The 135,453-nt window shown below is 33.9% G+C and overlaps 16 protein-coding genes and 1 pseudogene across 20 annotated transcripts; 8 read left to right on the top strand and 9 right to left on the bottom strand.

Annotated features, from left to right (window-relative positions):
- Positions 1-4,905: 4,905 nt before the first annotated feature.
- Positions 4,906-10,562, bottom strand: LOC104888432 (jasmonate-induced protein homolog). Of its 2 annotated transcripts, none has more exons than XM_010673402.3 (3): positions 10,402-10,562; positions 6,193-6,634; positions 4,906-5,279 (listed from the first exon to the last, which is right to left on the bottom strand). In XM_010673402.3, exons 2-3 carry the CDS (start codon positions 6,577-6,579, stop codon positions 5,094-5,096), a joined length of 573 nt encoding a protein of 190 aa, XP_010671704.1. In that variant the 5' UTR covers positions 6,580-6,634; positions 10,402-10,562; the 3' UTR covers positions 4,906-5,093. The 2 variants fall into 2 exon arrangements, with proteins under 2 accessions (XP_010671704.1, XP_048496904.1); XM_048640947.2 differs by having other exon boundaries at positions 6,193-6,590; positions 10,402-10,553.
- A 3,451-nt stretch (positions 10,563-14,013) lies between these two features.
- Positions 14,014-46,287, top strand: LOC130590684 ((S)-8-oxocitronellyl enol synthase-like; annotated as a pseudogene).
- On the bottom strand, positions 28,192-29,176 carry LOC104888430 (jasmonate-induced protein homolog). Its single transcript, XM_010673401.4, has 2 exons — positions 29,083-29,176; positions 28,192-28,980 (listed from the first exon to the last, which is right to left on the bottom strand). The coding sequence occupies exons 1-2, from the start codon at positions 29,159-29,161 to the stop codon at positions 28,370-28,372; spliced, it is 690 nt and encodes a 229-aa protein (XP_010671703.3). The 5' UTR covers positions 29,162-29,176; the 3' UTR covers positions 28,192-28,369.
- LOC104888429 (jasmonate-induced protein homolog) lies at positions 32,316-33,364 on the bottom strand. Its single transcript, XM_019248544.3, has 2 exons — positions 33,208-33,364; positions 32,316-33,105 (listed from the first exon to the last, which is right to left on the bottom strand). The coding sequence occupies exon 2, from the start codon at positions 33,079-33,081 to the stop codon at positions 32,494-32,496; it is 588 nt and encodes a 195-aa protein (XP_019104089.1). The 5' UTR covers positions 33,082-33,105; positions 33,208-33,364; the 3' UTR covers positions 32,316-32,493.
- Positions 36,438-37,487, bottom strand: LOC125495446 (jasmonate-induced protein homolog). The gene is made up of 2 exons (XM_048640113.2): positions 37,331-37,487; positions 36,438-37,228 (listed from the first exon to the last, which is right to left on the bottom strand). Exon 2 carries the CDS (start codon positions 37,202-37,204, stop codon positions 36,677-36,679), a length of 528 nt encoding a protein of 175 aa, XP_048496070.2. The 5' UTR covers positions 37,205-37,228; positions 37,331-37,487; the 3' UTR covers positions 36,438-36,676.
- On the bottom strand, positions 40,553-41,600 carry LOC125495961 (jasmonate-induced protein homolog). The gene is made up of 2 exons (XM_048640946.2): positions 41,444-41,600; positions 40,553-41,342 (listed from the first exon to the last, which is right to left on the bottom strand). The coding sequence occupies exon 2, from the start codon at positions 41,316-41,318 to the stop codon at positions 40,731-40,733; it is 588 nt and encodes a 195-aa protein (XP_048496903.2). The 5' UTR covers positions 41,319-41,342; positions 41,444-41,600; the 3' UTR covers positions 40,553-40,730.
- LOC130590882 (jasmonate-induced protein homolog) lies at positions 44,684-54,820 on the bottom strand. Of its 2 annotated transcripts, none has more exons than XM_057393540.1 (2): positions 54,704-54,820; positions 44,684-45,472 (listed from the first exon to the last, which is right to left on the bottom strand). In XM_057393540.1, exon 2 carries the CDS (start codon positions 45,381-45,383, stop codon positions 44,862-44,864), a length of 522 nt encoding a protein of 173 aa, XP_057249523.1. In that variant the 5' UTR covers positions 45,384-45,472; positions 54,704-54,820; the 3' UTR covers positions 44,684-44,861. The 2 variants fall into 2 exon arrangements, with proteins under 2 accessions (XP_057249523.1, XP_057249524.1); XM_057393541.1 differs by lacking the exon at positions 54,704-54,820 and adding an exon at positions 45,575-45,698.
- A 4,168-nt stretch (positions 54,821-58,988) lies between these two features.
- Positions 58,989-60,034, bottom strand: LOC104888428 (jasmonate-induced protein homolog). Its single transcript, XM_010673399.4, has 2 exons — positions 59,884-60,034; positions 58,989-59,781 (listed from the first exon to the last, which is right to left on the bottom strand). The coding sequence occupies exon 2, from the start codon at positions 59,755-59,757 to the stop codon at positions 59,170-59,172; it is 588 nt and encodes a 195-aa protein (XP_010671701.1). The 5' UTR covers positions 59,758-59,781; positions 59,884-60,034; the 3' UTR covers positions 58,989-59,169.
- Positions 60,035-61,394: 1,360 nt separating this feature from the next.
- LOC104888427 (hypothetical protein) lies at positions 61,395-66,347 on the top strand. Of its 3 annotated transcripts, none has more exons than XM_010673397.3 (7): positions 61,395-61,677; positions 62,720-63,266; positions 63,693-64,191; positions 64,933-65,027; positions 65,124-65,207; positions 65,305-65,432; positions 65,787-66,347. In XM_010673397.3, the coding sequence occupies exons 2-7, from the start codon at positions 62,826-62,828 to the stop codon at positions 65,944-65,946; spliced, it is 1,407 nt and encodes a 468-aa protein (XP_010671699.1). In that variant the 5' UTR covers positions 61,395-61,677; positions 62,720-62,825; the 3' UTR covers positions 65,947-66,347. The 3 variants fall into 3 exon arrangements, with proteins under 3 accessions (XP_010671699.1, XP_048496902.1, XP_010671700.1); XM_048640945.1 differs by having other exon boundaries at positions 65,769-66,347; XM_010673398.3 differs by having other exon boundaries at positions 61,396-61,677; positions 65,802-66,347.
- A 6,746-nt stretch (positions 66,348-73,093) lies between these two features.
- On the top strand, positions 73,094-75,062 carry LOC104888426 (jasmonate-induced protein homolog). Its single transcript, XM_010673396.4, has 2 exons — positions 73,094-73,227; positions 74,245-75,062. Exon 2 carries the CDS (start codon positions 74,262-74,264, stop codon positions 74,832-74,834), a length of 573 nt encoding a protein of 190 aa, XP_010671698.1. The 5' UTR covers positions 73,094-73,227; positions 74,245-74,261; the 3' UTR covers positions 74,835-75,062.
- Positions 75,063-78,316: 3,254 nt separating this feature from the next.
- LOC104888425 (pentatricopeptide repeat-containing protein At4g39530) lies at positions 78,317-82,182 on the top strand. The gene is made up of 2 exons (XM_010673395.4): positions 78,317-80,984; positions 81,205-82,182. The coding sequence occupies exon 1, from the start codon at positions 78,389-78,391 to the stop codon at positions 80,927-80,929; it is 2,541 nt and encodes an 846-aa protein (XP_010671697.1). The 5' UTR covers positions 78,317-78,388; the 3' UTR covers positions 80,930-80,984; positions 81,205-82,182.
- Positions 82,183-83,514: 1,332 nt separating this feature from the next.
- On the bottom strand, positions 83,515-86,517 carry LOC104888424 (ubiquitin-conjugating enzyme E2 32). Its single transcript, XM_010673393.4, has 5 exons — positions 86,289-86,517; positions 85,093-85,224; positions 84,920-85,004; positions 84,232-84,395; positions 83,515-84,153 (listed from the first exon to the last, which is right to left on the bottom strand). Exons 1-5 carry the CDS (start codon positions 86,400-86,402, stop codon positions 83,740-83,742), a joined length of 909 nt encoding a protein of 302 aa, XP_010671695.1. The 5' UTR covers positions 86,403-86,517; the 3' UTR covers positions 83,515-83,739.
- Positions 86,518-90,480: 3,963 nt separating this feature from the next.
- Positions 90,481-95,681, top strand: LOC130589346 (jasmonate-induced protein homolog). Its single transcript, XM_010673390.3, has 3 exons — positions 90,481-90,585; positions 91,936-92,318; positions 95,140-95,681. Exons 2-3 carry the CDS (start codon positions 91,956-91,958, stop codon positions 95,332-95,334), a joined length of 558 nt encoding a protein of 185 aa, XP_010671692.2. The 5' UTR covers positions 90,481-90,585; positions 91,936-91,955; the 3' UTR covers positions 95,335-95,681.
- A 2,149-nt stretch (positions 95,682-97,830) lies between these two features.
- LOC104888609 (uncharacterized) lies at positions 97,831-100,436 on the top strand. The gene is made up of 2 exons (XM_010673633.4): positions 97,831-98,305; positions 99,018-100,436. The coding sequence occupies exon 2, from the start codon at positions 99,024-99,026 to the stop codon at positions 99,879-99,881; it is 858 nt and encodes a 285-aa protein (XP_010671935.3). The 5' UTR covers positions 97,831-98,305; positions 99,018-99,023; the 3' UTR covers positions 99,882-100,436.
- An 8,000-nt stretch (positions 100,437-108,436) lies between these two features.
- On the top strand, positions 108,437-112,123 carry LOC104888421 (jasmonate-induced protein homolog). Its single transcript, XM_010673392.3, has 3 exons — positions 108,437-108,557; positions 109,575-109,981; positions 111,682-112,123. The coding sequence occupies exons 2-3, from the start codon at positions 109,616-109,618 to the stop codon at positions 111,874-111,876; spliced, it is 561 nt and encodes a 186-aa protein (XP_010671694.2). The 5' UTR covers positions 108,437-108,557; positions 109,575-109,615; the 3' UTR covers positions 111,877-112,123.
- Positions 112,124-121,405: 9,282 nt separating this feature from the next.
- Positions 121,406-123,958, top strand: LOC104888419 (bifunctional TENA-E protein). Its single transcript, XM_010673387.3, has 3 exons — positions 121,406-121,680; positions 123,098-123,315; positions 123,521-123,958. The coding sequence occupies exons 1-3, from the start codon at positions 121,537-121,539 to the stop codon at positions 123,837-123,839; spliced, it is 681 nt and encodes a 226-aa protein (XP_010671689.2). The 5' UTR covers positions 121,406-121,536; the 3' UTR covers positions 123,840-123,958.
- A 445-nt stretch (positions 123,959-124,403) lies between these two features.
- LOC104888418 (probable ubiquitin-like-specific protease 2A) lies at positions 124,404-127,736 on the bottom strand. Its single transcript, XM_010673386.3, has 7 exons — positions 127,581-127,736; positions 125,965-126,211; positions 125,710-125,877; positions 125,492-125,623; positions 125,148-125,229; positions 124,880-124,993; positions 124,404-124,791 (listed from the first exon to the last, which is right to left on the bottom strand). Exons 1-7 carry the CDS (start codon positions 127,636-127,638, stop codon positions 124,636-124,638), a joined length of 957 nt encoding a protein of 318 aa, XP_010671688.2. The 5' UTR covers positions 127,639-127,736; the 3' UTR covers positions 124,404-124,635.
- Between the last annotated feature and the right edge of the window lie 7,717 nt (positions 127,737-135,453).

Below are 135,453 nucleotides of genomic sequence, written 5' to 3'. Positions count from 1 at the left end.
CGAATGCCGTCGTCGCAATCCCGCGCTGCCGCCTGCACTACTTTATTGTGAAAAATCACTTCAAAAATACATACCATTAACTTCTTCATCCACTTTCTCTCTCTGTTCTCGTTTCTTTTCTTGTTTCTTTTTCTTTTTGTTTTCATTTTCTTTAATTTTATTTTTCGAAGGGGGTGGGGGTGGTGGGGCTCGCGGGTCGGGGTGGGGGAGGGGTACTGGCCTGCTGGGGGCTGCAGGGGAGGGGAAGGGGTGGGGTGGTTTTCAGGGTTTATAAGTGGTTGTGCAAGCGGTGGGGAAGGGGAGGGAGTCGTGGGAGGTTGGGCGGGGGTGGCTGGACAAAGAGGAGGGTGGGTCGTCCGCAAGTGAGATGGTTGGGGATTTAACTAATTAGGTTTAATTAGAGATAATTAGAATTTAATTAGAGATAATTAGGAGGGAGGAAAAAGACAACATTATGGCAAGTGTGTAAATGAGCACTAACGGCAGTCTAACGTCGTTCATCATTAATGGCATTTGATGCAATTCCGTCAAACCTCAGAGGCATTTGGTGCATTTCCCAAACAATGAGGGTACCTGATGTATTTCGTGAAACCTCAAAGGTATCTGGTGAAAAAAATTGTATAATCAAAAGAAATGTAGTGCATTGTTTCACTTTCCCCAAGGGAATATCAATCATAGAATATGATAGTCAATTACTTTGAAGAAAAAACTATAGAATATTTAGAAGCGGCATAAGTACAAAATAAAAGAACAATAGTTTATCCCCTTAAAAAAAAAAAAAAGAACAATAGATTGGAGGAATTTTCTGGTCATTGGCGGCTTACGCCTTACAGTAATGGAGAACTTATTCTGGATAAAAGATGTTTCAAGGCGCATAAGTAAAAGTTGGTGAATGTATTCTGTTTTCTACTTATTCGAGAAAATGTTGGATCGGGTGATGCTATGTGTGAAACTTGCTCAAAGTTATCTTAATTACTTGGAATTATTGCAATGATTTGTAAAACAACTACCCCTATTAGGAAATAACTAGTATTTTACCTCGTATGATCTCTCGGGTCGGTTACAATTATCAAATATATTATTCATAAATTTTACAATTGATTCTATCATCTTTTCGTAATATTCAGTCTAGTACGAAATTGGAAAAATGTATGTTATGGCATAATAAGTTGTTGAAAAAAATTTTCTAAGGAACTAGGGACAAAAATAATAATTTCAATGTAATTTGGCTAAGCAAATGTTATTACTTACGTTGTTTTCACCAAGTACCCCTGTGGTATTTCAAAATTCATGGAGTACCTATCTTGTTTCAAAGATGAATCAACTAACCTTATTACTTCAATAAAATGCATGAAATGCCCTTAATGACTAACGATGTCAACTTTCGTTAGTCATTAACCCTAATTAAGTCCTTTATAAATCCTAATTAATCCCTCTATCCTAATCCCAACCCCTGACCCCCTAACACCTAACCACCATCCTACACCCTAACCCTAACTACCCAACCACCATAGCTCACCTCATGCCCTCCCCTACGAGCATCCCCACTCCCGCAGTCCACCCCCTCCCCCACCCCCGTAACCTCTCTCTAGCACCCCGGGAAAATGTTTGTGAATGTATTCTATTTTCTACTTATTGGAGAAAATGTTGGATAAGGTGATGCTATATGTGAAACTTACGCAAAAATATCTTAATTACCTGGAATTATTGCAATGGTTTGTAAAACAACTACCCTTGTTAAGAAATAATTACTTCCACCGTTTCTTTTTAAATACAACAAATGAATATCTTATATTTCAGAAAAAAGTACCCTTTGTTGAATTTAAAACTAAACGGAGGAAGTTGTATTTTATCCCGCGCGATGTCCCGAGTCAGCTACAAATATCAAATATATTATTCATAAATTTCATAACTGATTCTATCAGCTTTTCGTAATCTGTCTAATAAGAAATTGGAAAATTGACGTTATGGCATGATATGTTGTTCAAAAAAATCTTCTAAGAAAGTGGGGATAAAAATAACAATTTCACTGGAATTTGGGTAAGCAAATGTTATTACTTACGGTTTTTTCACTAGCTACCCCTGTGCTATTTCAAAATTCATGTGTTACCATTATTGTTTCAAAAATGCACCAGTTAATCTTATTATTTCAATAAAATGCATGAATTGCTCTTAATAACTAACGGTGTCAACTTCCATTAGTCATTAACCCTAAGTAACCCCTCCTACCCTTATTAGTCCTCTAATCCTAATGCCAAAACCCTAACCAATTAACCCCTGACCCACTAACACCTAAACCCCAACCTAAACCCTAACCCTACCCACCCAACCACCAGTACCCTCCCCCACGAGCACCCCCACCCCCGCAGTCCACCCCCTCCCCCACCCCTGCAGTCCCCTTTTCCCTCCCTTGCAGCCTCCCTCTCATTCCCTCTGGAGGGCCCCTTTGCCCTCTAACCGCATCACCCCCTCTGCGCTCCCTCAGCACCCCCCTGCACTCCCGTTCTTTTAATCTGTTGAAGTCCGATCCCTCTCTCGCAACACTTCGATATCATCGGTATCCAAACGATCTAGGACTGCAATTTCTTGTGTTGATTTGAGGATGAAAGAAAATGAATTGAAATCTGAGAGAGAAAGGAAGGTGAATTTTGTTCAAAACCTATTTAATAATAGGGTTTGCTGTTAGAGGGCAAAAGGGGTGTTGCGGGGGATTGCAAGGGAGTGCAGGGGGCTGTGGGCGTGAGGGAGGGGGTTGCGGGTGGTTAGGGTTAGGATTTAGGGTAGGGGTAAGGTGTAAGGGGTTTAGGGGTTAGTGTTATTAGAGGGATAATTAGTGAAAAAACTGTATTACTTAATAAAAGGGTTAAAGATCAAAAAACTTGTTTACATGTTTTTATAATTACATATAATTATGAGAATTTATTATGTTTTACTTTAAAACATTAAGCATTGAAATTATATTGGATTAGTGGTTAAACTCTCATGTATTCAAATCCTAGTAACTACACATTGTTAATATTTTTGATTGAGATTATAAACATGTGTATCATTAGGAGCTTGAGAAGGGTCACGTGCCACTGTTCTTGAACGCCTCTTAATATATTTGTATAGATTTACTGTAGATATAGAACTTTCAAATGAATTTGTCAAGTATTAACATTGATTGCTATTAGTATATAGTTGATACTCCCTCATTCCATAATATAATGTTTGTATTTCTTTTTTGGTGTCCAAAATATTGTTCTTTTTTTATTCTGATGCACATATTTGCCTAAAGAAACTGTATCACCATTATTTATTTGGTACTTGAAATTAGTTTTTTCTCTGTTTATTTAACTCAATGATAAATTATTCATACATTTAAAGTTGTTTCACCCATTAATATTCTCCAATCACTCTTTTAGAATCAGTTTGTCCCCAAAACATCAGTTGTTTATCATTTCACGTTTCACCTACCTTAATTCCCGTGAAAAATGAGAAACAAGCACGATATTGAGGGACCAAAGGAGTATTTATAATTAGTTAAAAAAGAACTAATATCTATAATGGTAAAATTGCTTTAATAAAGAGACTAACGAAGTTATGATAAGCTTTCCCTAAATTATTGTGCACTTTCGATCTCTTAATCTTTCACTTTCAGAAATATTATCATGTGACCGGTTAACTGGTTGTTCACAGAAAACCTTTTATGACAGCTGACTTGCTTCTCGCCTCAAAAGTCAAAACTAGCTCTATCGGCTCATGATAATTAAGGAGTTCCTTAATTAATTGTGCGTCGTCGACATGGCAGGAGGCTTAGAGGGTAAGAACGCAAAGTAACAATGAACGGAGAAGATGGTGAAGAAACTCTTACGCATTGGAAGTCACCTCTGTTAACTCCGACACCTTCATTTACCTCAAAGATCGGGTGTTTTGTCGTGTCGTGTCCGACACGACATTTTAAAAACTCGACTTTTTTAGCCGAGTCGGACACTTGGACACCTATATCCGAGTAGACAATCAATCCGTGTCTGAGCAACATAGGAAGTCATCACCGTTTTAAAACAGGAAATTTTATATTCCCAAAGTGGAACGTCTAACATGTACAGTTTCCATCATGTATCAATAGTTCTTTATTTGCAAGACGCAAAGATCAACTCCACCAATAAGCGCCTAAGGGAAGTTCCCTATGTGATTTCCATATTATCCTCTGCATATAGAACTTTGAGATTAGTTAGGTAAAAGATGGTTTGTAACTTCGTCATGTCGGTTTTACTTTCAATGGGTTGTAAGGAAAAAAAAACTAATATGAACCCGGTGCACACTAATTAGTGTACACTCGATCCATATCACGTGAGTTTAGGATAGTGTATATTGATATGATATAATGTATGTTAAAATGATATAGTCTATGTTAAAATGATATAGTATAGGTTAAAATGATATAATATATGTTAAAATGATATAGCGTATAGTAAAATGATATAGTGTACCTATGTATAATATAATATATCTATTTTTGATATAGTGTATCTATTTTTTATATGCAAATATTTTCCTATAGGATATAGTGTACCTAGTTATGATATAGTGTTTCTATAGGATATAGTGTACCTAGTTATGATATAGTGTACGTAGTTATGATATAGTGTACCTATGTATCATATAGTGTATCTATTTTTGATATAGTGTATCTATTTTTGATATAATATATCTATTTTTGATATAGTGTATAAGTGAGTACTTCTTAACCGGTTACGTGCCTGGGCCTGGTCCACACTATTTTTAGTGTGAACCGGGTCCATGGAAGACGGATTCTGTAAGAACTAGCCAAGCTCATATTAGTGTTCGTTTAATTTCCATTTATAGTTTGATTTTTTCTTCAATAGTTTGTTATTCTGTTTTCTATAAATGCAAATTTCCACGAAGTCAAAAAAAAACATTATATAAGAAGTACTATGTTTGATACTAGGATCATTTTATCTTGTATCAGAAATAAATTGTACATAAGAATATATAGTTGCTGCTTTATTACCATATCAGGTAGTCATAGTTCCACTTCTAGATATGCTCTAATTATTGGCAACAACGTAGTTGTTACTTGTTAATGACCACTATATGTTGAAATGTGCAGCAATTAATGCAGTGTTATTACTGCCTGTGAAAATGTCAGCAGAAGCAACGCACCCAGTCTCTGTGTCCTGTGAGCTACTATAGTTGGTAGAGTTACTCAGCTTCGCTTCAATCGCTGCCCAATCTATGTTCTCGTAGTTCTCTTGTTTGCCAACTTCAACATATACCTGAAAAACAAAGTTTGCCTTAATATGTTTCTGTCTAATCAACTAAATACAAGGGTGTGATATTCTCCCGAATGCGTTATTATCTCCGAAGCTTTTAGTCAGACAGACGTACAGCTATATATATTCACCGCAAAAGTTTAAGTTAGTTTATTAGTTCTCTTAAATTTATATTAAGCAACTTTTGAACTGAAATTTAAGTTGTATTCGTGTATATCCCCTAAAATAAAGCTGTATTGGTACAGATATTGTATTGAAATAATAATTTGAAAAATATTGGGACGTGAGTGCAAAATCCCCGACAATATTTTTTTTTTATATATATAATTTGGGGATTTCTTTCATTAGGATAAGACTCAAGAGTAAGAGAACCTCAACCCAAAATCAGGTATTCCTTCTTAAGAAGGAAACTTTTATAGTGATAAACACACCTAGGGTTGAGGAGGTCATCGAACTCCATCCAATTACAACCATCCTGGCAATAATTGTTGAAAAAATATAGTTAAATAATTTATTTAATTTCATTTTAACCTCAATAAATGGAAAATTTAATGGTGTTATAACTTTCGTCCATATGAGCTTCTTAGCCGTAACATTAAAAGATGTGTTCCTTTTCCCTTAAACTTTGTGAAAGTTTAGGTGTTTAAAGTATCGTTAGGCATTAGCTTCCCCTTAAGGTAAAAAGTTATATATATACAGTTAACTTTTTGGTCTAAATGGATCTCTTCAATATATGGAAAAGTAACCCACTAAATTAAAAGAAATTTACAAATGATCCTTTTTGACTTAGAAATGGTCCATTTTAACTTGAAGTAAATTAAAGTGATCTAACGATAAATTTATTATACACGTGATACACACAATACCAATTATACGTCATCTTAATTCTTGTGTATTGTACTCTTAAATTAGTTACCTGATAGTTTGGAGGGTCTAGTTCCGTACCAATGGGTGCGCACCAAGCCAAAAGCCATGCACAATCAGTAGTTTCATTGATCTTGCCAGTGTACACCACCGCGGCCTTAGAACCATTTGTAGGATCCACCGTATTCACAAACTGCGCGGAATTTCCCGGGCTTATACCAGAAGGATAAAAATTCAACACACTTCCATACCATTCATGACTTTGGTCATAAAGAATTGCAATATTTTTGGTATCGTTATTCATCCCTACTGTTGCACTGGTCGGAATTTTCTCCCCTGTACTGTTTCTTAACTGTTTGCGGACGCTTTTCGCGTCCGCCTTTGCCATCCCATCGGCCTGCTTGTCTGCAACCCTCTGCACCTGTATCGATGTATCCATGTCTCGCTCCACTAAAGTTTTAGTCACTTAACCGGACGAAAATAATCACAACAAGCTAAGAAGAGTAACAACAATATTAATTATCATATATACTGTTATGATTTAAGAGCAAAATGTAAGGCAAACGTGCGAATAACGAAGCAGGGTAAATAGATATTGGGATATTTAATCATAGCCCTTAACAGAGTTAAAACTATGATAAGACATAAAGTACCTGATTGAGAATATAGAAAATGTTGTTATCAGGCTCTAATAGCTCTATAGATTGCCACATACTTACTCCGTTTCTCAATAGAGCATGTTCTCCCCAGCTTATTTTCAGTTCAGTTCAGCTCCAAGCAGTTCAGTTCAGTTCAGCTCCATTCTTTTATAACCATTTTGTTAAATATTATTACTATGTTGGTATAATTTATTTTACTAATTACTATTATTATTATTATTATTATTATTATTATCATTATCATTATTATTATTTAAATATATATCATTAATATTAAGTATTATTATTATTTTGTTTATTATAACTTTACTCATTATTATTACTATTATTATTAGGAGGAACATGGTTTAGGTCAAAGCACAAATAAACCCACATTTTTTTAGCCCATAAACCAATCAAATCGCGTCAAGACGGTTTATGATGTAATTTTTGCGGTCCAACCCAATCATTATTTTTATACTAAATATTTTTATATTATTAAATCTAATTATTAGAATAGTAATATTAATGTACTTCTTAGATATTATTGTTATTATATATCATCATCAAGTATTAATCTATTAATACAAATAATATAAAATAATTATTATTAATTATCATTATTATCATTAATTATTATTACTAATATTATATATAACTATCATTTAAAAATATCCAAAATACTATTATTATTATTCATTATTATTACTTATCATTATAATTATTATTTAATATTCATATTATTATTGTTTAAAATATTATTTATATATTTAATACATTCAATTTAATTTAATTCAATTCAATCCAGTTCAGTTCAGTTCAGCTCCAATAAGTTCAGTTCAGTTCAGCTGTTTTTTGCCGAAGAGAACAGACCCTAAGTGAAACATAAAGAAAGTGGGGAGTTACCAAGAAGTGTATGTAGAGAGAGAAAGTTGAGACCTTAATAAAGTAGAGAAATTCTAATTATGAAATAAAAAAATTGTGATCCCCTCTTGCTTCTTGGTAGCATGTTTGTAATAAGAGTGAAATTTTGTATCATTTAAAGCTTGCTCGCACTTATTGTGACTATTATTTCAAATAAGAGAATTGTTTTATGTATTAAGACATGGAGGTAATAAACCAAGGATGTCTTGATCTAGTAGTTAAAATTGAGGTAGAGTGAATGATAGGTCACATGTTCAAATCTCCCTTCCCTTCTTTGTATTTTGTACTGCTTTCGTGACTCGAATAGATAAAAAAGAAAAAGAAATGGAGATAATATATAAAATATTTTGCGCCCTAAAACACTCTAAAACATAACCTGAACTTAGGCTCTCTTTACGCAGCCCCCACTCATGCCGTCATTTTCAGGTCTTTGGTTGTCTATGTTTCTCAAGTTTATTTGCAACAGCTTCAATCCTCCTGACAAACTTGTTCCTCGACTCACCCTGGCTAGCCCCTAATCATCGTGATACAACTTGTCTAGGTTTGAAAATTGTTGAGCCATTATGGGTTTTGATGATGACAAACTATAAGTACGTAATAACTAATAAGGTTTATAAGTTTTATGTGTACAAGGTTCATTGATTAATAATGGTGCTTTATAAAGATAATAAGTGAAGTTCCTGAGATGGAACTCCAAGAGAAGAACGAAGTTCCTAAGCGATGATTCATGATTACAGTTCTTGTTCAACAGTTCCTCAAGGAATTGTCGATTGTTCCGGAGCTGGACGCATTCTTGTTCAACAGTTCCTCAAGGAACTGTCTGTTGTTCCTGAGTTGTTGGACATATTCTTGCTCAACAGTTCCTCAAGAAATTGTCTGTTGTTCCTAGCTAGATGCACTCGTGTTCAACAGTTCCTCAAGGAACTGTCTGTTGTTCCTAGCTAGATGCATTCGTGTTCAACAGTTCCTCAAGGAACTGTCTGTTGTTCCTGAGATGGGACGTATGGATCTTCAGAGTTGATGAAGATTTAAAGAGAAGACATAAAGACTAAGCTCAAGAGTTTGTTCTTAGGAATTATGTAAGTAATTTATGTTGCTTAGTACTAGGGAACTACATGGAATTTATTTAATGCAACAAGTGGTTTTAAAAAGTATTTAACTGAGAGTTTTTACGAAATATCGTTAATAAATAAAATAGTTTTTATTTTAAATAAAAATCCCTTTCTTTGTTACTGAACAAATAAAAATGAATTTCCTAAATAAATTCCTTATTTCTCTCAACTGTTTAAACCACATACTATTAGTAGATTGTCCATAACTTTGCTTGTTCCTCAAGAAGTGTGAACGTGGGAAAATAATTCTACGTGGGTTACCGCTTCACACTTAGTGGAGGAATAAGTGGAACTGACATGAGAAGACTTCACTATACAAAGAGAAGTATTCCTCATTGCAATCCACCAATTGAAAACGTAATTCTAGTGCTAAATCTTAAGTGTTTTCTAAAAAGGTTTGTTGCATTATCAAGTGAGTTCCTAAGTTCCTTAATATCTAAATTCAATATATATGCTAGTGTGTGTCTCAAATTGAGTTGTAATTTGGGGTTCAAGGGTTGAGTGACTTTTGTAAGACTTAGAGTTAAGTCAGTGTATAGGCTTCAGAGTAGAAGCAAGAGAGAGAAGAGTTCCAGTAATTAAAGGGGATTTAGAGAGAGTAGAGTTACAGTAGTCAAAGGGGACTGTTGTGAGGAACTTGAGTGATTGTAATAGAGTTATTGCAATAATATACCTTTTGAGGTTTTTCCTTCTTTGATAAGGTTTAAGAAGTTTCCTCAATTTTACATTTTTGTCTCTCTAATTACTGTTCCTTTTTATTATTTTAAAATTCTGCAAGAAACTTTGCTAAAAGTTCCAAGTACAATTCACCCCTCTCTTGTACGTGTTCCATTGAAATATCAAAAACGAAGAAGATTACTTTTTTCGCCTTATCAATTTGATGGGTCCACTTTATAAAAGACTTGGTCCAATTTACTTTCTAGACTACAATTTTTTCATTTTGGGTGACACAATGGGAATTCCCTCCTTATTCATCATCTTATATCTTAGGAGTTTTATATGCGCCCGACATCATACGAACATATATAACTACAAAGCAAAATTATATTATTTTTACATCTAATGACTTCAAATAATAGGTAGACAAAGTTGTTAAGAAACTTCTTGTAAAGAAAAAATTCAACATTATATCTATATAGCAAAACATTAAATAATCACATGCATATGTAGCAAAATTCATCGATTAAATAATATTTGCATTATTTTGTATAATAAATTACTTCATCTATTATTATGTTTTTTAAAAGATAAGGAGAAAAATCATACTAAAAATTAGGAATAAGTTTCATCTTGCAAAAAAAAATTAAGTTTGTAGTTTTTTTTTTTTTGCAAAGAATATTTAAAAAAGAAAATTTCGCAAAATTAAAATTTTATAAGTTTTTTTTTTGACAAATTTTCCTTATATGAATAGCATGAAGTTCGTGTTTAGTTTATTTAAGTTAGAAACATGGAGTACAGGGATATTGATTTTTGCAATGGAAATCAATTGTTGCCAATGTCAAACTAATTAAGAATATGTTTTGATACAAAATAAGGAAATCAACAAGAACATAAAGAAACTAATTAAAATATAGGACAGATATAAACCTTGATGAGATGAAGTGGTGCTGTGTAACACGGTCTCCACTGAAAAGTGAAAAGCTCTGGAGTTGCAATGCAGGAAAATCTTCGTAGCTATATGAACTATTACCCTATGTTTCAATATTTCTTTATTTTTATTTTTATTTTCGAGGGTAAAACGAATGCCCTATGTTATAGTTTAAATATAGTAGGAGAAGCTGCCAAAAGTGATTTTTGGACGGAAGAAAACAAAAAGGAATAAATTCGATGTAAAACAAAAATATTAAACTACCCTTCTAAAAAAGGATTACTTTTTTGTTTGGTTTTAAATACAACAAAAAAAATATTTTATATTTCACAAAAAATACCCCTTTGTTGCATTTTAAAACGAAACAGAGAAAGTATTAATTAAACTAACAAAAGTCTCAAATGCGCAAATAGCTTTTGGTATTTTTTGGCAAAAGAAGAGTAACATCTTACATAAATTTTCTTAACTTTTATCGTTGTTCTGTAACGAAAGTTTGGTCTCACCAAGTGCTTGTAGTCAAATTGTGTTCAGAAACAAAATGTATCGGCCATGTGTCAATCGTAATTAGGGATGGCAATTAGGGGCCGGGTGAATGATGTTCTTTCCACACCTGCACACGCATAAAATTTCCGTATTCATCCCCGCTCCGCCACCTATTGCGAGGAAAAAGTCTATCCATATCCTCGCCCCAGTAGGTATGTATTTAAACTCATCTTTGCACTACCACCCGTATGGGCACCCGATCCGACTTTGTACCTGTGTCATACCCGCAACTATCCTCTCAATTGTCAAACAATCTGCCCGTAGCCCTGTACTCACAACATAATATATTTACATTTTGCAAAATAAGATTATAAATAATATAAGTATATAACATAAGTATATATATATATATATATATATATATATATATATTATATATATATATATATATATATATATATATAGATATATATATATATATATAGATATATATATATATGCTTTTAAGTTTTAATAGATAAAATGGTACGAGATAGAGGTGGGCGGGGATGGGCTGAGGGATGGGGATGGAGATGAGGCGGGAATAACATAAAAGCCACTCCCACTTCACCATTCATTGCTGGTATGATTTTCATACCCATACTCGTTGATCATAGACCCATCTTTGGACCAGTTAGGCGGGGATGGGGAAGGTGTGCTAGCTACTTAACTTGTCCCACTAATATTCCTAATTATAATTATGAAAGTTTGAAAATATGTAACTATTAGTCGTTTCAAATGTATTATAGGCAAAAGAAACATTTAAAATAATCTGCTACAGGCAAGAACTTTGGGCCTCCACATATCACTCCTATTCTAGAGAGTTAATTTGATTAACTATGTCCTTATTGAAATTCATTCATATTGGTCCAACATATATAGAGAAATTCTCATTAGAAACTTAGAAATTTTATTAGTTTTTAAACTTTTACCTTTATTACTTCCTTCGTTTCAAAATACAGTCAATGCTTTATATTAAATTTTTTTAATTCATATATTAAGGAGTGTTTCATAATAGATGAAACACTACGAAATTATTTAAATATCCTTACTTTATAAAATTAGTTTTGATAAAACAATTAAACTAATTTCAGCCTTTACCCATCTAACTTCCAGCCACCACCCTTTTCTTCTCTTCTTCCACAACCGCAACCCAAAACCCACAACCCAACTTCCACACCAAACAACCACGACCACCAGCCACCACACCTTCCTTCCTCTTACCCTCGCCAACCAACAACAATTTCTCTCTCCTCTTTCTCTTTGTTTGTCAATCTCTCTTTATTCAAATTCTAGGGCTCCGGCGACGGCGAAAAATTTCGATGAATCGATTAAGATAGCAATTGCCATGGCTCTTCTTCGATTGAAACTCTTCTCTCAACCTTCTTCCTCTCTTTCCTCTTCCGCTTCCCGCGTCTTTCATTGGAAACAAAAGGTCTCTCTCATCGTTTGAATCTGAATTTCACATTGATGACATTATTTGCTGCAATTTCAAGCGAAAAGTCGCTCTTCGATTTTAAGTGGGACATTTTTGCGATTTTTTTTTTTGATAAGCTTAGGCCATTTTATTAAATATGGGAAGAGTTTTACAGATTACAAACCAAAACCATTGAGTCCATATTAAGAAAAGTAATCTGCCCTAGAGAGACAATAGAAGAATTAAAGCCAAGCTACAAACTCATCCCATCTTGAGAGCGGCCTTGCTTTGCTAGGAGATCCGCCACCACATTTGATTCTCGACTCTTGTAGGAAATTTCTAGCCCGGATTCGCATCTCATAGCGTTTCGAATGAATTATTGATGACAAAATTTAAATTCCAAGGCCCATCACTTCTTCCATTGCACCAATGAACTGCATTAAGGGAATCCGATTCAATCACCATTTTTTGCCCGCGAGAGAGAACCAATGGACGAAGATAGCTTGATAGCTCTTTGAATTGCAAATACTTCTGCATGATTTATTTCCATAAATGGAATAGGGCTAGAGAAGAGGCAAAGGAACCTGCCATGATAATCTCTTAGAACACCTCCGATGGCCGATTTTGAGCTACTGATCTTTGGAGATGCGTCCACATTCCATATGAAGCAAGAGACCTTCGGGGGAGACCATGAGACAGGAGCCTTCAGGATGCGGGCTGAAGATACAGGAGCCAGCCCAGAATTCCAGTCAAGACACTAAGGGTAGCGGAGAATTTCACTCGGCCCATAAGGGAATGGGTCACCCCATCCTTTGATCCACCAACTTAGACGGAGAATGACCAGGTCTTGCAGTTGGGCCATCGAACTAACCACATTCTCAAAGCATCGGCCATTCCTTTCCCTCCATATCGTCCACAAAATAATGAAAAAAGTTGCGACCCATATTTTTTTGAAGAACCTGCCACTTTTTGGCGGCATCAATTCGCACTTGTATACTTTATTATTTTATTTCATTTTACTTTTAAATGGGAATAAATACCTGTCTTTTATATATCTTTTGCTACTATTGGATAATGCATCAAACCTAATTTATTTTCTTATCTACTACTTTTATTATTCTTTCTTTAGAGAATCAATTTTCTATGTGTTGTCTTACCGTTTTCCACTAAAATACAAGAGTATAACATTGTCTCTTATTTTCTTATACTATTTATGGGAATTTGTATGTCCTTATTAGCCAGTTAGCCTTGCCTTTTTTTTGAACATATTTCCTCAATTTCTTGTGTATAGTATATGACCCTTTTCGTTCTTTTCCTTTTTTTTGGAATAAGAATTTCTTGCATTTTCATCAAACTTACCTTTTTTTCTTTTTCCTTCTAATCGTTACATTTTATGAGGACCTTTTTTCTACCATTGCCAAAATTTAATGTGAATATAGTATTTGAGATAAGTTCGTGATCATATAAATATGCTTCATAATGCAAATTATATGGAATGTTGACAAGTACTATGAGGATAAACTATAATTTTAAATCAATCATTGATACACGTCATAGATTTCCTTAGACATATTCTTTTTAGTGCGCCTTGCATATAACATATTACACTGTAACTCATTAGTGTGCTTCATGTCATTCTTAAATTTGTTTCATGTCATTCTGAAACTTTTTCATGTCATTATTGATATGTTTCACCTTACAAACGTGCACTTCACAATACATTGACTTAGTTTACTTTATGGGCTTTGTAGATTCGGCCCCACATAAACCTCTGTTTCATGAAGATATGGGTCGGTTACCATATCCACACCTTTACCACGTGCTTGCGGACATGGTGAAATCGTACGGTTCCGATTTAACGTACTCAATTCATCGACTGTCGATTGTTATAGGTGCATCAACTAGAAGTGCTTACAACTTCTTAGTAACATTAGCTGTTTATGCGGAAATATGTAAGTATCAAAACGTACCGTTTAAATATCCTGGAAATAAGTACACGTGGAAACAGTCCTGTGACATGACTGACGCACGTGTACTAGGAGAGCAGCACGTGTGTGGTGCTACTAATGAGAAGGCAATGAATCAAGTGTTTAATTATACAAACAGTGACGTTTTCAGTTGGAGGAAGATGTGGGGGTTTTGTGTGAGGAATTTGGGGTTGAATTTGTGCCTTTGGATGCAGGAGGAGGGTTGTTTGATCTTGTGGAGACCATGAAAGATAAAGGGAAAGAGTGGAAGAGAAAGGTTTGGTTAAGACGAAAATGGAGGAAATTACTTGCTTTGTTGCATTTTAGTATGTGACTAGGTTTAATTTTCAGATGGTTAGCAATATGAACAAGAGTAAGGAGTTTGGGTTTTTTGGATACACTGATAGTTTTAAAAATGTGAGGTTTTGGATCGGGAAACTTAGGAATATGAAGATAATACCATGATTGAGATTTGGAATAAAACTTGTTGCGGTGTCGTTTGAGTGAGTGATATGACCCAACACGATATGTTTATTGACAATTTTGGTTAGAAATTAATTTTCATACACAAACACGACACGAAAACATGTTTTGTTGTTAGACTTTTTTTTTTTTTTTTTTTTTTTGCTAATTAAGAGAGAGATATATTTCACACAAACACCATTACAACCTACACACTAGATTTTGAGAGGACAAACCAACTAGGTTGGACTCTCCTCAACAAAGCTAGGAACTACATACAACTTGTTGTGTAATTGTCCTCAACCATTCTCTTTCTCTCCTATTAATGTTCTTTGGAAGAATACTATAAACTCTTTCTACAACTGATTTTTCTATCCTATTGACTATTATATTCACAGACACGACTTTTTGTTCCCAGTACACATCATTCCTTACTAACCATATATGATAAACCACAGCAGCCACTGTTGCAATGTACACATTCTTCTTAAATTTACTTAGTCTGCATCTTTGAATCCAGCGAGCCAAGTCTCCAATTGTGTTGTGCTTAATTCCTATCTGCAGCCAATTCAAAATCTGCCTCCAAATATCATTGCTATACTTGCATTGTAGTTGTTGGAATAAACGATTCGCAAAGGCAGAAATAGAGCTTTCAGAACTGTGCCGTGGTAGGAGACCACTGACTTGAAAGCAATTACGGCCCGACACTGGTGGTTATCGAACGTGGCCGGAATGCTCCCCAAAGTTAACACAGTAGCTAAGAATGCCACCACTAGCAAACTGAGCTTTGGAGATAAGCACGAAAACCCAGGAAGAGAGAAGAGAAGAGAAGGAAGAAGAGAGAGATTGTATTTGTGTGTGTTTGACTGAACAGAATGACACTGATTTTATAGGGAAAAATCAAGCCAAAAACGGACAACAATCAAGACAGAAATCAATGGGCGGATAATTAGGGATTGCCATGAATACTGTAACGGTAAAACGTTACAGAATTCCAACAGCCACACACGCGTAGCTCCCGGGTCCAAAACTTTAGTTAAGTTAATTCCCCAAAGCCCAAGGCCCTGGCCCGAGCGGGCGGTGCGCGCGCGCGTGTGATAGCAAGCCCAAACCAAACATATCATCCAACCACAAAAGCATCTCTAGAACCAACTCAATAGATGGAAGGAGGGAGGAAATATATAAACATGAAGAAATTCCCTCCCACAAGCAATGTGGGACAAACAACAAAATGAGCCAAGGCTTTTCCAAGCCTTAACTCCAACAGTAGTAGCAAATGGTCTTGACATTCTTCATTACCATCACATATGAGACAGTTAGGCACCACACTGATGCCATATTTAAACAATTTAGCTGTTGTCTGTAGCCTATCCTGCATGACAAGCCAAAGAAAGAATCTATGTTTTGGTGTTGTTCGCCTGTTCCAGACCATCTTATCCCACTGCGCCCTCACATGGTCACCCCTCAGTAGCAAATAAACATTGCTAACTGAGTAGCTGTTCATCTGAGCCATTGTTATCTCAATAATCTTCTCTTTAAGGGTAGACTATTTTTATATAATGGGGGCCTGTGATTTTTTAAGAAAATAAATTAAGTGGTTTGAACTGTTGTATTTATGGATTTAACTTCGTACAACAAAATCGTGTTTGTAAAATAAATTAAAATGAGTTGAACGATCTTTTTAATATATGGGTCGGTTTAAGTTGTGGATTGCTTATGGTTTAAGTTGATTGCTCATGAGTCATGATCTTTTTAATAATTAGGCCGAGTTAAGATCATAAGCTTAACATGGAGCTGCCATAACTTGAATAATATTCCAACTTGCTTCAGGCAAATATCACGTGTTGTCATTAGTTATAGATAAATTTTGACTAAAGGTTACAATAAATAACAAGAGACAGAGCCTCGTGGTCCACATATTGAGTTCAAATTTGATAAATTGGTCAGCTAACGCAGGATTGCCTTCTTTAATTTAAACACAAATTGGAGGAGGGTGCTACATCGAGCTTAGCTTTGATCTTAGACCAATATAACTCCCTAGATATCTTTTTTCAGGTTTTTTAAGAGAAAGATAAGTTTCATTCATTGAAAGTCTTATGGCATCTACGATCTATATATACCAAAGAAATTAACATGAAACACAACTTAATATAATGAAATAAATGTTGCGTGCTCGGCGATATAATTATGATAATAATGAGCCAAATCTGATAATATAGTATACCCTCCTTTTTTCGCTGAGTCATGCAACATTATATGAGCGTGAATTTCAATTAGATGATGAAGATCATATATAGATATGCTAGATTTTTGCATTGTTTTGTTTATTTCAACGTCAAATAATTATTCTATATTCTTCATATAGTGGTTTTCTTTGTTGTTTGTGGGAAATTTTTGTGGCCCAATAAGTGTTTAGTTTGTGATGGATGCCACTATAAATTCGATTTGTGAGCGAGTAATGGGATCATGTTCTTCTTTTTAAAGAACATATTTTTATTATATTGTGGAGAATTAATCAAGGAAATACTTTACATAAAGCACCTTTGTGAAAAACTACTTTAAATAGATCACCTCTTGGGATACTACCTTCAAAAAGGCATGGCACTAAATTTGACTTATTCTGTAGTATTATTTTTTCTTTTGCGACGGCTACTCTTTCTGTTACATATATTGATCGCAACATACATTCTTATGTATAGAGTTTTGGGAAATAGATAGAGACATGAGTTTTTTTTTTTTTATTATTCACTACAAAAATTAGAGCATTATAGAAACATATTTTGGCAACAAATGTATGTATTTTATAAAAATAGTAACATAATGTTACGATCTTAGGAGTTTTGATGATGACAAACATAAACAATATTGCATCATGCCTTGTTGTATATTTATCTATGATACGGTGTTTGCTTTTGAAAAGTCGGATGCTCAAGTTTGAAGAATGAAAATTGAAGAGTAGCTAAATTTTTCTATATAGCAAAATATGCAACAATGATTAACTTGGTCAAATATTAGTGTGTACTCTATGAGTAAAATATTATTAAGAATGTGATTATTAGAATTATTTATGACTACTAGATTTAGTAGTATTATTAATTAGAATAAACATGTTTGATAATAATAAATCTTACGTTAAAGAAAAAGACGTCGAAAAATGTTTTTGAAAAAAGTTTTAAATAAAAATACTAAAAAAATTTGGTTCATAAAATCTCATTTTTGGTTGGAAAAGGATAAGGTTGAATCTTTGTCTTTAAAAGATCAAAAACCAGTTTCATTGAAAAAAAATATAATTTTTGATTTTTGAAAACAAAAGAATCTCTTCCTTTAATATTAGGAACAAAAATTCTTCAACAAGGTTATCATATCTTTTAGAGTGATCTTTGTTTAAAATATATTCTATATAAGGGCCGGATAATAATCAGTTGGAAAATATATGGTTTTCATAATTTTAGATCGGAGCTTTACAAGAGAAAAACTGAAAATCTGTGGCACAGAGCATAGCACAGTGTTACAGACGGCATTGCAAAGTGAATTACTTAGAAAAAATTGTATCCTCTACCTGCTTAATTAAGAACCGTTTTTTTTAGTAGAATATTTCTGTAATTTTAATAGTTATAGAGCGTAGAGCTGTCAATTCAGTTACTCGAATCGGGTTCAGGTCGGGTCATCTCAGGTTTCAGGTCATGTTCAGTCAGGTCGTGTCAGGTCACTAAATTAAACAGGTCGGGTACAGGTCGGGAACGATCATAATTCGGTCAGGTCTGTCTCAGTTCATTTCTTCTTTCGGGTTCGATCGGATTCGGCGCGGTCAATTTCGGGACAGGTCATCTTTCGTGATTATGTGGTGTCGGGTCGGGTTTATAGCAGGTTTGTAGCAGGTGCTTTCAGGTTCAGGTCATGCATGGGTCGGATACTTATCAGGTGAGGACAATAATGGTTTCGTCAGGTTCGAGTCGGGTTCAGGTTGGTAGTTATCGGGTTATACCATACTTGGTTTCAGGTCACTTTCGGGTCGCTTCGAGTACGGACCAGTTCATGAATTTTGTGTGGCGTTGCTTCAAATTTGTATCATTATTTAAGATTTCATTGAAAATCAATGCTTAAATAGTTCATCTAGTTATATGCCTTTTTATAGTAGTGTTAGTTTATTTATGTTACTATGTCGTAAATCAATGACAAGTCGAGTTATCAACAATCAACAAGTCGGGTAAAATCGGGTAACATGTAGAACCAAGTCAAGTAAAATAATGTATCAGGTCACAACAGGTCTAGTAAAATCAGGTAACTGGTCGCAACAGGTCGAGTTAATGACAAGTTACGTCGAGTTATAATCAGTTTCGGGTCGTAATCGGGGTCATGTGTCGAATCGGGTTCATATCGTTGTCAGATCGGGTCATTTCAGTTAATCGGTCTTTTTTGGGCGGGTATCAGTTCAAGTTCAGGTCATAGAGTATCGGGTCAAGAGCAGGTATCAGTTATTATCAGGTTGGGTACAGGTCAGGTTTGAGGTGACCTGTTTTGCCAAAATTTCAGGTGCAAGTCAATTACAGGTCATTACAGGTTCAGGTCGGGTTATCGGATCAGGTCATTTTTTGACAGCTCTGAGCGTGTTGGGTTGTGTACATGAGTTTGTATTTGATTCAACTTAGCAATACATATATTTAAGTATTGTGGAGCACGACTAGAGTTAGTAGTGGGGACTTGTACCTTGAGTGAGGTATTAGGGAATTCGCTATTAGCGGATTTGGTAAAAGTAGATGTCAGAGTAGAGAATTAGTGTCCCATTGCTATTTATTATCCGCTTATACAGTGTGTTTCAACTCAATCTCGATATTCAATTTGAATTGAAAAAAGGTACACGTTATAGTGCCATAATATAACTTTAAAAATTCTATATTTTCCACGATTAATTTTAATCAAATTGATCCCACACATTTGTAATTAATATCTTGCGAAGTAAAACATATATTATTTTTTCATTGTCTATTATATAGTGAAGTTTTTTTTCGAACAGAAAACACTATATTTTTTATTTGTTACTATTGGAAACTAGTTGTTTTACTATTTGTTGCTCGGACATTGTTGCCATTTAACAACAAACTAAAATGACCAATATTTGATTTTTTTTCCATTAGAAACAATTGCTTTTACTTGTTCTAGATGACATCATATTTTCAATTTGTTGTCATATAGCAACAAATTATGACGGTCAATATTTCATTTGTTGACATTAGTAACAATCAATTTTTCTAATGGTTTAAAGATTACATAATATTTTAAAATTATTTCTATTTAAAACAAATGATGGAAACAAAATTTTTAGTTATGACCATTAATTTCTTCCATGGTTCTATAGGAAAACTAATTCTCTGATGTGCTACTTACGAGTTACGGGGTATATCTCTATTATATAAGGGAAGGGGGGAGCAATGGTGTCCTCTTTTGAAATGCCTATTTTGCCCACCTTCTCTTTCTAAATTACAAAAGGATTGTCAAAATTAAAATCGACACTCAAAGAATACTACCAAAAATTAATTTACAACACCCACTCACAAATCACTTAAAGAAGAAACTTTACAAATCACTCATAGAATTGATAAAAAATCACGCAAATCACTCAAATAATAAGGAAACTTATTAAAACTTAAAATTAACATACAAACTAAAACTAATAACCTATAATAACATCAATACATACAAAAACATTTACAAAAAGTTACTTACAAATCACTATTCTCAAGAACCATTCACAATTAATAATGGGCCATGATAAAAAAAAATAGAGGTGTATTTGTAGTGAAATCAGAATTTTGAAGTTGGACAAGGAAAAAAATTATTTATTTTTTATAGTATTTCCTATATATAATAAAAATTTAAAATATATTTGGACCTATCTTTTTCTATTATATAATAGTGATTAATTATCAAGGTAAAAAGGTTTTTGTAAAATATCATTCAAGAATTAAAGTACAACACATCTTATTATATAAGAGAAGGCGGGGAGTTATGATGTCCCCAAATGAAGAGACTATGTTACCCCCTTCCCATTCTAAATTACAAATTCACTTGCAAATCAAATGGGGCTTCAAACAAAAATACCAAAAATATAATTATAACAATCACTCACAAACTACTACCTATGAAAAAATTGACTTGAAATCAAAGTGTCCACTGTATTTACAATTTATGAAGTACTGTACTTATTTCAAAAATCAACTAAAAAATTATAATATTAGAAATCATAAATAGATTCAATAAATTTTTTATTTTGTTCATAAAATTTAACTTTGAAAACTAAAAAAAAAAAACAAAAAGAATGGTGAGAGACTTAAGTGGCAGAAACTAAACCAATTAAATTTTGCAACTAAAAACAATTATACTTCGTATGTCTAATGTTCAAATTTTGACTTCTATGCCGAAAAAAATCGAGTTTCTATTTTGGAAAAAAAAATTCAAGCGCGCATCGCGTGCAAAAAATTCTAGTCAATATATATATATATATATATATATATATATATATATAAGAGGAACTTTTCGGGAGCATAGAGCGCGCCACCTAGGATTGACACGTCATCTTATTAATTTAGAGATAATAAAATTTAGAGTTTGAGAGATAAGAGTTTATTCACTCTACTGCTATGACAAAACCAAAATAATTTATCTTTTAGGGATCTATTATCTATTATAAGTACTACAATACTGTATATTCACTTTACGGCTATGATTCACATATAAAATCACAAAATAAAATAAAAAAACCTGATTCTTGAGATTTGCCTAAACCATACGATAACATCTAATTAACTGTTGCAAATCTACTTATCTACTTTATTTTATTTTTAAACTTTTATTATAGTGATGTACTGATATGTTAGTTGACAATATCGATAAATATGCGTTCACTTATTAGAGATTGAAACAACCATTGCAATACTAACTTTATATCAACTTTTTATAAATTTTATTAATAGATAATTAAAGATAATCTAAAAATAAGGGTATAATGACAAATATTTTAACAATTCTTTTTCTACTACAATAATGGGTTTGGGCATGAAATTAACAAGTGTAGGGGATAAGTAAATCCTTAGTAAAGTAAGCACAATTTTATGAGGCAATTTGATGAATAATTAATGATGATTATATTAACATAAAGCAAAGGTAATACAAAATCAATAATGTTAACAAAAAATTACAAAAAAAATATATAAAAAACAACCCGTGCAACGCACAGGCTTCAAAACTAGTATAATACTATAATTATATGTGTATACAAAAGCTAATTGTGTGATGCACTGCTCCAACCGCTTATCCATCCATAATGCATATTTATATACAATCCTTATTCCTTTCTAGAGTATGTTAAGGGATTTCGATCCCACCTTTAATTTGTTAATTTTTTTTCATTTTGTTTTAAGATGGGAGTAAATACCACTCTTTTATCTTTTTCTACTATACGGATGATGCATGTAACCAAATTATCCTCTTATTTACTAGTTTATGATTCTTTCTTTAGAGAACCACTTCTAGATGATTCCTTACTACATTCCATTATAAAAAATTTACATCAATTTTTTCTAGTTGCGACATTTTTAAAATGATTAGTTATTTTTTACCTTAAAAGAACCATTCGAGGATAAGTAGTGACGTTTTATAGAAGAAAAGGTTACTTTCATCTAATCATGTATCATAGTAAGATGGTCTTGTATTAGAATTTATACGTCCATATTAGTCTTGACTCCTTGGAAGAGGTTACTCCCTCCGTCCCAATTTATTTGCTACATTTTGCCATTTAGGTGTGTCCCAATTTATTTGCTACATTTACAACTATTTCCATATATAGTACATAGGTCCCACACTTTATTTACACATTTGACATCATTCCCTCCTTGGTTTTTGTAAATATTTCCATATATAGTACATAGGTCCCATAATTTACCTATATGCTTTTTTGTTAATTCTTGTTATGGCAATGGTCCCCACTCCCTCCTTGGTCTTTGTGATAAAGCAAATGTAGCAAATAATTTGGGACGGAGGGAGTATTATTTAATTTCCCTGTGTATGATAGATCCTTTTCGTTTTTTGGAATAAGAATTATTTGTCACATTTTATCAAAAAATCCTTTTTCCTTATTCCTTCAAATCATTACATTTTATGAGGACCTTTTGCTCTCGTTCACAATATGTAATGCAAATATTTTATTTGAGATAAGATCGTGGTTCGAATTCGGGAATCTAATTATTAATATGCTTAATAAGCAAAGTAGAGGAAATGTTGACAAGTCTTGCAGCGTAAGGATAATCTATAATTTCAAATCAATAATTGATACACGTCATATAACTCCGTAGATACCCATTTTCGTTTTATTAAGAGAAAGATAAGTTTCATTCATTGAGAGTCTTATGGTATCTTCAATCAATATATATTAAAGAAATTAACATGAAACACAACCTAACAAAGTGAAATAAATATTTTTCGACGATATAATTATGATAATAAAGAGCCAAATCTAGTAATATAGTATACCTTCCGGTTTTTCGCTGAGTCATGTATGAAACATTATATAAGCATGAATTTCAATTAGATGATGGAGATCATATATAGATATGTTAGAATTTTTCATTGTTTTGTTTATTTCAACGTCAGATAATTATTCTATATTCTTCATATAGTGGTTTTATTTGTCTTTTGTGGAATTTTTTGTGGCCCAACAAGGGTTTAGTTTGTGATCGGTGCCACTATAGATTCGATTTGTGAACGAGTAATGGGATTATCTTCTTCTTTTGAAAGAATATATTTTAATTATATTGTGGAGAATTAATCAAGAAAATACTTTTTTTTTTTTTGAAAGAATCAAGAAAATACTTTACATAAAGCACTTTGGTGAAAAAGTACTTTGCATAGATCACCTCTTAGGAATACTACATTATTGAAAAAGGTGTGGCACTAAATATTATGTTTTTCTCAAGACATACCTTGTGTCGGATTTTGAATTTGATTTATTCTTTAGTATTCTTTTTTCTTTTGTGAAAGCCATTCTTTATATTACATATTAATCGGAACATACATTATTATGTATAGAGTTTTAGGAAATAAATAAAGTGGGACATGAATTTTATTATCTTATTCATTACAAAAATTAGAGCATTATAGAAATATATTTTGGCAACGAATGTTTGAACTATTGAAAAATACTAACAGACTGTTATGACTTTAGACGGTTTGATGATGACAAACAGAAACTATTTTGCATCATGCGGTTTTGGATATTTATTTATGATGCACTATCTACTTTTGAAAAGTTAGATGCTCAAGTTTGAAGAATGATGATTGAATAGTAGCTAGTTTTTTTTATATATAGCAAACTATGTAACAATGATTAACTTGGCCTGGTCAAATGTTGGTGTGTGCGCTAGAAAATATTATTAAGAATGTGATTATTAGAATTATTCATGACTACTAATAGGTTTACATATTAAGAATAAACATGTTTTATAATAATAAATTTTACGTGAAAGAAAAAGATCTTCGAAAAATGTTTTAAATAAAAAGATTTATGGAAAAAATTTGGTTCATAAAATCTTATTTTTGGCTGGAAAATGATAAGGTTGAATCTCTATCTTTAAAAGATAAAAAAAACCAGTTTTATTGAAGAAAAGATAATTTTCGATTTTCGGGAATAAAAGATTTTTATCCCTTAATATTAGGAACAGAAATTATTCAAGAAGGTTATCATATCTTTTAGAGGGTATTTGGTATGAAAAACGTAAACGTAATGGAAAGGATTTGGATAAGGAGGAGAAATGGAAATAATAACCGTTACCTTTAATTGTTGTTTGGTATCTTAGTGGAATGGAAACAATTGAGAGGATTATGATTGAGGAAGAAAACGAGATTTGTTTCCACTAGTTTGATAAGGGTAACAAATGGGGGGATTATGTTTCCCCTTGAAAACGGTATTTGTGACTTAACACTCATACCAAACAATTAGAAATGGAAGCACCTATTTGAATCCGTTTCCTACATAAAAAATTTCCATATCAAACACCCTCTTAGAATGATCTTTGTTGAGAATATAATCTATATAAAGGCCGGATAATCATCGGTTGGAAAACATATGGTTTTCATAATTTTAGATCGGAGCTTTACAAGAGAAAAACCGAAAATTAGTGGCACAAAACATAGCACAGTGTTACAGACATTGCCAAGTGATTTACTTAGGAAAAATCGTATCCTTTACCTACCTGATTAGGAAGCGTTCTTTTGAAGAGAATATTTCTGTAATTTTCATAATTATAGATCAAAGCGTGTTGAGTTGTGTATAGGGATGGGCATGGGTCCAGGACCCTACCCGGACCCTGTTGGACCCGACCCTAATTTAAAGTTTTGGGTCCAACTTTTTCAGACCCTAAGGGTACGGATCCGGGTCTGGGTCCAAGTGATTTTTTAGGGTCCGGGTCTTAGAATTTTGGACCCAGACCCGACCCGTAGACCCTAAACTTATTTACTATATACATTTTATCTTTTTTTAAAAAATACAAACTGATTTTTTAAAAGACTAAAACCTAAAGTAAAATACCCATTCTGAACTCTTATGTACGTTGTGTTTGTTTCTTTTTTTCAGTTTGTATGTTTGTGTTTTTGTTTCGTTTTTTTTTTCAGTTTATATGTTTGTGAATTGTGTTAGTTTCATTTTTTTTTCAGTTTATAAGTTTGTGTTTGTTTCCTTTTTTTCAATTTGTTTGTTTGTGTTGGTTTCATGTGAATTCTTATGTTTGTTTCATGTGAATTTCAGATGATTATTGATATTAATATGCTGAAAATTACGCAAAAATAAAGAATTTAAGCCTGGACCCTCCAGACCCTCTAGACCCTCTAGACCCTAAGAGTCCGGGTCATGGTCCAATTTTTTCAGACCCTTAGGGTCCGGGTCTGCAAAAAAAAATTAGGGTCCGGGTCTAGTGTCCAGCCGAACCCGACCCAGACCTGATCCTTGCCTATCCCTAGTTGTGTACATGAGTTTGTATTTGATTCAACTTAGCAACACATATATTTAAGTGTCGGGGAGCAAGATTAGAGTTAGTAGTGGGGACTTGTACCTTGAGTAAGGTATTAGGGGAATTCGATATTAGTGGATTTGGCAAAAGTAGATCTCGGAGTAGAGATTGAACGACGTTAAACTCTTTTGTGTCCCATTGCTATTTATTATCCCCTATGCAGTGCGTTTCAACTCAATCTCGAAACTCAATTTCAATTGAAAAAAGGTACACGTTATAGTGCCATAATATAACTTTGAAAGTTATTTTTCTCTCTCCCCTCTCTCCTCTCTACTTTCAAAAACCCTAGCCTCCATTGCTGATTTTTAAAGGGGCTTCCATCGGTTTTTACCGTTGGAAAGCCCCCACCTTGTTTTTTATTTGTTTTTAGGTTTCCAATAACGAATTTTCCCTCGAAAGAAAGGGTTTTCGATCTCCTTCGTAAGAAAAGGTTTTTCGATCTCCTTCGAAAGACAAGGCTTTTCGACCTCCTTCGAAAGACAGGGTTTTTCTCCTCTTTCAGAGGGGGAATTTCTACAGGTTACAATCCGAGATACTAGATCTAATGGATTGCCGTGAAATTATTTTGTTGGTGAAGAATTATGCGGGATCACAAAGGTTATCAATTTTTCGAATACGGTAAGATGAATCCGACGGAAATCATCCTCACGACTACAAGGGATCGTTAGATTGTCTCTCCAACAAGGCTGTATTTTCCAGCGATATAAGCGGGAGATGTTCCACATTGCAAGATTTGTTTGACGATCGTAGTTTTTATGAAGGAAATTTTTGTTTGATTCAACTTATGTATTTGTTTGATTCGATTGCTTATGTAGATGTCGTATGACTTTTTATTAATGAATTAATTTTACTATTCAAAAAAATATATATATAACTTTGAAAGTTCGATATTTTCCACGATTAATTTTAATCAAATTGATCCCATACATTTGTAATTAATATCTTGCGAACTAAAACATATATTATTTTTTCATTGTCTATTATATAGTGACTTTTTTTTCGAACAGAAAACACTATATTTTTTATTTGTTACTATTGGAAACTAGTTGTTTTACTATTTGTTGCTCGGACATTGTTGCCATTTAACAACAAACTAAGATGACCAATATTTGATTTGTTTCCATTAGAAACAATTAATTTTGCTTGTTTCTAGATGACATCATACTTTCAATTTGTTGTCATATAGCAATAAATTATGACCGTCAATAATATTTCATTTTTTGACATTAAAAGCAATTAATGTTTCTAATAGTTGAAATATATCATAATATTTTAAAATTATTGCCATATAAAACAAATAATGGAAAGAGATATTTAGTTTGTTGCCATTGTAAGCAAGATATTTTATTGTTTTTATCAAATAGCATCAGATTTGTTTTCTTGAACTATGTATCATTTTTGAGAAAGATGAGTGCACACATAATAGTGTTCTTTAAGGTTGTGATGATGAAACATACTGCGATATTAATTGGTCCGACACAAAGACATAGTAGTCTGAAAACCCATCCATATCTATTTCGAAAAGTGTTAAAGTCCTATTTCATAATTAAAATCGGATTTACGGAGTAAAAGATAAAAGAAAATCGTCAAAACGCATGACCCCCCAAATTGTTAAGATGGCCCTGGTGGCTATATAGATAAGGGGTGGGGGAGGAGAAGGTAAATCTATATGTTAGATTGCTTCCATGGTTATATTAGCTTTATCTTTGTATGTAGAGAGAGCAAAATAATCAACGTAAATAATGTAGACGAGATTTGATACTATGTCTTGGATACCACCTCTTAAGACTTTAACCAATTAATTTAGTTGACATTCAATTATATTATAAATGAGTAGTAATATGACTTACAAATTATTAGTTATGACCATTAATTTCTCTAGTTACACTTTAGCAAAAAGTCAGTAAACTAGCTTGAAATATTTTAATATACAAACTGAGAGAATTTTAATCAGATAGACCAAATGATAATTTTATGCATTCTCCATTATCGATTCAGCTAAACATGGATCATCTACATGCTTTTGATCATTAACAATATCATAAATTTAAATATTAAAGAAGTGACAATATCTCATATACAATGTCCGATCTTATGTGCAAGTGGGAACATATAATCAAAGTCCTCGCACTTTGACTTTAGAAACGAAGCGGGCAGGGATAAACCTTGTAAAGATGAGGGGAAAGAAGTAGTCTGAGTTTGTTGAATATATATTCAACAAGTAATCTTCAGAAGGTTATGTTCCTTATTCCTAAATTGTTTATGATATTTAGTATGCATGGTCGAGATGATCATTTAGTGCCATAAGAAAATGCAAAAGTTACATAATGTAAGAAGCGAAGATATATAGATAGATAGATAAGATAGTGTAAATTACTATAACATAAAGATAAGTTTATATAAAAGTAGACATAAGTAAATAGAAACAACCTAAAGGTCATTATTAAAGTACTAAGATATAATTAGCATTGACACATATGAGCGTGCATGGTAATTATATTATAAGCGACCCTTATCAAAGTTATTAGTTGCTAGTAATGGATTACATGGATCCAAAAGTTGCACCAAGGGCGGCATAGCCACCGTTACCAGTGATTTCGGCACTAATGCTGGACCTGGTGATTGGGTCCATGGTGTAATTGGAGGAGGGTGCTACATCGAGCTTAGCTTTGATGGCAGACCAATCAATGGTTGTGTAGTTATTAACGGAGCCACATTCAATATATACCCTATTTGGAGTGGTTGCGGTGATGTTGGTGGGTGCAATCCAAGCCAAAAGCCATCCACAAGCATTTCCATTCGCGCTGGTGCCAGTGTAAACTACCGCGCCTTGAGAGCCATCGTTAGGTGGCCCATTATGGGTGAAGCTAAGTGAACCCTTTGACGGAATAGCCGGAGGATATCCGGTACCAGTGACTTTCCCATTCCAATCATAGCTTTGAGAAAAACTCATCATTCCGCTGTTGTTGTTTTGCATCGAGACCACCGTGCTGTCTTGCGCTTGAACAGCGGCATTTAAGCTGTTTCTGCCTTTGGCGCCAATGCTCTTTGCCTCCTGAACCATCTTCTTCACATCTTTTTCCTGCTCTTGTTGGTAGTCATTCTTTACAATTGCTTGTTCTGAAGCCACTTGATGTTTTCCTGCAACCTTACCTGTTTACATCGTACAACAAATTAATTCAAATTGTCAGTTTTATATAGGAAAGCTATTTCTTTGATATGCTACTTAGGATAGTATAATACTATTATAATTACCTTGTTGAGAAGTGACAAGTAGTTGTGAATATAGAAACTTGTTTGATGCAGTGCTCCAACCGTTTTTCCATTCACTCATATTTATATACGTCCTTGCTAGTGTAGTAGAGTATGTTCAAGGCATCAATTCGCACTTGTATACTTTATTATTTTATTTCATTTTACTTTTAAATGGGAATAAATATCTGTCTTTTATATACCTTTTGCTACTATTGGATGATGCATCAAACCTAATTTATTTTCTTATCTACTACTTTTATCATTCTTTCTTTAGAGAATCAATTTTCTATGTGTTGTCTTACCGTTTTCCACTAAAATACAAGAATATAACATTATCTCTTATTTTCTTATACTAGTTATGGGAATTTGTATGTTCTTATAAGCCAGTTAGCCTTGCCTTTTTTTTTGTGAACTTATTTCCTCAATTTTCTGTGTATGATATATGACCCTTTACTTTTCCTTTTTTTGGAATAAGAATTTCTTGCTTTTTCATCAAACATACCTTTTTTCTTTTTCCTTTTTATCTTTTTCCTTCTAATCGTTACATTTTATGAGGACCTTTTTTCTACCATTGCCAAAATTTAATGCGAATATAGTATTTGAGATAAGGTCGTGATCATATTAATATGCTTCGTAATGCAAATTATATGGAATGCTGACAAGTACTATGAGGATAAACTATAATTTTAAATCAATCATTGATACACGTCATAGATTTCCTTAGACATATTATGTTTTTAGTGCGTCTTGGGTATAACATATATATTACACCGTAACTTATTAGTGTATTTCATGTCATTCTTAAATTTGTTTCATGTCATTCTGAAACTTATTCATGTCATTATTGATATGTTTCACCTTACAGATGGGCACTTCACAATACATTGACTTAGTTTACTTTATGGGCTTTGCATATTCGGCCCAACATAAACCCCCGTTTCATGAAAATATGGCCCGGTTACCATATCCACACTTTTACCACGTGCTTGAGGATTCATGGTGAAATCGTACGGTTCAGATTTGATGGAAAAATTTGGGTTCATAAAATCTTATTTTTGGATGGAGAAGGGTAAGGTTCAATCTTTATCTTTAAAAGATAAAAAAACAGTTTTATTGAAGAAAATATAATTTTCGATTTTTGGGAATAAAAGATTTTTATCCCTTAATATTAGGAACAAAAATTGTTCAAGAAGGTTATCATATCTTTTAGGGCGATCTTTGTTCAGAATATAATCTATATAAGGGCCGGATAATAATCGGTTGGAAAAGATATGTTTTCATAATTTTAGATCGGAGCTTTACAAGAGAAAAACCGAAAATTAGTGGCACAAAGCATAGCACAGTGTTACAGACATTGCCAAGTGATTTACTTAGGAAAAATCGTATCCTTTACCTGCTTGATTAGGAAGCGTTCTTTTGAAGAGAATATTTCTGTAATTTTCATAATTATAGATCAGAGCGTGTTGAGTTGTGTACATGAGTTTGTATTTGATTCAACTTAGCAACACATATATTTAAGTGTCGGGGAGCAAGATTAGAGTTAGTAGGGGGACTTGTACCTTGAGTGAGGTATTAGGGAATTCGATATTAGTGGATTTGGCAAAAGTAGATCTCGGAGTAGAGATTGAACGACGTTAAACTCTTTTGTGTCCCATTGCTATTTATTATCCCCTATGCAGTGTGTTTCAACTCAATCTCGAAATTCAATTTCAATTGAAAAAAGGTACACGTTATAGTGCCATAATATAACTTTGAAAGTTCGATATTTTCCACGATTAATTTTAATCAAATTGATCCCATACATTTGTAATTAATATCTTGCGAACTAACACATATATTATTTTTTCATTGTCTATTATATAGTGACTTTTTTTTCGAACAGAAAACACTATATTTTTTATTTGTTACTATTGGAAACTAGTTGTTTTACTATTTGTTGCTCGGACATTGTTGCCATTTAACAACAAACTAAGATGACCAATATTTGATTTGTTTCCATTAGAAACAATTAATTTTACTTGTTTCTAGATGACATCATACTTCAATTTGTTGTCATATAGCAACAAATTATGACCGTCAATATTTCATTTTTTGACATTAAAAGCAATTAATGTTTCTAATGGTTGAAATATTCATAATATTTTAAAATTATTGCCATATAAAACAAATAATGGAAAGAGATATTTAGTTTGTTGCCATTATTGTAAGCAAGTATTTTATTGTTTTTATTAAATAGCATCAGATTTTTTTTCTTGAACTATGTATCATATTGAGAAAGATGAGTGCACACATAATAATGTTCTTTAAGGTTGTGATGATGAAACATACTGCGATATTAATTGGTCCGACACAAAGGCATAGTAGTCTGAAAACCCATCCATATCTATTTCGAAAAGTGTTAAAGTCCTATTTCATAATTAAAATCGGATTTACGGAGTAAAAGATAAAAGAAAATCGTCAAAACGCATGACCCCCCAAATTGTTAAGATGGCCCTGGTGGCTATATAGATAAGGGGTGGGGAGGATAAGGTAAATCTATATGTTAGATTGCTTCCATGGTTATATTAGCTTTATCTTTGTATGTAGAGAGAGCAAAATAATCAACGTAAAAATGTAGACGAGATTTGATACTATGTCTTGGATGCCACCTCTTAAGACTTTAACCAATTAATTTAGTTGACATTCAATTATATTATAAATGAGTAGTTATATGACTTACAAATTATTAGTTATGACCATTAATTTCTCTAGTTACACTTTAGCAAAAAGTCAGTAAACTAGCTTGAAATATTTTAATATACAAACTGAGAGAATTTTAATCAAATAGACCAAATGATAATTTTATGCATTCTCCATTATCGATTCAGCTAAACATGGATCATCTACATGCTTTTGATCATTAACAATATCATAAATTTAAATATTAAAGAAGTGACAATATCTCATATACAATGTCCGGTCTTATGTGCAAGTGGGAACATATAATCAAAGTCTCGCACTTTGACTTTAGAAACGAAGCGGGCAGGGATAAACCTTGTAAAGATGAGGGGAAAGAAGTAGTCTGAGTTTGTTGAATATATATTCAACAAGTAATCTTCAGAAGGTTATGTTCCTTATTCCTAAATTGTTTATGATATTTAGTATGCATGGTCGAGATGAGTCATTTAGTGCCATAAGAAAATGCAAAAGTTACATAATGTAAGAAGCGAAGATATATAGATAGATAGATAAGATAGTGTAAATTACTATAACATAAAGATAAGTTTATATAAAAGTAGACATAAGTAAATAGAAACAAGCTAAAGGTCATTATTAAAGTACTAAGATATAATTAGCATTGACACATATGAGCGTGCATGGTAATTATATTATAAGCGACCCTTATCAATGTTATTAGTTGCTAGTAATGGATTACATGGATCCAAAAGTTGCACCAAGGGCGGCATAGCCACCGTTACCAGTGATTTCGGCACTAATGCTGGACCTGGTGATTGGGTCCATGGTGTAATTGGAGGAGGGTGCTACATCGAGCTTAGCTTTGATGGCAGACCAATCAATGGTTGCGTAGTTATTAACGGAGCCACATTCAATATATACCCTATTTGGAGTGGTTGCGGTGATGTTGGTGGGTGCAATCCAAGCCAAAAGCCATCCACAAGCATTTCCATTCGCGCTGGTGCCAGTGTAAACTACCGCGCCTTGAGAGCCATCGTTAGGTGGCCCATTATGGGTGAAGCTAAGTGAACCCTTTGACGGAATAGCCGGAGGATATCCGGTACCAGTGACTTTCCCATTCCAATCATAGCTTTGAGAAAAACTCATCATTCCGCTGTTGTTGTTTTGCATCGAGACCACCGTGCTGTCTTGCGCTTGAACAGCGGCATTTAAGCTGTTTCTGCCTTTGGCGCCAATGCTCTTTGCCTCCTGAACCATCTTCTTCACATCTTTTTCCTGCTCTTGTTGGTAGTCATTCTTTACAATTGCTTGTTCTGAAGCCATCTTGATGTTTTCCTGCAACCTTACCTGTTTACATCGTACAACAAATTAATTCAAATTGTCAGTTTTATATAGGAAAGCTATTTCTTTGATATGCTACTTAGGATAGTATAATACTATTATAATTACCTTGTTGAGAAGTGACAAGTAGTTGTGAATATAGAAACTTGTTTGATGCAGTGCTCCAACCGTTTTTCCATTCACTCATATTTATATACGTCCTTGCTAGTGTAGTAGAGTATGTTCAAGGCATCAATTCGCACTTGTATACTTTATTATTTTATTTCATTTTACTTTTAAATGGGAATAAATATCTGTCTTTTATATACCTTTTGCTACTATTGGATGATGCATCAAACCTAATTTATTTTCTTATCTACTACTTTTATCATTCTTTCTTTAGAGAATCAATTTTCTATGTGTTGTCTTACCGTTTTCCACTAAAATACAAGAATATAACATTATCTCTATTTTCTTATACTAGTTATGGGAATTTGTATGTTCTTATAAGCCAGTTAGCCTTGCCTTTTTTTTTGTGAACTTATTTCCTCAATTTTCTGTGTATGATATATGACCCTTTACTTTTCCTTTTTTTGGAATAAGAATTTCTTGCTTTTTCATCAAACATACCTTTTTTCTTTTTCCTTTTTATCTTTTTCCTTCTAATCGTTACATTTTATGAGGACCTTTTTTCTACCATTGCCAAAATTTAATGCGAATATAGTATTTGAGATAAGGTCGTGATCATATTAATATGCTTCGTAATGCAAATTATATGGAATGCTGACAAGTACTATGAGGATAAACTATAATTTTAAATCAATCATTGATACACGTCATAGATTTCCTTAGACATATTATTTTTAGTGCGTCTTGGGTATAACATATATATTACACCGTAACTTATTAGTGTATTTCATGTCATTCTTAAATTTGTTTCATGTCATTCTGAAACTTATTCATGTCATTATTGATATGTTTCACCTTACAGATGGGCACTTCACAATACATTGACTTAGTTTACTTTATGGGCTTTGCATATTCGGCCCAACATAAACCCCCGTTTCATGAAAATATGGCCCGGTTACCATATCCACATTTACCACGTGCTTGAGGATTCATGGTGAAATCGTACGGTTCAGATTTGATGGAAAAAATTTGGTTCATAAAATCTTATTTTTGGATGGAGAAGGTAAGGTTAATCTTTATCTTTAAAAGATAAAAAAAACAGTTTTATTGAAGAAAATATAATTTTCGATTTTTGGGAATAAAAGATTTTTATCCCTTAATATTAGGAACAAAAATTGTTCAAGAAGGTTATCATATCTTTTAGGGCGATCTTTGTTCAGAATATAATCTATATAAGGGCCGGATAATAATCGGTTGGAAAAGATATGTTTTCATAATTTTAGATCGGAGCTTTACAAGAGAAAAACGAAAATTAGTGGCACAAAGCATAGCACAGTGTTACAGACATTGCCAAGTGATTTACTTAGGAAAAATCGTATCCTTTACCTGCTTGATTAGGAAGCGTTCTTTGAAGAGAATATTTCTGTAATTTTCATAATTATAGATCAGAGCGTGTTGAGTTGTGTACATGAGTTTGTATTTGATTCAACTTAGCAACACATATATTTAAGTGTCGGGGAGCAAGATTAGAGTTAGTAGTGGGGACTTGTACCTTGAGTGAGGTATTAGGGGAATTCGATATTAGTGGATTTGGCAAAAGTAGATCTCGGAGTAGAGATTGAACGACGTTAAACTCTTTTGTGTCCCATTGCTATTTATTATCCCCTATGCAGTGTGTTTCAACTCAATCTCGAAATTCAATTTCAATTGAAAAAAGGTACACGTTATAGTGCCATAATATAACTTTGAAAGTTCGATATTTTCCACGATTAATTTTAATCAAATTGATCCCATACATTTGTAATTAATATCTTGCGAACTAACACATATATTATTTTTTCATTGTCTATTATATAGTGACTTTTTTTTCGAACAGAAAACACTATATTTTTTATTTGTTACTATTGGAAACTAGTTGTTTTACTATTTGTTGCTCGGACATTGTTGCCATTTAACAACAAACTAAGATGACCAATATTTGATTTGTTTCCATTAGAAACAATTAATTTTACTTGTTTCTAGATGACATCATACTTCAATTTGTTGTCATATAGCAACAAATTATGACCGTCAATATTTCATTTTTTGACATTAAAAGCAATTAATGTTTCTAATGGTTGAAATATATCATAATATTTTAAAATTATTGCCATATAAAACAAATAATGGAAAGAGATATTTAGTTTGTTGCCATTATTGTAAGCAAGATATTTTATTGTTTTTATTAAATAGCATCAGATTTTTTTTCTTGAACTATGTATCATATTTGAGAAAGATGAGTGCACACATAATAATGTTCTTTAAGGTTGTGATGATGAAACATATCTGCGATATTAATTGGTCCGACACAAAGGCATAGTAGTCTGAAAACCCATCCATATCTATTTCGAAAAGTGTTAAAGTCCTATTTCATAATTAAAATCGGATTTACGGAGTAAAAGATAAAAGAAAATCGTCAAAACGCATGACCCCCCAAATTGTTAAGATGGCCCTGGTGGCTATATAGATAAGGGGTGGGGGAGGAAAGGTAAATCTATATGTTAGATTGCTTCCATGTTATATTAGCTTTATCTTTGTATGTAGAGAGAGCAAAATAATCAACGTAAATAATGTAGACGAGATTTGATACTATGTCTTGGATGCCACCTCTTAAGACTTTAACCAATTAATTTAGTTGACATTCAATTAATTATAAATGAGTAGTTATATGACTTACAAATTATTAGTTATGACCATTAATTTCTCTAGTTACACTTTAGCAAAAAGTCAGTAAACTAGCTTGAAATATTTTAATATACAAACTGAGAGAATTTTAATCAGATAGACCAAATGATAATTTTATGCATTCTCCATTATCGATTCAGCTAAACATGGATCATCTACATGCTTTTGATCATTAACAATATCATAAATTTAAATATTAAAGAAGTGACAATATCTCATATACAATGTCCGGTCTTATGTGCAAGTGGGAACATATAATCAAAGTCTCGCACTTTGACTTTAGAAACGAAGCGGGCAGGGATAAACCTTGTAAAGATGAGGGGAAAGAAGTAGTCTGAGTTTGTTGAATATATATTCAACAAGTAATCTTCAGAAGGTTATGTTCCTTATTCCTAAATTGTTTATGATATTTAGTATGCATGGTCGAGATGAGTCATTTAGTGCCATAAGAAAATGCAAAAGTTACATAATGTAAGAAGCGAAGATATATAGATAGATAGATAAGATAGTGTAAATTACTATAACATAAAGATAAGTTTATATAAAAGTAGACATAAGTAAATAGAAACAAGCTAAAGGTCATTATTAAAGTACTAAGATATAATTAGCATTGACACATATGAGCGTGCATGGTAATTATATTATAAGCGACCCTTATCAATGTTATTAGTTGCTAGTAATGGATTACATGGATCCAAAAGTTGCACCAAGGGCGGCATAGCCACCGTTACCAGTGATTTCGGCACTAATGCTGGACCTGGTGATTGGGTCCATGGTGTAATTGGAGGAGGGGTGCTACATCGAGCTTAGCTTTGATGGCAGACCAATCAATGGTTGCGTAGTTATTAACGGAGCCACATTCAATATATACCCTATTTGGAGTGGTTGCGGTGATGTTGGTGGGTGCAATCCAAGCCAAAAGCCATCCACAAGCATTTCCATTCGCGCTGGTGCCAGTGTAAACTACCGCGCCTTGAGAGCCATCGTTAGGTGGCCCATTATGGGTGAAGCTAAGTGAACCCTTTGACGGAATAGCCGGAGGATATCCGGTACCAGTGACTTTCCCATTCCAATCATAGCTTTGAGAAAAACTCATCATTCCGCTGTTGTTGTTTTGCATCGAGACCACCGTGCTGTCTTGCGCTTGAACAGCGGCATTTAAGCTGTTTCTGCCTTTGGCGCCAATGCTCTTTGCCTTCTGAACCATCTTCTTCACATCTTTTTCCTGCTCTTGTTGGTAGTCATTCTTTACAATTGCTTGTTCTGAAGCCATCTTGATGTTTTCCTGCAACCTTACCTGTTTACATCGTACAACAAATTAATTCAAATTGTCAGTTTTATATAGGAAAGCTATTTCTTTGATATGCTACTTAGGATAGTATAATACTATTATAATTACCTTGTTGAGAAGTGACAAGTAGTTGTGAATATAGAAACTTGTTTGATGCAGTGCTCCAACCGTTTTTCCATTCACTCATATTTATATACGTCCTTGCTAGTGTAGTAGAGTATGTTCAAGGCATCAATTCGCACTTGTATACTTTATTATTTTATTTCATTTTACTTTTAAATGGGAATAAATATCTGTCTTTTATATACCTTTTGCTACTATTGGATGATGCATCAAACCTAATTTATTTTCTTATCTACTACTTTTATCATTCTTTCTTTAGAGAATCAATTTTCTATGTGTTGTCTTACCGTTTTCCACTAAAATACAAGAATATAACATTATCTCTTATTTTCTTATACTAGTTATGGGAATTTGTATGTTCTTATAAGCCAGTTAGCCTTGCCTTTTTTTTTGTGAACTTATTTCCTCAATTTTCTGTGTATGATATATGACCCTTTACTTTTCCTTTTTTTGGAATAAGAATTTCTTGCTTTTTCATCAAACATACCTTTTTTCTTTTTCCTTTTTATCTTTTTCCTTCTAATCGTTACATTTTATGAGGACCTTTTTTCTACCATTGCCAAAATTTAATGCGAATATAGTATTTGAGATAAGGTCGTGATCATATTAATATGCTTCGTAATGCAAATTATATGGAATGCTGACAAGTACTATGAGGATAAACTATAATTTTAAATCAATCATTGATACACGTCATAGATTTCCTTAGACATATTATGTTTTTAGTGCGTCTTGGGTATAACATATATATTACACCGTAACTTATTAGTGTATTTCATGTCATTCTTAAATTTGTTTCATGTCATTCTGAAACTTATTCATGTCATTATTGATATGTTTCACCTTACAGATGGGCACTTCACAATACATTGACTTAGTTTACTTTATGGGCTTTGCATATTCGGCCCAACATAAACCCCCGTTTCATGAAAATATGGCCCGGTTACCATATCCACACTTTTACCACGTGCTTGAGGATTCATGGTGAAATCGTACGGTTCAGATTTGATGGAAAAAATTTGGTTCATAAAATCTTATTTTTGGATGGAGAAGGATAAGGTTGAATCTTTATCTTTAAAAGATAAAAAAAACAGTTTTATTGAAGAAAATATAATTTTCGATTTTTGGGAATAAAAGATTTTTATCCCTTAATATTAGGAACAAAAATTGTTCAAGAAGGTTATCATATCTTTTAGGGCGATCTTTGTTCAGAATATAATCTATATAAGGGCCGGATAATAATCGGTTGGAAAAGATATGGTTTTCATAATTTTAGATCGGAGCTTTACAAGAGAAAAATCGAAAATTAGTGGCACAAAGCATAGCACAGTGTTACAGACATTGCCAAGTGATTTACTTAGGAAAAATCGTATCCTTTACCTGCTTGATTAGGAAGCGTTCTTTGAAGAGAATATTTCTGTAATTTTCATAATTATAGATCAGAGCGTGTTGAGTTGTGTACATGAGTTTGTATTTGATTCAACTTAGCAACACATATATTTAAGTGTCGGGGAGCAAGATTAGAGTTAGTAGTGGGGACTTGTACCTTGAGTGAGGTATTAGGGGAATTCGATATTAGTGGATTTGGCAAAAGTAGATCTCGGAGTAGAGATTGAACGACGTTAAACTCTTTTGTGTCCCATTGCTATTTATTATCCCCTATGCAGTGTGTTTCAACTCAATCTCGAAATTCAATTTCAATTGAAAAAAGGTACACGTTATAGTGCCAAATATAACTTTGAAAGTTCGATATTTTCCACGATTAATTTTAATCAAATTGATCCCATACATTTGTAATTAATATCTTGCGAACTAACACATATATTATTTTTCATTGTCTATTATATAGTGACTTTTTTTTCGAACAGAAAACACTATATTTTTTATTTGTTACTATTGGAAACTAGTTGTTTTACTATTTGTTGCTCGGACATTGTTGCCATTTAACAACAAACTAAGATGACCAATATTTGATTTGTTTCCATTAGAAACAATTAATTTTACTTGTTTCTAGATGACATCATACTTCCAATTTGTTGTCATATAGCAACAAATTATGACCGTCAATATTTCATTTTTTGACATTAAAAGCAATTAATGTTTCTAATGGTTGAAATATATCATAATATTTTAAAATTATTGCCATAAAAACAATAATGGAAAGAGATATTTAGTTTGTTGCCATTATTGTAAGCAAGATATTTTATTTTTTTATTAAATAGCATCGGATTTTTTTTCTTGAACTATGTATCATATTTGAGAAAGATGAGTGCACACATAATAATGTTCTTTAAGGTTGTGATGATGAAACATACTGCGATATTAATTGGTCCGACACAAAGGCATAGTAGTCTGAAAACCCATCATATCTATTTCGAAAAGTGTTAAAGTCCTATTTCATAATTAAAATCGGATTTACGGAGTAAAAGATAAAGAAAATCGTCAAAACGCATGACCCCCAATTGTTAAGATGCCCTGGTGGCTATATAGATAAGGGTGGGAGATAAGTAAATCTATATGTAGATTGCTTCCATGGTTATATTAGTTTATCTTTGTATGTAGAGAGAGCAAAATAATCAACGTAAATAATGTAGACGAATTTGATACTATGTCTTGGATGCCACCTCTTAAGACTTTAACCAATTAATTTAGTTGACATTCAATTATATTATAAATGAGTAGTTATATGACTTACAAATTATTAGTTATGACCATTAATTTCTCTAGTTACACTTTAGCAAAAAGTCAGTAAACTAGCTTGAATATTTTAATATACAAACTGAGAGAATTTTAATCAGATAGACCAAATGATAATTTTATGCATCTCCATTATCGATTCAGCTAAACATGGATCATCTACATGCTTTGATCATTAACAATATCATAAATTTAAATATTAAAGAAGTGACAATATCTCATATACAATGTCCGGTCTTATGTGCAAGTGGAACATATAATAAAGTCATCGCACTTTGACTTTAGAAACCGAAGCGGGCAGGGATAAACCTTGTAAAGATGAGGGGAAAGAAGTAGTCTGAGTTTGTTGAATATATATTCAACAAGTAATCTTCAGAAGGTTATGTTCCCTTATTCCTAAATTGTTTATGATATTTAGTATGCATAGTCGAGATGAGTCATTTAGTGCCATAAGAAAATGCAAAAGTTACATAATGTAAGAAGCGAAGATATATAGATAGATAGATAAGATAGTGTAAATTACTATAACATAAAGATAAGTTTATATAAAAGTAGACATAAGTAAATAGAAACAAGCTAAAGGTCATTATTAAAGTACTAAGATATAATTAGCATTGACACATATGAGCGTGCATGGTAATTATATTATAAGCGACCCTTATCAATGTTATTAGTTGCTAGTAATGGATTACATGGATCCAAAAGTTGCACCAAGGGCGGCATAGCCACCGTTACCAGTGATTTCGGCACTAATGCTGGACCTGGTGATTGGGTCCATGGTGTAATTGGAGGAGGGTGCTACATCGAGCTTAGCTTTGATGGCAGACCAATCAATGGTTGCGTAGTTATTAACGGAGCCACATTCAATATATACCCTATTTGGAGTGGTTGCGGTGATGTTGGTGGGTGCAATCCAAGCCAAAAGCCATCCACAAGCATTTCCATTCGCGCTGGTGCCAGTGTAAACTACCGCGCCTTGAGAGCCATCGTTAGGTGGCCCATTATGGGTGAAGCTAAGTGAACCCTTTGACGGAATAGCCGGAGGATATCCGGTACCAGTGACTTTCCCATTCCAATCATAGCTTTGAGAAAAACTCATCATTCCGCTGTTGTTGTTTTGCATCGAGACCACCGTGCTGTCTTGCGCTTGAACAGCGGCATTTAAGCTGTTTCTGCCTTTGGCGCCAATGCTCTTTGCCTCCTGAACCATCTTCTTCACATCTTTTTCCTGCTCTTGTTGGTAGTCATTCTTTACAATTGCTTGTTCTGAAGCCATCTTGATGTTTTCCTGCAACCTTACCTGTTTCATCGTACAACAAATTAATTCAAATTGTCAGTTTTATATAGGAAAGCTATTTCTTTGATATGCTACTTAGGATAGTATAATACTATTATAATTACCTTGTTGAGAAGTGACAAGTAGTTGTGAATATAGAAACTTGTTTGATGCAGTGCTCCAACCGTTTTTCCATTCACTCATATTTATATACGTCCTTGCTAGTGTAGTAGAGTATGTTCAAGGCATCAATTCGCACTTGTATACTTTATTATTTTATTTCATTTTACTTTTAAATGGGAATAAATATCTGTCTTTTATATACCTTTTGCTACTATTGGATGATGCATCAAACCTAATTTATTTTCTTATCTACTACTTTTATCATTCTTTCTTTAGAGAATCAATTTTCTATGTGTTGTCTTACCGTTTTCCACTAAAATACAAGAATATAACATTATCTCTTATTTTTTATACTAGTTATGGGAATTTGTATGTTCTTATAAGCCAGTTAGCCTTGCCTTTTTTTTTGTGAACTTATTTCCTCAATTTTCTGTGTATGATATATGACCCTTTACTTTTCCTTTTTTTGGAATAAGAATTTCTTGCTTTTTCATCAAACATACCTTTTTTCTTTTTCCTTTTTATCTTTTTCCTTCTAATCGTTACATTTTATGAGGACCTTTTTTCTACCATTGCCAAAATTTAATGCGAATATAGTATTTGAGATAAGGTCGTGATCATATTAATATGCTTCGTAATGCAAATTATATGGAATGCTGACAAGTACTATGAGGATAAACTATAATTTTAAATCAATCATTGATACACGTCATAGATTTCCTTAGACATATTATGTTTTTAGTGCGTCTTGGGTATAACATATATATTACACCGTAACTTATTAGTGTATTTCATGTCATTCTTAAATTTGTTTCATGTCATTCTGAAACTTATTCATGTCATTATTGATATGTTTCACCTTACAGATGGGCACTTCACAATACATTGACTTAGTTTACTTTATGGGCTTTGCATATTCGGCCCAACATAAACCCCCGTTTCATGAAAATATGGCCCGGTTACCATATCCACACGTTTACCACGTGCTTGAGGATTCATGGTGAAATCGTACGGTTCAGATTTGATGGAAAAAATTTGGTTCATAAAATCTTATTTTTGGATGGAGAAGGATAAGGTTGAATCTTTATCTTTAAAAGATAAAAAAAACAGTTTTATTGAAGAAAATATAATTTTCGATTTTTGGGAATAAAAGATTTTTATCCCTTAATATTAGGAACAAAAATTGTTCAAGAAGGTTATCATATCTTTTAGGGCGATCTTTGTTCAGAATATAATCTATATAAGGGCCGGATAATAATCGGTTGGAAAAGATATGGTTTTCATAATTTTAGATCGGAGCTTTACAAGAGAAAAATCGAAAATTAGTGGCACAAAGCATAGCACAGTGTTACAGACATTGCCAAGTGATTTACTTAGGAAAAATCGTATCCTTTACCTGCTTGATTAGGAAGCGTTCTTTGAAGAGAATATTTTGTAATTTTCATAATTATAGATCAGAGCGTGTTGAGTTGTGTACATGAGTTTGTATTTGATTCAACTTAGCAACACATATATTTAAGTGTCGGGGAGCAAGATTAGAGTTATAGTGGGGACTTGTACCTTGAGTGAGGTATTAGGGGAATTCGATATTAGTGGATTTGGCAAAAGTAGATCTCGGAGTAGAGATTGAACGACGTTAAACTCTTTTGTGTCCCATTGCTATTTATTATCCCCTATGCAGTGTGTTTCAACTCAATCTCGAAATTCAATTTCAATTGAAAAAAGGTACACGTTATAGTGCCATAATATAACTTTGAAAGTTCGATATTTTCCACGATTAATTTTAATCAAATTGATCCCATACATTTGTAATTAATATCTTGCGAACTAACACATATATTATTTTTTCATTGTCTATTATATAGTGACTTTTTTTTCGAACAGAAAACACTATATTTTTTATTTGTTACTATTGGAAACTAGTTGTTTTACTATTTGTTGCTCGGACATTGTTGCCATTTAACAACAAACTAAGATGACCAATATTTGATTTGTTTCCATTAGAAACAATTAATTTTACTTGTTTCTAGATGACATCATACTTTCAATTTGTTGTCATATAGCAACAAATTATGACCGTCAATATTTCATTTTTTGACATTAAAAGCAATTAATGTTTCTAATGGTTGAAATATATCATAATATTTTAAAATTATTGCCATATAAAACAAATAATGGAAAGAGATATTTAGTTTAGTTGCATTATTGTAAGCAAGATATTTTATTGTTTTTATTAAATAGCATGCAGATTTTTTTTCTTGAACTATGTATCATATTTGAGAAAGATGAGTGCACACATAATAATGTTCTTTAAGGTTGTGATGATGAAACATATCTGCGATATTAATTGGTCCGACACAAAGGCATAGTAGTCTGAAAACCCATCCATATCTATTTCGAAAAGTGTTAAAGTCCTATTTCATAATTAAAATCGGATTTACGGAGTAAAAGATAAAAGAAAATCGTCAAAACGCATGACCCCCCAAATTGTTAAGATGGCCCTGGTGGTTATATAGATAAGGGGTGGGGAGGATAAGGTAAATCTATATGTTAGATTGCTTCCATGGTTATATTAGCTTTATCTTTGTATGTAGAGAGAGCAAAATAATCAACGTAAATAATGTAGACGAGATTTGATACTATGTCTTGGATGCCACCTCTTAAGACTTTAACCAATTAATTTAGTTGACATTCAATTATATTATAAATGAGTAGTTATATGACTTACAAATTATTAGTTATGACCATTAATTTCTCTAGTTACACTTTAGCAAAAAGTCAGTAAACTAGCTTGAAATATTTTAATATACAAACTGAGAGAATTTTAATCAGATAGACCAAATGATAATTTTATGCATTCTCCATTATCGATTCAGCTAAACATGGATCATCTACATGCTTTTGATCATTAACAATATCATAAATTTAAATATTAAAGAAGTGACAATATCTCATATACAATGTCCGGTCTTATGTGCAAGTGGGAACATATAATCAAAGTCTCGCACTTTGACTTTAGAAACGAAGCGGGCAGGGATAAACCTTGTAAAGATGAGGGGAAAGAAGTAGTCTGAGTTTGTTGAATATATATTCAACAAGTAATCTTCAGAAGGTTATGTTCCTTATTCCTAAATTGTTTATGATATTTAGTATGCATGGTCGAGATGAGTCATTTAGTGCCATAAGAAAATGCAAAAGTTACATAATGTAAGAAGCGAAGATATATAGATAGATAGATAAGATAGTGTAAATTACTATAACATAAAGATAAGTTTATATAAAAGTAGACATAAGTAAATAGAAACAAGCTAAAGGTCATTATTAAAGTACTAAGATATAATTAGCATTGACACATATGAGCGTGCATGGTAATTATATTATAAGCGACCCTTATCAATGTTATTAGTTGCTAGTAATGGATTACATGGATCCAAAAGTTGCACCAAGGGCGGCATAGCCACCGTTACCAGTGATTTCGGCACTAATGCTGGACCTGGTGATTGGGTCCATGGTGTAATTGGAGGAGGGTGCTACATCGAGCTTAGCTTTGATGGCAGACCAATCAATGGTTGCGTAGTTATTAACGGAGCCACATTCAATATATACCCTATTTGGAGTGGTTGCGGTGATGTTGGTGGGTGCAATCCAAGCCAAAAGCCATCCACAAGCATTTCCATTCGCGCTGGTGCCAGTGTAAACTACCGCGCCTTGAGAGCCATCGTTAGGTGGCCCATTATGGGTGAAGCTAAGTGAACCCTTTGACGGAATAGCCGGAGGATATCCGGTACCAGTGACTTTCCCATTCCAATCATAGCTTTGAGAAAAACTCATCATTCCGCTGTTGTTGTTTTGCATCGAGACCACCGTGCTGTCTTGCGCTTGAACAGCGGCATTTAAGCTGTTTCTGCCTTTGGCGCCAATGCTCTTTGCCTCCTGAACCATCTTCTTCACATCTTTTTCCTGCTCTGTTGGTAGTCATTCTTTACAATTGCTTGTTCTGAAGCCATCTTGATGTTTTCCTGCAACCTTACCTGTTTACATCGTACAACAAATTAATTCAAATTGTCAGTTTTATATAGGAAAGCTATTTCTTTGATATGCTACTTAGGATAGTATAATACTATTATAATTACCTTGTTGAGAAGTGACAAGTAGTTGTGAATATAGAAACTTGTTTGATGCAGTGCTCCAACCGTTTTTCCATTCACTCATATTTATATACGTCCTTGCTAGTGTAGTAGAGTATGTTCAAGGCATCAATTCGCACTTGTATACTTTATTATTTTATTTCATTTTACTTTTAAATGGGAATAAATATCTGTCTTTTATATACCTTTTGCTACTATTGGATGATGCATCAAACCTAATTTATTTTCTTATCTACTACTTTTATTATTCTTTCTTTAGAGAATCATTTTTCTATGTGTTGTCTTACCGTTTTCCACTAAAACATGTGTGGGGTGCTACTAATGAGAAGGCAAAGAATAATCAAGTGTTTAATTGTACAAATGGTGACGTTTTCACTTGGAGGAAGATGTGGGGGGTTTTGTGTGAGGAATTTGGGGTTGAATTTGTGCCTTTGGATGCAGGAGAAGGGTTGTTTGATCTTGTGGAGACCATTAAAGATAAATGGGATGTGTGGGACTAAATTGTGGAAGAGAAAGGTTTGGTTAAGACGAAAATGGAAGAAATTACTTGCTTTGTTGCATTTCAGTATGTGACTAGGTTTAATTTTCAGATGATTACCAGTATGAACAAGGAGTTTTGGTTTTTTGGATACACTGATAGTTTTAAAAATGTGAGGTTTTGGATCGAGAAACTTAGGAATATGAAGATAATACCATGATTGAGATTTGGAATAAAACTTGTTGCGGTGTCGTTTGAGTGAGTGATATGACCCAACACGATATGTTTATTGATGAGTTTGGTTAGAAATTAATTTTCATACACAAACACGGCACGACAACATGTTTTGTTGTTAGACTATTTTTATTTAGTGGGAGCCTGTGATTTTTTAAGAAAATAAATTAAGTGGTTTGAACTGTTGTATTTATGGATTTAATTTCGTACAACAAAATCGTGTTTGTAAAATAAAAACGAGTTGAACGATCTTTTTAATATATGGGTCGGTTTAAGTTGTGGATTGCTCATTGCTTATGGTTTAAGTCGCTGATTGCTCATGAGTCATGATCTTTTTAACAAGTAGGCCGAGTTAAGAACATAAGCTTAACATGGAGCTGCCATAATTTGAATAATATTCCAACTTGCCTCAGGCAAATATCACGTGTTGTCATTAGTTATAGATAAATTTTGACTAAAGGTTACAATAAATGACGACAGAAACTCGATTTTTTTCGACGTATGTAAAAGTCATTATTTGAACATTTTAGACATACAGAGTATAATTGTTTTTAGTTACAAAATTTATTTTTTTAGTCTCTGTCACTTAAGTCTCTCACCAGTCTTTTTTTTTTTTTTTACTTTTCAAAGTTAAATTCTATGAACAAAATAGAAATTTTATTGAATTTATTTGTGATTTCTAATATTATAATTTTTTAGTTGGTTTTTGAATTAAGTATACTACTTCATATATTGTGAAGAAAGTGGACACTTGGATTTCAAGTCAAATTTTTGTGAGTATGTATTGACGTTGTAGTGCATTGGTGGTAGTTTGTAAGTTAATTTTTTGGTTTTTGTAAAGTTTACTCATTTGAGTGATTTGTATAATGTAAATTATGCAATTCTATGATTTTAATTGACTTGTGAGTGATTGTTATAATTTTATTTCCAGTAATTTTATTTCAATCTCCCTTTGGTTTGTAAGTGAATTTTTAATTTAGAAAGGAAAAGGGTAAAATAGTCTCTTCATTCGGGTCGGGGACACCATAGCTCCCCCTTCCCTTATATAATAGAGATAATAGAGATGATGATTTTTGAGAACAATGATTTGTAAGTGAATTTTGTGAATGTTTTTGTATGTATTAACGTCATAATATATTAGTTTTAGGGTCTGTTCTCTTCGACATAAAACAACTGAACTGAACGAAATAAATTGATTGGAGCTAAACTGAACTGAACTGAATTGAATTGAATTGAATTAAATTGAATGTATTAAATATAAAAAATGTAATAAATATATAAATAATATTTAAACAATAATAATATGAATATTAAATAATAATTATAATGATAAGTAATAATAACGAATAATAATAGTATTTTGGATATTTTAAAATGATAGTTATAAATAAATAATATTAATAATCAATAATAATTAATGATAATAATGATACTTAATAATAATTATTTTATATTATATGTATCAATATATTAATACATGATGATGATTATATAATAACAATAATATATAAGAAGTAAATTAATATTACTATTTTAATAATTAAATTTAATAATATAATAATATTTAGTAACAGAAATAATGATTCGATCGGACCGCTAAAATTGCATCATAAACCGTTTTGACGCGATTTGATTGGTTTATGGGCTAAAAAACGTGGGTTTATTTGTGTTTTGACCTAAACCATGTTCCTCCTAATAATAATAGTAATAATAATGAGTAAAGCTATAGTAAAGAAAATAATATATAGAAACAATAATAATAATAATAATAATAATAATAATAATAATAATAATAATAATAATAATAATAATAACAATAATAATAATAATAATAATAATAATAATAATAATAATAATAATAATAATAATACTTAATAGTAATGATATAAAAATAGATGATAATAATAATAAGAGTAATTAGTAAAATAAATTATACCAACATAATAATAATATTTAACAAAATGGTTTTAAAAGAATAGAGTTGAACTAAACTGAACTGAGCTGCACTAAACTGAACTGAAAATAAGTTGGGGAGAACAGACCCTTAGTTTATAAGTTAACTTTTTTGTTTTTGTAAAGTTTCTGATCATTTTCGTGATTTTCTCAATTCTATGAGTAATTTGTAAAGTTTCCTGATATAAGTGATTTCTGAGTGATGTTGAAATCTAATTTCCGGTGGCTTTGTTAGAATCCCCATTTTGGTATTGACATTCTTTTTGTAATTTAGAAAGGGAAGGGGGTAAAATAGGCATTTCAAAAGAGGACACCATTGCCCCCCCTTTCCCTTATGTAATATATATATATAATCTTACTTGTATATTTAGAAAAAATTATTATATATCATTGAAAATTTCAAAAAATGTTATTGCGAACATAATAATATTATGGAAATGCGCGAATATTGTTAATCTAATCATGACCTATTAAGTTATTAGCGTTTTAAATTTATTTTAGTTATTTCCCTCTTTTGTTTGGAGCTTCTCTTCTGAATTATCAAAAATTTATTAGATCATAGTATTGTGTAGTTATAAGCCCATAATCGAATCCGCGCAACGCCGCAACCTGTATGATATATGACACGAATTATTTTTTTCTTGACTGTGACTGTGGGAACTGGATATGGTAACATCTTTTTGAGGGAAAAAAAAAGGAGGAATACAGTTTGCCAAATTTAGGCAGCTCTTAAATTTAGCAAAGTCAAAAATACAAACACTATTTTGTATTTTAGAAAGAGAAGGGGGGCAAAATTGGCAGTTCAAAAGAGGACACCACACCTCCTCCCTTGGCTTATATAATAGAGATAGAAAGAGCCTCGTGGTCCACACATTGAGTTCAAATTTGATAAAAAATCGATTTTTTGCATGATTAATCTTAACAAAATTGATCTCATACATCTGTAATTAATATCTTGTGAACTAACACATATATTATTTTTTTCATTGTCTATTATATAGTGACGTTTTTTCCCGAACAGAAAGCAATATATTTTTTATTTGTTGCTATTGGAAACTAGTTGTTTTACTATTTGTTACCAGGACATTGTTGTCATTTAGCAACAAACTAATATGACCAATATTTGATTTGTTTTCATTAGAAACGATTAATTTTACTTGTTTCTAGATGGCATCACATTTTCAGTTTGTCTTCATATAGCAACAAATTATGACAATCAATATTTCATTTGTTGACGTTAGAAAGAGTTAATTTTTCTAATGCTTGAAAGTTTACATCATATTTTAAAATTATTGCCATTTAAAGAAATAATGGAAAAAGATATTTGGTTTGTTTCCATTGTAAGCAAGATATTTTATAGTTTCTATTAAAATAGCATTAGATTTTTTTTCTTGAACATGTATTATATTTGAGAAAGATGAGTGCAGACACATAATAGTGCGTGTGTCCCCACAAAAGGATCTGATGATAAAACATATCGTGATATTAGTTGGTTCGAATCAAGGGTAGAGCAGTCTGAAAAGCCATCACAAAAGTATTTTGAAAAGTGTTAAAGTCTTATTTCGTAATTAAAAACGAATTTACGGAATCAAAAAATAAAATAAAATCGTCAAAACGCATGACCCCCAAATTGTTAAGACAGCCCCGAAGGCTATATAGATAAGGGGCATTGTTAAACATCGCCATTATTTCCTTAAAATCGCCCAAATTTATATATGAATGGACGATTATGTCCTTATGTGTTTTAACCAATATTATTTTTTACTATATCTTCCAAATTTTTACTGTAATGCAAAATTTAACTTTCACTTCTCTCCAAACTCTAAAATAATCAGCGGCACTCACCAACATTCATTGAAATTATCTCTAAAATTTACTGCACTCACCGGCAGTCATTGAAATTAACGATCTCCAGCGAACGCCATTAATTAATATAGAAATAATGTCGTCTTGTATTTTTTTTTCGCTTCGAAAACAACGAACGTGTAGCCAGAACGATCGCCCTATGGATCAAACGTCTGGCCAGGACGTTAGATCCATAGGGCGAACGTTCAGGCCAAACGTTCGACCCATGGACATAATGTCCTGGCCAGACGTTGGGCCCATGGGTCGAACGTCCTGGCCACACGTTCGACCCATGGGTCCAACGTCCTGGCCGGACGTTGGTTCTGGGCAACGCCAACCCTATTATTAATACCAATATTAATAATAATAATAATAACATAACCTAAAAAGAAATCACGCCATCCGTTTAAAAAAAAAAAAAGCGCATGCAATCGTCTGTCCAGGACGATCCTTCCAAGGGGCGATCGTTTGCCCAGGACGATCCACCCATGGAAGGATCGTCTGTCCAGGACGATACCTCCATAGGAGAATCGTTCTGGGCAAACGATCGCCCCTTAGAAGGATCGTCCTGGACAGACGATCCTCGTCCTGGACAGACGATCCTCGTCCTGGACAGACGATCCTTCCATGGGAAATCGTCCTGGGCAAACGTTGGCTTGAAATTTGTGTAAAAAAAAAATTACCTGAGATGACGCTGCCAGTTCCTCGGCGTCCATTTCCTCTGCTGCCGCAAGCTCTGCCGCCAAAGCCGCCGCTTCCGCCTCCTCTCGGTGTCGTCTTGCCTCTGCCGCTCTTGCAAGTGCAATTTCTGTTGCAGGATGAAGGATAATTTTTTTCTTCTTGTTTGGATTTTCCTCAGACATTTTTTTACAAGCTCAGTGAATGGTGGAAGAGTGAAGGAAGAAGAAGGAAGAAGATAAAGCGTGAAGGAAGAAGATGAAAAAGTGAAGGAAGAAGATGAAAAAGTAGATAAGTGAGAGGGGAGAGGGTAAAAAAATCAGAAAAATAAATAAGGGTAATATAGTCTATTTGTGTGTAAATTTGGGCGATTTTAGTAAGTAATGGGCGACGTATAGAAGTTCAGTAGATAAGGGGTGGGGGAGAAGGTAAATCTATATATTAGATTCTTTCCATGGTTATATTAGCTTTATCTTTGTACGTAGATTGAGCAAAATAATTAAGACAAATAATGTAGACGAGATTTTATATATGTTGTGGGTAACATCTCTCAAGACTTTACCCAATTATTTTAGTTGGTATTCAATTCTACTATAAATGAGTAGTAATATAATATGATTTATAAATTATAATTTATGACCAATAATTTATTTACACATTAGCAAAAAGTCCGTAAACTTGAAATATTTAATTTACAAACTGAGCGAATTGTAATTAGATAGGCTAGCTGATAATTTTATGCATTCACCATTATCGATTTTGCTAAACATGGATGATTTACATGCTTTTGATCATTAATAATATCATAAATTTAAACATTATAGAAATGACAATATCTCATATGCAATGTACATTCTTATGTGTAAGTGGGAACATACAATTAAAGTCATCGCATATTAACTTTAGAAACGAATCGGAAAAAGATACACACTTGTAAAGATAAGGGGAAATTAGAAGTGGTCTGAGTTTTTTGAATATTTTTCAAAAAGTAATCTTCAGAAGGTTATGTTCCTAATTCCTATTTAAATTGTTTATGATATTTAGTATGCATGGTCAAGATGAGTCAATTAGTGCCATAAAAAAACGCAAAAGTCACATAAGATAAGAAGTGAAGCTAGATAGGTAGGTAGGTAGGTAAGACAATGAAAATTACTATATCATAAAGATAAGTTTATATAAAAAGATAGACATAAGTAAACAGAAACAAGCTAAGGGTCGTTACTGAAGTACTAAGATATAATTAGCATGGACACATCACCATATGATCGTGCATGGTAATTTTATTATTTGCGATCCTTATCTAAGTTGTTAGTTGCTAGTAATGGATTACATGGATCCAAATTAAAAGTTGCACCAAGGAGGCATAGCCATCGTTACCAGTAATTTCGGCACTAATGCTGGACCTAGTGAATGGGTCCATGTTATAATTGGAGGAGGGTGCTACATGAGCTTAGCTTTGATCTCAGACCAATATAACTCCCTAGATACCTTTTTTCGGGTCTTTTTAAAAAAAATATAAGTTTCATTCATTGAAAGTCTTATAGCATCTACGATCTATATATACCAAAGAAATTAACATGAAACACAACCTAACATAACGAAATAAATGTTGCTCGGCGATATAATTATGATAATAATGAGCCAAATCTGATAATATAGTATACCCTCCTTTTTTCGCTGAGTCAGGCAACATTATATGAGCGTGAATTTCAATTAGATGATGAAGATCATATATAGATATGTTAAGGTTTTTTCATTGTTTTGTTTATTTCAACGTCAAATAATTATTCTATATTCTTTATATAGTGGTTTTCTTTGTCCTTTGTGGGAAACTTTTGTGGCCCAATAAGTGTTTAGTTTGTGATGGACGCCACTATAGATTCGATTTGTGAGCAAGTAATGGGATCATGTTCTTCTTTTTAAAGAACATATTTTTATTATATTGTGGAGAATTAATCAAGAAAATATTTTACATAAAGCACCTTTGTAAAAAACTACTTTACATAGATCACCTCTTTGGAATACTACCTTCAAAAAGGCATGGCACTAATATTATGTTTTTCTCAAGACATTACCGTGTGTGGGATTTTGAATTTGACTTATTCTGTAGTATATTTTTTTCTTTTGCGGAAGGCTACTCTTTCTGTTACATATTGATCGCAACGTACATTCTTATGTATGGAGTTTTGGGAAATAGATAGAGACATGAGTTTTATTATTTTATTCACTACAAAAATTAGAGCATTATAGAAACATATTTTGGCAACGAATGTATGTATTATTGAAAAATAGTAACATACTGTTACGATCTTAGGAGTTTTGATGATGACAAACATAAATAATATTGCATCATGCCTTGTTGTATATTTATCTATGATACAGTGTTTGCTTTTGAAAAGTCAAATGCTCAAGTTTGAAGAATGAAAATTGAAGAGTAGCTAGATTTTTCTATATAGCAAACTATGCAACAATGATTAACTTGGTCAAATATTAGTGTGTGCTCTATGAGTAAAATATTTATTAAGAATGTGATTATTAGAATTATTTATGACTACTAGAGTTAGTAGTATTATTAATTAGAATAAACATGTTTTATAATAATAAATCTCACGTTAAAGAAAAAGATCTCGAAAAATGCTTGTAAAAAAAAGTTTTTAATAAAAAGTTTTACGTAATAAAAAAATTTGGTTCATAAAATCTCATTTTTTGTTGGAAAAGGATGAGGTTGAATCTTTATCTTTAAAAGATCAAAAACCAGTTTTATTGAAAAAAATATATATAATTTTCGATTTTTGAAAATAAAAGATTTTTATCCCTTAATATTAGGAACAAAAACTCTTCAAAAAGGTTATCATATCTTTTAGAGTGATCTTTATTTAAAATATAATCTATATAAATAACCAGTTGGAATAAAATATATGGTTTTCATAATTTTAGATCGGAGCTTTACAAGAGAAAAACCGAAAATTTGTGGCACAATGTTATAGACAGCATTGCAAAGTGAATTACTTTGAAAAAATTGTATCCTCTACGCGCTTGATTAAGAACCGTTCTTTTGAATAGAATATTTCTGTAATTTTAATAGTTATAGAGCGTGTTGGGTTGTGTACATGAGTTTATATTTGATTCAACTTAGCAACACATATATTTAAGTGTTGGGGAGCACGACTAGAGTTAGTAGTGGGAACTTGTACCTTGAGTGAGGTATTAGGGGAATTCAGTATTAGTGGATTTGGTAAAAGTAGATGTCTGAGTAGAGATTGAACGACGTTAAACTCTTTTGTGTCCCATTGCTATTTATTATCCGCTCATGCAGTGTGTTTCAACTCAATCTCGAAATTCAATTTCAATTGAAAGAAGGTACACGTTATAGTGCCATAATATAACTTTAAAAATTCGATATTTTCCACGATTAATTTTAATCAAATTGATCCCATACATTTGTAATTAATATCTTGCGAATTAACACATATATTATTTTTTCATTGTCTATTATATAGTAACGTTTTTTTTCGAACAGAAAACATTATATTTTTTATTTGTTACTATTGAAAACTAGTTGTTTTACTATTTGTTGTTCGGACATTGTTGCCATTGAACAACAAACTAAAATGACCAATATTTGATTTGTTTCCATTAGAAACAATTAATTTTACTTGTTTCTAGATGACATCAAATTTTCAATTTGTTGTCATATAGCAACAAATTATGACGGTCAATATTTCATTTGTTGACATTAGAAACAATTAATTTTTGTAATGGTTGAAAGACTACATAATATTTTAAAATTATTGCCATTTAAAACAAATGATGGAAACAAAATTTTTAGTTATGACCATTAATTTCTTCCATGGTTGTATAGGAAAACTAATTCTCTGATGCGCTACTTACGAGTTACGGGGTATATATAATACTATAATTATAACCTTGATGAGAAGTGACGAGTAGTTGTGTATACAAAAGCTAATTGTGTGATGCACTGCTCCAACCGCTTATCCATCCATAATGCATATTTATATACAATCCTTATTTATTTTTTTTTGAAAGACAATCCTTATTCCTTTCTAGAGTATGTTAAGGGATTTCGATCCCACCTTTAATTTGTTTAATTTTTTTCATTTTGTTTTAAGATGAGAGTAAATACCACTCTTTTATCTTTTTCTACTATACGGATGATGCATGTAACCAAATTATCCTCTTATTTACTAGTTTATGATTCTTTCTTTAGAGAACCACTTCTCTATGATTCCTTACTACATTCCATTATAAAAAATTTACATCAATTTTTTTTCTAGTTGCGACATTTTTGAAATGATTAGTTATCTTTTACCTTAAAAGAACCATTCGAGGATAAGTAGTGACGTTTTTTAGAAGAAAAGGTTACTTTCACCTAATCATGTATCATAGTAAGATGGTCTTGTATTAGAATTTATACGTCCATATTAGTCTTGACTCCTTGGAAGAGGTTATTATTTAATTTCTTTGTGTATGATAGGATCCTTTTCGTTTTTTGGAATAAGAATTTGTCACATTTTATCAAAAAAATCCTGTTTCCTTTTTCCTTCAAATCATTACATTTTATGAGAACCTTTTGCTCTCGTTCACAGTATGTAATGCGAATATTTTATTTGAGATAAGATCGTGGTTCGAATTCGGGAATCTAATTATATTAATATGCTTAATAAGCAAAGTAGATGAAATGTTGACAAGTCTTGCAGTGTAAGGATAATCTATAATTTCAAATCAATAATTGATAACGTCATATAACTCCCTTGATACCCATTTTCGTTTTATTAAGAGAAAGATAAGTTTCATTCATTGAGAGTCTTATGGTATCTTCGATCAATATATATTAAAGAAATTAACATGAAATACAACCTAACAAAGTGAAATAAATGTTTTTCGACGATATAATTATGATAATAAAGAGCCAAATCTAGTAATATAGTATATCCTCCATTTTTTCGCTAAGTCATGTATGAAACATTATAGAAGCATGAATTTCAATTAGATGATGGAGATCATATATAGATAATCGTATCCTTTACCTGCTTAAATAGGAAGCGTTCGTTTGAAGAGAATAATTCTGTAATTTTCATAATTATATATCAGAGCGATTTGAGTTGTGTACATGAATTTGTATTTGATTCAACTTAGCAACACATATATTTAAGTGTCGGGGAGCAAGATTAGAGTTAGTAGTGGGAACTTGTACCTTGAGTGAGGTATTAGGGGAATTCGATATTAGTGGATTTGGCAAAGTAGATCTCGGAGTAGAGATTGAACGACTTTAAACTCTTTTGTGTCCCATTGCTATTTATTATCCGCTATGCATTGTGTTGCAACTCAATCTCGGTATTCAATTTCAATTGAAAAAAGGTTCGCGTCACAGTGCCATAATATAATTTTTAAAAATCAATATTTTCCACGATTAATTTTAATAAAAATTTTCCCATACATTTGTAATTAATATCTTGCGAACTAACACATATATTATTTTTTCATTGTCTATGGTAAGCAACAATATAGCAACAAATTATGACCGTCAATATTTCATTTTTTGACATTAAAAGCAATTAATGTTTCTAATGGTTGAAATATATCATAATATTTTAAAATTATTGCCATATAAAACAAATAATGGAAAGAGATATTTAGTTTATTTGTTGCCATTATTGTAAGCAAGATATTTTATTGTTTTTATTAAATAGCATCAGATTTTTTTTCTTGAACTATGTATCATATTTGAGAAAGATGAGTGCACACATAATAGTGTTCTTTAAGGTTCTGATAATGAAACATACTGCGATATTAATTGGTCCGACACAAAGGCATAGTAGTCCGAAAACCCATCATATCTATTTCGAAAAGTGTTAAAGTCCTATTTCATAATTAAAATCGGATTTGCGGAGTAAAAGATAAAAGAAAATCGTGAAAACGCATGCCTCCCAAATTGTAAGATGGCCCTGGAGGCTATATAGATAAGGGGTGGGGGAGGTGATCGAAGGTAAACTATATGTTAGATTGCTTCCATGGTTATATTAGCTTTATCTTTGTATGTAGAGAGAGCAAAATAATCAACGTAAATAATGTAGACGAAATTTGATACTATGTCTTGGATACCACCTCTTAAGACTTTAACCAATTAATTTGGTTGACATTCAATTCTATTATAAATGAGTAGTAATATGACTTACAAATTATTAGTTATGACCATTAATTTCTTTAGTTACACTTTAGCAAAAAGTCAGTAAACTTGAAATATTTTAATATACAAACTTAGAGAATTTTACTCAGATAGACCAAATGATAATTTTATGCATTCGCCATTATCGATTTAGCTAAACATGGATCATCTACATGCTTTTGATCATTAATAATATCATAAATTTAAATATTAAAGAAGTGACAATATCTCATATCACTAGTGGAAAAATGAAGAAGGGCTGGCTGAAAAAGGCCTGTAGGGCTGCGCTTTTTGACAGCAGCCCTTCACTTTTTAAGTAGGGCTGCGCTAGAAAAGCGCAGCCCTTCCTAAGGAAGGGCTGCGCTTTTTAGGTAAAAGCGCAGCCCTTCAAGCTTGGAAGGGCTGCGCTTTTTGGTAAAAGCGCAGCCCTTCTACAAGTGAAGGGCTGCGCTTTTAGTAAAAAACGCAGCCCTTCTGACCCAAAAAAAAATAAAAAAATTTTTTTTTTTTGTAATTTTTATATAGAGAAATATTACATAAAACAACATAAAATTGACATTAAACATCGAATACAAACACAATTCACTATCTACCATCACCATTTGTGCAAAAATTGACATAAACATCAAAATAAAACAGAAAAATACAACAAAAAAAGAAAAGTAATAACATTACAGTAGTTGCTGCCAACGAAATATTACTAACACTACTGGTCTAACCACAACGAAATATTCAACAAAATCCCAAATGAAAAATATCCCAAAAAACTAAAAAAGAATTACAAAATCAGAAGAAGAGGCTTAGGGGTTGTCAAGAAACGAAAAAAATAACAAAAAATAAACGAAAATAAACAAAAATGAAAAAAATGAAAAAAAAAACCTAAAATTATAGATCTGAAGTTACTAATTGAGTGCGAACAAAAATGAACGAAAAAATGAAAAAAAAACCTAAAAAATGTACGAAGATGAACAAAAATGAGAAAAATAAACAAAAATAATAAAAACCCTCGTCGGAGGAGACGAACGGTGGTACGGGGACGAACGTAGGTGCGGGGACGAACGGAGGTGGTTGTGAGATTGACGAACCCCTAAGCCCCTTCTTGAAGGCGAACGGAACGGCTCACGTTCGGGGATGAAGACGAACGGAGAAAACGAACGGAACGGCTCACGTTGTTGTTGTTGATTGATGATCCGACGAACGGCGATTGTGAGATTGACGAACGGCGGTTGTGAGATTGACGAACGGCGGTTGTGAGATTGACGAACGACGAGAAATGGCAGATAAAAAGTGTGAGTCTGAACGGGGAGGAGAGAGAAAGATGAGAGGAGAGAAAACGTGAATGAGATTTTGTGAGAGACTGAGAGAATGAGGGAGGGAACGGCTCACGTTGGAGTAAACCCTAATAATCACTTTGTCTTTTAAGACCAAGCGGTTTGTTTCAAAATAAAAAAAGAAAAGCCCATGAAGGGCTGCGCGTGTCCCAAAAAACGCAGCCCTTCATTTAGTAGGGCTGCGCTTTCTACAAGCGCAGCCCTTCTGAGTGTGAGAAGGGCTGCGCTTTTAAGAAAAGCGCAGCCCTACTAAGTGAAGGGCTGCGCTTTTTTTAAAAAGCGCAGCCCTTCTGTTATGTAGGGCTGCGCTTTTTAAAAAAAGCGCAGCCCTTCACTTGTAGGGCTGCGCTTTTAGGAAAAGCGCAGTCCTTCCGGCGCAGCCCTTCATTTTTTTTCCCCTAGTGTATACAATGCCCGGTCTTATGTGCAAGTGGGAACGTATAATCAAAGTCATCGCACTTTGACTTTAGAAACGAAGCGGGCATGGATAAACCTTGTAAAGATGAGGGGGAAGAAGTAGTCTGAGTTTGTTGAATATATATTCAACAAGTACTCTTCAGAAGGTTATGTTCCTAATTCCTAAATTGTTTATGATATTTAGTATGCATGGTCGAGATGAGTCATTTAGTGCCATAAGTAAACGCAAAAGTTACATAAGGTAAGAAGCGAAGCTATATAGATAGATAGATAAGATAATGTAAATTACTATATCATAAAGATAAGTTTATATAAAAGTAGACATAATAAGTAAACAGAAACAAGCTAAGGGTCATTATTAAAGTACTAAGATATAATTAGCATCGACACATATGAGCGTGCATGGTAATTATATTACAAGTGACCCTTATCAAAGTTGTTAGTTGCTAGTAATGGATTACATGGATCCAAAAGTTGCACCAAGGGAGGCATAGCCACCATTACCAGTGATTTCGGCACTAATGCTGGACCTAGTGATTGGGTCCATGGTGTAATTGGAGGAGGGTGCTACATCGAGCTTAGCTTTGATGTCAGACCAATTAACGGTTGCGTATTTATCAACGGAGCCACATTCAATATATACCCTATTTGGAGTGGTTGCGGTGATGTTGGTGGGTGCAATCCAAGCCAAAAGCCATCCACAAGCATTTCCATTCGCGCTGGTGCCAGTGTAAACTACCGCGCCTTGAGAGCCATCGTTAGGTGGCCCATTATGGGTGAAGCTAAGTGAACCCTTTGACGGAATAGCCGGAGGATATCCGGTACCAGTGACTTTCCCATTCCAATCATAGCTTTGAGAAAAACTCATCATTCCGCTGTTGTTGTTTTGCATCGAGACCACCGTGCTGTCTTGCGCTTGAACAGCGGCATTTAAGCTATTTCTGCCTTTGGCGCCAATGCTCTTTGCCTCCTGAACCATCTTCTTCACATCTTTTTCCTGCTCTTGTTGGTAGTCATTCTTTACAATTGCTTGTTCTGAAGCCATCTTGATGTTTTCCTGCAACCTTACCTGTTTACGTCGTACAACAAAATAATTCAAACTGTCAGTTTTATATAGGAAAAGTATTTCTTTGATATGCTACTTAGGATAGTATAATACTATTATAATTACCTTGTTGAGAAGTGACAAGTAGTTGTGAATATAGAAGCTTGTTTGATGCAGTGCTCCAACCGTTTTTCCATTCACACATATTTATATACATCCTTGCTAGAGTAGTAGAGTATGTTTAAGGCATCAATTCGCACTTGTATACTTTATTATTTTATTTCATTTTACTTTTAAATGTGAATAAATACATGTCTTTTATATATCTTTTGCTACTATTGGATGATGCATCAAACCTAATTTATTTTCTTATCTACTACTTTTTTTATTCTTTCTCTAGAGAATCAATTTTCTATGTGTTGTCTTACCATTTTCCACTAAAATACAAGACTATAACATTATCTCTTATTTTCTTATACTATTTATGGGAATTTGTATGTTCTTATAAGCCAGTTAGCCTTGCCTTTTTTTTTTTGTGAACGTATTTCCTCAATTTCTTGTGTATGGTATATGACCCTTCACTTTTCCTTTTTTTGGAATAAGAATTTCTTGCATTTTCATCAAACATACCTTTTTTCTTTTTCTTTCCAATCGTTACATTTTATGAGGATCTTTTTTCTACCATTGCCAAAATTTAATGCGAATATAGTATTTGAGATAAGGTCGTGAATCGCGATCATATTAATATGCTTCGTAATGCAAATTATATGGAATGTTGACAAGTACTATGAGGATAAACTATAATTTTAAATCAATCATTGATACACGTCATAGATTTCCTTAGACATATTTTTTTTTAGTGTGTCTTGGTTATAACATATTACACCGTAACTTATTAGTGTATTTCATGTTATTCTTAAATTTGTTTCATGTCATTCTGAAACTTTTTCATGTCACTATTGATATGTTTCATATCATTATTTCTGACTGTAATGTCATTTTTCAGGAATTTTGTGTCATTTTTCCTATTTCATTATCATTTGTCAACTATTTATATACCTTATCATAACCATACAAACTAATATTATTTTTAAGAGAAATGATATTATTACGGAAAATTCCCACTGACAAGCTCCTACTATTGGTCTTTCCAAGATTCGAACACGCATTCCGTAAAAAAAGACAACTAATAGCCTTATGAACTCACCATCTCTCCTTTGAGTTGCTCGCTATGAGGGAGTTGTCTTACAAGAAAATAGTAGGCAATAGGCTAAATCGCTACTTGAATTAGTTGTTTGTTTAGGTTAACCACCATCAATCTAAGTAGTGGCTAGAGAAAAGAGGGATGATAAACATCTAACAGGTAGATGTGTTAGATATAAGTTTTCGTAGAACAAATATAACATTTTTATTGTGGGTAATAACTTTTATCTATCTCTCTCCTATCACATGTTCACATGAGACCCTTTTGTTTTTCATTCTTTCTATCTCTCTCCTCTCCAAAAATTACCTAAGAGTCCGTTATTTGAAAAATGTAACATCTAAATAAAAACGGAGGAAGTATTAATTAGATTAACGGTTAGAGATTTATCTAACCTACAGTGGAAAAGGTTGTCTATTTAGGTAAAGTGGGAAATATTTTGACTCTTAAGCATAATTTGGGGGAAAAAATTGATCAATTATGACATTCCCCCCTCTCTAACCCTAATTCTAGATTACAATTTCTCTCTACATTCATCCATTCCAGCTTTTCATCTTAAAATCTGTCAAATAAACGCACACCATTTCGCATTTTCAGCACTCAAACAATTGAATTTGAGGAAAAGTGAGGGAAAAGAAACTAAAAGATTCGGCGAAATTTGTAGTATATTTTTTCGACGACACCAAGAAGTCGAACTTGGATCTTCCAAAAACTTTAAGGTTTTGTTTCCGACTATTTTTAATAATTTAAGTTTGTTGCTTACACATATTTGAGTAAGAATTCAGTTTTTCTTTATTTTTAGTTTCTTCATTGTTACTCTAATTCTTTACTTTATTACTTATCTGCTAATTAATTACTCCCTTTGTCTAGTTTACTCGTTTTGACTTTTCATATTTTTGATGTAAAACTTTGAGTAATAATATCTCTAATTATGTATTTGTAAAAATTATAAAAATTTGATATTCCGAAACTACATATTGAAATGAATCAAACAATATCCCACATATAAAACACAAATGATGGTCAAAGTAACAATGATGAATAGTGTTATAAGTCAAACTGGGTAAAATGGTAAAGGACGGAGGGAGTACTTTATAATTCATTAGTTTATTAAATTCATTCCCTTGTTGATACTTAGGTGACAATGTAGCTCTCCTGCAGCTTGAATTTTTTGATAATTTCATTTTGTGTCTTTGTTTCTGGGTCTTGGATACTCATTTGACGTAGTATTAAAATGATTAGCCATGTCAAATCTTGATTGATGCTTGTTCTTTGATTCGTTTTCGCGAGACAAGTAGAGATTCTGCAAAACCGAATGTGTGAGGTTAATTTTGAACATAAATTCAGGAAACATCCTTTAGCTGAGTGTAATGTGGTTGAGTTGAAACAGTTTCGCTATCATATTCGATGAAGTGGCTTTAATTTTGGATGGACTAAAATGGGAAGAGTCAAGAGTTACACATACATGATAAAAGACATTGCAATGGCCATGTTGACTCACATAGTAACTTAATTGTCCTTGGGGTGAATGATCGAAGCCTTTTGATTTCTATTTGTCTTGGATATTTGGATGGTAAGATTGTGCATAAATTAACATCAATACCGTGGATAAAAATGCAATGTCTGTGTTGATGTTGGATTTCCCAATTAGATAACAAATGTAGGAATATATGTTATTGCTTCATTTTGTGATGCTATGTTGCTATGCTTAAGAGATCTCTTGTGATTATCTAGTTCATCCATTGAGCTTTCAACTTGCAGAAATTCGGAGGCATGATTAAGGTGGCTTCTTCAGTCATTGCTACTTTCTCTTCATGGACAACAGCGTTTAAACAAAGTTGACATAGTAAAGTAGTAAGTTGTATTAATGGAATCCTTCAGTGGCCTTGCAACCAGTTCCTGCTTTCCTGTTACAAGGAAAAAGAGAAGTAGCTTACTTCGGCGACCTCATCCTGATCCAAAGCCAATTATTAGTTTCCGTAATGTTTTCAAGTTGCCAAGCTCACCCATAGATTATGGAGGACCCGAAGCCACTGACTTACATTGCTCAAATGGCAACTTAAGGATGAGGACTGTTTCTGAAGGTTTTAGACCTCCTTCTGCCGGTCACAGCAAGTCTGATGCAAACAAGCAAGGTGGATACGGCCATTCAGGGAATGAGAACAAGCTGAAAAAAGTTAAGCTAAAGCTTGGTAGTATCACCCGTACTCTTCATACCAAACTCACAACAGAGATTCCATTAGAGAGCAGACCACTTGGTACGAGATCCATTGATTCTACTGTTGTCTCTGGCACTCACCTAAAACAGGTACTCCTAAGTCCTATTTCAATGGGTTTTGTGAATTTTTTTTTGATTACCAAGACTTTTTAATTCTATTGTCATGCATGGGTTTTCTAGACATGCTTTTGAATTTAATTAGTATCCTAACTCATTAAGTTCTGATTAAATGCTTTGCTTCTTTTTGCCTGAGCCAGTCCCTGCATCTCTTGGTTGTTCTGCAAAAAAATTCTGGGCCATCTCTTGGTTGGTTTGAATGTTTTATGTCTTGAATTTTGTTTTATAACTATCCCTCTCAATCAAAATTTGTCATTGCTGCGCTGGATGCATTTATTAGAACTTTTCTTGTTGGCTTTTATGCCTTCTGCAGATATTGCCGTAGTTATCATAAACCTGTCTTCCTCTACGTGAGTGTTTGTAGCAAGTATGAGTAGTTATTACTGACTCAGTCTGCAGGACTTCCCTAGGAACAGTGTTCTTGACTCCAAGGAGAACATTTCAAGGAGAAACATGGATCAAAATGGTGATGCAATGTATGAACTGGGTCATAAGAACAAGCGAGGTGCTAAGCAACTTGCTATAGATGAGGGATTAGATGATGAGGATGATGAGGAAATTCGTTATCTAAAGAAACTCAGAGCTTCTATGGCGGCTTCTGGCCATGGGGACAAGCAAGAGCAGAATGGCAGGAAAAGTAAAGGGATAGCTAATCTTATGGGTATTGGTTATTTTGATACAAAAGACGGTAGAAGGAGAATATATGAGGACAATGATTATGAAATGGAGCTGACATCAGACGATGGACTCAAGAGCAAGAGGAAAAGGCTTAAAGAAGATTTTGTTGATCCTTCCGGGCGAGAGATGACCATGAAAACACGTAAACGAGCTCTTGAGCATCCTGAATCTGGCGGTCTTGTGGAATTCCCAAATGGGTTACCCAGTCCCCCTTCCAAAAGTAAGCTTTTTTTGTTCTTTCTTTTTGGGATTTATTTTTGTTAAACTAGCTTATACATAGCACTTCATTTAAATTACAATCCTGGAAGTTAGTGTTCAAGTAACTAGTTTAAGTTTTTGGACTTGGATAGTATTAATTTTATAAAAGAGAAGTCCAACCAATAAAAATGTCGCACTTTCCCGCTTTGATGGAGTGCCTGATAGATTCCTGTAAGTTGTAGCAAAAACTCAAATTTTATATCTTTGAGATAGGTCTTTGAACTCTTTGTTTTAATAAGGTGAATAAAGTACTACATATAAGGTAGATTTACCTGGTTTTTCTGTTCTTTCCATTATTTTGTTATAAGTAAAAACCTGATTTGATGATTTAACCAAATTTACCGATCAACCAATGGTCAAGAATCCACCAGAGGCAGATTGTAGGATTATGATGAGATCTACACAGCCTTACAATATATTGGTGAGGGTGTATGCAAGATCCTTGATTGAAATTACACTTACTTGCAGTACTTCCTCCGTTTTCTATTACATGCATCGTTTCTATTTTTGGCAATTCTCTATTACTTGCATCATTTCTATTTTTGGCAATATATTCTATCTTTCTCTCTCCTAGCACACGGGGTTCTTTTTTTTTTCTCTCTCCTCTCCTTGGTCCTTGTGCAAAAGGAAAGAATGCAAGTAATATACAACGGAGGAAGTATATACTCTGGGCATCTTTGACCTTGTTGGCTGATTATGTCAGAGCAAAAGCTGCCAGAAATGGACCAACAACTGAGGAAAGCTGAGGCTGCACAAAGACGTCGGTTACAAGCGGAGAAGGCAGCTAAGGAAGCTCAGGTTCACCATTTGACCCTTTTTTTCCAGTTCCTCTTTTTTCCTTCTTTTCATCTGGCAATAAAGAAATATTCCCGGATTCTTATATATATGTCATAGGCTGAAGCTATTAGAAAAATACTTGGACAAGACTCTGATCGGAAAAAGGAAGAGAAGTTGAAGAAGCAAGAAGAACTGGCTCAGGTACTGTAAAAGATTGATACTCTGCTGTCTGCTCTCTGCCTACTCCTCTAGAGATCATGTCAGAGACTCAAGAGTTCATAATGTTCTATCTATACAGGAGAAGATTGTCAAAGCTGCAACACTTAAACCAAATACAGTTAGATGGATCTTCGGTCAACATGGAACAGTGGTTACTTTCTCAGAAGATATGGGACTGCCTAGGATACTTAATTCCCTGCCTTGCAGGTATGAGGCTATGCAGCTTTTGCTATGCTATACTTCATGTGCTGCCTTCTAATTGCAACTTTGACATTTGCATTAATTATAGAAAAACAATCATTATCATGTAAGATGTGGGATCTATCTCAATATGTACTTTCAAAAGATAAACTTTTTTAAAAAAAAAATTTGCTGGCAAATCTAAGATATAAATGGTCAAAGATGTGCATTTGAGAATGTAAGGTCAAAGTGGTTTATTGATAGGGAATGGAGGAAGTATATCGACTTTCTTTGTATAACTCTTCTAACATTAGTGGTGTGGGGGATCTGATTTGTGATATTCTTCCTTTGCCTTATTTGAAGATCTAACAATGAGAATAGCCTGAAACTTTCCAGATATCCTCCACCACGTGAGAAGTGTGTTGGACCTAATTGTACTAATGAATACAAGTATCGGGATTCAAAGTCAAAACTCCCGCTTTGCAGCCTGCATTGCTACAAAGCAGTACGAGGAAATGTGGGACTTCTGCCTGCTTGCTGATCTTAGCAATGTTGGTGCCCCTTCTTTTTGTTCAGGATGACGGCATTTGTACTGTAAATGATGTTGATAGTAAGCTGACTACAGATTCTACTAGGTAACGATGATGTCAGAAACTAATTTCTAGGTTAGTTTAGAACTTGTGGGCTGTGGCGAGATGATGTATGAGCCAGAAATCAGAAATTTTGATATTTTAGTCAGTGTAACCTGAAATCCAATACAACTGTAAGATACGCGACAATGGAATGGCGTCTGTTCGTCAAAGATTTTGTACCCCAAGATGTTAAACCACTTTGGAAGTAGCCTTTGTAACTTTTTGACCAATTTACACTTGTAAATTGTATGATGCTTCTGGAAAACATTAAAATCTGCATGAATTTGAAGAGCTTACAGAGTTTGGATTAGTCTCGTTTGACGTTAGTCTCAACAATTATTTTTTGAATGTGGTTCTTTTCATTCATGAAATCGCACTCGTTACATATTGTTTATGAATGCCTTAGTTGACTGAGTATTAGCCAACTCGAGCTTGCATTATAAGCAACTAGTAGGAGCTGCGGAAGTTAATTGTTAGAGTTTGTGAAGAGTAATATTAGGGCAAAGTTGTATTCTCATTGATGCCATCTCTATATATATATGTGTGTGTGTGTGATATAAAGTTGAAATCAAATATGTATAGAACTCTAAGCATGGGAAACTTTTCCTTATACACAATATTTCGTAACACCTCCTTCAAGTTTGAGCATGGGAGGGATTGAAATTCAAAAATGTCCAACTTGGACAATAACAAATCGAGCAGAGACTTGTCAAGAGCCTTAGTGAAAATATCAACAAGCTGAGCCTTAGTGGATCCTCATTGATGGCATCACGTATAAAATGACAATCAACCTTAATATGCTTAATACATTCATGAAAGACAAGGTTCTTAGCAATATGGAGAGCAAACTGACTGTCACATAATAGAGGAATAGCCTTGGGATGATTCGCCCCCAAGCTCAACAACAACTCCTTTAACCACTTTAATTCACAAGTAATGGAAGCCATGGAACGATATTTAGCTTCCACAGAGGAACGAGAAACAATTTGTTATTTCTTAGTCTTTCAGGAAATAGGAGAGTGACCTAAGAAGACAATCCAACCTGATAAAGATCGACGAGTGTCAGGTTAAACAACCCAATCAAAATCACACCAATCTTGGAGAGATAGATCACAATCGTCCCGAAGAAGAATACCCTGCCTTGATTACCTTTTAAATAGCGGACCACACGCAAGGCGGCATCCTAGTGCTCAACACGAGGCTCTTGTATGAATTGGGACAAAACATGAACCGAGTAGGCCATGCCTAGTGACAGCTAAATTAATAAGACGACCCACAAGCCATCAATAAGCAGCTGCATCAGAGAAAAGAGGGCCTTCAGCATGGGCCACATGATGATGTTGTTCAATAGGAAAGCCAGTGCGCTTGGCACCCAGCAACCCTACCTGAGAAATAATATCCAACGTGTATTTTCGTTGGCAAATAAAGGAACTGGAAGAACTGCGAGCAACCTCAATGCCAAGAAAATATTTGAGGGAGCCCAAATCATTCATCTTAAAGCCATCACTCAAATATGCTTTGAAAGAAGAAATTAAAGAGCAGCAGAGTCATTGCCTGAAATGATAAGATCATCAACATATACTAGTACATTGATTTGAACAGAGCGACTAGTATAAGTAAAGAGAGAATAGTCGGAACAAGACTGCAGAAAACCATACTCCTTCAAGACAGTGATCAGTTTAGCAAACCAACAACAGGAACTTGTTTCAATCTACACACAAGATTTGGGTTAGAGCATTCAAACCCAAGAGGAAGTTTCATATACACCTCTTCATCCAAATCGCCATGAAAAAGGCATTGTGAACGTCCATCTATTGAAGCTCCCAGTTTTTGGAAGCAGTAATAGCAAGAGATTTGCGAACGGTGGTCATTTTTGGCCACTGGAGCTAAACTTTATGTGTAATAAATACCAACCTCCCGATGATTCCCCAACACAACCAAATGTGACTTGAGACTTTCAACAGCACCATTAGACAACAAGTACTTGGTGCGAAACACCCACTGACTCCCCAAAGCCCATTTTTTGGGTGGTAACTCTGTCAAAGTCCATGTGCCATTATCTTCTAAAGTATAAATCTCATCCTGCATAGATGCTTTCCACCTATCACACTTCATAGCCTCTTTGAATGATTTGGGATCCGTGTTAGTAACAACAGCAGTAAGAAATTAAACTTGCGATAATGGGGTGAAAAATTTGTACAATTAACATAGTGAGCTATAAGAAAAGGATTACCTAAGGAAGCAGATGGAGAGGATGCAGATATAGATGGACTTTTGGAAACAACGAAGTGAGTAACAAAATCTTTTCAAGCGAATAGAGGGAATTTTATCCCCAAACCCATGACCTAAATGTATAGAAAGAGCTAGAGAAGGACCCAAAACAGGATATGGGCCCTGCGTTACAGGAAATGTGGGCCCATTAGAGGAGAAGCTGGGGCTGCACTCATCAGGGTTGGGGATGGAGTGATGTGGTTGGGCATGTTGGGCTGTGGAGAGGTCAACACCCACTGGAGAAAAATTGGGCGGAATTGGGGAAGGTAATGGGCTGGTGTTTGTGTGTGAACTGGGGTCCATTTGTAGTAGATGTTGCAGGTTGGGTTATTTGAGCAGGAGGGCTGGTATGCGTGGTATTTGGAGAGAAAATTGGGCCTGGGCTGGAAATTGGGGATCTGATATCTGGAGGAGGAGAAGTAATAGTAGGAGCAGGTTAGGGTGCAAGTGGATAATCATCCACAAAATCATCATGAGTCAATCCATCAGCGGGCACCAAATTTTCAGGCTCAATATTCACATCTTCCGGGGTCAAAAAAGGGTACACATCTTCAAAGAATTTAACATCACGAAATACAAAATATTCCTTGGAATCAAGATCAAACAACCTCCACCCCTTTTTGCCAAAATGATATCCCACAAACACACATTTTCGACTTCGACTCTCAAACTTATTACCCTTAGTTTTGTGATTGTGAGCAAAACAAAGACAACATAAGGTTCGAAGAGCATCATACGCAGGTGGAGAACGAAAAAGAATGTCAAAAGGAGTTCTATTGATTAAGTGAACAGTAGCAAGCACACTTTCACTCCAAAAATATACAGTAAGGTTTGCTTGAAACCTTAAAGCATGCCCAACATTGAAAATGTGTTGATGCTTGCACTCGACTCTCCCATTTTGTTGACGAGTAGCAACATAAGAGGTTTGAAAATTAATACCAGTAGCAGCGAAAAAGTCAAGTAAACAATTAAATTCAGTTCCATTATCACTTTGAACCACTTTTATTGTTTGAGAAAATCGTCTATCGACCATAGCCACAAACATCATAAACATACGGAACACCTCAGTTTTATCCTCTATCAAATCACTAGTGGAAAAAAGCAGTAGGGTTGCGCTGAAAATGGCATGTAGGGCTGCGCTTTTTGAGGGCAGCCCTTTCCATCGCAGCCCTTCAGTATTCAAGTAGGGCTGCGCTAGAGAAGCGCAGCCCTTCACAACGAAGGGATGCGCTAGTTAGGAAAAAGCGCAGCCCTTCTAGCCCAGAAGGGCTGCACTAGTTAAGAAAAAGCGCAGCCCTTCTGGGCTAGAAGGGCTGCGTTTTTTCCTAACTAGCGCAGCCCTTCCTACCAAAAAAAAAAAAAAAATTTTTTTTTGTCATTTTTTTACTCATAATCTCACATTTTCTGAAATTAAACAGAAGAGAAGAGAAACGAAAATACTAAACCCAAAACAATAAAAAGAATGAAACGAAAATGAAAAAAAGGAACAAAAACTAATATACAAAGAGAAGTATACAATAAGTATACAAGAACATTAATCAAACAAAGATGAAATACAAATTATATAAAGAGAAGTATACAAGAACATTAATCAAAATAAACAAAGAGAAGTATACAAGAATAACATTAATCAAAATAAACAAAGAGAAGTATACAAGAATAACATTAATCAAAATAAACAAAGAGAAGTATACAAGAACATTAATCAAAACAAAGAGAAGTATACAAGAACATTAATCAAACAAAAACAAAGAGAAGTATACAAGAACATTAATCAAAACATATAAACAAAGAGAAGTATACAAGAACATTAATCAAAAATATAAACAAAGAGAAGTATACAAGAACATTATAGATCTGAAAATACAAGAACTACAACCTAATAATGTTTAAATACATAAAACAAAACCCAAATACATAATTTAAGGAAAAAAAAAATTTCGGAAAAACTTAAAATGGGTATTTGGAGGCTTAAACGAACTCGGATGGCTTAAAAAGCCTAAACGTCACGACATAGCGTGAGTTTGACTCGTTGGCTCGTTCCGCTTCCGAAAAGGTATCACAATAGGCAATCGGACTCCGTCGCCATGTTTAGTGCAAATCATTTCAAGGTTTTTGTCGCAAATGTTTATGGGAGTTTTTGAGAGAGAAGAGAGGATGAGAGAGGAGAGAGGATGAGAGAGAAGGAGGAAAGGAATAATGAGGGACGTGAGAGAGGAGAGAGAATGAGGGATAATATATTTGACGAATCCCCGCTCAATATTTCAAAGCCCGCGATTCCGAAATTTCAAATTTTTTCAGGAAGGGCTGCGCTTTTTTAAAAAAGCGCAGCCCTACTAGAGGGCTGCGCTTTTTAAAAAGCGCAGCCCTTCTTACTACAGAAGGGCTGCGCTTTTTAAAAAGCGCAGCCCTTACTAGAAGGGCTGCGCTTTTTTAAAAAGCGCAGCCCTTCTGTTAGTAGGGCTGCGCTTTTTTAAATAAGCGCAGCCCTTCACTAGTAGGGCTGCGCTTTTACGAAAAGCGCAGCCCTTCCTGCGCAGCCCTTTATGTTTTTTCCCCTAGTGAATAAATCCAAACAACACGGGAAAAATCACCTATAATAGTCAAAAAGTAACGAGCCACACAAGAAGATACATTTCTGTAAGAACCCCACAAATCACAATGAATTTTCTCAACTATTCTAGTATCCCTACTATCACCCAAAGGAAACTTGTCTCTAGAATGTTTAGCACAAAAACATATTTCACATGATTTATTCAAACTACCCTTATGGCCATAGAGAGGGAGAATAACTTTACAACTTTCTCCTAAGGATGACACATTTTGCGATACCAGAAATCAAAATCAGAAGAAGCACCATGAACAGAGACCAACTTTACTTTGTCATTTCTGTTGAAAAAGTAAAGTCCATCCTGTTTACGACCCGTTCCAATCAACCCCATCGTGTGGTCCTGTATAGCATACATGGAAGAGTTAAATTGTACAATGCAATTTAAATCATGCGTGAGTTGAGTAACATAAAATAAACTACAACTAAACTGAGGAACTAAGAGAACATCAGTGAGAGTAATAGTGGATGACAAGCGAACAAACCCCTTTTGAGTTGCCAAAGTAAAACCCCCATTAAGAAGGCCAACAGGACAAGGAGCAATAGAAATTAAATCATACATCCACGATTTCTCACTAGTAACATGGTGCATAGCACTGGCTCAATGATCTAGAAAGTAGAATCAAACTTACCACTCAAAAGATCATCAGACAATATTGTAGTACCAATAAGCCCGGCCAAAGCTTTCCATTGTTCAGGAGTGAAGAGCGATTATGAAGTGGATGGAGTGGATGATGAAGAAGTGCCCACGGCAAGAATACCCATGGTAGAGGTGGCTTGTGTCTTGACGGGCCCTCTACCACGACCCGAGCCAGAGTTACGGTTTGCCTCCCAACCTTTCGGATAACCCACGAGTTCAAAACATTGGCCAACCTCGTGACCATTCTTCTTGCAATGCGAACAAACTAACAAGGACCAACATTGAGCCACTTCATGCCCAACCTTATCGCAGTGGCTACAGGTGGGTTTCTCATTCAACCCACGACCACAACCAGCAGTAACCTTTACCGAGAACCCAAGCACATCAGACGTGGGATCGACAATAGGTGCTTTAGTGAGACGAACTCGTTCGTCTTGCACAACCAATTGATACACACGCTCCAGAGTAGGCAATGATTCAGTAGATAAAATTTGAGTGCGCAATTTACTATCATATTATGAGTTTAGACCCATTAAATAATCATGTAGTTTTTGATTTTCGCGGCGATTTTCATGAAAAAGGCCAACCGTGCACTTAATACAACATTGACATGAGATTAAAGGCTTGTGTTTAAACAACTCCTCCCACAAAACATTCAATTTACCATAGTAGGTAGAGATAGACATGATAACTAAATTACCTTATAGGTTTATATAGGAAACAATAAACCTAAGTATAATAGGTAACTCACTAGAACATTAGTTATCTAAAGTAACATATACTCTAGTTTCCGGACATACTAAAGCCCTAATAAACATACTAATACCCTAAACACACCATAACCCTAATACCTCCGTATTCGTAACGACACTAACACGAATGCTACGATTGAAAAGTGAAACAAAAAAGACTTAAACTTCAAATAACGGATGTTTTCATTCAGCAAGAAGAGCATCAACCAAGTTCACTCGAACAAGGCTGGTTCATTGTTAATATTGTACTTCCTCCGTTTCTTTTTACTCGCTACACTTCTCATTTCACGGACTCCTAGGCAATTTTTGGAGAAGAGAGAGGTAGAGAGTAAAAAGAAAAGGGACCCATGTGGGAGGAGAGAGATAGAGAGAGTTTATTGCCCAAAAAAGAAGTGTAGCAAGTAATATGAAACTTCCCATAATGAAAAGTGTAGCGAGTAAAAAGAAACGGAGGAAGTACTTCCCTACTCTGATATATCTTACCCCTTACAGAACTTCAAAGGGCAACAACACAGTAAGAATCATATACTAATGGTTAAGAGATTACTTTTGGTTCTACAAAATAATGGAAATGACAAATGGCGCAACACACTGATTCCCTAATTAAGTTATCACACCATAAAATAATTTGTAGCGGAAGAATCATATACTACAGAATACACCAGAGGTTACTTTTAATTCCATCAAAATTGTGGAGATGACAAATGACACTGTACAATAATTTATAATACATTAAATTGATTCCCTAAGGTATGGTGTATAAAATATTTTATGTTAAAAAATAATATAAAAAGCTACGATAAGGTAATTAAGGATTGTATATAAATATGCAATAGGATAGGTGGTTGGTGCAGACGTGCAGTGCAGCACAGAACGACCGTCGCTTGTTTTGCATCAAAACTACTACTCGTTTCTCAAGGTAATAATAGTAGTATGTATGTATATTTAGATGAGAAGTACTCTGATCATATCTCAACTATCGTAATTTCTTCATTTCTTGGTCCATTATTTATATAAGTCAGCCCGTTCAGTAGTTATAGGTGCTTGAGAGTTTGGGAAAAAGGTAAACAAATCCTTTTTTTCCTAGGTCGAAACAAAATACTTGACAATACTCGAACCCTCTACCTTTAGATTATATTTATATACAGTAGAAGTATTGCCAAGTACATGCTCCTTTCTTAAACAGTATGTTAAACTATGCCTTGAATTAAATATATGGTGCTAGGACTAACCAAGCACGGGGTCAGGGTACGGTATTCAACCCTAATGCGGTTAGGGGGTAATAACTCCGAACTTTTCGGTATATGCTGTCTAATATGTTTTAGTTTCGAATCTAGGTATTTGTTTAGATTAATTAGTCGGGTATTATATAACACCTATTAATTTATGTTTCCATTCTATAATTTATACTCTCTACCTAATAAAATTGTTTCTCCTCCGCCTCTAGACGTAGCTAACACATTGTTAGTGAACCATGTTAATCCCTATGCAATTATTCATTAATTTTTTCTTTGTTAATTGCATCTGTCACAATATAGTAGTATGTATATACAGTACTAGTGGATCCACCATATAAGAAGTAGGTCACACCGGTGACCCCGCTTGAATCGGTAATAAGATTAGTAGATTTTCTTTTTCCAATTTAATTTTTTTTGAAAATTGTCTTCAAAATTGACCATTTAATAACTTCAATAAAATTTAATAATTACATTGCGAGTCCACTTAATAAAATTTCCGGATCTGCCTCTATCAGCATCTATGTGCATATTCAATAGTTACTTCTTTTCTATTATTATAATAAACATGTGTAGTAGAAGTTTGAGAAGAAGCTCACGTGACACATACATTACAGAGTGCCATATGACACCGTTCCTTTGTTAGGAACGCTTTTTAATATATTTGTATAGATTAATTACTCGGACTGTACTGCATGCAGATCAAAGCAGCATCGAGATGGCTTCAGAACAACAAGCAATAGCAAAAAGTGATGAAGTACAGCATAAACAAATTATGCAGGAGTTGGTAGACAATGCAAAGAGTCTTGCTATGTCATCCAAAAGTAACATTGCTGCTGCTAATCAAGGACAATACACTGTTATCACCATAAAAAACACCACATCTGCAACACTTAATTACTACACGAAGCACGATTGGTTTGGGCATGTCCTTGGTTCATATCCTCAGTTTATTATGAATAATTCTTCAGCATCATTTATACATGTTGGAGACCCTGAACATGGCTCTGAAGGCGCTGTGGTGTATTCTGGCAAAAACAAAAATGGAATACCTATTGGATGGCTTTTGGCTTGGGATGCAACTCCAAACTTACCTGAAAAGAAGGTATATGTTGAATGTGGCCCTTTCTCTAAGTATGTTAATATAGATTGGTCTGCTCTCAAAGCTAAGCTCGAAGCAGCAGACATCATCGGTACATACATGGACCCAGTTACAAAGACCGTCATTGCTGCCCAAATTGTTAATCTTGGCAACTACGTTGGGGTTGGTGCAACTATTGGAGATGTGTAATCAGCCATTACTAGCTACATGGATACAGAGTTAAGGGTCACCAGTAATTAACGTGCATGTGCGGCTATATATACCAATTATCCGTGCATCATGGTGATTATATATATTAGTAGTTGAATAATGACCCTCATATCTATAAACTCATTTGTATCCAATGCCTCATTTGTATCATCACTGATATAATGGTTATAATATATTAATAATATGGGTTGTCTATCTATTTATATATATCTTCGTTCTAACACTTGTATCAAGTATATTTGTAGTGTTTGATGCATTGTGTACATGCCCGACCCTAAGCATGTCCAAAGTGGGACACGGAACAAGGCCTCACTTTCAAACGGGTCTCCAAACGAAACATATTTGCAAGATTTTTGAATTTAGCTCTTCTTGGAATCTATTAAAAGATTTTGAAGAGAAAAACTTAGTTTGAGGCATGTTTGTTATTTGGTTTACTTGCATATTTTGGTGGTTTTTTTTAAATTTTTTTATATAGGGACTTATTTTTCAGTATAAGCACATGGCCTCCATATTGTTCGGACTGGCGTTGATTGTGTATCATATTCATGTATGTTAGAGTGGCGGAAGAGATGATCTATATATGCTTTTATAGGACCTTAGTTTCTTCATACGTTGACTATTTGTATATTTTATCTCTTCTTTATAACTGCAATATTTTGACTTTTATACTAGATCATATCTTAACTTTAAGTTCTTTTAAGATATAAAATCAATGTTATCATATTCCCTAAAAAAAGCAATGTTATCATGTAGTAGGCTGTTAGATTAGTGTCAATGTATATTTTCAAAATATTAATATTTTAAATCTATAATTAATTGAATATTAGAATTATTGATGATCAAAGCAACCCTGTTTCTGACTTTACGTGCGCCCTAAGCAAAGTGAAAAAAGTTCCTCTTCAATTATTTTTCTAAATTTCATTTTGAATATATTTCAATAACATAAATCATTCAACATAACCTAATACATAAGCATAAGTAACACTATCCTTATATTCTAGTAGTATTATTTACTTAAAAAGATCCACTTAATTTCATTGAAGTAAGTTCTTATTTGTATTCATCTTTAGGTAAATCTAATATGAATTCAATCATAATTACAAAATTCATCTCTTCTTCCTATGTCTTATGTGTATATTAGGGTGGAAAAGGGGAAGTTTAAGATCTTTCTGTAACCGTGGAAGAGATGATTTATGTACACTTTTATAGGACTTAGGGCCTGTTCTCTTCGGCATAAAACAGCTGAACTGAACTGAACTGAACTTATCAAAGCTGAACTGAACTGAACTGAACTTATCGGAGCTGAACTGAACTGAACTGAACTTATCAGAGCTGAACTGAACTGAACTGAACTGAACTGAACTGAACTGAACTGAATTGAATTGAATTGAATTGAATTATATTACATTGAAATAAATTGAATGTAATAAATATATAAATAATATTTTAAGCAATAATAATATGAATATTAAATAATAATTATAATGATAAGTAATAATAATGAATAATAATAATAGTAGTATTTTGAATATTTTTAAATGATAGTTATAAATAAATAATATTAATAATCATAAATTATTAATAATAATAATAATTAATGATAGTAATGATAATTAATAATAATTATTTTATATTATTTGTATTAATATATTAATACTTGACGATGATATATAATAACAATAATATCTAAGAAGTAAATTAATATTACTATTTTAATAATTATATTTAATAACTTAAAAATATTTAGTAATAAAAATAATGATTGGGTTGGACCGCGAAAATTATACAATAAACCGTCTTGACGCGATTTGATTGGTTTATGGGCTAAAAAAAGTGGGTTTATTTGTGCTTTGACCTAAACCATGTTCCTCCTAATAATATATAGTAATAATAATTAGTAAAGCTACAATAAAAAAATATATATAGAAACAACAATAATAATAATAATAATAATAATAATAATAATAATAATACTTAATAGTAATGATATATATTTAAATAATAATAATAATAGTAATTAGTAAAATAAATTATACCAACATAATAATAATAATATTTAACAAAATGGTTATAAAAGAATAGAGCTGAACTGAACTGAACTGAACTGATCTGAACTGAACTGAACTGAACTTATTGGAGCTGAACTGAACTGAACTGAACTTATTGGAGCTGAACTGAACTGAACTGAACTTATTAGAGCTGAACTGAACTGAACTGAACTGAAAATAAGCTGGGGAGAACAGACCCTTAGTTTTTTCATACGATGTATAAACATATATTTTATCTCTTCGTTATAATCAAATTGCACATCGATAACTGTATAAGTCAAAATGCAGCATATATTTAAAAACGGAAAAAGTGTTATTTTGCGATATATTCCTAAACTAATTCCATTTTCAGTAGTGTATATAACGACCATTATTATTAAATCTTAGGTCGGAAATATCAAAACCGATTAAAAGATCCACAAAAAACTTTGAATACTATTTATAAATTTATAGTGAACAACTTTGATTTTGGGCTCAACAATAAGGGCCTGTTCTCCCCAGCTTATTTTCAGTTCAGTTCAGCTCTAATCAGTTCAGTTCAGTTCAGTTCAGCTTTAATCGGTTCATTTCAGTTCAGCTCCATTCTTTTATAACCATTTTGTTAAATATTATTATTATGTTGGTATAATTTATTGTACTAATTACTCTTATTATTATTATTATTTATTATTATTATTATTATTTAAATATATATCATTACTATTAAGTATTATTATTATTATTATTATTATTGTTGTTTCTATATATTGTTTTGTTTTATTATAGCTTTACTCATTATTATTACTATTATTATTAAGAGGAACATGGTTTAGGTCAAAGCACAATTAAACCCACTTTTTTTAGCCCATAAACCAATCAAATCGCGTCAAGATGGTTTATGATGTAATTTTCGCGGTTCAACCCAATTATTATTTTTATTGCTAAATATTTTTATATTATTAAATCTAATTATTAAAATAGTAATATTATTTTACTTCTTAGATATTATTGTTATTATATATCATCATCAAGTATTAATATATTAATACAAATAATATAGAATAGTTATTATTAATTATCATTATTATCATTAATTATTATTATTAATTTATGATTATTAATATTATTTATTTGTAACTATCATTCAAAAATATCCAAAATACAATTATTATTATTCATTATTATTACTTATCATTATAATTATTATTTAATATTCATATTATTATTGTTTAAAATATTATTTATATATTTATTACATTCAATTTAATTTAATTCAATTCAGTTCAGTTCAATTCAGTTCAGCTCAGTTCCAATAAGTTCAGTTCAGTTCAGCTTCAATAAGTTCAGTTCAGTTCAGTTCAGCTCCAATAAGTTCAATTCAGTTCAGCTATTTTATGCCGAAAAAAAACAGGCCCTAAGTCATAAATAAATTATAAATCATAAGTCATAGTAATTGAAAAGAGATTATTGTTAGGATTTGAAGTTTTAGACAATGTCATAATTAGAATGAGAAAACACCATGCAACTATATGCTTAAGGTTATGCTGTAAAAATTTAAGGTTTCAATCTTCATCTTTATCAACCTTGTCGTCGGGAAATATCTCAAAAAACCAGTTTATTTCTTCTCGGAAACTCCGGAATGTTAGGCTACAATTTGCTCATCTTCTACAATTACCAACTCTTTCAGAGAAACCCATCTTTTACTATAAGCGAATTCATGGCCACCTTTTTGTCTCTGGTATTGGTTATGATGTTTTTCTGGGAAACATTCTCATGCATTTATACTCAAAACTGGGTAGTATTCAGTATGCTCAGAATGTGTTTGATAAAATGCCTAAGAGAAACTTGATATCTTGGTCTACCATGGTTACAGTTTATGTTCAGCATGGTTATGCTGAAGATGCTTTAATGGTCTTTTCAGATTTTAGGAGGAGTTGTAATGAGAGGCCAAATGAGTTTGTATTAGCAAGTGTCGTACGCACTTGTGTGCAGGCGGGTGCTTTTGAACAAGGTATTGAAGTGCATGGTTTTGCTATTAAGAGTGGTTTGAGTGAAAATGTGTATGTGGGTACTGCTTTGACGGATTTTTATGCAAAACTAGGGGACATCAGTGATGCTAGAATGGTTTTTGATGAGCTGAAAGAGAAGAGTTTGTTTACTTGGACTATAATGATGACAGGATATGTCAAGAGTGGGAGAAGTGATGTTTCATTGATGCTATTTCATCAAATGATGAGGGATCTTAATGTTGTTCCTGATAGATATGTTCTTTCTAGTGTACTAAATGCCTGCACAATGCTTCAGTATCTTGATGGGGCAAAGCAAATTCATGCTTATGTATTGAGAAGACGAATTGTGTTGGATGTTTCTGTAATGAATGTGCTGATGGATTTTTACGTGAAATGTGGTAGAGTGAAAAGTGGAAGAAAATTATTTGAGCAAATTGGTGCAAAAGATGCTATTTCATGGACCACAATGATTGCTGGATATATGCAGAATTCTTTTCATGTTGATGCCCTACAACTGTTTCATGATATGAACATATCTGGTTGGAAGGTTGATGATTTTGTGTGCTCAAGCATTCTCAATTCATGTGGTTCACTTGAAGCTCTTTTGCCTGGAAAGCAGGTCCATGCCTACATTATTAAAGCAAATCTTGAGTTTGATGAATATGTAAGCAATGGATTGATCGACATGTATTCCAAGTGTAATGCTGTTGCTGATGCGAGAAGGGTTTTTGATTCAATGATTCAGAACAATGTGATATCTTATAATGCAATGATTGAGGGATACTCTAGATTAGGAAGTATCTCTGAAGCATTAGATCTCTTCCATGACATGAGGATTAAGCTGTTATATCCCAACCCCCTAACGTTCGTGAGCATTCTTGGGGTATCAGCATTGCTTTCTTATTGGGAATTGAGCAAGCAAATCCATGTCCATATCATCAAGGTAGGCCTGTCAAGCAACTTGTTTGTTAGCAGTGCGTTGATAGATGTCTATAGCAAATGCAACTTTCTTGGAGATGCAAAACTGGCGTTCAATGAGATCCGTGAGAAGGACATTGTGGTCTGGAATGCTTTGCTCTTTGGTTATACTCAACAGCTGGAAAATGAAGAGGCGCTCAAACTCTACAGTCAACTACAAGTAGCAGGGGAAAAGGCTAATGAGTTCACTTTTGTTGCAATGCTCACTGCAGCAAGTAATCTTGCTAGTCTTCGCCATGGTCAACAATTCCATAATCAGCTTATGAAAACTGGCTTAGACACAGATGCTTTTGTCACAAATGCACTGTTGGATATGTATGCTAAGTGTGGATGCTTACAAGAGGCCTACTTGCTGTTTAATACCACACAGTGGAGAGATGTTGCCTGTTGGAATTCTATGATCTCGACCTATGCAAATCACGGATTAGCTAAAGAAGCTCTGTCCTTGTATGAGAAGATGCTTCAAGATGGGTTGCAGCCAAACTATGTGACGTTTATAGGGCTTCTCTCGGCATGCAGCCATGCAGGGCTTGTAGAAGCTGGGCTTAAACACTTTAACACAATGCTCAGCTGCGGAATTGAGCCAGGGATGGAGCATTATGCTTGCATGGTTTCTCTCTTTGGACGAGCTGGTAAACTGAATGATGCAAAAGAATTTATTGAGAAAATGCCTGTTAAACCTACTGCAATTGTATGGAGAAGTTTGCTCAGTGCCTGTCGAGTCTCCGGAGATTATGAATTGGGCGCTTATGCAGCAGAGATGGCTATATCCTCTAACCCAGAAGATAGTGGATCTTTTGTTTTACTTTCAAATATTTATGCATCCAAAGGTATGTGGACTGAGGTAAAGGAGATTCGAGAAAGAATGGAATCACATCTAGTGGTTAAAGAACCAGGCTGTAGTTGGATTGAAATAAATGATGAGGTTAATGTCTTTGTATCAAAAGACATGTCTCACTCTAAAGCTGATGTGATATACTCAGTCTTAGATAACTTGATCAACGAGTTGAAAGAACAAATTCATGTATCTTCCACTGCTCCGATTATAATAGATTATTGATGAAAAGGAACTGAATGGTGAGAGTGCTATTAGCAGATTTCAGATGAATTTTCAGGTAATCCACTCATCTTTATATTGATGAGCGACATTAATGATCTGCATACTGCAAGATTTTGCCAATTGCTCAGGTGGCACGTACTCATATAAGTCCTGGTGCAAAATCTTATTTTAGTTACTTATATCATAATACTAAATTTCTTCTTTAGGATCACATTTTATCTTGAAATTTGTGGCCTGTCTTTGGCTAATGTATTGCTGTAATGAAAACTATTTAGATGCATTGAGGAAACCATTCATCCCACCCAAAGAATCATATCAACTTTGCATGCGAGATTGCATCAAGGGAAAGGATGAGGAACTCAGCAAATTGCAGTTATGGCATTTGGTTAAGTTGCTGACGCCTGATTGCAATTACCACAGATTTGATGGATGATGTTGTTGGATACTTGATAGTGGAGAGTGATAACTTCTGAACATATAATCCTACACGAGCTTTTTTTCGACTTCTTTACTAGCAGCTTCATTTCTGAAAGGGGGGTGGAGGAAGGGATTGGCGAGGCAGTGAGGGAGGAAGAAATTTGGATTAGATCGGGTTTGGTTTTTGAGGTCCTTGCCATCACTTCGGTTTCCTAAAACACATCGATTGTTTCTAGTCAAGGTGGCTTTATACTTTGGCCAATATTGGGAGGCAGGATAAGACTCTATGCTTCATTGGCTATTGCTGCAGACCCCTTTTTAGGAACATTGTTGTTGTTGCCAATAACGTCTTCCCCGTAGCAAGAATCATGAATCACAAGTGAAGCTGGTTTGGTTGAAAAGAAGCAAGTTCCTATAAGATGGTGCTGTCGATGAAGGAATTAAAAACAGAGAGATCATAAACAAATATGTCGTGTAGGCGGGATTATTTGATTCTACGGCTTGCTGCTGGTTACAGAGATGAATAATGCAGCAAGATAAGTAAAGAAATTATGGATTTTCTAAGGAAGTCATGGAAGATGATTAAAAACTGCAAGTATTCTGAATTTGTACAAGCTGATTAAGCACACCCATGTAGAAATTGTACAAGCTGTGCATCCTTCTTTGATACAAGGACACGAAGTTTCAGAAATCAAAATATGTATGTGAGAAGTTTATGCCTAATGTCTGTGTGAGCTTATAAATTTGGTTAAACTTTCCTGTCTAGGATGACATTGAGATACTAGTATTAAGTGAATTTTACACTGTCCCCCAGTAAAATTTAATACCTTTATAAATTTGCGAATGTGGCAAATTAGTCCCTTAACTTACACTACGCCCCTATGTTTTCAGTGTAGGGATCAGATTTATTGTGAAAATTCAAACCCAATTAATCAAGTTTTTGGGGAAAATTCTCATTGAAACTTGATGACAATGAGGTAGTCTTCTTTTCACCAATCCTAGTGATCTTTGTTGGAGGTTGTGAAAAAAATGTGTCAAATTATGTGGATGTCTAGGCTCATATCTCCATTTTGGTTGATATTGAGGTGAGACATCTCATGGCCGCAAACAGTTTGAAAAAAGCTTGTATTTTATATTGACGATATAATCTTTTAAGAAGCATAATGTGTATTGTGCACCTTAGTGCATCTTCATGCTTTGCCAGATGACGGCAAAAAAATTGGGATGATGAAGATTTTGTGAAGGGGAAGAGAAATTGATTTGGGTAAAAGAGAGGTAGATATGAGTATTTTCCTAAACGATTCCTCGAGAAGTTTTTTTTAAGCAGGTAAGATGAAGATTTCTACTGAACTGTCACCTCTCGTAGGTATAACTAGTCGAGTTCGCATGTCACATTCCTTGGAAAGGATGGGAAATAGTAAGGGAAACCTCACTCACAAAGATCCCCTAGTGATATTTGATCCCATAACCTTTAAAGTCATGAGACCAAATACTTACTATTAGGCCAAGCTTTGCTTGGTAAATTCCTGGAGAAGATTGAAGGTGAGTCTTTTAGGATTTTATAGTACTAATAACAGGTATAGTCGTCCTAGAATTTAGGAAAATTTACTAGTCAGTACTCTAAAAAATATCTAAGAGGTCATAAACTTTACCAAGTAGTTGAGGCACAGTTCAGATACTCCAGGAGAGGAATGACCATTCATGCTATAAATGTTGAGGGGTAAAACGCTCATCATGAGCGGTTATCACTGTCCACTCATAGGAATAAATGCGTAATCTAACAATTACAAAGGGTAAAGTGATAATTTAACAATTTAATAAAGTCAATATAATATTATGGAATTTTAACAATTACACAAACAGGAATCGAGCTAAGAAAAACATAAATTTCAAACACACAGACAGGGATTAGATTTAACAATAACAAGCAAATTTCAAATACACAAATATAGGTTCGTATTAATAATCAAATGTACTTTTTGAGGGAAAAGCTTAATAAAACACACAAATCAATGCAATTTTTTGCTCTATAACAGATCATATGTTTACTTTTTCACAAACAGAGATTGAGTTAACATAAACACGAGTTTCAAACACACAAACACAGGTTAGTTCAATAACAAGGGTTTCAAATACACAAATATGGATCTATTTTTGTTATGACCGAGTTGTCAAATCAACCTTTTTAAATAATTATATGATTGTGAGTAGGCGCAATAACCGCTCATGATCAGCGTTTTATCACTACTCATAAATGTTTACATGGTAAGGCTATAGTCAAATAGCTTGTTAATACCTACACAATATACACTGCAACATATACTACGATATTTTCTCACAAATACAAGACTTGTTGACCTGCCCGTCAACTTCACACACATTAACTATCATAGCTACGATTCACTCAAAAAGATAGCGCCATAACCACCGGACTTGACAAGCTTCTTCAGTAAAAGAAAGACAATAGCAACAGTCAATCCCACAGCTGCCCATGTGAGCAAGCGGTCATCATTGGATCTCTGTATCCTCGGTGCGGGCCTATGTTCAAGCTGCTGGTTCAAAATTCCAGCTCTAACTAATCCGGGATTAGCTTCCCTATGATCCACACGATTAGCATTTGCGACAGCTGCTTGAGGTTCCTCATTTATAATCTCACCTTCTGCATTTGAAGATTCTACAGCAGTAGCTGATCGTCCAGCATTCTCACTTCCCTCAGCTTCAGCTTCCCTTTCAGCTGACTGCTCATCAGGAGCCTGCTTTAGGATTTCAGGAACAGGTGGAGCCTTGCTAAGCATGTATGCATGTATCTGTAAAATTAATAGTTTCGAGCTTAACTCTTGATAAAATGCAATGTAATCAGGTTACACTGACTATTTAAGACTGACCTCATCAATCACTTTTTGACGATCAGGAGTTCCAAATTTTGGTGAACCTTCACGAGATCTAATAGCTAGTTCACGCCTTTCTTCCTTCTTGTAGTCCAAAGATCCTAAAGCACCATTAGGGGGTGTTGGCATGAAAGCAATGAGTGCCACCAATGCGGTACGGACTGTCATCAGCATCATCAAACAAACCATTAATTTTGGTTTTAATATGTGAAGAAAGCTAAATGGAATTTTATATAAACACAGACAAGTACAACCAATGAGCTCCCTTTCAGGTTTCATGACAAGGAGACGGAGAATATAACTGATCAGCTAATTGAGCAGGATATCTAGATGATTAAAAACATCTCCCAGGACCTATGTCCCTTTCCTGCTAATTGTCTGAAATATAAGTTCACGAGTCCAAATCCCAAAGTTACCAGGTCCGAAACCCGCTATAATATGAACTTGGAATGTACCAGAACATAGTTAAACAAAAATGAATCCCCAAGAACCCTAGGTTCCACACTCACAAAGAACGCATTGTACAATACCAATATGACAGGAAATTTTCACAGCATTTGAAAATTCCGCGACAATGACATAAAGAGGCTCACTTAAAGCTTCTATCCAAGGATTACACACACGTACAACTTGTCGAGTGACGAATTGGACTTAAGAATACATAACAAGGATATATTAAACTTACCACTCCAAGATGGTTGCCAGTGCTCCGGGTGATGGTTTGATATGCTCAAACATATTTTTGTCTGGGTCTCAAAACGACCATTGGGCTGCAAAACAGGTGCAGAAACAAATACAAGATTTAGTTAGGTTGAAGAGGAAAGATAACAGAAAGAGCATGAGCAATAAAGTGATTACCGTCAAAAGCATGAAAGAAGGAGGCTTAAATGGATAGTCTGCAGGCAGCTGAATCCTTCCATGATAGATACCACCCTCAAATTCAGTTTCACCAGGTCCTCTAATCGCAAATTGCCATTCAAAAATATTCTCCTGAAAGAAGCGAGACCAGAAAACTCAATCAATAATCAAATATATTTCCAAATTGCCTTTTTCTAGCAAACAATTTCCAATTGATGCAAGTTCAAACCAGTGTAACATAATTCCCTAATCTTCCGGCGAATTGCGATCCGAAAAAAGGGACTTATGGTCAATTTGGCCTATTTTTGGCGAACCGTAAACCAAAAAAGCAAAGTATATAGCAAATTATGTTACACTGATTCAAACTCAGGCAATGACATACTTGAATCCTAAAGTAAGAATCGTAATAATCAACTACACTGGTCCGTTATTTTCTAAAAGCTAAATTGTGCAATAAAGGCTGGACATCAACAAATTCTCAAAATTTAGGTAAGAGATCAGAATGTCCTAGGCAAGATATACAACAAAGCAAATCATTCAGACACATATTTCAAATTTATTCTCCTGAAAGAAGCGAGACGATATAACTTCATCAATTATTATACATGTCTCCAAATTGCCTATTTTAGCAAACAACTTCCAATTAAAGTGCGAGTTCCAATTATATTCTTATGAATTTAAGTATTCCATAATTCACCTATAGCTTTGTACTTGAATTGTAAATTCGAAATTAAAGCATAAGACAATGAGTAACACTCTCATGAATCATGATATCGACCACACTATACACCATACAAACACTAATTCTTTATATTTAAAAGAAAAACTTGTGCAATAAATCTGCAAATTAAGGTAACATATCAATATATCCTGTCAAAATATATGCCGAATTCTAATCATTCAATCATAAATATCAATAAATTCGCCATGTCAATCCAAAACCGCCGTTTATTCAATAAAAACAGCTGATGTCAAATATCAGGTATCAAATGAAAATAACCTACTACATATTGCAAGAAATAGAAAACCTAAATATGCTATGAGGATCAACAACAACAAAAATTAAGCTCAACACAGATCCACAATCAAATTAATTGAAACAACTTTTATCAAGAAATTCAATTCAATTCACCAACAAAAAATCGCAAATGAGCTAGAAAACAATCGAAAGAGGAGAGAGAAAGAGAAAAAAAAACCTCGAGAGGAAGACTCATGAAATCGTCAGAAGGATTGGATTGCATCTCCTTAACTTCCTGAAGGATCCGCTTGACTGCCGGATTCTTGAGGTTGTATTTGTCGGTGGCAGCCATTGATGAGAGATTTTCCGACAATTTCCCGACGAGATCGCAGATATTTTTGATTTCTCGGAGGAGAGAGAAAGAGAGAAATGAGGAGTGAAAGACGTAAAAATGGTTTTGTTTGAGTTTGACAGACACGGTTTTTGGTTTGGTAGTGGCTTTGACACGTCATGGAAAACGAGTATGCTGATGTGTCGAACTGTCATTGGGTGATATTACGAGGGTCTTTTGCTTTGAAGTTTCCCGTTTATGGTAACTTCCTATCAAAAAAAAGAAATTAGAGTCTAAAATGGATACTAGTAGAGGTGGCCACGCGCCGTGGGCCGTGCACGTTTGAGGCATTTCGAATTCAGCCTGGACCCGGCACGAGCTCGTGAAATTGGCCCGTTCAGGCCCGTGGGTTGGGACTTAAATTGGCTAAAGTCTATAAGGATTGGGACTTTGTTACGATAAAAGCTGTGATTTTCGGACCCGGCCCGCCAGGCACGTGGGTCGTGTCGTGCCATGGACAAGCTTCCCATTTTTTCAGCCCGACACGGCACGACACGAGATTAATGGGCCGCGGGCCTGGCCCGACCCGTAATACACTCAAGCCCGCGGGCCTGGCCCGCGTTCAGGCCCAGCACGGCCCGTGGCCAGCTCTATGGATAAGGATAAGTTTATTGCAAGACACTAAGACTGGACTTTAGACTCTACTACATTAGTTTTTCACTCACTCAACTCATTTCAGACTCTCTTTTCTTTTATACTTTATCCCCGAGACTATTATCAGATTTTTTTTATTTGGGCTAATATTTTTTAAAAAAATCCAATAGAATTGAGACATGTAGCAAGGGGAGTCTTGAGTTGAGTTTTGGAAATCAAAACTCATTTTAAGACTCTATGAAGTCTTAGTGTAGTTTATTGCACAATATCCACAAAAGTCTCAAGTCAAAACTTTTTTCAAGACTTGCAATAAACTTACCCTAAAGGACTCGGTTATCTTGCAAAAAAAAAAGTAAAGTTTTCAGTTTGAAATGAATTATTAAAGTGTTGTGTTGTGTTGTGTCGAACACGACATAACACGTACTCCCTCCGTCGCATAATATAGTGTTTGTTTCTTTTTTACACGGTCTTCAAGCCGTAACTTTGACCTTTAATATCTTCAATTTCGTATGAATAAAAAATATAAAAAGTTGATATTATCAAACTATACATTGAGACGAATCTCACAAGATCCCACATGAATATGTTTTTTTATATATACAAATGAGAATATTCGGTCAAAGATTTTAAAGTTTGACCCACCAAAAATGAAATAGGCACTATATTCTGAGACGGATGAAGTAATTGTTAAGGTAAATAAAGGTGTTGAAGAAATACAATTACCTACAATCGTGCACTACAACGACAGACTAAAAAGTCAAGAACATGATTCCAGATTTGAATGATTTTTTTACTACTTTATTTATCTATGAAGGGGTTAGAATGAATTTTACGATAAATGAATAAAACAAATTTGTAAAGGTAAACCAATTTCATTCGTTGGACAAAAATACCAAATTAGTGAAAGTAAAAGAATGGAATCATTTTAAAGCATGTATGGGGGTATATGTTTGTTCTCTTCTTCTTTTAGGAATAGGGTTTTTCTTGGGTTTCTTACTTTCTTTCAATTCTTGTTTTCTAATTAGAACTTCTAATGAAGCGAAAGGAAAAGGATCAAAAACCTTCCAAATTTTTAGAAAATTTAGACTCAGTGACACAACTATTTTTCGGGTACAACCTATAGCTCAAACATTGCAACTTTAAACAATTATTTGCACAAGCTAGATACTTATTTTTATTTTTATTTTAACTATTTTCAAACCTATTTTTTGTGGATATTTTCAAACACATTTGGACATATATTTAATAAATAATATATAGAATTAAAAAACCCTAATGTTAGACTTTTACATGTCTTAGTTAGACAATAGCAAAAAAAATGTCAAAATGGTATCCAAAAAATACAATTGAGTGCTGATAGAATATAAAATATATTAGAATAATATTTTGTATTTGGATATAGTTTATAGAACTAGAATTCTACTCATGTTAGGTTTCCTAAGATTGTTGAGATTACCTTTATGTTTTAACCTATATATTGTGATCAATGGATTCACTTGAATCAAAAAAGTTTTACCAAAACTAACAAAATATCACAGCCTATGCAAAATTAATTGTTTTTTTTTCTCTCTCCTATGGTTCGAACCTCAGATTTGTTTTTTTCAAGCTTCTATTTCTCTTTTTCTTGCTTCTTCGATCCTGGCCTTAGTCGCCCAACCTCCTCCTCGTCTGCCCCTACTACCACCAGCCACCATGACTAAGGACGGTGCATCGATATCTGACTCCCTCGTCGTTCAGCCCACCCCTCCTCCTACATCGAGCACAACCCGTATCACCCCGTATTGTCCGTCAGTAATATCAAGAATGACATCCTACTTATTCTTGATCGTGAGAAGGTTCAATACTCAAATTGGATTGACCTTTTTGAGATCCATTGTCATGCTTAGTGCTAATAGTTGTTTAAATTTATCAAGTCTAAGTTATACTTATTAGTGTATCAAGTTTATGTCATCAATAGTTATACGTAGTCAGGGCCGTCTTGAAGAATTTGGGGCCCCGGTTCTAACATGAAAATTGGGCCCTTAAATTTTATAAAAAATAAAAATGAAAGGTTAAAGTTCTAAAGATAGGAAGTTGAAAATCTAAAGATAAATCATTGACAAATTTATTAAGGGTGGGAAACAAGGGTGATTTCTTCAAATATGAAGTAAAATTTTCAAAATAATATATTTTGTGGCCTTTATAATTTTGGGGCCCTATACTGTTGGACTTCTTGTACATCCTCATCTACCCCTCTGTTGTGCGTACTTAAACGAAAAGTTGTCTCTGAAAGTAATCTTCCCTTTATATTTCCCCATCAAACTACTATGATTGTCTACATTTGATAACTTACAGCTGGTAAAACATTTTGAATAAGAGAAATATGTTGATCTTGGGGAACACATACCCTATAATCTTATTGGTAGAATATATTTGTATGAACTAATTTATCTTAAAGTGAGTAAAATAGAGCTTCGATCAATTCCTAATTTTAGCTTGGACAGATAATGTCAAGAAATCCACTAATTAATTGTGCTTTACAAGGACGAAAACTTAAGACAAGAACTAGAATTCAGCTCCTTGATGTGAGAATATAAAAGGATAAAAATAAATTTCTTAAGTTGATGAATTTCCCTCGTGTTAGCTAGAAAACCAAAATTCGCTTCTAACGTTGTTTGTGGGTGGTAAAGTATATATTCTTTTGATCGAAGCAATCTGAGAAAAAGTTGATGGTTGGTTGTTCCATTTCAATTATTATATTTATCATAGTATAACTTTGAATTACAAGACAAAAGTCACTATCAAAAATTGACATATAAAAGTATTTATTAAGATAAGTCGAATATTTCAAAACTAAATAAACCTAACCGAACCGAACTGAACTAAACTAAACTAAACTGGACGTAAGTGAATTGAACTGAAAATAAATCCAAAAGAACTTGACCTTATTATCCCATAATAGTGTCTTAAAGGCCCGTTTGATAGTTGGTCATCATGAATGGTGGTAATGGGAAGAATTTGTGTGTAAATTTGTGAAAAATATCATTGTCCATTCCCATAGTAATGCTAATTTATCATAAAATGTTCATTTCCTTCTTGAATTTTCATTCCCATCTAATACCACCTTGTAGGTGGTAATGAGTGGTAATGAAAATTGCTTTCCTATGGAAACAAAAACACAAGTTTAGGGGTGAGATTGCTTGCCCGTGGAGAAAAAATGCCTCCCCTAGAGATTTTAAAGGTGCTTCTCTAATAAAATTAGGCTTAAAATTCATTTCCATTACCGCAATTTATTAACGACTACCAAATGGGCCGTAAATACCTGTAATATCCTGTTGTCATTTGGCACCCTAACTCAATCCCAAAAAGAAAAGAATTTTATGGAGGCATCTTTTTTTCCTTTATGAAATTAAAGTTAAAGGCATCTTGAAAGATGCATCTTAAATTGTCGTGCAGGGTGCACCCACTAGGCCAGAACCACAATCCACATGACATGGTCTATAAATATAAGAAAATGGCAATCGGGAATTGCTCAGTAAGTAAAGTTCTCTACTACACACTGCTTGTCAAGGTATTAGCTCCTGTTTTCGCCCTCTTTTTTCTTTCTGTAGTCGTCATTGTTTTTTCCCTTTCATTGAGCTAGATATACGTAGCTTTCTCTTCTTTTGAATGTATGTTAGATAAGATACGAATATACGCTCAATACTTTCAAAGTAATTGATTGCTGGGAAACAAGGTTTAGCAAGAAAGTGGAATTTTACTTAAACAGTGGAAGTTTTGCTCTAAAAGTTAATATAGAAGTCAAATTACACTAAATCTTGGTAGTCGATCTTAAGGGGAGTCTTGAGCAAAGACTTTGAGAGTCTTGAGCAAAAACTATGCAATAATGTTGAAAGAAAAAGATGAGAGTCTTGGAGTGAGTTTGATAATCAAAGACTCCATTCAAGACTACGGCATGTAAGGAGTTAAATTTCTAGCCACTTAAAAGTTGATATTTGTATTTTATTGTTTTTGTAAAATCAATTTAAGACATAGTTTGTGGAGAGTCTGAGGATAAAATATAGAATGATAATAAATCTGGAGTTTGTAAAATTAAAAAGTAGTAGAAAGCTAATGTGACACAGTTTGAAGTTTAGAGTTAAGTTTGAGGGATATACTCACCTTTAGCTATATAAGCTGGTAGGATATTAACATCTTATAAGGATTTTATGGTATTAAGTTTTCTTAAGCTAGCTATAGATTTTGATGATAATTATATATTTATATGTCACCTATATATTCAATATGAAGTATCTATTACATGCAAAAAATATTGATCATATCTTATTTAATGTATATATTGAGAGGCGCTATAATAACAAAAGCAAAATCTAATAATTTTAATAGCAAATTTTTTTAATAATATGCAAATGAATTATTGGGAATGAATTTGTTTAGTAAATATGGAGCATAAAATACATACAACCAGTAATCAAACAAACAAAGTCGAATTATCAACAACTCAAATTGGACTATAACGGAATTTCACTTTATACTAATAATATATTAGAAAGCCAAAGATGATTTCCATACATGCATGTCTAAACTTGATGTGATATATGAATATGAAATAGTAAGAAGCACCCCAACCCAACCCCCCACCCACCCTCATCACATTGAAATTTTTGCTTCTTTCAATATTTGAACCTTAGTCTTCCATGCATGTGGGAGATAGGAATTAGGAAACGATACTATTGGACCTAAGGGTTTTTGATAACAGAGAAAAACACTATATATGTTGTATACTAATTCAAGGAATACAAGTGAAGCTATATAACATTTACAATCAAACATTGTATATTAGGATCAGTCCTCGTGCGAAGGATCTTCTAATATTCTATTTCCTTACCATAATATCAGTTTTGTTTGTTGGCCACGCTAGATATTAAACGTACGTGAGAAATGTCTTCCTCTCAAGTTGGACAGAACCACCAGGCCTCCTTGGAGCTGGTCAAGCATGCGCAAAGTATAGCCGCGGCGAGGGAGGTGAACCCACAAGATCAACTATTTCTGATGGGACACTTGAGGAATAACACCTCAGGGCCCATGACCATACATGCTCAGTATGTATGGTCTGGAACAATCATCAGGAATTTCCCGGAAACTCTTGTCAGTGGTGTTAATGCTGAGTTTGAGCAAGTGTCTAAAATTGCTGCAAATGGCATCAAGAGTGCCGTGGTGTATTCAGGCAGAGTCGTTGATGGACAAAGTCAGTGTGGATGGCTCGTTGCTTGGTCCAACCCTGAGGATATCCAAGCCAAAAAGGTTATCCCTTCATTTTTGTTTCATTTTCCATTATAATACATGCTTCTGGAAATCTCATGAACTCAAATTAAAAGCACATATTTGGTCAATGATACATTTTTAGATTTATACTCCTTCTGTTTCAAAATATAAAACATTCAGGTTTTATGAAAATTTACTTTGATAACAAATATTTCTCATAATATGATAAATAAAAATTATAAAAGTTATACCATTGGATTCGTCTTGAAAAATACTATAATAACATTATTTTTTGAAATTTTCTATCAACATATATTGAGAGCAATTAACTGTTAAAGTTCTATCTCGAACATCGTGCGTGCCTTATATTTTGAAATGGAGGGAGTACAAGCTACTCAATAGTCTGAAAACTTAGCTTGATCATGTCCTTACATTTCATATATTATATATATTAAATAGTTGCACCATTTGCATAGTGCTTACTATTCACATGTTACACTTTGATCGTCTTTAATATGAGCGATTCATGTTTTAGGAAAAACATAGTTATGTGAGATCTTGTTAGATTCGTCTCAATATATATTTTCTTATAAGTTCTAGTGTAACATGTTACACCCAATATAGACTTGATCTAAATAAGTATTGTTATTATATTTATAGAAAGTTGACATTATAAAAATGAACATTAAAATACATCTAATAAGATCTCATATATCCTCTTATGAGCAGTGATATTTTAGTATTAACATTTCTGAAAATTCTTTACGTTCGAAATTTTTAACTTTTACCACAAATTGTAGAGTGTATAGATTAGAAAAATGCATGTAGTATAAACCCACATTGTCAAGTTAGTCTAGCCATCGTATGGTGCTATTTATCAAGTATGGGTCTCACTCCACATTATTCCTATTCATTGTAGAAGAATAGATTCTTTAATTTAAATCAACGACACATCAAGTATTAATATGTATGAATCACATGATTATCCACTCATCCAAATTATAATTCTCTTTCCTATATTATAGTTATAAATGACAATATATATATATGATGAGATGAAACAATTTGAATCAATAGTTCGAATTTTGATTCATTTATAACGCTATAAGAGCATAACTATGTGTTATATCCATGTAACAAATAGGGTCTAACTAGGGGAATCGTACGCATCTTAAAAACGTTCTAGCATGCAACATATCAATAAATTATAAGGGGAGTTTCATGTAAGATTAGCATGTACCCAAAGGCGGATCTATGTGGAATCTGGGTGACACGTACCACACCAAAAATATCAAAATTCTGTTTTTCTAAGCCTCACCTTATTTCTGGGTAAAGTAAATTTTGCGCCCTTTTTTACTACAAATTGAGCTCTGCTCCAGTGGTGCGTTTGGGTAAAGTAATTATGTTACTCAAGTCTTGTGTTCGAATTTGTATTTCAGTGATTTTATATCAAATTCAAAATTTGTAACTATGAATTTTTTTAAAAAAGTCTCGCTTCTTTTACAAAAAATTGCAATATTCGGTTTTGTAAGCTATTTATATGGAGTATTTTCAGTTAGTAAATATTTTTGAAATAATAGTAGTACTCTATATAGAAACAAATAATGTTATCTGATATACGTCGGATTTGTCTCAATATATGACATTATATATATATATATATATATATATATATATATATATATATATATATATATATATATATATATATATATATATATATATATCACTTTGTATAAATTTTTGTACAAATAATTAATATTAATGGTTAAAGCTGCAGGTTGGAGATATAAAAACATGAATGTTACTTTTATTGGTTAAAAATGAAAGAAGCGTCAAAATGACAAAATTTTAGATGGTTTTCAAAAGTGAAAGTATTGGGTCAGACCGTCTAACCAAATACTTACTGTCAGACGGGCTGACCCAGTGACCTCAAAACACCGTCTCCTTTGGCCCTTCACAAAGCTCAATCATCACCATTTTCCCAACACTTTTCACCTCCCCAAAACCCCTAACTTTCCCACATTCTCTCTCCTCCATAACAACCCAAAAAAATGGGACTCAAAAAACGCAGCAAAAAACCCACCCTCACCGACGCCGGAGACTCCTTCGCAAACTTCACAAACTTATAAGAGCATTTGTAGATTCCTTCGCAAAGAACCTCTGCCTAAGCTGTACATAAGGATAGCCCATAAACGAGAGAAAATGCGCAGGCTTTGAAACGAGAGTATTTCGTACCACACTTGATTATTGTCATCCAGTTCAACCGAAAAACGTTCTTTCCCAGCCTGCTTGAATAAACATCAAAACTTTTAATAAAATGGACTATTTTCCATTTTCAGTTGAGTTTGCAGTTTGAAGCGTCGGATTGTTTAATGGTGAAAATGGGTATTAGGGTTTTCTTCATGAAATTCTTAATTTCAGTCTTCATTCTTTTCCTATTTTCCATTTTCAGTTGGACTTTGTTTTGTTTCAGTTGGACTTTGTTTTGTTTCAGTTGGACTTTGTTTCGTAATATGTATACCAACTGAAACAAATAATGGACCAACTGAAACAAAAAATGGACCAACTGAAAGAAATAATGGGTCAACTGAAAGAAATAATGGACTAACTGAAAAAAATTAAGACTAACTGAAAAAAAATGAAGACTACCTGAAAAAAATGAAGACTACCTGAAAAAAAAATTAAGACTAACTGAAAAAAAATTGGAACCACTGAAAGTCGTCCGACCAAAGATACAATACGTTCTCTTTTCAAAAATAGTGCCCCACCAAAATTAAAAATGATGGATTCGCCCCTGCATGTACCCCTTCATGACGATAACATAATGTTAAATGCAATGGCACGGTGCTTCTTGCAGGTTTACGTAGATTGTGGTCCAATTAGCAAGTTCGACAACATTGACTGGAAAAAGATTGATTTTGAGCTGAGTCAGTCTGATAGTTGCGCCAGCCACACTGACCCATTGACTCGCACCTCCGTGAACGCTTGTATACGCCCTCCGGTTGCGAAAGCTGTCGGTGTTTGTATTCTGGTCGTGGAGTACTACGGCTGAACAACCAGGCAGCCATTATCGATCTACTCTTAGTAATGCTAATTAAGAGGAGTGGATCATATAGAAAGAGTTGCTTAATGTAACAAATTAATATATATAATGAATATTGATGTTTTGCGTCGAGTGCTCTTTGTCATGCGACGCACAAAGATAATTTGCGTCACTTCCGTGTCTGTGCGACGCAAATCCGGGGACGCAAATCATCCTTTTTCTACTAGTGTAATGAGGGGCAACAAGAACTAAGAACATTTTCGTGACTTTCTAAGGCCATGTATGTTCTTTAATTAGTAGTGTGTAGCTACTATATTTATTATTAATAAATAAAAATGCCTCTTCTATTTCCTATATTATAAAAGTGGCTCTTTTAAAATTTTCAATCGATGATTTGAAGGCAATAGTATCTTGTTATTTTCTCTACATTACGTTATCTGATCTATTGGACATGCTTGGCACAAAATTTTAAAGTGTGCCATGAAACGAAAACAGTAAACCAGTTTCGTCATATGTCTTTGGATATATGAGACTATGAGAGGTGAGATAGTTGTTTTCGATTTATTGGGTAACTAGTTGTTAGTTTGGCCAATTCCGCAACTCAGTGTATGTAAATTACTAAATTTTTGATTCAGTTTTGTGGAAAAAAAGGGGAGAGTGAGAGAGAGTGAGGAAACGTATATGAGTATAAAATACATAAAAAAAAAATATGTATACAAGATGTTAGTAGGAAAAAATAGGACGACATTTAGCAAAATTCTTTATATACTCACTCGTCACTACAAAGTACAAACCATCCACTTATCCCATTATTCTTTCTCCTCCAATACTTTAATACTAGCAATTTACGCACGCGATGCGTGCCTCATTTTTTTAAAACACAAATTTTACCTTTTTTAGGCATTAGCAAGGGTAAAATTTGATCCATGATCCCAAAATTGTATCGGAAAGTATAAATTAAATTCATGTTTTTTTCCTCGTCTAACTTCTAAATTCTGTTTTCACATATTGATATTTAAAATTTTCATCATTTAAAATTTTGTCCTTTTCTAAATTTTAACACTTTGAGCTTCAATTATATTTGAAATGAAATTTTAATTTTTTTCATACACAATTTGATATTTGAATTTTTTTTTAGAAAAAAAAAATCGTTACTTTTCGCAAATTAATGTAGTTTTTTTTTTCTGAAAATGGATTTTTTGCAAAAGTTTTTCGTAAAAAGTTTGATATTGTTTTGTTTTTCAAAATTTATTTCTGAACATGGATTTTTGGCAAGAAAAATTGGGCAAAAATTTTAATATTGGCATTTTTTAGAAAAAACTAAATTTATTTTATATGAAAATGAATTAAATTTAAGTCTGATTGTATAAAAGCCCTTTTGAACTCAATGTTATCATCTCCATTTTTTTTTTAACTACATAACAGTCGACTAAGTTGCTATTGTATATTTCAACTAATATTAAATAATTTTGGAGGTTAAAAGAATTATGTAACTTTTTTGAAGTTCGCAAATTGCCGATGGATGAATGTGTGATATCGCCATCAAAGTCTTATGTTTTTTTTGAGATTTGTGTTTATAGATAACTTTTTTGAGTATGTAATTGTGAATGGTTCTTGAGAATAGTGATTTGTAAGTAAATTTTTGTAAATGTTTTTGTATGAATTGATGTTCTGAGTTATTAGTTTTAGTTTGTATGTTAATTTTAAGTTTTAATAAAGTTTTCTGATTATTTGAGTATTTGCGTGATTTTTATAACGTGAATTTCTCAATTGTATGAGTGATTTGTAAAGTTTATTCTTTTAAGTGATTTGTGAGTGAGTGTTCTAAATTAATTTTCGGTAGTTTTCTTTGAGTGCTGATTTTAATTTTGACATTCCTTCTGTTAGAAAGGAAATGGGGGTAAAATAGGCATTTTAAAAGAGGACACCATTGCTCCCCCTTCCCTTATATAATAGAGATATTTTTTTTTTACATTTTTCAAAACAAAATCAGTTTTGCCACGCTTTTATCATGATTTTATTGTGTTGCCTTGATTATCCTCTAAAGTAATGTATCTCTATTATATAAGGGAAGAGGAGAGGGACACCAAAAATGTTAATTCCTTTTATACCCTTAAGTAATAAAATACAAATTCACCATCTTTTATCATCATATCCTCAATTAACAAAATATTTACATCATCATTGATTTATTAGCTTTCAAAAAATAAAAGAAAATATACAATGAACTTTATGAATAATTTTTCGTATATATTATTATGTAATTGACTTTTTGTTTATTTTCACACACATCACGTACATATAGGATAAGTAACAATTAAACAAACTGAGGTAGTATCTCATTACCTCCAAAAAAAAAAATCATGAATCTTTGTCATATTAGGCCTACACATATTTTCGCAATGGGTTAAATTCATAAAGTTAAACTAGAATTATGCCCTTATTGTGGCTTTTTTCTTGCCTCTCAAATAAAAAATGTTTTCTTGTTGAATGCATAATGTTCTTACGGTTGGAATTTTGGCAATGAATCCGTTGAAGAATAGAGGGCGGAGGTGGACAGTTGTACTGAAACCCATATATCATTTATTCATATAGAATATATTTATCATTCATCCGGCGCATAATATGGTGTTGGTTTTTTTTTTTTTTCCTCTCATGTCTAAATAATTCTCTCTTTCTTAAAAAAAAAAAAAACTAACGCATTAATTCTTGTTATGAAATATAATATGGATGCACATTATACCCCCGTTAATATATCCGGGATATTCTAGGGTTTTGTTCTCCAAGTAAAACCCTAACTATTGTATTGTATATATATACCCTGGACTATATGGAATAAGATACAACACGATTCTCTCTTCTTTCTCCTGTTTATTTACAACACGTTATCAGCACCAACCGCTCACACTTCCGAAACACTCTCTTCCACGCCGTCAATTTCACCTCCGCCGCTTATCTCGTCTCCTCCATTCTCTCTAAGGTTCGAATCATCTTATCTATTTTTACGTGATTCTTTGTTTCTGGAAGTATGAATTTCTCAATTTTTTTTATTCGTTTGCGAATCCATGTGGCTGAGTTCTGTTTTGAGTTTGTCATCAAACTGGTACTCGATGAACTTTGGTGACTGCAGTATGGGAATATGGGATTGTTGTCAAATTTATTTATTTATTTCTTTACTGCTCACTGCTTAGTATGTACTAGATGTATGAATCAGTGGCTTGTTCAATTTTTTTTTCTTTATGCATTGAATTTCGAATGCTACGTGATGAATGATGATGATGAAGCTGCACCAACCTTTGTTTTAAATAATATTGATTTATTTTAGTTAATGCTACGTGATGAATGATGATGATGAACTTTGATGATGAATGCTATGTATTGAATTTCGAATCAGTATTCTGAACAAATTAGCCTTCCCCATTATGATTAGCCTTCAAAGGAATAAAATAGATGATGTATTTCGTGATGCGAAAAAAAAATATATATATTTGGACTTTATTGGTTTTTTTTGTTTGTTTTATTCTTGCGTCTAAAACATGTATCATATTATACTGGATGTATAGCAATATTATAGTAACATTAGTTATTCAAATTATATTCTTACATTACCTACTATATGAACCCCTTAAACTACAATATTGAATTACAATTTTATATGAAGTACTAATTTCGCAATATTCACTTGTATATAGTATACTATGTCGAACCTTACAAAGCTTGAATTTGCGGCCCTTGATATTACTGGACAGAACTATTTGTCTTGGGTGTTAGACGCTGAAATTCACCTAGATGCAAAAGACCTTGGTGATACAATCAAAGCAGGCAATAAAGCAACAAGTCAAAACAAAGCTAAGGCTATGATATTTCTTCGCCACACCCTCCATGAAGGTCTTAAGATTGAGTACTTGACTGTGAAAGATCCACAAGTCCTTTGGAGTAATCTAAAGGAAAGGTATGACCACCAGAAAACTGTAATATTACCCAAAGCTCGTTATGACTGGTTACATTTACGACTACAAGACTTTAAGTCTGTAAGTGAATATAACTCAGCTATGTTCAGAATTACTTCACAGTTGAAATTATGTGGAGAGAAAATCACTGATGCAGAAATGCTAGAGAAAACATACACTACCTTTCATGCGAATAATGTTGTCCTGCAGACACAATACCGTGAAAAGGAATTTAAGAAATATTCTGAACTTATATCTTGTCTCCTTGTGGCTGAGCAAAATAACGAGCTACTGATGAAAAATCATGAATCACGTCCAACTGGTTCTGCTCCATTCCCTGAAGCGAATGCGACATCCCATAACGGAAAAGAAAAATATCATGCCAACAATAGTGGACGTGGACGTGGACGTGGACGTGGACGTGGACGTGGACGTGGACGTGGACGTGGACGTGGATATGGACATGGTCGAGGACGTGGACGTGGACGTGGATACGGATATGGTCGAGGTCGAGGCCGAGGTGGTTATTTCCAGAATTCATATTCCCACCAGAAGGGGACAATAAAGATGATAACAAACAAGAGAAACATAAAAATGAGAACGTGACCAATGTGTTTACAGATGTGGAGGAAAAGGTCATTGGTCTCGTACGTGTCATACACCAAAACACTTGGTTGACCTTTATCAACAATCATTAAAGAAGCAAAAGGGAAAGAAAGTATAAACAAATCTTGTGTACGAAGATGGCGAAGGTGACTTTGATTGTGGCAATACAACTCACCTGGAAGTTGCTGATTTCTTCACCACCCCTGAAGGGAATAACTAATCCTTAGATTAGATTATGGTCATTTAAAGAATAAAACTTTATTTTCGTTTATTAAGTTATTACTATGGATTTTTGTTTGGATTATGTTATTTTATTTTAGCTTTTATTTGTTAGTACCATGATTTTATATGACATTGTTAAATTTTGATTATTTAGTTTTTCTTATATATATTGTTATTTCATTTATTTGAAGAATATGAATACCCCTCAAGTTCAGTTAGCAATGAATGGTGAAGATTTATGCCTAGCAGACAGTGCAACTACTCATACCATACTAAAAAGCAAGAGATATTTCTCTTATTTGACAATGAAAGAAACTAGTGTGAGTACTATATCAGGTAGTATAAAGATAATTGAAGGCTCCGGAAGAGCAAATATATTATTGCCTATGGGAACGAAATTTGAAATCATTGATGCATTATACTCTCCCAAATCTCAAAGAAATTTATTGAGCTTTAAAGATATTCGCCATAATGGATATCATATTGAGACAATAAGTGAAGGAAATGTTGAATACCTTCATATCACGAGTATTACCCAAGGCACTAAGAATATTTTGGAGAAATTACCTGCATTTTCCACTGGTCTGTACTACACTAAAATCAATACAATTGAAACATATGCCATAGTAAACAGGAAGTTTGCAGATAATTTCACTATTTGGCATGACCGGTTGGGCCACCCTGGTTCAATAATGATGCGAAAAATAATTGAAAATTCATGTGGACATTCATTGAAGAACCAGAAGATTCTTCCTAATGATTTCTCATGTGCTGCTTGCTCACAAGGCAAGTTGATAATACGACCTTCACCAACCAAAATAGATTTTGAATCTATCAATTTTTTGGAACGTATACAGGGAGATATTTGTGGGCCAATTCACCCACCATGTGGAACATTTAGATATTTTATGGTTTTAATTGACGCATCGAGTAGATGGTCACATGTATCCTTGCTATCAACTCGCAACCTGGCGTTTGCGAGACTACTTGCTCAATTGATTAGATTACGAGCACATTTTCCAGATTTCCCTATGAAGGCAATCCGCCTTGATAATGCTGGTGAATTCACTTCTCAAGCCTTTGATGATTATTGCATGTCTATTGGGATAAGTGTTGAACATCCTGTACACATGTTCACACACAAAATGGTCTAGCTGAATCATTAATAAAGCGTCTCCAGTTGATTGCTAGACCACTACTTATGAAGTCCAAACTCCCAATCTCTGCTTGGGGACATGCTATATTACATGCAGCAGCATTAATTCGCATCAGGCCAACGAGTAATCAAAAGTTCTCCCCATCACAATTGGTTTTTGGTCAGGAACCAAATATTTCCCATCTAAAAGTTTTTGGATGTGCTGTATATGTTCCAATTGCTCCACCACATCGTTCTAAGATGGGTCCTCAAAGGAGGTTAGGAATATATGTTGGATATGAATCTCCATCAATAATTAGAGCCATCCACAGGGAATCTATTTAAGGCTCGATTTGCAGATTGTCACTTTAATGAGTCAGTTTTTCCAACATTAGGGGGAGAGAATAAACAGCTGGAGAAGGAAATCATTGGAATGAATTATCATTATCTCATCTTGATCCTCGTAATAAACAATGTGAATTAGAAGTCCAAAAGATAATTCATTTACAAAGCTTAGCAAATCGATTGCCAGACGCATTTACTGACCCAAATAGAGTAACCAAGTCGCATATACCAGCTGTGAATGCTCCAATCAAAATTGATGTCCCAGAAGGAAAACATCAAACTGCTAGTGAGTCTACAGCACGCCTGAAGCGTGGTAGACCTATTGGTTCCAAAGATAAGAATCCTCGGAAAAGAAAAGGAGCAGGAATTGATAATGGCCAGACCGAGGAAAAAAGAATTTTGAAGGATCTCCAGGAGAGACTTTAGACATGGCAAAGGAAGAAATTCAGGTACCTGACAATGAAGAGATCTCAACTGATTATGTCATGTCTGGAATAAAATGGAACCGAAATCAAATCGACGTCGATGAAATTTTTGCATGCAATGTAGCAGTTGATGTTATGGAAGAAAATGAGGATCATGAACCAAAGTCTATTGAAGAGTGTGCACAAAGAGATGATTGGCCAAAATGGAAGGAAGCAATTGAGGCAGAATTAAAATCTCTTGCAAAGAGAGAAGTATTTGGACCAGTAGTCCGTACACCTAAAGGTGTAAAACCAGTGGGACATAAATGGGTCTTTGTGCGAAAGAAGAATGAAGATGGTGAAATTGTGAGATACAAAGCACGTTTAGTTGCACAAGGATTCTCACAAAGACCTGGAATTGATTATGAAGAAACATACTCCCCTGTGGTGGACGCAACTACTTTCAGATTTCTTATTAGTCTGGCAATAAGAGAAGGACTTGATTTACGTTTAATGGATGTAGTCACAGCCTACTTATATGGGCCACTGGACAATGACATTTATATGAAAGTCCCAGAAGGATTTAAACTGCCAGAAGCAGCAAATTCTAATTCTCGAGAACATTACTGCATAAAATTAAACAGATCTCTTTATGGATTGAAGCAATCAGGGCGTATGTGGTATAATCGCCTCAGTGAGTACTTATTAAGTGAAGGCTATAAGAATGACCCTATCAGTCCATGCATTTTTATAAAGAATTTGGGGCAGGATTTGTAATAATTGCAGTGTATGTTGATGATTTAAATATTATTGGGACCCCTGAAGAGATTTCACACACAGTGGAATATTTGAAGAAAGAATTTGAGATGAAAGATCTTGGAAAGACAAAATTTTGCTTGGGGCTACAAATTGAGCATCTAAAGAATGGAATCCTTGTGCATCAAACAACATATACGGAAAAGGTGTTAAAAAGGTTTTATTTGGATCAAGCACATCCGTTGAGTAGCCCAATGGTTGTAAGATCACTTGATGTTGATAAAGACCCATTCCGTCCTCGAGAAATCAATGAAGAAATCCTTGGTCCTGAAGTACCATACTTAAGTGCAATAGGGGCATTGATGTATCTTGCTAGCCATACGAGACCTGACATATCATTTTCTGTGAACTTGCTAGCAAGGTTTAGCTCATGTCCAACTCGAAGGCATTGGAATGGAATAAAACATGTACTTCGTTACCTCCAAGGAACGAAAGATATGGGTTTATTCTTTTCTAACCAACCCAAAGAAGACTTAATTGGTTTTGCAGATGCAGGGTATTTGTCTGATCCCCATAATGCTCGATCACAAACAGGATATGTGTTCACAAGTGTGGTACTGCCATTTCTTGGCGTTCCATGAAGCAAACCATTGCAGCCACTTCTTCCAACCATGCAGAGATTTTAGCTATCCACGAAGCTAGTCGTGAATGTGTATGGTTAAGGTCCGTAATTCAACATATACGAGAATTGTGGCATATCTATAGGGAAAGAAGCTCCAACAGTTATGTATGAGGATAATGCAGCATGCATTGCACAATAAGGAAGGATACATCAAGGGTGATAGAACAACAAACTTTACCAAAATTTTTCTTCACCCATGAACTGCAGAAGAATGGTGATGTACAGGTTCTACAGATTCGTTCAAGTGAAAATTTGGCAGACCTATTTACCAAGGCACTTCCCACCGCTACTTTCAAGAAATTAGTTTACCGTATTGGATTACGTCGTCTCAAAGATCTCAAGTTATGTAATCATGAGGGGGAGTAGATGCGCGCTGCACTCTTTTTCCCTTAACCATGGTTTTTCCCACTGGGTTTTCCTGGTAAGGTTTTTAATGAGGCACATCTTACGCGCATTAGGAAATATCTTATTTTAAGAGAGAACTTTTATTTTGTATAATGGACATCCAAGGGGGAGTGTTATGAAATATAATATGGATGCCCATTATACCCCCTTAATATATCCGGGATATTCTAGGGTTTTGTTCTCCAAGTAAAACCCTAACTATTGTATTGTATATATATACCCTAGACTATATGGAATAAGATACAACACAATTCTCTCTTCTCTCTCCTGTTTATTTATAACAATTCTGTCTTTCTTAAATAACTATAGCATTTTTGCATTAGTTATGTCAACCTCAAATAACCAATGCCAAAATAATATTTACTAATGCATACAATGAATAAAACTAATGATCACCCATACTATCCTTGTTACTCATTAAATTAATAAATAATTATTCATATGCTATAATTATAGTCTTTCAGTTACTTTCTAGACTAAAACTATTAGCCATAGAATCGGAAAAAAAAAGTCATAACTAATGTAAAAATTAATAATAACTAGAAACCAAATATTCTAACGATTTATCAGAAAAAATAACTAATAGCCAGAATCACAACTATTTTAGCAAACAACTTCCAATTAAAGTGCGAGCTCCAATTATATTCTTATGAATTTAAGTATTCCATAATTCACCTATAACTTTGTAATTGAATTGTAAATTCGAAATCAAAGCATAAGACAATGAGTAACACTCTCATGAATCATGATATCGACTACACTATACACCATACATACACTAATTCGTTATTTTTAAAAGAAAAACTTGTGCAATAAATCTGCAAAATAATGTAACATATCAATATATCCTGTCAAAAATATATGCCGAATTCTAATCATTCAAGCACAAATATCAATAAATTCGCCATGACAATCCAAAACCGCCATTTATTCAATAAAAGCAGCTGATCTCAAATATTAGCTATCAGATGAAAATCACCTACTACAAATTGCAAGAAATAGAAAACCTAGAATATGCTATGAGGATCAACAACAAAAAAAAAAATTACCGTTTAAAATGGATAAGGTGACAGATCGCTCTCAAAACTGGAAGTTACATATGTTATTCGGACACCGATGAGCCACAAAGGCACCCATCGTTCACTGCACTTCAATCTTAACCACTAGGTCAAGACATCCTTGATAATGTCAATTTAGATATGGATGTTTAAGTGTTCGACTTGACTATGACATGTGATTGTTACTCGGCTATGACATGCAATCTAGATATGGAATTATGGAAGTTACTGATATTGTAAAAAAAAAAAAATCAAGTTTTTCGTTTAAAATAAATTATTCAAGTGTTATGTCGTGTCGCACACAACATGACATGTGATTGTTGAAGTAAATAAAGGTATCGAAGTAATACAATTACCTACAGTCGTGAAGACGTGAACTACAACGAGTCAACGACAAACTAAAAGTCAAGAACATGATTCCAAATTTAAATGATTTTCTTACTACTTTATTTATCTATGAAGGGGTTTGAACTTTGAATGAATTTTATCATAAATGAATAAAACAAATTTGTAAAGCTAAACCAATTTCATACGTTGGACAAAAATACCCAAGTAGTGAAAGGAAAAGAATGGAATCATTTTAAAGCATGTATGGGGGTATATGTTTGTTCTCTTCTTCTTTTAGGAATAGGGTTTTTCTTGGGTTTCTTACTTTCTTTCTATTATTGTTTTCTAATTACAACTTTTAATGAAGGGAAATGAAAAGGATCAAAAACTTTCCAAATGTTATTAGAAATTTTAGACTCAGTGACACAACTATTTTTCAGGTACAACCTATAGCTCAAACATTGCAACTTTAAACAATTAATTGTACAAGCTAGATACTTATTTTTATTTTAACTATTTTCAAACCTACTTTTTGTGGATATTTTCAAACACATTTGGACATATATTTAATAAATAATATATAGAATTAAAAAAAAACCCCTAATGTTAGGCTTTTACATGTCTTAGTTAGACAATAGCAAAAAAAATGTTTTCAAAATGGTATCCAAAAAAATGCAATTGAGTGTTGATTGAATATAAAATACTCCCTCTGTTTTTTTTTTATCGTTCTCACTTAGAATCTTGAGTCTTGACACTCTTCATACTTAGAGAGAATCTTCTCAATTATTTTCAATTTATAAGAAAAAATATAGTCATGTGGAGTCTTGTTTGATTCGTCGCAATTAGTACATTATTAATATTCAATCGTTATAATTTTTACTAATATATAATGAAAGATACTAATTTAATTTCAAAGATGTACATTGGAAGATGTGCACAAGAAAGTGAGAAAGATAAAAAAAACAGAGGGAGTATATTAGAATAATATTTTATATTTGGATATAGTTTATATAATTAAAATTCTACTCTTGTTAGGTTTCCTAAGATTGTTGAGATTACCTTTATGTTTTAACCTATATATTGTGATCAATGGATTCACTTCAATCAAGAAAGTTTTCCCAAAACTAACATGGTATCACAGCCTATGCAAAATTAATTGTATTTTTCCCTCTCCTGTGGTTTGAACCTCAGATTTGTTTTTTTTCAAGCTTTGGTTTTTCTTTTTTTTTTTTGCTTCTTCGATTCCGGCCTTAGTCGCCCAACCTCCTCCTCGTCAGCCCCTACTACCGCCAGCCACCATGACTAAGGACGGTGCATCGATATCTGACTCCCTCGTCGTTCATCCCACCCCCTCCTCCTACACCCCGTGTTGTCTGTCAGTAATATCAAGAATGACATCCTACTTATTCTTGATCGTGAGAAGGTTCAATACTCAAATTGGATTGACCTTTTTGATATCCATTGTCATGCTTAGTGCTAAGAGCATCCTTATTCATGATTGAGAATAAAAATCAAGTTGATGATTGAGAAAAAAGTGCTCTTAATCACAATTGAAAAAAAGATTGTGAGGTGAATGGGAGTGATTGGGGAAAAAAATGGGTTGGGGTGAGTGAACTGATGATCAGGCGTGGGAGTGGGACCCACTGCCTGGTCATCAATTCTTTAATTTTTTTTTGCTGAACCAGCAGCAAAACGCAGCGTAATTGAACGAAAATTTGTCGCTGACAGTAATCTTCCCTTTATATTTCCCCATCGAACTACTATGATTGTCTACATTTGCTAACTTACATCTCGTAAAACATTTTGAGTAAGAGATATATGTTGATCTTGGGGAACACATACCTATAATCTTATTGGTAGAATATATTTGTATGAACTAATTTATCTTAAAGTGAGTAAAATAGAGCTTCGATCAATTACTAATCTTAGCTTGGACAGATGAGGTCAAGAAATCCACCAAGTAATTTGCCCTACAAGGACGAAAACTTAAGACAAGAACTAGAATTCAGCTCCTTATAAACAAAGGTTTATTTTGTGGGGTGCAAATTAATCAAAAAGATGTGAGAATATAAAAGGATAAAACAAATTTCTTAAGTTGACGAATTTCCCTCGTGTTAGAAAACCAAAATTCCCTTCTAACATTTGTGGGTAGTAAAGTAAATATTCTTTTGATCGAAAAGCAATCTGAGAAAAAGTTAATGGTTGGTTGTTCCATTTCGATTATTATATTTTATTTATTTTGAGGGGAACGATTATTATATGAGAAGGTATTGTGTCAGATCGTCCGATCATAATCTTTGGTCGGACGGCTTTCAGTTTTTTCAATTTTTTTTCAGTTGGTTTTAAAAAAAAATTCAGTTGGTTTCAATTTTTGTTCAGTTGGTTTTAAATTTTTTTTCAGTTGGATGTAAATTACCTCTAAATGAGAGTAACTTGCGTCTAAATGAAAGTAACTTACGTCTAAATGAAAGTAAGTTACCTCTAAATGAAAGTAACTTGGATTCTTAGTTTTATTATTCTTTCATTTAACAACTAACTAAAATTAAAAAAAAATAAACACTAACGTAACCTCTGCTTTCCTCTCACTTTCTCCTTCTTCATTCCACATCAATGACATCTTGCTCCTAGCCACCACAAACACTAGACCGTGAAGTTGAGACCGATTTCTCTTTCCTCTACAACAATGGTTGCCACGAGTCGGATCTTTCTCTCTTGAACGTCCACCATCGACACAACAAGGTGGCGGAGGAAGAAGATGAAGAAGGAGCAGCGACGCGGCGACGGTGGAGGAAGAAGATGAAGAAGGAGCAGCGACGCCGTTCTCGCGGTTTCGTCTGACGAAACATATTGGGTCAGACGGTCTGACCCAATACTTTCACTTATTATATTTATCATACTATAACTTTGAATTACAATACAAAAGTCACTATCAAAAAGTGACATATAAAAGTATTTATTAAGATAAGTCGAATATTTCAAAACTAAACTAAACTAAACTAAACTACATTAAATGTAAGTGAACTAAACTAAAAATAAGTCCAAAATAACATGACCTTATTATTCCATAATAGAGTCTGAAATGCCTGTAATATCCTATTGTCATTAGTCACCCTAACTCAATCAATCCCAAAAAGAAAAGAATTTTACGGAGAAGAGTAAAGTTAAAGGCATCTTTTTTTTCCTTTATGAAATTAAAATTAAAGGCATCTTGAAAGATGCATCTTAAATTGTCATGCACGGTGCACCCAGAAGGCCACAATCCACATGGTCTATAAATATAAGAAAATGGCAACCGTGAATTGCTCAGTAAGTAAAGTTCTCCACTACACACTGCTTGTCAAGGTATTAGCTCCTGTTTTTGCCCTCTTTTTTCTTTCAGCAGTCATTGTTTTTTCCCTTTCATTGAGCTAGATATACGTAGCTTTCTTTTCTTTTAATTTGAACGTATGTTAGATTAATATATGAGCAATACTTTCAAAATATTTGATTGCTGGGAAACAAGGTTTAGCAAGAATGTGGGCTTTCTTTCTGCATGGCAAAATTAAATTTTACTTAAACAATGGAAGTTTTGCTCCAAAAGTTAATATAGATCAAGTCAATTTACTCTAAATCTTAGCTATATAAGCTGGTAGGATATTAACAATACTACAATCCACGCATCTGATAAGGATTTTATGGTATAAGTTTTCTTAAGCTAGCTATAGATTTTGATAATAATAATTATATATTTATATGTCACCTACATATTTAATAAGAAGTATCTTATATCTATTACATGCAGAAAATATATATTGATTCATATCTTATTTAATGTATATATAGAGAGGCGCTATAATAACAAAAGTAAATTGTAATAGCAAAATATTTTAATAATCTGTAAATGAATTATTGGGAATTTGTTTAGTAAATATGGAGCATAAAATACAACCAGTAATCAAACAAACAAAGTCACATTATCAACAACTCGAATTGTCCTATAACATAATTTCAATTTATACTAAAAATATATTAGAAAGCCAAAAATGATTAGCATACATGTCCAGACTTGATGTGATATATGAATATGAAATAGAAAAATAGTAAGAAGCATCCCAACCCCAACCCCCCACCATATTGAAATTTTTGCTTCTACCAAGATTTGAACCTTGATCTCCAATATGGGAGATAGAAATCAGGAAACGATATCATTGGACTCAAGGTCCTTGCTAAGGGAGAGAAACATTATATGTTTAAGTTGTATACTAATTCAAGGAATACAAGTAAAGTTATACAAGTAATACTCGACCATCCCTCGTGCGAAGGGTCTCCTGATATTTTTTTACCTTACCATAATAATATCAGTTTTGTTTGTCGGCCAAGTTTGCTCGCAGGCTAAGCTAGGTAACTAACGTACGTGAGAAATGTCTTCCTCTCAAGTTGTCCAGAACCACCAGGCTGCCTTGGACGAGCTGGTGAAGCATGCGCAAAGCAAAGCCGTGGCTAGGGAGGTGAACCCACAAGATCAACTATTTCTGATGGGACACTTGAGGAATAACACCTCAGGTCCCATGACCGTACATGCTGAGTATGTGTGGTCTGGAGATTTCATCACGAAATACCCAGAAATTCTTGTTAGTGGTGTTAATGATCAGTTTGAGCAAGTGTCTAAAATTGCTGCAAATGGCATCAAGACTGCCGTGGTGTATTCAGGCAGAGTCGTTGATGGACAAAGTCAGTGTGGATGGCTCGTTGCTTGGTCCAACCCTGAGGATATCCAAGCCAAAAAGGTTATACCTTCAATTTTGTTTCATTTTCCATGATTTTGAAAATCTCATTAACTCAAATCAAAAGCACATATTTGGTCAGGTCAATGATACATTTTAGATTTATAAAAGTTACTCACATGCCCGTTCCCAACATTTTGGAGGCACTAGGGCAAACTAAAAAATATGGGCCCTCCCTGATCTCTACTACTATTTCCATATATATTGATTTAAAGAAACTAATGGTTAAAGTTCTGCTAAATATGACTTTTTTTTTCTATAGCTCATGAAATTACCTTACATTTTTTATAACATACCCACTGGATTGATGGTTATCTTTTTATGACATGTCTTCCTAAATTAAGTCATATCTTGCTTCTTAAATTAATCACGTCATCCTCATCATCAAGTTGTCAGTTAGAGTCTGGGTTGGATTACAAAATTGTGTAAGTGCTTTGGCCTTTGGATTACTTCTTTAATATAAATCTGGGTTTGAATTGGAAAAAAAGCAAAGGCAATAACATAATAACCCTTCCCTCTTTAACGGTTTCACTTTTACATTTGCTTTAACAAATGCATTATTTTATTAACATCTAATATCTTTAACTATTTTACTTTATCGATTCGTACAATTTATGTAACATAGAATATTTTGAAATTAATATACATATAGTCGAAGTGGGTAAAAATGAACAATATGTAAACATAAAAAGTGAACAACTATATAAAGTCGAGGGGGTATGAAATAGCAAAAGGGACATAGTTACTTTATATGAGAAGGAAAGAAAACCCACCTACTAAATATTAGGTAGCTATTTTGAAATCATTGGAAATAATTAAAGAAAACCAAAAAATAAAAATAGGAAATTGAAGCTATTTCAAAATTATTAAAAGCAAAAGAAAACCCAAAAAGAAAAAAGAAAAAAAAGAAAGCTGAAAAAAATTAAAAATGTCATAGGTGGGAGTCGATCTTGGGATGGAGAGTTACAGTGGAGTAACTAATCATTATGATATTCAGTAAACCAAGGAGGCAACATTATGTTTTGTAGATGTAATGCGTGCAAATTATTTTTATCCCTTAACAACAGAATGGAAATCAGCAATATGGGCCTTTTTCCCCTAGGTCCTGGGCGGGCGCGCCCAGGCTCAGGGACGGGCCTGGTTACTCAATAGTGTGAAAACTTGATCATGTCTTTATATATATCTATATGTTACACCTAATATGGACTCGATCTAAATAAGTATTGTTATTATATTTATAAAAAGTTGACATAATAAAAATGAACACTAACACATCTAATAAGATCTCATTCTCATATGAGCTAGCAATGATACTTTAGTATTAACATTTCTGAAATTTTAAACTTTGACCACAAATTGTAAAATGTATAGATTAAAAAAATACATATGTAGTATAAACCCACATTGTCAAGTTAGTCTAGCTATCGTATGGTGCTATTCATCAAGTAATGGGTCTCACTCCACCTTATTCCCATTCATTTTAAAAGAATAGATTCTTTAATTTGAACCAACGACACATATATTAATATAAATGAGAGCATAACTATGTGTTATATCCATGTAACAACTCGGTCTAGCTAGGGGCATCGTACGCATCCAAAAACGTTCTAGCATGCAATAAATCAATAAATTATAAGGGGAATTTCATGTGATATTAGCATGATAACATAATGTTAAATGCAATGGCACGGTGCTTCTTACAGGTTTACGTAGATTGTGGTGCAATTAGCAAGTTCGACAACATTGACTGGAAAAAGATTGATATTGAGCTGAGTAACTCTGGTAGTAACGCCAGCCGCATTGACGCATTCACTCGCACCGCCGTGCACGCTCGCATACTCCCTCCGGTTGCGAAAGCTGTCGGTGATGGTATTCTGGTCGTGGAGTACCACGGTTGAACAACCAGGCAGCCATTATCGATCTACTCTTAGTAATGCTAGTTAAGAGGAGTGGATCATATAGAAAGAGTTGCTTTATGTAACAAATATCATGAGTACTAATGAGGGGCAATAAGAACTAAGAACATTTTCGTGACTTTCTAATGCCATGTATGTTCTTTAGTAGTGTGTAGCTACTATACTTATTATTAAATAAAAATGTCTCTTCTATTTTCTATAAAAAAAGTGGCTCTTTTAATATCTCCAATCGATGACTTGAAGGCAATAGTGTCTTGTTATTTTCTCTACATTACGTTAAGTTATCTGATCTATTGGACATACTTGGCACAAAATTTTGAAGTGTGCCAAACAATAAACCATTTTAGTTATATGTCTTTGGATATATGAGAGGGTGAGATAGTCGTTTTTAGGATAACTAGTTGTTGGTTTGGCCAATACCGCAAGTCTAAAAAAACTAATATGAACCCGGTGCACACTAATAGTGTGCACCCGATTCATATCACGTGAGTTTATGATAGTGTATATTGATATGATATAGTGTATGTTAAAATGAAATAGTGTATATTAAAATAATATAGTGTATATGTTAAAATGATATAGTGTACTCCCTCTGTTTTTTTTTATCATTCCTACTTTGACTTTGCACGTTTGCCAATGCATGTTTTAAAACTTAAATATCTTTCATTATATATTAGTAAAAATTATAACGATTGAATATTAATAAAGTACTAATTGAGACGAATCAAACAAGACCCCACATGACTATGTTTTTTCTTATAAATTGAGAACATTTGAGAAGATTCTCTCTATGCATGAATAGTGTCAAGATTCTAAGTGAGAAAGATAAAAAAAAACAGAGGGAGTATATGTTAAAATGATATAGTGTATGTTACAGTGATATAGTGTATGTTAAAGTGATATAGTGTATGTTATAATGATATAGTGTATGTTAAAATGATATAGTGTATGTTAAAGTGATATAGTGTATGTTAAAATGATATAGTGTATGTTACAATGATATAGTGTATGTTAAAGTGATATAGTGTATGTTAAAGTGATTTAGTGTGTGTTAAAATGATATAGTGTGTGTTACAATGATATAGTGTATGTTAAAGTGATATAGTGTATGTTAAAGTGATATAGGGTCACGTGCCTGGGCCTGGTTCACACTATTTTTAGCGTGAACCGGGACCACGCAAGTCGGATTGCCGCAAGTCGATGTATGTAAATTACTAAATTTTTAATTAAGTTTTGTGGAAAAAGGGGGATAATACATGACAATAACCTATATTTATTGCCTCACTACAAACCATCCACCTATCCCACTTTTTTTTCTCCTCCAATACTTTAATATTTTTTTACATTTTCCAAAACAAAATCAGTTTTTGCCACGCTTTTATCAAAAAAAATTTATGAGTTGCCTTGATTATCCCCTAAACTAATGTATAACAATTAAGCAAATAGATATAGTATTTCATTGATAGATGTGTCGCACACCTAACAAAGATAAATCACCTAACTAGATCTCCTAACTATGTAATAGGGTAATTCATGCTCGATCCCACATAGAGAAAGTTGTTCTATGATTAGCTCTTAAATAATGGTAAGGCTAAAGGAAATTAATATCAATAATGGTCGAATAAACTATACTAATCAATATATAATAGAAGAATCTATAGTTAAGTACTCCCTCCGTTTCCTAAAGATCTTCCCACTTACTGTTCCTACAGATACCAAGGAAAATCAAGTTGTGTGGGGCATGGTGTGAGTAAAGTAGGAGAGAGAAAGGGGTTAAGATAAATAAACAAATAAAAAGGGGTTAAAGTAGGAGAGAGAAAGGGAGTAAAATTGAATTAATAATGTAATGGTGGATCATATGATAGTGACGACATGAGAGGGTAAATAGGGAAATTTGTTTTGCCAAATAAGGAATAAAGCAAAAGAGGGAAGATCTTTTGGAAACACCCTTAAACGGAAAGAGAGAAGATCTTTAGGAAACGGATGGAGTATACCACTAGCATGAATTAATATAATCATAATTTCAACCTAAAACTAACCAATTAAATGTTCACAAGGAAAAATACACCCTATAAATACCGTAAACCTCTCTCGAGTATCTATGACTTCCTTAATATGCACTCAAACCTACTCCCGCAAATTCAAGACATTAAACGCAGTACTCTAACTTCCCAACAATTCATTCTACCTACTCCCGTGGAGAATTTCATGCCCTTAATTGAAATACCTAATTTTCGTCAAAACCCAACTCCCGTTGTGATCAAGACAATGGAATAATAACGATACTAGTTGTCCCTAATCTAGTATTGGAATATGCACAATCAATTAAGCAAAAACAAATAAACAATCAACATGGGAATTTAAAGAAATAATCATGAATTAAATCATACTAAGGTTCAACTTAACCATAGAGAAAAAAACTACTCAAGCATAATTGAAATAATAAGTTAGAGAAGAATAATTAAAATTCATAATAGAAAACAAAGGAAAAGAAGGAAAAAATAAATACTTGAATTGATGGGAAATATGTAGAGTCTTGAAGAACAATGAAGATGTACAAGTTTCTCTCTCTAACTTCTCTCTAGAAACCCTAAAATGTGTATACAATCTAACTATTCTCTAGAAACACTAGAAAAGTGTATACCATAGACTATCCCCGTCATTAAACAAATTAAAGAGTATTTATAACCTCCTAAAATAATAAAACCGACATAACAAAACGCTTCAAGGAGCAAACCAACACGGACGTGTCAATAATGACACAAACGTGTTGACCTGTAACCATAAAAACTAGTATATGAAAATAAGCTATTGCCTCAAACAAGGCAAAACGGGAGTGTCAAAACTAACACGAACGTGTTGTTCTGTATCGTCAGATTCCCCTACTCAACTTCGAGCAGCTATAAATTTGATCCAGATCTTTGTTTGGCGCATATGATATATCGTTGGAAAGTTCTTCAAGTCTAGTTTTCAACCCAGTTGGAATCATCAAATTATCATTTTTGTGTAAAAAATTATGATCGAATTAAATGTAAAAATGTGTCATATATTTTGTACAAGTACACAAAGCCGTTTGTATCTTCTTCAATTCGTTTTGGTCACATGATCTATATCATATCAAAAGTAATCTAAGTGACTTAATCATCATATTCTCAATAAGGAGTCCAAAGTACTTGAGACTACATGAAAGACCAAACAACCTATGAAAACATTCGTAGTTTATAAAAAGGACACTAAATATGCAAAAATACAATATAAATACTCTAATACTATATGTAAATTAAATACACTCTAATATACAATTAAAGGATGTTAGTATATGCACTTATGACACATTATCTCATAAAAAATCATGAATCTTTGTCATATTAGGACTACAAATATTTTCGCAATGAGTTAAATTCATAAAGTTAAACTACAATTATGCCCTTATTGTGCACCACTATAGTTCATAGGTGTCAAGACTTTAATTTTTTTCTTTTTTTCTTGCCTCTCAAATAAAAATGTTTTCTTGTTGAATGCATAATGTTCTTACCGGCTGGAATTTTGGCAATGACTCCATTGGAGAATAGAGGGCGGGGGTTGGACACTTGTACTAAAACGGATAAAGTCATAAAACCCATATACTATCATATATTCATACAATTATTTTGGATCCGTCACATAAAATGGTGTTGGCTTTTTATGTTAAGGTTAAACACTAATACTTCTTTTATTTTAAAATAATTGCATTATTTGTTATTTGGTCATTATTTATGAATCAAATTTGATAAGCCTTCCCTTATCATTAATGGTGAGCAGAAATTCCGGGTACCTAGACCCAAACCCGGTCTGGACCCCGACGGGTCTGGATCCGGATCCAATCCAGAAATTCAAATGATGGGTAGAATTTTTTCAGACCCGGTACCTGGTGGGTACCCGATTCGACTGGTTCCGGTTCTGGGTAACCTGGTCGGAGCTGGTCTAGGTCCGGATACTCGATACTTAGAATTGATTTTTTTAATATACTCCTATAGAATTGGTAATAGGATAATAGTTGTTAAGTAAAAAGTTAGTACTTTAGTAGGCCTTTAGGCTCATTTAATTTTTTAGAAAAAATTTATAGCTCAATTGACCCATCTTAGTATGTTGACTGAAAACCCAGTTCTGGACCTAGTACCCACCAGTTTCGGGTCTGGGTTCGAAAATTTCGGACCCCGATTGGACCAGTTCCAGTTCCAATTATAGATTTTTAATACCCGCTGGGTCCGAGTTTATGAAACTCTACCCGGTACCCGGTTGTGCTCACCCCTACTTATCATTATATAAGAAAAAATATAGTCAAGTGGGACCTTGTTAAATTCGTCTCAATACGAGGATTTTAAATATCAACTTTTTGTAATATTTACTTTACGCAATTGGAGATATTAATGTTCAAAAAAGCATCTTGGCAAATGTGAAAAAACAAACCGTACAATTAATCTAAGGAAGTATATATAAAAAAATACTCATATAAAATTTTTGTTAGGTTTATCTCAATATATCCTTTATAATATCAACTTTTTATACTTCCTCCGTTCTGTTTTAAATGAAACATTGGATGAAATGACACTATTCATTGATCAATTTTAACTCCAATTTATCGCTATTATATAAAGAAAAACATAGTCAAGTGGGATCTTGTTAGATCTCTCGATGCATACTATCAAATTATAACTTTTTTATATTTTTTGCGTGTACACAACTAAAGATATTAATGACTAAAGAAGCGCGTTGGGTTGCGTGAAAAAACAAACGTTTCATTTAAAACGGAACGGAGGAAGTATATTTTATTTTTTATTAATACGAAATTAAAGATATTGAAGAGCGAAAACATATTTTGGAAACCGTACAAAGAGTAAAACAATAAAGAGAATACAAGGCTAAAAGCTATGGCTATGTTAGCTGAGCTGTAATGTCACGTGCTGTCCAAACACTTGTCAATTTGGTAGTCACGTGCCATCACCACACCACTACACCACCAAATTAATTTTTCTATTCACCCACTCACTTCACTTACTCACTCACCTCGTCTTCTTCACTCCCACCATCACTCATTACTCCACTTTCAATTAACTCAACCTCCCATTTTTTGCTCTCCTTCATCAACTTCAACATCACCCAACCCAAAAACCAAAAAAAAAGAAAATGTGTTATGTAGGAAAAGCAACAAAGATCTTCATCTTCATTGTAATAGTTCTAGCAGTAACGGGCCTTATATTGGGCTTCACCCTCATTAAACATGGCATCCGCAAATCTCACTCTTGTTCTCAATCTGATTCTTCCTGTAATACTCCTACTGGACTTAACCAGTTTCCAAATCAAAATCCTAATCCATTAATTAGCACTAACCCAGACCCAATCCCACCTCCAAGCCCATTCCAAAACCCACCTTCAAGCCCATTTCAAAACCCACCTCAAAGCCCATACCAATACCCACCTCCAAGCCCAAACCAATACCCACCTCCAAGCCCACAATCAAACCCAATAGTGCCACCTCCGCCACCATCTCCGTTACTTCCATCATCACCACCACCACCACCACCGCCGCCTATTGATATGCCAATGCCTGTGATTGGTGCACCTCCACCCGTATTTAATTCTCCAAGTCGGGTTGTCGGGTCTACACCGGGTCCGATGCATGCTTGAGGTATTTGAGTGCTTCCATAAGAGCGACTCCAGTAGACTACCCATTAGAAATAGACCATTGAAAAAAAAAAGTAGTTAGTTCTGTTGAGTTGAACTCCGCTAATTATTATTAATGTCTATCTGTAATGAGTGGATTACTTAGTGGGTAGCAGAATTCTTTGATTGACATTTGAGAGTAGTATAATTATGTCCATTATTTTCTGCATATGCTAGCTAGCTGTTTTTTTTAAAATGGGGGGACATTTATGTTGAGATTCGTTATTTGGGTTTCTTGGTTAATGCATTATTACGGTGAAAAGAGCATCTTTTTGGGAGTTTGATATTTGTGATTTAAGTTTGTGGGTTTTATACATGGTTGATTTGGGTACCAAGTTGTGTAAGTTTCAGGATAATTTCAGATTCTCGGTTGTTGGATATGTTCTGGCTATTTGAATATTCGATACTTTGGCGAAGTGAGGTTTGCAGAGAGGATGTGATTGAATTTGGTCAAAATGAAGATGCTAGAAACAGAATCTTTCTGTGTCTTCTGATGATGATACAATGGTTAAAGAGGGTTCGAACTCGAGTCGAACTTTGAGCAAGTGCTGGAAAATGAATGAAACAAATGGTTTAAGTTATTCAAGATTTGAGAAATTTCAGGTTGAGGATTTCTACCAGCAACATACTAATCGAAATTGCAAATTTGCAATCTAAGCCACGAAGCGTGGAGGCTCGGAATCAAGATAACTGTAAGGTCCACTCAAAGGCTAGGTCCACGGCCCTAGCTACGTACAAGTTGCTTGGGACTTTGGTAGGCGCTGACTATAATCGGTGTCACTTATTCCCAAGAAGCACATTGGGATCTTAGGGTGCGTTTTCTTCACCTTCACTGATCAAGTCCGATCATGTGTAAATATAAGGTCGAATAACTTAAATTCGGATAAGTTATTATGTGAAGAGAACACACCCTAACTCGGAGGTTGACCACTGCAAATGGTGTCACTCATTGTAGAAAGAAGGATGGTTATAAAGCAGAACAAAGGAACTGCACAAGTTGGTAGCTCAGCTTGAGAATTAGATCCAAGAAGAGCTAGCTAATTATGCTTCTGCTGGTTTCTGTTATGAGATAGATAGAACTATAAGAGTATATATTACTAGCTATCATTATCAGATTTATACTACAATTTCATTATTCCTATTATAAGATGAAAGTATAGAAGTATATATGTAAGTTGGAATATATACATAGAATGAGAATTGTCACCTTCTTCCTTCCACCATTTTTTGATCACTATTTCCGTTAATGAAAACATCTCTTTTTTGTGTTTCCCTAAAAATTTGAGCATCATTGTACTAGAAGTTATTGCTGTTTATACCATTGAGATGACATTGAGAATGAGATTTGTACTGTGAAGAAATGGTACTACAATCATGATAGGCCTTTGTACAAAAAGACCACATGCCCTGTCCTTCACTATTAGATTTCATAATTGCTGAATGCCAACAGATGGCAGGCCCGGCTCGACAACGACATCGACGACGACAAAAACTTGAAACGAGAGGTCGGAAACCATACATTTGGGGACTATTCTTGGAGTTACAATGCATAGACTGCCACTTTAGTCGGGGATTCTGTCGCTTGGTACTAGATAAAAGTCTTCTCTGCGTACTCTTACACTGCTGGTATATCCAGACTCTTTTCCTGATCTCTGTCTTCGTTTTTCATTCAGGAAGCTTGCTTATTTTGTCCTGGACTTATCACACTATCAAGGACATTTTCTGTCAGGATGCGTATCTAAGACATCTATCTACATATTCACTTGATGTTTGAAGAAAAATGAATCAGGAGAATCACCCTATAGAACGCTGAATTGAGGCCCTGTTTTTTTTGGACTTATCCCAGTTTAGTTCAGTTACTCTCTGCGGTTCAATTCATTTCAGTTTAGTTCCTCTCAGTCCAACTATGCAGCTGACTATGTATGCATAGACGGCGCATTCAGGTTGTGCGTGCGTTTTATCATGCTTCACGCCCCAACATCATTGGTGCGCCTTAAGTGTATAATCGTCCGCACCTGTAACATCTAGGACGTTATATGGGACATATGATCTCAACCCGTCTAGGAGCATATATCCTATTTACCTACAAGGAACCCTGGGCCGCTGGGCGAGCCAAGTCTTGAAGCTAGAAGCTACATTGGGAGGAGATTATAATAGATTCCTCGACTACTTATTAGCAGCATTAAAGCCATCTACCAACCTAAACTATTTCTAACAGCAACAACTTTTAACAAGTTCAACTACCACTAATTGGTGGTATGTAATGTAAGACACTATTCTTTTACCGTCTACATAAAGTTGATAGTCCATTTCACCAGCAGACAAACAGGCATATAGCCTTTTGCCAAACATATGTTTTTACCCATCACAGCTATTCTTTGGTAATTTGGTGTAAACGTCTCACAGTCTTCTCTTTATTTATTTAGAATTTCAGATATTGAGATGTATCAATATTATCATTCCTCAAAATTATTACTATGAATGTGTTATTGCTTTTAGTTAAGTCGTTATCATTCTGATCATTTTGAGAATGGTACCTGTATTGCTTGATGGCCAATTGGTGGTACATGAGTAGCTAAATGTTTCATTTTCTGATTAAGACATACTTGTGAGAAGATGACTTTCTTATTATTTCCTCCTTAACAAAATAGATATGACACTTTTAAAAACATATTTTTTTACTTAATAGGAGAGAGAGATAGACAAAGATTGTTGCCTAAAGTGTAACATCTATTTTGTTATAATTATATCTAGAAAGTGTAATATCTATTTTGTTACGGACAAAGTATATATATTTTCTGATAAAAAACACCTTGTATTATTTATTAAAGAAAGGCTAAGTTTGGATTGTGTAGATTTTAACTAGTTTATTATTGACTTAAACATGACTTAGTCCAGCCAGTGTTGCAAACGAGTCAAGTTGAACCAATTGAGTTAAGCTTGACAAGATTTTATACGTGTCTGAACATGGATAAAGCTCAAATGAGATTTCAAATCTTTGTTCAAACTTGGCTTGTCAAGCAAAACCAACATGAGAATAACTACGAGTCCGTTCAGTATTATTGTGGTTTTTTTATTTTCAAAGTTGTATGATATATGTCCTATGATGAATAAAAAAATTAATCAAATTTATTGGGAACATGATGATTTTGAAAACTGAGATCTAAAAAGTGAAAACCACTTTTTCTGGTTTCCTATTTTTGGTTTTTAGTTTTCAAAAAAAATTAGAAACAATAAACGATAACGAACGGGCCCTAGGGTTTAAGATGAAACAACCCAAATAATATGTAATCCAGTTCAACTACCAAAAAAGTACATATGCCTTTAGCTTAGGCCGTATTATTTTAGACTAAACTAATTTGAAGCGAGATGAATTGTATATGACTGAAATAAAAATGTGAGCGAAAAGTAGTTGAACTAAATGAACTGAAATAAAACCTTAATAAGATAACATCGTTTAACCAATAAACTAGTTATTAGCTCAGGCTATGATCTGAGTAAGGAAAATTTTCATTTATTAATATTATACTTTAAAATGATAATATTAAATATCACTTGGTTTAATGGTTCATTCTTTAATATATAAAATTGAAGTTACGGGACCAAATATTTGCTAGCTATGAGTCGACAACTCGACATGGTGGCTTCCTTTTTTTTTTTTTTTTTTTGCCACGAAGGCCGTACAAAGAAAGAGGATGGGGATTCATATAATCTACTTATCCACTGCACCTCAATCTTAACGATTCGACGGCTAGGCCAAAACATCCTTGTAACGTGGTGGCTTGTTATATGAGAAACAATTCAGATTGGATGCCAGTTGTTGGTACATGGCACCAGCCACCTCTATAATCTGCTTTCAAACAAACCGCTAAAACGCCTAGCATAAGCACTTAGCAGGCATTACCCCATTAGAGACACAAAAAAGTCAAAACGGTAAAAATGGCAGATGAAAGAGAGAAGATGAAGTTCATAGAAAATTGGGTAATCAAACATGATTCAGTTTACACTGCAGCAACTCGACACCCTTTTATTCACTCTATCCGAGATGGTTCTGTTGATTTATCCTCTTTCAAAACTTGGCTGGTTTGTTCTTTGTCTCTACTATTTTCAAAGATTACCACTTTACCAGTTTAATACTATTAGCAATTCAATTGTGTAATTGTCAAAATCTATTACTCTTTTTAGTTTTATGGGCTGTTTTTGTATGAAAAATTATGCTAATTACGTTCTTTTTGTTTTGGGAAATGTATTTTGGGTTTAAATTGGTTGATTTTTATGAATATTGGGATTTATTGGAATTTCTCGGGGATTGTTTTTTCTATATGTAATTAAGGTTGAAAGCAATGTGTTTTGATGGTGGAATAATCCCCAAGAATAAACTGTAAGAATGTCTCTGCATTGAAGGAAAGGTGGCCAAATTTATGGGATGAAATGAGTTAATCTTCTGAAATAGGTCGTTAAGAAATTATGAATAATTGGGGGTGTTTGGTATGAATATCGTAAACGGAATGGAAAGGATTTTGATAAGGAGGGGAAAGGGTAATAATAAGTGTTACCCTTATTAGTTGTTTGGTATCCTAATGGAATAGAAATAAATATAACCCACTCCCTTTCCTCTTGTTTGAGGAGTGAAACGTTATTTGTTTCCTTAGGTTTTTGAATGGAAACAACTTGGGGGATGTGTTTCCCTCAAGTAACGGTAATTGTTACTTTACACACTAACCAAACAAGTAGAAACGACTTTTTTTATTTGATTCCGTTTCTTTTGTGAAAAAACATGATACCAAACACCAATGAGTTGTTGCATAGACAATGAGTAGAAGTCGGAGATTTTAAGGTGTGTTCTTGTGGTGACTTTTGCTTATCTGAACTTATTAGAACTTATCTATAAAGCGCGGTGTTTTTAGGTGATGAGAAGTGAAACACACCCTAATGGTTTATTGGACACTCCTAAAGGAATGACAATATGACATAATATAGCTACGCTAATAAACAATTTGGATAGAGGAATATATCACCTAAGGGGCTTCAATGCTTTGCAATAGACTAATCTGCTTCTTTTATCGGTTAATAATGCACTTTTGCCTTCCATTGAGGAACATCTACAAGTTGGTACTTGTAATAGCAAAATGAAGAGGAAATATAGAATGTTTGTATTGTGTTGAGGTATTTAGTTCGGTATCTTGTAAGTGCCATTCAAGGTTCTTTATATTTTGTCTGAGTTTCGCTGGATAGAACTTATTGGACCTTTTCAGAAATTAATTTAGTTGTGAATCGAATTTAGATAGCCTATCTAATCATATTTTTTCTTTCCAGAACTTATCGGCCCTTATAATTACTTTTTCCTGAAAGGTTTTACTCTAAAATCGAAAGAATAAGCCTCTACATAACCCTCCATAAATCGTGGTGTCGACTTAATGTACTGATGCCATCTTTGCTGCTGTGTTGAAGCTAATGGTACTGACATCGGAAGTAATAATGTTCTCTGCTTCAAATACAGGGTCAGGATTACTTATTCGTCAGGAGATTTATTCCTTTTGTCGCTAGCGTGCTTTTGAAAGCTTGTAAGGAGTCAGATGATGAATCAGATATGGAAGTTATTTTGGCTGGTTTGGCTTCTCTGAATGATGAAATCCACTGGTTCAAGAAAGAAGCTGCAAAATGGGATGTACAGCTCAATGCCGTCACTCCTCAAAAGACAAACCAGAACTACTGCAGGTAATATGTTCGAAAATTCCCTTCATGGATCATCCTTAGAAATAGTGATGCATTCAGAAAGCTACAGGGTCTGCTGATAGACGGACCCAATGATGAAGACATTGTATGACATAATCAAAGTAATAGAGATGATATTGTGAAGCACAACCTTTTGATACAATCATAGCTTTGTAGTAATGTCTTAAACTATGTGCTCAATTTTCAGGTTTCTAGAAAGCCTGATGCAACCAGAAGTCAATTACACAGTGGCAATCACGGCCTTTTGGGCAATTGAGGCTGTTTATCAGCTCAGCTTTGCCCACTGCCTTGAAGATGATGCCAAAACTCCTCCAGAACTGCGAGCAGCTTGTGAGAGATGGGGTAATGAAGGATTTGGCAAGTATTGTGACTCCCTCCGGATAATTGCTAACCGATGTTTATCGAAAGCATTGGAGGATGTACAAGTGAAAGCTGAGCTGACGCTTTTGCAAGTTTTTGAGCTAGAAGTTGAGTTTTGGAACATGAGTGAAGGACGAAACAATTAGGAGAAAAAATTATCTTGTTTTTGTATGTTTGAGATTGTTGTAGACTTGTAGTAAAAAACTGACTTTACTTAGATTTACTAAGTTGTTCAAGTTGGAAGAAAGGTTTGTTTTTCATCTGAGTCAAATATGTTACTTCCATAGGGGAGAATTGGTTCAATTACGCGGATTCAAGTGTATCCATAACTAAATACTCTAGCGATCCGTTTGGCAGACAATCATGAATGGCAATAAAGAGTAATAAACTTATAGGTTTTCTGAGAAAAAAGTATCATGCAAATGTCAATACTCAATAGTAATCTTTGTCCTCAATAGTATTGTGTAATGAAGAAACATGTTTTGGAATCAAGATATGGAGTTTTATAGTTGGAATCAAGATATGGAGTTTTATAGCTATGTGCATTAACATATAACTTTCTACTCAAATACACTGTATTAATTCTCTACGATGACTACAAGTCAGTTTCGAACATCATATGCTGGCTCTTTCTACACCTAAAAAAAACTATTTGCTATTCGTTATCAAACAGGCTGTATCTCTTGTACAAGTGCTATTCCATAAGAAAATTCTGCTACAAAAGTTCAAGTAATTTAACATTTAGATGCAAGTTATCTGTACAAGCTTACATAATCTAAATCAGTTTCAGATGCAGAAGCACAAAAAATACAAATCAATTATATATTGTCTGACACATTTACATACTGACTAGAATGCTTCTGCCTTCTGCCCTTGTGTTAAAGTATGCTACAAACATATACTTTTAATATGCAGCCAACACTAAGGGAAAGGAACTTTTGGTCAGTCATCTAACAAAATCACACCGCTCTTTTTCCTCAACCTCTGCCGAGATGCACCAGAATCGCTATTTGTCGCAGGCCTTTTTCCAGACAGTTCCTTGTCAAGCTTGTCGCGGAAAAACTCCAAGCTTTCTAGATCAAACCAATCTTTTGTCATCTGCAGTGTGACAACAAAATCACCTCAAAAAGTAATGGAATATACATTTTGTTAAACTTTAAAGATTTGGTGCAAGTCGAGAACATACAAAGTATGGGTAGCCCTGAGAAGTGCTAAAGTTTTCAGGAGCAAGTTTCATAAACAAATTGATGAAGTAGAGAACATAGCTTCCACATTCCTCATCATCTCTCTGTTGAGGCACCTGAAATCAGCGTTGCTTTTAGGTAAAGGCTAAGGAGATTGTTATGATGGGATTTCACAATTTTAGAAAGCAAAGAAAAAACAAAGATTTAATGTGGTGTTCCAATAATGCATGAATCAAAGTGTTGGTAAGAACATCTTTCAGTGCATAACACCTTAGGGATCAAGAGAGGAATTCGGGAAATCACATCCTTGTCTTCTTTTCTGCCCTCTGCCTTATAAATATCAACAACAAACCTGCACATAAGACAGCCAAGAAATAAGATATAGAGAATTACTAGAATGGATTGAATTGGAAAATACCAAACTAAATCATGATATAATAGCACATTTATCATTTTCTGACTTAACAAGACAAAAGAAGTAGGTAAGATGCAAACATAGAAGCTAAATGCAGTAAAAACAGAAACAATAGTGAAGGATCATAGACAAACAAGTACCGGATGCAAATTTAGAAGATAAATGCAGCAAAAACAGAAACAATAGTGAAGGATCATACTTTCTTATTTCTGGTTCAAGTCTCTTTGGATCCGCATTCTCAAGTGAGTCAAGCAGCAACATGCATGGGGTTCTAGATTCTGAGTCGGAACTATCACCGAAGTGGACAAATATCAAGAGGCTCCAGTGTCTCCTATCAGAACCACAAAAAAAAACATTTCAGATGACAAATTGACATGGTTTAAGAGCTAAGGTTGATAGATAAATCGCTCCACTTACCAGCAAACAACAGGAACAAACACATAATTCTTGGAGAAGATGTTTTTCTGTTTAATCCATGCCAGAACTTTAGGCCTAGTTGAAGCTTTTCGATACAATGAAAACCACAGACTATCAAGGTATGCAAACGACATCCTTTTCTTCTCTGAAAAGCTTTTCCAAATTACCCTGATAGTTACAGAATACGGATGTCAAATTGGCCAATAGTAGGAAAAAGAGGTCATTCTTGAAGAATTATTGAGAATTTGAGCTTACTCCATGTAGTGCTCAAATGTTTCAGTGTCTAGCTTCTTTCTTATGCTAGGGATAACATGAAGGCCACTCTTCCGCTTGGAACGCTTACGGTGTGGAAAAGTTCCAAAAAAACATGGTGAAATGTGCCTAAACCCCTTCTTTATCTCCTTAACTACTTCCAAAGTTATCTTCTTTTCATGGTTATAGTGATGTGCAACTACGTGTAGCCAACAGGAGCGATGCTTAGATATGCCGTCTCCAAAAATTTCTACCAGGAAAACAAAATATTTATGTCATGACTTATGTAAAGCATAAGATTTGGAAGAACGATAGCTCAACAAACTACAATCTACTCCAGTCTGCTCTGATAAGGCCATAAGGGTATTAAATGTTTGCAAAATTCACATTGGTAGTATTAGTACTTGAGAAAGACTTCTGCAAATATTACAGGGGTCATCAACCAATGCAGTCAACTGACTTCCTTAAAAGCTTTAAACTTAGAACCTAGCCTCCTTCCAAATCACAGATACAAGTATCGAACAACAAACACAGTAAGAATTTGTGGCCTTTTTTTATAACCCATATTCAAAGAACAATTTCTCTGCTTTAAATTACTATGGATAAATTTTCCTTGGTTCCAAAATACTTGCAAGTTGCAACACTCTAAACACTAGGAGAAGCACAACTTTTGATTTTTAAAATTATAACAAAAAAAATATGGTCGATTCTAGGATTTGAATAGTGCAAAAGTTAAAGTGCCGCAAGTATCTCAAAATGGAGGAAGTATGTAGTATGAGCATACCCTTCATCCCAAAGAAGCAAAATGCAAAGGAATTGCCATTTTTTAAGTTCATCTGTATAGTTAAAGCACAGATGAATGGTGATTGTAGCAATCTCCAATAAAATAATAGCCCAAAAAACTGACAGGAAATTTAATTCATTTCAACAACATCCTATTAAGATACCAAGACCATATATTTCAAAGAGAACTAGGTATTAATTTCCTATAAAATACAAGCACACATTTTTCTGAACCATTTTCCTCCCATCTTTTTCAATCACAGGGATAAATCAGCACCAAAAGAGGTTCTTTTTGTGCTTATCCACAACAGATCTATGTCCCCAAAAATAAAAGAAAAACAATCTTAATTCCAAAAACTGGAAGAAGAATATAAAAAGGTAAGTATTTTTGTTTGTAACCCCATAAATTAGTTCTAATCTCGATGCATTAAGTAAATCTGTCTGTCTTTTTAAGCATAGAAGTTAGAGATAAAGATAACACCAATTAATTAGTGTAAGCCCATATTTCAAGAACTACCTAAGTGTAAGAATTTCATGCTTATTTAACACCAATTTCATTATTACAAGATAACTTGTCCAAATTTCAAGAACTGCCCAAGTTAGTTTACAATTACTCCAATTTAATTATGTAAGAAGTTCATGCAATTTACTTCTTTGTAAGTTCAGCTTTCATGCATAACAACATAAGTATAATAGGCCAAAAAATGTCATTTCAAACCCAGAAAAAAAACACAATAAATGAGAGATTTAACAAACACAACAACCCAAAATTGAATGCCACAAAAGAAGGAGAAAAAGATGGTAAATTGAGAGAGAGGAAAGAGAAAGAATGATACCAGCAATAGTAGTAGAGTCGAGATCAGAGGAAGGAGAAGGCTTTCTTATTCGACCCATTACAAAGACTTCTGCTTTGAACCAACAGCTTTGCTCAACTTGGAAGGCCTTGCCACAGTTTTCACTCTCTTCCCCTCTTATTTTAATGCAACTTCATGTCAAGATAGGTACTTTTTTATTTATTTTTTTTGAGAAGGATGTCAAGAAAGGTACTTTTTTATTATTGATAAGATGAAGTGTCCTACCATACTGAGTTGACCTATACCTCGCAAAGTTAATCTGGTATGAGTTATAGGGGTCAAGGTTAGATATTCTAAGAGTAGGGGTGGTAGGGAAAATACTTTACTTATCCTCAAAGTGCCTCATTAGAAATTAAACGCCCAACGACTAACATCAAGGTTGGAAGGCGCAACCCCAACTAATAGGCCAAGTTTAACTTGGTTGTCAAGAAAGGTACTTGAAGAAGTATTAAGACTTAAGAGTACATTTTTAAAAAAAAAAATAGGAAGAAAAAAGGTGTATACTTTGGAAGAATTCATGAAGTATAAAATGCATATATAATCAAATTCGAATAGAAAGTTATCTAATGTTTTTCTCCTTACTTTTTTTATTTTTAAAAAATAGTATAATCAAATTTGAACAATGATTTACTATGCTCGATTTGTGTAGATAATATACTTACATGATGAAATTGATGCAGTAATTCAGTCTTAAAGAAACTAAAGTAGATGATTAGTTGCCTAGCCAATGTGCTGAGCCTAAGTTCATGATGATTGATGATCCTGGCTTGTTAGTTGATCCTCCCTTGACATACTCTCGTGCCTAAGACGGATTACTTTCAATTAGGATGGAGAATTACTTTTCCTTTTCAAATTTCTTGTCTAACCAAACAACGAAAATGGAGAAAGTTGTTTTCCTTTAAAATAAACAAAGCCTCTAAGACAGATTCTGCTTACTATGTAAGAAATTAGCTTTCCCTGAAAGTAGTGACAAACTGACAATTCCTGAGCTGTAATATTCTAATATAAACACTAATCAAGACTATCTTCATCTGATTTCAAAATTTATGTGTTGAAGCTAGAGAGTGAAATTTTGGCGTTCCCCTCAAGTGTAACAAGGATTATGGAGCTAAACTCGAACTTGTCTTAAATACGTATTAGTACAATCATATTATCATACCCTTAAAAAACCGGGGTAGGAGCATTAGACTTGTTCTTGTATGACCAGGGAACTTTCCCATGATCAAGAACCATTTACTCTAACCAAAATAAATTTAAACTATCCAAAAAAAAATTAACATCCAAAAAACTTGCTCGCTAATAAGAAAAATCTTAAGAGCATACATGTTTTGTGTACGACTTATAAGTGTTGAAGACAAAATCAATAAACTATTTGTCCACTAGCTTTTTGGTATGATGGATGGGGTAATGATTTCTGTTTTACACGGGTAACTACTCGTGTAGTAGCACACTAAGTTACCCTCGTTGACCCCACATCTAAAAAATTTCCTTTAAGTAAAAATATTTTTCTTTAAAATTGAAAGATCTTTGAGAGCGCATACAGAAGTTGAATGTATTTAATTCTGATAAATTCCAAATTAATACAAAAATAAGCTAATTTTGGACAATGTAGGATGGATGAAGATGGGTAGATCAAGAAAAAAAATAAACAAAAAGAAAATTAAAAACAGAGGATGAATTCCGCGGAGAGGGTAAATGAAATTAAAAGAGTCAAAAGAGAAATAGGAAAGGAAAAGTCCACAGTTGGCCGGTCTTGTAAAAGACCCCCTACTTTTAGTTTACAATTAGACACGGTCCAAGCCCAATATTAAGAAGAGAACATGACATTTTTTTTTAAAATATAGTGACTAGTTTAATCAATTTAGGGACTAGTTTAATCTATTTCGTGGCCATTTTAATCTATTTAGTAATGACATTCTCTAACCATTCAGTGACTAGCTTAATCCGCTCGGTAAGAATATTGAGTTATTTTTTGAAATTGTCTGTTGTAATACGAGAGTCAAGAAAACAAAGGAAGGAGAAGAGAAGCAATGACTAGGATAGCGTTGGGTTAGAGTAAAATGGAATGAGCTTGTTAGAAAAATTTAATCTTGAGTTCGTCTAATTTTATGTTAAAATTAGACCGCTTATTATAATAATTTGTGAAAACTCCATTCCTGATAATTGGTATTCAAAACATCTGACTCGAAGATGAAAGTCGAAGAGAAAGCCCAATGAGACGGTTTATCAATAAACAACAAACCTAGATGGAAACAACATACTTCCTCCGTTCTATTTTAAATGAAACGTTTGCTTTTTTACGCAACCCAACACGCTAATTATTTAATCATTGATATCTTTAGTTGTGCACATGTAAAAAAATATAAAAAAGTTATAATTTGATAGTATGCATCGAGATGAGTCTAACATCTCACTTGATCAAGGAGGAAGTACAACTTAATGATAATACAATCCAAGCTAAAACAAACAAACAAAACTAAAGGAGCCTTAGGAAGCTCGTACATTCCGCCTAAAACAGAAATAAGTAAAAATGATACAAAGTTGCGTAGAAAGAGGGTCGATGGTCAGTGCATGTGATGGTGGATGCAAGAAGTGGTAGAAGAAGCGAATGACGATCGCGATCCGAACAACGAACAACTAACAGCGAGTGTCGCGTCTCACAAGCAATCCCAACGATCTATCATCACTTGGGATTTGAGCTTATAATCATGTGAGGAGTCACATTCCAGTGTGACTCATTGCTCTCGATCGAGAGTATATTAGGTTTCTCCATAAAGTAGGAGAAACGACAATGAGTCGACATGCTAAAAATCCCCAGTGCAACTGGAGTGCCGCCTACGAATTTGAAGTTTCAAGGCAAATACTATTAAGATCAATGTCATGCTAAGAAGAGTGTCAAACAAATTGAGTCCTTGAACACACCTCTAGTTTTCAAAACTGCAAAAGATACGTCCCAACCATGAAATCTAACATCGCCTTGTCCTTGCTCACGATCAACGTGATCCACCTTGTCCTTCAGCACATATTCCCAAAAATCGACATATTCTACTGTTACTACCTTAAACCATCAATGTTGACCTAACTGACAAATACTTGTCGATGGCCACAACCAACCCGACACTAACATGGGGGAAAGGGGAGCCCGACACTAACAGGTGGAGGGGAAAGGGAAGCTCTAAACAACTGCATGTGAAGGGGAGGTCTGAGAAACCCAAAACAACCACATCACTAAACAGGGGATTGTACCGACCAGACGCACGAAGACAGCAATGAGAGGTGGGTGACTGACCAACGCGAGAAACTGACACACAGGGGTGAGGGACGCGAGAAACTAAAGCACAGGGGAGGGATAACTCTGTCGCACAAGGGGAGGGGGAAGGGGACGGTTGACGCACTAAACTCCGAACAGAGGATGGGGCAATGAAGTGGGTGGGGGAGCGGCGAGAGCAGGGTGGGGAAAAAAAGCGGGGCAGGGGAAGGTTGAACTACAAGACCCGAAAACGAAATCTATAACCAAAGCAGCGACGGGGGTTGGTTCGCCGGCGACTCGGTTGAGGTATTAACCGTCGGCGAGCCTTGGGAGGTAGGCAGTTGAGGGTTGTGTTTTTAGGGTTTGGGGAGTGAAAATTTCAAAAAGAGGGAAGCTGCGAATTTTTTTTTATGTTTTAAATTGTGAAATTATTAATGGTAGTAAGTCGCATAATTTTCTTTTTTATTTCACCAAGCATGATTAAGGATATGTTACGGTGTTATAGGACACCCAAATTAAAGCAAACTCAGCATATAAATCGTAGATATTCGTATTATCTTATACTGATAAATAACACGTGTCACTTTGTTATTTGATCTATTTAGACCCTTGGAAGGTTGATAGATGACCTTATCACGACCACCCTAAAATCATATTGACACATGCTGAAATGGTGTGTTATATAATACCTCCAGCAAAACGATTTGGGAATTCACCCTCAAACTCAATATCAAATGTGCAGCAAAAAACAATACTAGTTGAGATACATGTTTATGAGAAAATTTAAACTACTATTCCTAAAATTATATTGTTAAGTTCCTATAAAATAAGACACTAGATGAGATAAGTGTTTATGAGAAAATTTAAAATACTTCCCCTATTATGATATTTTATTCCTAGTTTTTATATGCACGCCATGCGTGCGAAAATACGTAGAAATTTTTTTTTTTTTTAAGGAAGGTAGAAAATTAAATTAATTGTTAATGATACCTTATAGATTAGGAATATTTGAATTGTTGATGGTTTTCTTTTTGTAATATCTTTTTCTATTTTTTAAATTAATTAGGTAGCTTCCTTTTTATTTTTTAGTTAAAGTAAGTATAGTTAGAATAGAGATGTAATGAAGGTAAAATAGGATTTCTAATATTTTGATGTCCTACCCCTCTTCCCAAATAGAATAGAGATTAAGTTCATACAACATAAGACAATAACTTCTTGATGATTTTTCGATCAAAATGTTATACTCTACTTGCTTCTTACGCCTAGATAATCTTACATTAGTTACTTGCCAAATTCTATCTAGTTTCTTAATTACAATTCTAATTGATGGGGGTGGTACAATAGAAAACGTTACACCCTTCATGTTGTTCACCGTCGACATCCCTACCGTCGACTGAGACACGCAGATCCGAGAGCGGTGTTTCACTCAATGAGAGGGGGTCGCAATATGAGTTTGAGGGGCAATGGAAAGACTTTATCGACGATCGACAGTTTCAAAAGGACGATACTGTTAGGATTATGTTGGGTGTAAAAGAGCCATATAAAGTGCATTTGTGGCTCTTTGACGGCGTCAATGTTCTTCTTCCCTGAGATCGGTAAATTTCAATCATCCCAACAATTTGAAAATACTACGATTTTAAGTTTAGTACGAAAGTTTTCATCTTGATTAGCATATTTGAAGGTTATTTTTATTCACAAATTGGTTCAATTTTGTTCCAATTGAAGCATGAACCTTTTTTAGTTTATTAAGAATTCGATTTGCAATTAAGTTAAAGTGATAGTCTTTTGGGATCGGTTCTATGTGCGTTCATTCCCATGGATTTGAGCTTTAAACCATGTATTATTACTAGTTTACTACTGCTATGGATACAATATTGAAATCATGTACTACTACAACAAGTATGAATCTCGATATGGATATGATATTGAAACCATGTACTACTACTTCCTTAGCGGAGGAATCAAGGATGTATTGGCCTAGTGGTTAAGATTGAGATGTTGTAAACGATAGGTCACATGTTCGATTCCCCTTCCCTTCTTTATCTCTATACTACATTCGTGGCTCATATGGATCAAAAAGAAAAAAAAAAATTCCTTATAATAGGCCTTTAGTAGATAGGTTGAGCAGTTTACCCGGTGAACGGTTGATTTGGATACTTTTTTTTTTTCTTCCTAATGATGTTGTGACTTGCAACAGTGACAAGTTTTCCGTCCATGGAAAGTGAGTCTTATTTTCATTCCTCTAACTCACTATGAAATGGTAATAATGTCCTAATTTATTTATAGAATAGAGATTGTTCTTATTATTTTCATATAAAGGTCAGAGGATTGTTAAACATCGCCCTGAAATTACTTAAAATCGCCCCAAATTTATTTTTATAGACAATTTTACCCTTTCCTCTTTTCCACACCCCCACCACCTACCTCCCCACTGCCATTTCACCCTCACCTCTTTTCCACACCACTCCCATCACCACCACCTACCTCCCCATTAATTTTTATCTCTAACATCTCTTGAATTGCAAATTTGCAGATTCTGGTGAATAATGAAGATTTTCTGATGGAGTTGAAATGACCTTATCAAGTTCCAAGTAGTTACGTCAATGGATGACTAGCTTGTATAAATAAATGTATCATCTTTTAAGCTAATCTCTTATCTTCAAGTATGAGATTGAGTAGTCAACCTTGGTTGCTTCACGTTATTTGCAGGTAATTTTTTTTTTTGCCATGGACGAACGTCCGGGTTGGACGTTCACCCCATGGCCCAAACGTCTGGCCTGGACGTTCAGGCCATGGGGCGAACGTCCGGGCTGGACGTTCCACCCATGGCCCGAACGTCTAGGCCAGACGTTTGGGCCATGGGGTGAACGTCCAGCCCGGACGTTCGCCCATGGAAAAAAATTCGCCTGGTTTTTGTGTGGGTGATTGCAGTGGGGAACGTTGTTGTCGCATAATGGCAGGAGGTGGATGGTGGCTATCTGGTAGGAGGTGGAGGGTGGTGGTCTAAGGGAAAGAAAAAGGTGTGTGGGTGGCTATGGTGGTGGGGAATGTCCCTGCTGTAGCATAATGGCAGGAGGTGTATGGTGGTGGTGGATGTCTAGCAGGAGGTGGAGGGTGTTAATTGATTTAGGGAAAAAAAAAAAAGGTTATAAATGTAATTTCTATTTTTTTTTGGGGAGGGGGGCGATTTTAAGTAGATTTAGGGCGATGAATAGAAGGTTATAAAAGTCAATGTGTCTAGTTGTATACAAAATTAAATAATAGATTAATCTAGTAACGAGATTTATTGGAATCGATATGATAGAAATAACCCAATTACTTGTTAGTAATACTCCCTAGTCTCCAATAAAGAGAAAAAAAAGTAGATCATTTAACGAGATAATTTATGTTTTTTGTTCCACTTTTTTTTTCACGCTTGTCGAAACGCTTTCTCGAACGCCAATATGTTTAATTATGTATAAATAAAAGTTATCAAAATTTGATGTTTGGAATCCTTGAATTAAGTCGAATCTAACAAGTACTTACTTAACTATGTATTTTCTTTTATAATGATGCAAGATAACTTTAGTTTATAAATAGTGGCAAAAATAAAATGACGCAATTAAAAGAGATGAAGGAAATATTTTGAACAAATTAAAATCAGATCCTTCCATGAATATCATAAAAGAAAACAAGATTGACACAATTAGAGGTGGGTATGGCTCGGGCCAGCATGCGGGTCGGGCCAGCACTGTTCGAACCTGCCCTGGCACAAGCCCGCTCAAGGCTCGGCCCGTTGGCCTGCCACGATCAAGAAATATTATTTTAGGCCCATTTCAGCACGAGCCCGCCTATATAGCCCTTCGGCCGGCTCGCGGGCGAATGTCACTTTTCTTTAATTACCAAAAGACCAAAAAAACAACATAAAACACGGGTCAGGTCCGCGGGAGGCAAGAGCCTGGTCCGCATGCCCATGAACAAAATCTGAAAATTTCAAGTCCGACCCGATCCGAAGTGCCCAAATCCCGCAGGTCAAGTCCGTGAAAAAACTCGGCACGGCCATGCCCAAGTCTAGGCACAATCCTCCAATAAAAATTATCGACATTAGATAATTCTAGCGTCCAATGATCCAAGTCTCCAACCATGTGGACGCATCATGGAGCAAGACTACCCAGCTAAGACCCAGGCAGGCTAATATAAAATCCCAACGTGTCGGTGCAAACTCCAAGTGCAACTATTCTCACAAGTCATAATTTATTAATCTGTCATTTTCTCTCCCTACACCGTCCCTCTTTCGGTAGTTTACAAAATTCCATTTTGTTGGACTATTATTTTTTGACTTAAGAGTAAATGAACCAATAATTAGTACTTATGGAGTACATTATATGAAAAAATAAGAGTAAATGAAGCAATAATTAGTACTTATGGAGTACATTATATGCTCATACATTACCAAAATGAGTTGGCAGAACGAAACACCTTGGCAATGATCCCTAGCGTGTACTTCCAAACAAATTGATCACATGTTATAAAAACTAAAAGGTTGACTTAATAATCACTTTGTTCTTTCAAAATTCTAGGGAGGAATCCGTGTAAATTGTAAACAAAGTTAAGTTTTTGCACGTC

Source organism: Beta vulgaris, chromosome 3 (genome assembly GCF_026745355.1).
Source record: "Beta vulgaris subsp. vulgaris cultivar EL10 chromosome 3, EL10.2, whole genome shotgun sequence".
Taxonomy (NCBI): Eukaryota; Viridiplantae; Streptophyta; class Magnoliopsida; order Caryophyllales; family Amaranthaceae; genus Beta; species Beta vulgaris.
The sequence above is the reverse complement of the archived record's forward strand: the minus strand, read 5'-3'. Positions and strand labels throughout refer to the sequence as shown.

Bases quoted from the DNA above. Each gene is read 5' to 3' on its own strand.
- LOC104888427 (XM_048640945.1), top strand. From the start codon at position 62,826: ATGGAATCCTTCAGTGGCCTTGCAACCAGTTCCTGCTTTCCTGTTACA. The intron at 63,267-63,692 runs GTACTCCTAAGT...CTCAGTCTGCAG, and splicing joins CTGGCACTCACCTAAAACAG to GACTTCCCTAGGAACAGTGT. The intron at 65,028-65,123 runs GTTCACCATTTG...TATATGTCATAG, and splicing joins AGGCAGCTAAGGAAGCTCAG to GCTGAAGCTATTAGAAAAAT.
- LOC104888432 (XM_010673402.3), bottom strand. From the start codon at position 6,579: ATGGATACATCGATACAGGTGCAGAGGGTTGCAGACAAGCAGGCCGAT. The intron at 5,280-6,192 runs GTAACTAATTTA...TTTGTTTTTCAG, and splicing joins TAGACCCTCCAAACTATCAG to GTATATGTTGAAGTTGGCAA.
- LOC104888424 (XM_010673393.4), bottom strand. From the start codon at position 86,402: ATGGCTGCCACCGACAAATACAACCTCAAGAATCCGGCAGTCAAGCGG. The intron at 84,396-84,919 runs GTAAGTTTAATA...TGCTGATGACAG, and splicing joins CTGGCAACCATCTTGGAGTG to TCCGTACCGCATTGGTGGCA. The intron at 84,154-84,231 runs GTCAGTCTTAAA...TTAATTTTACAG, and splicing joins GTCAAAAAGTGATTGATGAG to ATACATGCATACATGCTTAG.
- LOC125495961 (XM_048640946.2), bottom strand. From the start codon at position 41,318: ATGGCTTCAGAACAAGCAATTGTAAAGAATGACTACCAACAAGAGCAG.
- LOC104888428 (XM_010673399.4), bottom strand. From the start codon at position 59,757: ATGGCTTCAGAACAAGCAATTGTAAAGAATGACTACCAACAAGAGCAG.
- LOC125495446 (XM_048640113.2), bottom strand. From the start codon at position 37,204: ATGGCTTCAGAACAAGCAATTGTAAAGAATGACTACCAACAAGAGCAG.
- LOC130590882 (XM_057393540.1), bottom strand. From the start codon at position 45,383: ATGGTTCAGGAGGCAAAGAGCATTGGCGCCAAAGGCAGAAACAGCTTA.
- LOC104888421 (XM_010673392.3), top strand. From the start codon at position 109,616: ATGTCTTCCTCTCAAGTTGTCCAGAACCACCAGGCTGCCTTGGACGAG. The intron at 109,982-111,681 runs GTTATACCTTCA...TGCTTCTTACAG, and splicing joins AGGATATCCAAGCCAAAAAG to GTTTACGTAGATTGTGGTGC.
- LOC130589346 (XM_010673390.3), top strand. From the start codon at position 91,956: ATGTCTTCCTCTCAAGTTGGACAGAACCACCAGGCCTCCTTGGAGCTG. The intron at 92,319-95,139 runs GTTATCCCTTCA...TGCTTCTTGCAG, and splicing joins AGGATATCCAAGCCAAAAAG to GTTTACGTAGATTGTGGTCC.
- LOC104888418 (XM_010673386.3), bottom strand. From the start codon at position 127,638: ATGGGTCGAATAAGAAAGCCTTCTCCTTCCTCTGATCTCGACTCTACT. The intron at 125,878-125,964 runs GTAAGCTCAAAT...TGTAACTATCAG, and splicing joins ACATTTGAGCACTACATGGA to GGTAATTTGGAAAAGCTTTT. The intron at 124,792-124,879 runs GTATGTTCTCGA...GTCACACTGCAG, and splicing joins CTCAGGGCTACCCATACTTT to ATGACAAAAGATTGGTTTGA.
- LOC104888419 (XM_010673387.3), top strand. From the start codon at position 121,537: ATGGCAGATGAAAGAGAGAAGATGAAGTTCATAGAAAATTGGGTAATC. The intron at 121,681-123,097 runs GTTTGTTCTTTG...CTTCAAATACAG, and splicing joins CCTCTTTCAAAACTTGGCTG to GGTCAGGATTACTTATTCGT. The intron at 123,316-123,520 runs GTAATATGTTCG...CTCAATTTTCAG, and splicing joins ACAAACCAGAACTACTGCAG to GTTTCTAGAAAGCCTGATGC.
- LOC104888430 (XM_010673401.4), bottom strand. From the start codon at position 29,161: ATGAGTGAATGGAAAAACGGTTGGAGCACTGCATCAAACAAGTTTCTA. The intron at 28,981-29,082 runs GTAATTATAATA...CGATGTAAACAG, and splicing joins ACTTGTCACTTCTCAACAAG to GTAAGGTTGCAGGAAAACAT.
- LOC104888426 (XM_010673396.4), top strand. From the start codon at position 74,262: ATGGCTTCAGAACAACAAGCAATAGCAAAAAGTGATGAAGTACAGCAT.
- LOC104888425 (XM_010673395.4), top strand. From the start codon at position 78,389: ATGAGAAAACACCATGCAACTATATGCTTAAGGTTATGCTGTAAAAAT.
- LOC104888429 (XM_019248544.3), bottom strand. From the start codon at position 33,081: ATGGCTTCAGAACAAGCAATTGTAAAGAATGACTACCAACAAGAGCAG.
- LOC104888609 (XM_010673633.4), top strand. From the start codon at position 99,024: ATGTCGAACCTTACAAAGCTTGAATTTGCGGCCCTTGATATTACTGGA.